This window comes from Amblyomma americanum, chromosome 5, assembly GCF_052857255.1.
Source record: "Amblyomma americanum isolate KBUSLIRL-KWMA chromosome 5, ASM5285725v1, whole genome shotgun sequence".
Classification (NCBI taxonomy): domain Eukaryota; kingdom Metazoa; phylum Arthropoda; class Arachnida; order Ixodida; family Ixodidae; genus Amblyomma; species Amblyomma americanum.
In genome coordinates, this window is record NC_135501.1 from 165,730,945 (window position 1) to 165,874,619 (window position 143,675).

At 46.0% G+C, this 143,675-nt stretch overlaps 4 protein-coding genes and 1 non-coding gene across 6 annotated transcripts in view; 4 read left to right on the forward strand and 1 right to left on the reverse strand.

Moving 5' to 3' along the window:
* Positions 1–15,058, forward strand: part of Trim9 (E3 ubiquitin-protein ligase Trim9) — a 228,655-nt gene extending 213,597 nt beyond the window's left edge. Inside the window, 3 exon segments of the mRNA XM_077665725.1 lie at positions 5,585–5,723; positions 8,174–8,398; positions 10,465–15,058. Coding sequence (XP_077521851.1) covers positions 5,585–5,723; positions 8,174–8,398; positions 10,465–10,874 — 774 coding nt within the window. The 3' untranslated portion in view covers positions 10,875–15,058.
* LOC144135593 (U6atac minor spliceosomal RNA) lies at positions 7,948–7,987 on the forward strand. The gene has a single exon (XR_013315539.1). It is a non-coding gene; the product is annotated as a U6atac minor spliceosomal RNA (small nuclear RNA).
* Positions 15,059–24,897: 9,839 nt separating the features above from the next.
* Positions 24,898–30,598, reverse strand: LOC144135233 (uncharacterized). The gene is made up of 5 exons (XM_077667968.1): positions 30,219–30,598; positions 29,072–29,087; positions 26,286–26,361; positions 25,010–25,033; positions 24,898–24,948 (listed from the first exon to the last, which is right to left on the reverse strand). Exons 1-5 carry the CDS (start codon positions 30,448–30,450, stop codon positions 24,919–24,921), a joined length of 378 nt encoding a protein of 125 aa, XP_077524094.1. The 5' UTR covers positions 30,451–30,598; the 3' UTR covers positions 24,898–24,918.
* A 4,673-nt stretch (positions 30,599–35,271) lies between these two features.
* On the forward strand, positions 35,272–110,863 carry unc79 (UNC-79 domain-containing protein). 2 transcript variants are annotated; one of them, XM_077665693.1, is made up of 59 exons: positions 35,272–35,517; positions 36,541–36,586; positions 37,934–38,054; positions 38,591–38,751; positions 40,044–40,214; positions 40,625–40,714; positions 41,813–41,868; positions 43,358–43,487; positions 46,515–46,529; positions 49,060–49,124; positions 49,611–49,772; positions 50,961–51,181; positions 52,309–52,519; positions 54,516–54,582; positions 54,646–54,683; positions 54,899–55,002; positions 55,770–55,857; positions 56,571–56,659; positions 56,769–56,892; positions 58,635–58,806; positions 59,441–59,583; positions 62,805–63,053; positions 63,557–63,733; positions 64,661–64,838; positions 66,617–66,789; positions 67,142–67,290; positions 69,135–69,292; positions 69,865–70,046; positions 70,307–70,508; positions 71,256–71,432; positions 72,282–72,416; positions 73,178–73,299; positions 74,117–74,176; positions 76,421–76,503; positions 76,872–76,914; positions 78,806–78,988; positions 80,379–80,517; positions 81,138–82,651; positions 83,456–83,920; positions 84,769–85,123; positions 85,470–85,584; positions 87,737–87,994; positions 89,629–89,667; positions 90,681–90,793; positions 92,259–92,344; positions 93,375–93,419; positions 94,898–95,152; positions 95,323–95,433; positions 95,953–96,057; positions 96,150–96,233; positions 96,309–96,398; positions 98,084–98,259; positions 99,303–99,492; positions 100,169–100,219; positions 101,690–101,834; positions 103,648–103,658; positions 106,212–106,289; positions 106,366–106,410; positions 108,227–110,863. In XM_077665693.1, exons 2-59 carry the CDS (start codon positions 36,565–36,567, stop codon positions 108,404–108,406), a joined length of 9,171 nt encoding a protein of 3,056 aa, XP_077521819.1. In that variant the 5' UTR covers positions 35,272–35,517; positions 36,541–36,564; the 3' UTR covers positions 108,407–110,863. The 2 variants fall into 2 exon arrangements, with proteins under 2 accessions (XP_077521819.1, XP_077521821.1); XM_077665695.1 differs by lacking the exons at positions 46,515–46,529; positions 103,648–103,658 and having other exon boundaries at positions 101,690–101,851.
* A 26,312-nt stretch (positions 110,864–137,175) lies between these two features.
* The window catches only part of LOC144132959 (hypoxia-inducible factor 1-alpha-like), a 199,867-nt gene continuing 193,367 nt past the window's right edge, over positions 137,176–143,675 (forward strand). Inside the window, exon 1 of the mRNA XM_077665722.1 lies at positions 137,176–137,545. Coding sequence (XP_077521848.1) covers positions 137,505–137,545 — 41 coding nt within the window. The 5' untranslated portion in view covers positions 137,176–137,504. The remainder of the gene's footprint in view (positions 137,546–143,675) is intronic.

Below are 143,675 nucleotides of genomic sequence, written 5' to 3' on the forward strand. Positions count from 1 at the left end.
ACGACGCCGCGCGTTCTCGGCGCCCGCGTCATAGCCGCGTTCCGAAGCGGCGAAGCCTTCCTCCTCTCCGACTCTTCCGCTGGGGCTGGCCGATGGCGCGTGGCTGATCGCGCGGGCGGAGGGGAAGGGTCTGTCGGCGCGGTACTCTTCCCGGCGCTGAATGTCGGCCGTCCGGGTGAAAGTCGCCTCTGCGTGCCTGCTGTCCGCCCAGCTCGTAACAAAACGCGCGCGCGTGCATCGAAAGACGCCGTAGGCGCGAGTGAATTTTGCACTGAAACACCCTGGTGGCTTCACTGGTGTATTTAGGTGTTTATTTCAGCGTGACGCCAGCCCCAGCCGCTGTCGCGTACGTTGCCAAGAGGAAACCGCCCTCTCCCCCCCCCCTTTCTCTCTGAAGACAACTCAAAATGGGCGACACGCGGTGGCGACAGTCCCGCGCGCTGCCAGACATTCTGCCGGCTGCCATCACGCCCTGCCTGTCAGAGAGACTCCCGGGGCTGGTAGATGAAACGGAGGGTGGAGGAAGGGGGGGGGGGGGGGGGGGGGGGGGGGCATGGCCGCCCGGCGATCCGCGTTGACAGTTGGCTGAGCCGCTCGCGCCGCCTGTCCAAGTCGATGGACTTCATAGCGCGGAGGAGACTGCGTCGCGAACATTCCTGTCACACAGTGTGGGGGGCCTCATCCGCTTCTTTGTTCTGCCTCGCGCCACCGCGGACGGACCCTGTCCTCGTGTTGCGCCTAGCGTTAACGTCGCTGCGAGTTCGCGACGCGTAACTCTTGTTGTGGAGGCTGCGCCTTGCGTTCTGAATGGAGGCATTTTATCGAGCTGGCTGTCCCCGCGCTCGCGTCGTGCGGTATATAGAACTGCTTAATATCGGAACGCGGGAGAAGCCACGGTGACAAATTGGACACAGCGAATCGTGGACGCGCTGGGTACGACTTTGTGATGAGATAGTCTTTAACGACGTCGCTCGTCGGCTGTCAAGGCCTTTATTAGGCACTGCTGTACGTTTTCTACGGGCAACCGATCCGCGAGCTGCGCAACGGTCTTGCGTGCGCATGTTTCTCCTCTCCCCATCCGTTCTTTCTTTTTGTTGTTCCCTTTTTCCATGGTAGGGTAACAAATCGGGTGCATACCTGTCCGGATGCTTGCTTACATGGTTGTTTTTGTTCCACGGTGGACTTTTTCTGTTTGTTCTTTAATGCGATAGTGTTTAGAAGATGCATGGGGCCAGATTGAAGCGTCGTTCATGAAATTTACCCATTGGCCGGAAGGAAGTGACGCCACCGGACCGAATGCGTCCGTGTCACCACTTCTGGACGCCTTCGGGGAAACATCTAACCACCAGCTAGGTGACCCAAAAAGATATTTGGTTGTGCGCAGGCATACGTACAGGGGTCCGCAAACGCAACTTCTAATGCTGTTCCATTGCCAACGCATTAGGTAATTAAGTGTCTTTGTGAATTATTTCTTTTCACGTGTGTGCGTGAAGGGGGGGGGGGGGGGGGGGGGGGTTAGCACGCTGAACTCATGACCATACTAGTAGAACTTCTCTCTCTCTCTCTACCATTTCACTCCATTTATCCCCATCCTCATGTGTGTTGTGTCCAGCGGAGGAGTGAGTCTGGTTAAGCTATCTTCCCTTCCTTTGCTCTATCTCTTTAGGAACCCGGACTGGCGAGTGCTTGCCATAAGAATTTCACGAGCACCACGAAGCACTTGCATTACTTCTTGTCCCAGAGGTGCCAAATAATATTTCAAAGATGTTCAGCGCGCGCTGTGCGTCTGTCCCTTGTTAAGAAATAATAACCTGGGACAAAATATAGCTAGCAGCTTGTTTCTGCTACTTACATCTCTTCTTTCTTTGTTTCTTTCTTTCCTTCATTCTTTTCGTTTCTTCTTTCTTCCCGCGCGTTTCATACGCCGTCCAATTCGCGTAAGAGCTTAGAAGTGAGCCCATTGGAGAAGTAATTATTGAAGGCGAACAAAACAACATTGAAAGCGTGGGCGATGGACAGTTTCCTCTTCGAACTGCAGCAGTTTATCGGGAACGGGCTCCGAGTACGTACCCCAAAAAAAGACTATGGTTATTACAATGCCAAATTTGGGGGCAACTTTTGTTTCGTTGTCAGTTCGACCGAGCATAACCTTCCTTTCCCGAAGCAGCACGAGTAGTTGGCCCAACATTGGAACCGTATTGGCTAAAGCCGGCCCTACAAATAACCAGGATGGGACCATCCTGTTGCAATATTGGGCCGATGACCTGTGTGCTGGATCCGTGTATGGCTCTTGAGATCCGCCACCCTCACCTGCCCGCGCTTAATCCCCCCCCCCCCCCCCCCCCCCACACACACACACGCGCGCGCGCGTGCAGGTATCCACGTGCAGCCAACACCTTGGGCACGAAACATCGACACTGTGCGTAGTTAGACAGGGGGATAGCTCGCACGTACAGTCGCGCTCGGCATTACGTGCAACACACTTGCTGTGACGGGAGCTCAGTTCACAAGGTGAAATGGGTGACCGAGGTTGCCACGCAACGTAATGGCGGCGCAGCATGTCGCCAAACATCACGCAGCTGTGAAATGCAACGCATGTGATCGGCGCCGCCGCGTTGTTCGTCGTACTGGCCGCTTCTGCGAATACGTCCTGCACCTATCGAAGGGGCTCATCATCGTCATGATAATAACCATCATCATCATTCCGCTCGGTTCAACTCCATGACTTACAAAGTCCTCCCGGTGAACTCCAGGCCACGTTATTGTAACCACGTTCAGTTTCCAAGTTTCGCTTCCAATGGCGGCCTCTCCAGGTCCATAGGTTCTTAGCGCCCTCTGCTGCTGACGGATCTTATCGCCGCCTTGGTGAGGCGCCTAGGAGCCGCCGCGGGGCTGATGGACAAGGGCTGTTAAACTTAAAGGGACCCAGAAAGGGGGTCTCAATAAAGGTGCGATATGTCTGCGATGTTAAAAGACGACGGTTCATAATTATCCCCCAGCAAGAAATATTTTAATGCGTTTTGTGGAAGCTGAGTTATATGCAGACAAAATTTGAACTTCCGTGTCTTCGCTCCTTTCCCTCTCCTCTCGCAGAACAAAATGGCGGCGCTCCTCCGCCGGCCCCACTCACTCGGCCCCTTCCCTACCTCCGCCGGCTGTGGCGCGCGTGGAGTGGCCGCGAACGCGGTAGCGCGTGACGTCTGCAAGAATTTGGCGCTGTGAACCAATGATAGCTCCCCGGCTGCTGACGACATTTGCATGACGTGACGTCGAATGCCAGGTTTTCGCACGAAAGCCCGGCACCGCGCGTCGCCGCGAGGCGCGAAAGCGGGAATTTTAAAAAATGTAAATTTCCCGCTCGCTTTTGAAGTCTCGTACGCGGCATGGCCGCTCGGTGGCCTGTACTCTACATAGTGCAAGCATTTTAAAGCCAAGGTCGAACACCCCTTTCAGTGGCCCTTTAATAACGCATGGGAGCAGGTGGTCAAGTACTACAACAGGGTGGCCAAGCCCTGTTCTGCGCTAGGGGGCGCGTGAAATGAAGCGGGCAGTAGCTAGGATACTTGCTGCGACTTCATTCACTAACTTAGCGAAACGAAGGTAAGAGGCGGGTGAAGTTCGCTAGGGAGAAAGCAGCAGGAAGGACAAGTGCCAGCTCGCCTGCGATATGACGTCATGCGCGGTGCATGCGCCTACGCACGTTTCGAGGCACTGAGGCGTACGCTTGCTTTAGCTTTGTTCTTCGTGTCCCGAAGCCCCGCCGGGGAGCTCGCGCCCTCACCTCCCCGCGTTTATAGTTATGCGATGCCTGGTAGGGAGAGCGCCGCGTCGCATGGCGTCCACGATCCCTAAACGGGGGAGCTAGGTGCAGGCTGGCTCGGGTTTCCCTAGCTCATTCAGCAGCCCTCGTTATTTCTGCCGAGCTGCCTTCGTGGCTCATTATCCCTCTCCCGTCACGTAGTTTATGCCGCTGGGATCGCTTCCCTGGATGAACCCCGCACTTTCTTAAAACGACTATGGTAACAAACTGTTGCGAAAAGAAAAAGGAGGATCGCGCACTTTTTTTTTCTTCCTGAATATCTCCATACCGTCTCGACCAGCTGTATGACGCATATTGGCGGTCCAGTGGCTTCCATGAGGCTCCTTGCGAGTAACTGTTGTCCGCAGACGAGTATGCTGCTTTTTCGACGTGCACTGGTGAGCAGTGTAAGAGAGAACAAACTTTTCGCGCATAATTGCGTGTTTTAACGCGACAGCGTTGAAGGCCCTAGCTGTTAAGCGTGGCCCACATGGAGCGTTTTTCTGGGGAGCGGGCGTCACGTGATTCTGGACGGGGCCGCGCTGGTGCACCCGGCTACAATACACGGCCGAGGGAGACTCGCATGGTGGATGCGCGCTCGCGAGCATTTCGCGCGCGAGAGCCAGCGGCTTCGCTTGCTGCGCATCCGTCTGCTTTCAGCATGCATCGGGCCGCGCGCATCGCACAACTGGGCGGAAAAAAAAAAAAACGCCGCTGAGCTACTGACCATGCGGGAGTCAATTCGTCGACGCCGGCGCGGGCGTCGGGCGATCGACGCGATTTCGCGGGGAAAAAACGCTCCATGCGGGCCACGCTTTATCCAGAAAATCCGGCGTTGGGAGCGAAAAATAAGGTGGCCCAGGTGGCCACCCGCCGGAGAAACAACCTAGTTGGGCCACCAAGGTCACGTGACCTTGTGGCGTCATCGCAACCTGCCCACCGGATTGTGAGCAAAAGGACTGCCGTTGTAAGTGGCTGTTAAATTAATCCCGAGAGGTATATGGGTAGGGAGTCACACAAGCCCCAAATGGTGGCAGCGCCTGCATGCCATTGCAGGGCAGTGGCGCATCCCTTATTAACCGCTGCACAATTGCGCTAGGATTGGTATGAGGACCCCCAGGGATATAAGAATGTAAAGTTGAGAAGGACCAATTTCGCATATATGGTCAGTAAGTCATTAACGCTGCCGCGTCATATTCGTAAGGCAGAGTTTAAGTGTCCCCTCCAATTTTATTTTGGGTATGTCTTCACTAAATTTAGGAACAACTGTTGGATGTTATGCGGCAAGAGAAAAACTAGTTATAAACCAGAAAAAAAAAACTCCGCTTGTCGCACTTGGGGATAGAGTAATCAATAGTCAATAAATGAATGATCAAACTTGGTGCCCACTCATATTGCTCTCCACTGTATCTACCCGACGAAACGGTTAGCATTCGGGGTTTCGGTCAAAGCAATGGCAAGCTGGCGGCGACGCCAGACCGCGCTAGACGAAGCGACTTGCCGTGTTGCTCATGAGGACTATTCATCATATTACTGCGGCCGAAAAGTTAACCTACTGTTTAATCAGTGTATATACACAGTTTAACTTAGGCGACCCCGGATGGTTGGGGGAGTTACTTGATGCACTTTCCCGTGTGTCCGGCTCCGTGAGCATGTCCGGAGGGCACGTCTTCTGTGTCGTTAGGACGGTCTCGCACACGGGGCAGCAGGGTGTGGTGTGTGTGCGTGGTCGTAAGCCATGAGGCGCGTCTGTAAACGTCCACTTTCTTTTCGTGATGCTCGCAGGAGGTGTACTGTGGCAAGGAGACCCTGTGCACGGTGGATGGGCTGCACTTCAACAGCGCGTATCGGGCCCGTGTGAAGGCCTACAACTCCACCGGCGAGGGGCCCTACAGCGACGTCATCGTGCTACACACAGCGGAAGGTGGGTGGCAAGACTGCGGGGGCAGCAGTGGTTTTTTCTCGCAGCGTCAACTTCGAGTTCACCTTTTTATATTTTTGTAAATATTGTTAACGGTGTAAATAGTGTATCAAGCTCTCCCATGTCCTTTCTCTCTACCGCTCTCCTCTGTACTTCTCCTTGCTATCTTCACCCTCTCCCTTAATTTCCGCCGGCCGCATCTTGGGCCTGGGCCGCTACTGGCAACATCTTTTCTTTTCCTTTTGGTATGTTTCCTAGAATAATCCGCTACCACCGCTACTTTGAACGGGTTCACTTGTGCTCGTTCATCGGCACAGTTAAAGGGGCACACTCCGTCCAATGTTCGCTCTCAGTGTTCGTTCTCATCGATTTTGTGGATATATCTGGGAGGAATGTTTGTTCGGCAGAAGAATACTTGTATCTGGCTGAGAAAAAATGAATTTTAAAAAGATTTTTAAAATCCGACCGCGGCGGCTGCGTTTTTATGGAGGCAAAACGCTAAGGCGCCGGTGTGCTGTGCGATGTCAGTGCACGTTAAAGATCCCCAGGTGGTCGAAATTGTTCCGGAGCCCTCCGCTACGGCACCTCTTTCTTCCTTTCCTTTTTCACTCCCTCCTTTATCCCTTCCCTTACGGCGCAGCGCGGTTCAGGTGTCCAAGGATATATGAGACAGATACTGTGCCATTTCCTTTCCCCAAAAAAACAATTATTATTATTAAAAATCCCGTTCCACTCGATTCAAAATCGTGATGTCAAGCAATGATCGTGATGACTGGAAGTGAAGAACGGTGTAGCCAGGCCTGAGGGATCCGCAAGCGAAAGCTGTCTTGACGTCACCGCGGTTAGCTCGCGAAAACTGCCGGGGTGGCGTGGCGATAGTAGTAGTAATAGTAGTAGTAGTAGTAGTAAGTGGTTTTTATTAAAATAATAATAAATTTAAGGGAAGGAAAACATTTTGCTAGCCCCGGCATCTGCCATCGATACTGAAACACCTGAGCTGGGGCAGCGGAAATAAAGGCTAGCAGGCAGAATGTCCAAATGAAATGAAAGAGGTGAGGGGACAGGAAGAGAGGATAGTGGGGAGAGGTAATATACACAAAGCAATCTTTAGTAAAAGGCGATACCTTGAAAATTGGTTTTTGAAGGAAGGAAATGGCGCAGTAATTGTCTCACATCTCCGTGGACACCCGAACGGCGCCGTAAGAGAAGGAAGGAAGGTGGGAGTGAAAGAAGAAAAGAGATAGAGGTGCCATGGGGGAGGGCTCTGGATTTACCACCTGGGGATTTTTAACGTGCACTGTGCTGTGCGATGTCAGTGCACGTTAATGAACCCCAGGCGGTCGAAAAATTATTCCGGAGCCCTCCTTCATTTAGTTTTTAGAGCGATAGCTCTATTCAGTGCAGAATCGAGTTTCAGTTTCTGTTCTTCTAGCCTTCAAATGCCCTTCGGACTTGGCGATTCGTAGCAACAGCCTTAAGTCAGACGCCGAAACATACTTTGACTATGGCTGACACGATGGTGTTCCAAAACTTGGGCCACGCCCCCCCCCCCTCCCCCCCCCCCCAAAGTTTGACCTTCCCGAATTTGGACCGAAATTGATATCCGGGCTAATTGGCTATGGACAATAACAATACGGTGACGGCCTCCAGATTTGACCCGGGCCACTCCAAAATTTGGCCCGCCCCATCCTCGAATTTGACCTTCTCGGATTTAGACCATAATCGATATCCCAGCTAATTTTACCATGGTCAACACGATAGTGACCTCTAAATTTGGACTGGGTCATTACGAAATTTGGTCCACCCCACCCCCGAAATTTGACCTTCTCGGATTTGTACCAAAATTGATATCCAGGCTAATATGAACGTGCTTAATACGATGGTGACCTCCAAATTTGACCCGGCTGCTCCCACAACAGCAAAATCGCAGCAGAAGCAAGAATAGGTATCGCTCGACCATTCGATTTAATAGGGTTAAGCCACTGTCATTTTTTGTTTCACCACACAGGTCTCTAAGTGTCCAGTAGTTCTCTTTGTAAAGCTTTGTTGAGCAGTGAAACATTTGGCTTGCACTGCGTACAGTGCAAGATGAATGTGCAGTAGAGCAAGCATTCATCTACAGCCACTTCGCTGTTTGTTGGGAAAAAGCTCGACGTTTCTAAAGATCTACTCGCATTACTTATCAGGGGATACGTGGAGTCATTTATGCATTTTCTACGGGAGCTATGTGTTGTATAGAAGGAGAGATGGTTAGCACTCCACAGGAGCTACATGACACCTCTCCCCCCCTGCACATTTCCAGCAAATGTTTTCACTGTTATGCCTGTTTCTTGACTTTGTGGCTTAGATGGTTGACTGAGACCCTCCCCCCTTTCCTTCCTCGAGCCTTTTGCAACACTAAAACGTAAACCTTGGCTAAATCTCTCCCTTCTTTTTTTTTTATCCCAACACAGTGGCATGGTTCACACTGGACCCAGTGGCATGCCATCCTGACATAGTATTGTCAGACGAAAACGCCACAGCCCGCTGTGAGAGCTACGAGCACCGTGTTGTTCTCGGCTCCTTGGGTTTCTCCCGTGGTGTTCACTACTGGGAGGCCGCCGTGGATCGCTGTGACAACAATGCCGATGTCGTAGTTGGAGTGGCACGTGCCGACGTGGCCAGGGACATCATGTTGGGTGAGTAGAAGGGTGTCATACCACTGTTTTTTGCATGCTTTCCAGACGAATGAAAGTGAATCATTACTTTTCGCATTTGGATTATTCGATATTGACGAAGACTGATGCAGTTTATGGATACAGGACAAATCAAAGATTAAAGATGAGATTCTGGATTCACAGAGATTTTCATGTTCGTGGCTTGTGTATTGTACTGTGCTGGGCAGTAATTGGCACTCTCAGATCTTTTGAAATAACGGATATAGAAATCTCTTGTTGCAAGAAATGTAAAAACTTGTATGCACATTCAAAATTTCACTCTTTTGTGTGCCATTATTCCCCGTGGAACAAGCTTGGTTTTTCATTGCTGCTTCACCTGTACTAGATAATTATTTCTAAACATATTAACAGTAATTGCTTAGCAACATGCAATGCTTCCTACCAATTTCCAGGTGTGTAGCCTTGATGCTTATCATCCTGTCCCCTAGTCATAGTTAGTAGAAAGTAGATTACCTAGGCGAATAGATCATTAGGCAAGCTTGCTAACTAGTCCTTTGCAATAAAGAAGTTCCTGCTCTTGCCTGCAACACATTTCTAACACAATTATGAAACACTGTTCCCAAAATTTTTTGGCCAAGTTGGAACAGTTAAAATTATTGATAGGATTTCTTTATATCCTGTATCTGATACACACACTGGTTCGTAATAATATATTGAGAATGCAACAGTCATTATTCATGCTCACTATAGCAGTTGAGAAATTTGCTTTCGCAAAATGCTGAGAAGAGTGTATCAGGGCGTTATTTTCAATATCGTATTTATCCGGTTCTGAAGCGCAGATTCTTTTATCAGAAATTGGATCAGCATGCGCATTACAAATAGGATGTGAAACCGGAACCAAGCTACGAGCAGCTCCAACGACATTACCATCACAATATGTCAGTTAAGCCTTCCTGCGCTTGCAGCCAGCATAGTTGTTCTTGCAGACATTATTAGGCTGAATGGCATATACTGGCATGCAAGTCAACCTTTTTTTTTTTTACAAAAATGACCATTCAGAACTGGGGGAATAAGCTGCAAGTTGCAAGCGCCCCGAGCCGGTGCACGCTACCACCAGGATGCATGGAGACACACCACAGTTTACATCTACTGCATCAAGTCAGGCCGGGCGCCGCTCCCATTTTGAGCATGGTCTGCTTTATTATCTGACTGAGGGGGTATTGTATAGCCACCCCAGGGAGGAGAAGGGGCACCCCAAACCTGTTTTTAGCTGGGGCTTTTAGCTTCCTTTCTATTTTTATGTTGTGGGATGTGGGATGTGTTTCATCAAGGAAGAGGGGGAGAGTCACATTCCATAGTTTGAGGAGGACTGTTTCCCTCTCTTGCCTGGGCAGCTGTGGTGACACTTGTGACGGCATATTGCTCCAGGATGGGGGATGTCATTCACGGGCCGCTTTTCTACCACGTGTGCCTGCCAACGGCTTTCTGATGACGGCGGGTTTTTCGCACAATGAACAAAGTAATGCTCTCGTATTAAAAAAAAAATCCGCAAATCGGTTCCGCTAACATATTTATACAGCTTGTAACGTTGACGGTCTCTTTCTGAAACGAGCGGCAAGTAGCATGACAGAAAATTTTCAATTAGTGACTTTACTTCCCGTAACCTCTGAAGCATGCACCCTGCCATAATCCGAAACTACAGGACCATTTGCAGTTCGGTTTTCCGGTTTCCAGATTAGTCAGCCAGGTCACCCACGAGCATGAAAGGTGTGGAAGGTGCGCTGAAAGTGCGCTGTATTATTGTCGATCTCCATATGTGCATTCAACCACTGACCTTGCAATTGTGCTGTTGCGCATGCATTGCTTTGTGGTGCGCTCACCACGATGACAGCGAAGAATCATCAAGAGAGTGATGAGGATTAACACGGGCCAGATATGAACGTCGCTTCAGGCTCTTGTCCATATTTTGCTGTTTCAATTTTCGCTAACATGATAGGGTGCGCATTGGAATCGTCCGGAGACACGCTAGGATCTGGTAATTACAGTAGTTCGTATGAGTCATGTTAGTTTTCAATCACCCCTTGCAGGAAAGGATGACAAGGGCTGGAGCATGTATATAGACCACCAGAGGTCTTGGTTTCTTCATGCTGACCGACACGAACACCGCATGGATGGCGGCGTAGAAAGGGGCTCAGTCATTGGCATTCTGCTTGACCTGGAAAGGCGCCAGCTCTGTTTCTACGTCAACGACGAACGCCAGGGACCACCCATTGCCCTGGGGCCCCCTGTTCAAGGACCCAACACCGCACTTTTCCCAGCATTCAGCCTCAACCGCAACGTGCAACTGACTGTCCACACAGCCTTGGACCCACCGCAATCGTCGGACGACAGTGACGACGCAGCAGATGACAGCGAGGAGACGCGGGAACTTCCCAACCAACTTCCCAACCCACCTGCCACGAGAAGTACACCCAGCTTGCCACCACCAGTTGTGTGAAATGCGTCTCAGCATCGTTGAATGAAACAGGCCCTCATTTTCCACTAGGGCCTGTGCGTTGGCAGGTGAAGCATGCTGCAGCTTGAGCGGTAGTGCAAAGATGCACCCTGTTCACAATGTGTGAAGTTGCTGTGGTTGGTCGCAATGCAGGAGGGTTGCTGCCAAGGTAGTGCATCTGTTACAATGACATCTAGGTCTCACTGATGGTTCAGTGTGGCTTTCACAAGGAATCTGGCACAAGGGGGCAACATCGCAGCTTCAAAAAAAAAAAGAACAGAGTTGCTGGTTTTGCCTTTGCTTATGGGGCGATTTCATTGAAGTTCATATTGTGGGCTATTTTGTTAATGACCAAAAGTTTGTTCGTGTGAATGCCTCGTAGCCTGAAATTAGCTTTCACAGTTGTGACGGGAAAGCGTTGCCATTGCAATACTGACAAAAGGTGCAGGCTAAATCAGAGAAATTTTCTGGATCATTGAAGAGGCCCTGCATCTGCTTAGGTGGCCCATCATTGTGTTTAATACCTTGCTGCATTCATAATGCACAGTGGGGCCGGTATGCCATGTGCACATTGGTGAAAACAAAATGGCAGCAATTGCAGATATTCTTGTGCAGAAGGAGAACAGCGCACATGTGCTTTTTTTTATTCAGAGAGTGAATGTTTTGAGAAAGAGAATGTATTTGTTTTCCAGTGTTGTAATAATGCAGGAAAAATAAGTTCATATTTTTTGTCATGAATTGAATGAAAGAATGCATGCTGTTTCTCGCTATTGACAACAGTTTTGCAAAAGTTGTTGGATGCTATGTTTTATTCTTGAGAACTGACATATCATGAACAGGTTTTGATGCCTGGCAAATTATGGCATGAGCATTGTAGTGACTCAGGTTTTAAAGGTGGAAAATGGGATGTAAAAAGTACGTCTAGGCCCCATTACAGGACATATCAATCACTACTTATTTGATCTTAGATTTACCATGTTGTTTAGGGGATCTGCACATCTGCACCCTTTCTAAATAGTATTGGAAGTTCCACACGCCTAGAAGTCCTCGCCATAAGCTCGGTGAATTCAGCTGGGCTGAAGTACAGCATGCTTTACTTAAAAAACTGCCAGTTAGGTTTATTTGCCCTTATTTTTTTGTACATTATGATGTGCCGGCCAGTAAAGGCAGAATACATTTGCTTAATCCTCATTTATTCGGGGGCTCTAGTAGGTGGTCAGTTGGAATGGCATGGTTACCATTCAAGCACGTTATTTTTTGTTTCTTATTGAATTTTCAGGCACGCACAGCATTGATCATCTGAGCAGTATGCTGTACTGTTTATTGAGGGTAACACACATATCACCATAGTTAGGCATAATTATGTATTAAAGATATGCAAATGCGACATTTCATGACCGATGCATCGAGCTTTATTGATACTTTCTCTTGAGAATATATGTCAAAGGATTGAGCAAATCATAACACTGGTTATATTATTTGCAGCACTTTTCGTGCTGTCATAACTACTATCAGTTCTAAAAGCATTGCATGGAAGAAAGCTCTTGTGTTATGCATGTTCACTGGGGTTGTTTTAGCATTGTCTTTGAGCTGTTATCCCAAACTGAACCATCCCGTGATGGGAACGCAAGTGCTTGGGAGTGTCAGTAATTTTTTTCAAAAAACACTCATAATGCGCAGGCACTGTTTAACTATAGCCCACTCAGGCAGCTTTCTACAGAAGCAGACTGGATACACAGGTGACATATCTTAAGAAAAATACCGGTGAAGGCCAGTTGTGCTGGTTTCTACCTTGTGTGGTCCAGTGGTGTTTTCTAAAGATTACTTGGTGCCTGAGATGTGTCTTGTGTTTAGTGTTGTGTTGTATTTATTTCGCTGCCACCTTTCTTTCTGTTGGACCACTTTGTAGGCTAAATTGTGGAAAGAGAGGAAGTCTGATGTACGTTCAGCGTGTTGTCAAAGTCATGTAGCAACAACATGGCAGCCTTGTTGGCTTTTTGCTGAAGCAATTCTTGGTAAGTGGCAGCGAAAGACCAGCGAATGTACTTTTTGGTAATGTTTTGATAGACATGTTGACATCTCAAACTAATGGTAGACAAACATGGTGTGCGTTAAAGTGGAATTGTTTCTCTCCTTACTGCTTTGAAACGTTATTTAATTATTGCAGTTCCATTTTGAGATATGATTGGTAACCTAATTGATAAATGGAATGTGGATAGTTGCCATCATTTACCCCCGAAAAAAAAATAAATAAATGTCGCACTGTCTCTTGCCAAGTGCTGCTTCTATGAAATGCCGGCTGTTTTAGTTATTGCTTCTCAAAAGCTGTGTATTTTAATTTTTATCATGAACATAATTCAGAGCTCACAAAAGCAGTGTGTGCCATGAACATATCTGTATCAACAAACCAGCTTTGTTTACATTGCACAGGTGCAGTATTTGTGTTTCTTTATACCCTTATATTTACTTCTGTAGACAAAAAATGCATGTAGCCAATGAAACTAGTCAGATATGTAAAGAAAGTTTAGCGTCAGTGAATGATCTCCATAGTAGGTATGTCTGGGTGTGTGTGTTGTGTTTAATCTGAAGACACCACCCACCATTAAGACTACAGTGCATTGAGAAAAAAAAAAAAATTTGTCGCTTGTTCACTCATGAACGTAAGGACAAGCTTTCATGTCATGTGGTCTTTTAGTAGCATGGACACGTACTTCTGTATGTTAGTGAAACACTTGAAAAATGAAACAGCGAAGTTATCAAGAAAGGTTACAGGTATTAGGATGGATAGTTATCACTTCCAAGTTGCTAAGACTACTCTTTGTTAGTCAAAGCAGAACAGGATTGTATTTTCCCCCAACAGTGAGTATTTTCATGTTTGAACTATTCCGGTTGCATTTTGTCAAGCACCGATGCATTCTTTTTTTTTTATTTGGATGTGTGTCAGCTATATAACCAAGACAGTTCTGTGTTACAAGAACACTTTTGAAAATGTACTTTGCGTTATCCAAGACCCAATGTTTTGTTAACAGTGGTTTGATCTGGTCGCGAAAGCAGTGTGAATAGCAGGTCATGGCATGGCTGTACTTTACTGAATTTCATCCATGGCTTACCATTAGAGAGAGCTACGAAACAAGCAGTAATCTTGTGGCATAGTAGCAGGTAGACCTTGACGACTTGTGAGGAGTGCACCTTGAACTGCTGTGTGTTTCTGGTCTGTATAAGGTATGAGTGGAATTTCTCCATAACAGAAACATTGCAGCAGTTGTGTTGAAGTGTGCTTCTGTATGAACGAGTTCATGGGGGCTGTTTGTGAGTGCTCTACCTTCTGCCCACAAGGGTTGTAACTCTCATATGTTTTTTCATTGTACGTGCTTCAGTGTCATAAACTTTCATCAGACATATTTCATCTTAGGTAGTATCTGCACATATAGCAAAGCACAGCAAGGCTTTGTTGAGTTGCGCCATTTGAGCAGCTTTTCTGCATCACCCAACGATTTTGGTTAGGGCATACCACTCGCTGGTGCTATCATCAAGCTAGCTACCAGATTTTTTTGTGTGTATTGTTCAGTTTGTTTGGTTCATGAAAGCCACAACGTGCAGTCTCAACTTGAAGTTGGAAGTGGCTTAGATTGCAGACCGGCTGCAATGGCCTAATTTTTTTTTTCTGAAATGCTAGCAGCGCATAAAGCCGGTTACCGAAGGGTGTTATTGTGTGCAGAGTTGCATGCAACTCTTGTAGGGTCCAGCAGAGAGACTGCTTTCTCAAGTCAAGTGTGTTCTGTGATTGTAGCAGTCAATTGATTCAGTGACAGCCCCTCTCAGCATATCAGCATGAGGTGGCTCGGAGCCGGTCTAGGATTCCCACACTGCCAGGGTTTGCTTGCACGCCGTGGTCGTATACTTATTTATTCTGCAATACATTTAGTATCTGCGTTACCAGTGCTTGTATGTTCTTTGAAGCGTATATAGCGTGTACACGTTTATTTTCCTTTTTTTAAACTTTAGCACCCATGGAATGAAAGTTTGCTGGCTGTAAATAGCAGAGAGTTTCCCTCTTTCCTTTGTTGCTGCTGTAGCATATGTAGCATAATCAGTAGAGAAGTCACTATGATGTTTTCCTTGACATTTTTATGTAATGCAGTGCTACACACTTCATGACTGAATAAAAGTTCCTTCTCTGCATCTTCAAAAGGTTATCTTGTCCTTAGACATTTCATAGATGTCTGAGAAAGCATGCTTACACCAAGGCTTTGGTTTTGCCTCAAGCAGAGATTACCATTTTCTAATAAATCATGCCTGCTGCAGACTTTTACCGTAGAATTAAGCTGTATGAACCAAGTATGGATTAATGGGAAACTCTTCGTGAGTGGCAGCTGGCTGACAATAATTTTTGGTTCAGCTCTATGTGCACAATGTGTTTTTTTCTTTGTTCATTGAAAAAATTGCTGAGTCAATGTTGCTTTCCAAAGGAAAATTTTATGCAGTGTGTGTAGGGGGATCTGCCCCTTGAGTTAAATTCGTAATTTATATCACAGCTTCTTGTGCTTTTGCCTCCGAACTGGCTTTGATTCATATGAACATATGCTGAACAATGGGCAATAAATCTTTATTTAGCTGGATATTTTGTTTACCACTCAAATGGCTTAGCATGAAAGGCTCAGTGCAGAGAAATGTTCCTGCCTCATTTTTTCTGTTCTTTGCATACTAGGTTGGCATTGATGGTGATTCAATGCACATTTATTTTTAGTTGAGACAGCTGACAATGAATTCAATGTTCTTGATTCATGCTAAATGCAGCTGATGTGTACCAACTGCAGCCAACAGTTTGGAAGCATGAAAATGCTTCAGCTTGAAGCTTTCGGATTCCCAATTCTTGATACTGCTCATGAAAATCCATGCTACTTAAGCTTGTTGGATGATTGTGCACATTCACTGGTAATTATCCAGTGTATGAGGCTTGCGAGTTTTGCAGGCAGTTTTTAAATGCTGATTTATTTTAACATGTATATACTAATATAGTGTATCACTATAAATATGGTAAATTCAAGGCATCCCAGTCGTGCATAAGTGGCTCAGTGGTCGAACTGGAAAATGGATGCCTGGAAAGACAAAACCATAATAGACAATCTGTGATTAGCAAAAGGCATGGCTGCTTTCTTTTGCATCCTAATTGCACAGGCAATAACTAATCTAGTGGAAAAATTTGAAAAAAGTGACAATTTTGGTTTTTCAAGTTACCTGAAACTTCCTAAAAATTTGCTTTTTGCCAAATTTTACTTATCAAATTCCCTGAAAAAGGTAAATTCTCCCATTGGAATAACTGTTTTATACATAGCACAGATGTGAACAAGTATCCAGCTGCTGTTAAAACACTACTGCAGAGTCCAGAAACGATATACTTCGGCCACTGATCCGGAGTTCCCGGGTTCGAACCCGACTATGTGTCATTGCTTGCAGGAATGATGAAAATGCAGGCTCCTCAGCAAGCGCCAGCGAAGACAGCAAGCGAACAAACGTTGTTTCGGCGGAGGCAAATTGCTAAGGTGCCCGTGTGCTGTGCTGCTGCTGCTGATAGGAAGAAATGAAAAGAAACTGCACGGGCCTGCCTACTGGCTTAAGCCGAGCCAAGCACGTTGCCACATGCTGAAAGTAGGAGAGTTAAAGGATAGGAGAGCAAAGATAGAAAGGAAAGGCGCGCGCTAATAAACCCTGGGCCAGTGCAAGTCAGTGGGATGTCAGTGCACGTTAAAGATCCCCAGGTGGTCGAAATTATTCCGGAGCCCTCCACTATGGCACCTCCTTATTCCTTCCTTCTTTCACTCCCTCCCTTATCCCTTCCGTTACCGCGCGGCGCCAGATACTGCGCCATTTCCTTTCCCCCCCCAAAAAAACAGTTATTCATTATTATTATATTCTGTTGAAGGATCAACTCTCTTCCTCTCACCGAGAAACATGTCACCCATACAGTCTCATAATATCTGACTGTGATGAAAGGTTGTTCGGGGGTACACCCTGAGTGTAATAGTGGTTTTATTAAAATAATTATAAAAAGGGAGGAAAATATTTTTGCTAGCCCCGGCATCTGCCATCGATACTGAAGCGCCTGAGCTGGGGCCGCGGAAGTCAAGGATAGCAGGCAGAATAGAGAAATTAAATGAAAGAGGTGAGGGGACAGGAAGAGAGGATAAAGCCCCTCCGTTAAAACTGGTTTTCAGGAAATGAAAAAGCCCCCCCCCCCCCCCCCCCCCCCCTGCGGTGGTTCAGTGGTTAGGGCGCTCGGCTACTGATCCGGAGTTCCCGGGCTCGAACCCGACCGCGGCGGCTGCGTTTTTGTGGAGGCAAAACGCTAAGGCGCCCGTGTGCTGTGCGATGTTTTCCGGAGCCCTCCACTACGGCACCTCTTTCTTCTTTCACTCCCTCCTTTATCCCTTCCCTTACGGCGCGGTTCAGGTGTCCAACGATATATGAGACAGATACTGCGCCATTTCCTCCCCATCCAAGAAAAAAAACAATTATTATAAATGAAAAGGGCAGTGACTGCCTCACTTCTCGGTGGGCACCGCATTACAAGGGAGGGAATGGAGTGAGTGAAAGAGGAAAGAGGTGTCGTAGGAAGGGCTCCGGAATAATTTAGACAACCCGGGGATCTTTACTGTGTACTGACATCGCGACGTAGGCGCCATTGCGTTCCTCCATCGAAACGCGCACCCGCCGCAGCCGGGTTCGAAATCGGGCGCTCCGGCCCAGTAGCCGAGCGCCGTAACCAGAGCCACGGCAGCGGGCGCCAAGTCCTACCAGTAACGCGGGGCCGACTTTGGTCTCCGGAGAGAAAGAGAAGAGTTCAAGAGAGCTTAGCTTGCAAATGCCGGTTGCATGACGTCACTCTGCCTTTTGTAGCGGGAGCTACACTAGGCTACCATTCGAGCATTTCGCGGTACATGGGAGAGGCCAGTTGCGCGCATGCGCCGTTACCATGGACCCAGAGAGGAGTATAGTGGGTGCGCCACGCGCTTCGTCGCTGCCGCGGCCGCGCGCCCGCTCCACCGTCGAAGGTGAATGTGACGTCACGCGGATGAGCAGTTGTGCGCATGCGCCGATACTCTCGTAACCAGAGAGACCCCACAGCTCAACACCCTCTCAATGCTAAGGCCTCTCCACCGGCCGCGTGACGTCACGCCAAGGGACCGTGCAGGCCCCGCGCTCCGCGATTTCAGCGCGCCGCGCCCGTCTGCACTATTCGGGTACTGCCGTACGTAGCTGCCTTATAAGTGATTCCTTCATTTTCATTTTTGTCGTTGCTGCAGAAAAGAAATTCGCTAGTTTGTGCGCGCCTTAGGCTATCATTTTATCTGCTTTATATATTTTTTTTATTGCAGAACACCTTATTGTCAAGAAAGTTCGAGCTGCTAATACAGTTTTTTATAATAAACAATTTAGCATACGGCCGCCAATTTCGCATTATTGGTCATTATAATAAAAAATTGATTAGTTAATTTCAATTAATCATCTAATTATTAGGTTCTATCACGTACATGATGTCTGCCGTGCGGTAAAATCCATCCGCACAGACCGCACAAGCGTATATCTAGTTGTTAAAGTAGAAGTTCGTGAACATTGAAAAAAAAAACACCGTCTACTGCGCATTGTGTTAGTTTTATTCTGTATTGTGTTTTGCTTAAAGCTTTCACACACAGCAATAATGACACTCACAATAATGTTGCGCTGTTGAGTATTTGTACAGCTAATCTGACCCTTACAATAAAAAACAACGAGACACCAGCAATGAAGTGTGCGCAAAGCATTTTTATTGCTTGGGAATAAAACTTACTTCTTCTTAAGCGTTGCTGCTTTCCGGGCTGCGGCCTTCTGCTGCGCATTGTCTTGTATGGCATCATTTCTTAGTTTGCAAAAGTTGTTTAGAACAACGTTGGTTGCAACGCGTACTACCAAGCGCAGGAGAGTTTGTGCAGTGTGGCCATTTTCACATGTCTCAATGTCATGTTCGTCCAGGAGGGAAATCGTCTGTGAAATCACGACACCACGTTGATTTCTACAGGAGAGAAAATCTTCCGCGGTTGCTCCAAAAGACAACTTCTCTGCAACTAGTTTAGTCATCAGTACCATGTGAACTGTGCATGGCTGGGGAAACTTCAGCCCTCCTCTCGACAGGTTAGCTATCATGGCAGTATTTTCCGCTTCGATCTCTCGATTTTCAATCACCAATGTGCTGAAGCAAGCAGAACATGAAAGCTTCTTTAAAGCAGCATGAGCAGCGTATCCTGCAATGTAGACAATAGCATCCATGTCAGAGTGGGCGTGTGTAATATCGTCGTCGCTGACAGCCACAGAAAAGTTGCATGGGACAAGATCCTCACTTACGTCTTCAAACTCTGTTTCCTCGCGTGGAAATGTCAAAAGTTTTTGAAGACGAAGCTTCTTCTCACATTCGTAGAGCTGACGCACGGAAATGTGGTACTGTGATCCTGCCAGCTGGCGGTAACGGCCGAACCGGTCTTCTAGCGCATCCGTCTGAAATTTGCCCAGCAGTACGTACTTGAAGTGAAGTTCTTCTAAGCAGTAGCGCGAGAGTTCTACCAGAGAATAGCATGTCAGTCGCAAAGCACTGTGAGTCTCTTTCGTCAGCGAGCCACTGGTGATGTTTATTCTTGCCCAAGCGTCCAACCAGTCCACAACGCCGCTCAGGAAAGCTAACTGTGTGTCATCAACAGACCTTACAGGGTCTTGCATGCTGTCCCTTAGCCTCTGGCCTTTGCAAGGGGTCTTAACATTGACTATTTGCCACCATGTGAGGATAACGTCAATGAAAAGAGCAGTCGACTCAGCTTGAGGAATCTTGAACGCGGAACCATGTGTCCTGAGGGCATTTGAAACAAACTGATTAATGACGTCGAGAGCGAGCTTTACATTTTGCCGCTCCATTGAGGTTGGATTCACGGCTTTTGCGTTCAGTCTGTAAGCAGCCTTCACAAGCGACGTCTTCTCTGAAGAATAAAGCTGCCGCACAGCTGCGAAAGAAGCAGCTTTCATACGAGGAGGCCCTTCGGGCATTGCTCCACTCAAGTCCATTTCAGGGAAATAGAGGCATGTTCCAGGGTTTTTCTGGTTAATCCAATTGTTCCTAATGCACTTCAAGAGATGCACAGGATCGACCACGTAGAAAAGAGGGCGAGCGTTATCGGCTGGATGGGGATAGACAATGCTCACCTGAGGACTTGTAGCAAATAACGACATCATCTTGCGGTTCAGAGCATTGTTGTCCGTTATCACAGCGATAATTTTGAGCCCCATTTTCTCAACATTAATGATTATGTTCTTAGCATGCTCGTGCAAAATTTCTGCGCTCAGTTTGCTCACAGGTAATATGTGAATGACGTCCTTGTTTGCAGAAAGGAGTGATTGTACCATGAACACATGGGCTGTTGTTGCTGGTTCCGTTGAATGAACCGACGATCCTACTATTGTGCCCCCTTTGTAGTCGAAGTATGGTTTTATGTGGATCTCATCGATCATCAGGGTCACTGTCTTCTCGTGGTCTTTCATTGATTTGACTCGTTCTCGGATGTAGGAGAGACAGTGCGGTTGATTTTGCTCCACAAGAGGGTCAGCTTTGTAATTTGAGCAAACACGGCGCAGTGTGGAAGGATGGGGCAGAATGATTCTTGATGCAGCTCTTGTGAAGTGATATGCGTGAGGAGAAATTGAATTCAAAATACTGGCGAATACCAGCAGCTCTGCGCTATACACATGCTGTTTCGCGAGGAGAAGCTCTATCTGCTCAACCAGAAATTTCAGCAAAGAAGACTGTTCTTTCGTCGTATCACTGTCCTCAATGAGGTCTGCAAGCAGTGAACCGACAAACTGCAATACTTTAGTATGTTTCGACTCTTTCGTCACCTCAGGTATATTATGCAAGCCTATCTCGAGTTCTTCTAGCAGCAAGGACAGGCTGGAGGTGTCGCATACTTGAGCTGGCAGAATCCTGCCTGAAGGAAGCGACAGAAGCTTCACTCCATTCAAGAAAACAGAAAGTGACAGATCAGGGAGAACTACCAAGGCGCATTTCACATTAGGTGAAGGATCATTCTCGATGAGAAGGAACCTAACGCACTGCTCATCGACAGAAACGGTCCAGAATTTCGTGTTGCAGATTCCAGGCAACTTAGATTTGAACTCCTCGTAAGATGAAACTTTGTTTCTTTTCTGTTCAAGCTCATTAGACTGAAGTGACTTCCTCATAGCCTCCTGCAAAGCAGCGTTTTCCCTTCTTGCTTTTTTCGTCTCTGGCGATTCACTCCGTCCAGGCGTTGAGGACAAGTATTTTGGGCAGTTTGGAAAAACAGAAGGCACAGCATCAATCTTCAACTGTAGCCTGTCACGCTTCACCTCTATTATTTTCCCTGTCAGTTCATCTTGGTGTGACAACGTCGTAATGAAGTCGCCTGCGTGGAAGTGCAGTTCACACACCTGCACGAGAAAATGAAGCAAGGCCATTCGCCATGACTCTCCATTGCCTAAAACACTAAGTAAAAAGAGTCTGAATAGTGAACAGCTTTTACATATTTACACAGCTTTTACACAAGCCTTATGCACATCCACAGAACTAAATGCTTCCTGGACAATTCATACATAAGTGTAAGAAGTGATATCATTGCCTACAAAGACAGCATGCCTTTCCGGGAGCGACAGCTCACAACTAAGATAATTACCAGCGCCTATTAAGCAATATTTCAGAGTCTTACCCTCGAATGCTCTGTAGGTGTGAAATCCTTCCGTGGAATGGCTCGCAACCAGGCTTTTCTTCGTACTTCGTCTCTTGGGAAGCAATAAACACGTACTTTGGGACCATTCTGGTAGTTCCCGCGGCACCCGGGAACACAGCACCGGCCCATGTTTCACGAAGTTGCACTCGCTACACGGCAGGCAATCAGTTTCCCATTTGTGCGCTAGCACAGGTACGCACGCCACACAAGAAACGGCCACACGAAACAGACACAGCCGTGCGAGGAGCGAACGGAAATGCACCCAACGCCAGGCTGAAAGACTCAAGCAGCAGCTAGACGCTCACTGCAAGACTGCGTTCGTGTCTGTGCTTGCCCGGGCAAGCGCGAGCACATCGAGGGAGACAACCGAGCGGAGCGGAGCCGCGCTTGGTGAGCAGCCTGACCGGACACTTGGCGTGACGTAGCGCGTGTGGAAAGGAGGGCCTGGAGAGGCCTGAAGAAAGTATTTAGAGGGTGTTGCACAGCTGCGCCGCGTTCGTCACCACCGCCTCGCCGCACGCCGCTCTATCACCCGAACCGCGCGTCGTCGCATGCGCAGCATTGCGTATAAAAGGCGGAGATGTAATCGGCGGCTGTATCGCAACGCTTGATATGGATGCACAGAAGGAGAGTCCAGCCGTTGCTAAACGGCGGTATGGGCAAGAGAACAATAACTCTTCCGATCCTGGGGTTGTCGCCTGGCAGTTGGCGACTCAAAAAACAGAGAATGAGCGGCAGAAGGCGAAGAGAGCAGCGGAGACGCCCGAACAGAGAGAGGAACGCCTTGCCAAACAGAGACGCCAGACAGCCGAGCGTAATAGACGCCGCATAGCCGCCAAGATGGACCTTATGGAAGGCGTCGGTCAACGGGAACCAACCGAAGAGAATGTGAAAGACCGTCGTGTGACTGATCACACTATTCGAGTTTCCGAAAGTGCATCTGCGACCCGGACATTTGAATCAGACTTTGTGAACAATCCGTTTGGACACGTGTAATGTGTGCGACAGACTGTGGTACCAAAAGGACTTGACACCAGTGAGAAATATAAGGTATGACACTTTGAGTTTGGCATTACCAGAACAACAAGCTCAGCCAGGGAAACGTACCTCCCGCTACGTATATCCTGACGTAGTGGAGCTAAGCCACTGCCAATTTTTTCTTTCCTCCACGGTATATCTGCATTAGTCTGGGACAGCTATGGGGACAGCACGCGGCAAGTAGGGCGTCTACAGTGTACAGGCGTACGCTTCGTTCTAAATCACTTTGTAGGCCGTGCGTTTGCGTGAAGTGTACCGGCAGACCGCATCACAGTGGCTCAGTGGCTATAGCGTTTGGCTGAGCATGAGGACTCTGGATAGAATTGTCGCCGCGGCGGCCGCGTTGCGATGAAGGTGAAGCGCGAAGACGACCGTCTACTATACGATAAAGGCCGATTCACACGACGGTCCGTTCGCCCGCGGCCCGCGCATCACGTGTTCACGCGCCACTAAAAACTGGCCTGCGATCCGATGATGTTAAGCTGATGCGACGGAACAAAAGAGCAGACGACGCGCTCGGTGTACCACTGTTGCCAAATTATTTTAAAGTGTTTGACAACGCTGGTCAAACCATGGTTTTTCCTCCCGACCCATGTCTGCGATTGAATGGTGCAGGCGTGGCCCTTTGTCCGATTCCTCAATGGCCTGGACCGTCTTGCTAGCCCAGTCGATCACTTCGTCAAGGTAGCGAACGCAGTGCAGCTTGTCAAAACAAGGGGCCAGGTCAACATCACTCAGCGAAATGCGGCAGCCGAAATATTGGCAAGAGCGCCGGTTGCCAGAGCTAGCGCGCCCATCTTCGCGGCCGACAGCACGCCTCTCAATGTGGTGACGCAAGAACACGTGATGCGTGGGCCGCGGGCGAACGGTTCGTCGTGTGAATCGGGATTGGATCCGCCGCGGTGGCTCAGTGGTTAGGGTGCTCGACTACTGATCCGGAGTTCCCGGGTTCGAACCCGACCGCGGCGCCTACGTTTTTATGGAGGAAAAACGCTAAGGCGCCCGTGTGCTGTGCGATGTCAGTGCACGTTAAAGGTCCCCAGGTGGTCGAAATTTTCCCGGAGCCCTCCACTACGGCACCCCTTTCTTCCTTTCTTCTTTCACTCCCTCTTTTATCCCTTCCCTTACGGCGCGGTTCAGGTGTCCAACGATATTTGAGACAGATACTGCGCCATTTCCTTTCCCCAAAAACCAATTAAAAAAAGAATCGGGATTGGTCTTGAGGAAAGGAGAGACTCGGCAACTGTCTCGCACATCTGTGGATACCTCAACCGCGCCACAACATCCGCCGCGGCAAGTCGCTGGCCTCTGGAGGTGCAGGGTCGTTCAGTATGAATGGGAACGCAGGAGCGCGTGGCTGCCGCACTACGCGAAGCGCATGCGCAGTAAGCACAGCCTGCTGCTCTTTCTGCGCATGCGTCTAGTGCTGCCATTCTCGCTAGCTCTCGGCGATGGTGGTGGTGAAAAATTAATGCTTAAAAAGGGAGTTTTGGAGTCATAAGACCTTGCTGCATGGTCGGTATCCTTAGTCCGGGACACCGCACGAGGCCCCGTCTCGCGCCCACTTTACTAGAGCCCTTCGGGACTCTCGGCGCAGCGCTTCGGGAAATGCGGAGGTGCCCCGCCGCGGTGGCTCAGTGGTTAGGGCGCTCGACTACTGATCCGGAGTTCCCGGGTTCGAACCCGACCGCGGCGGGTGCGTTTTTATGGAGGAAAAACGCTAAGGCGCCCGTGTGCTGTGCGATGTCAGTGCACGTTAAAGATCCCCAGGTGGTCGAAATTATTCCGGAGCCCTCCACTACGGCACCTCTCTCTTCCTTTCTTCTTTCACTCCCTCCTTTACCCTTCCCTTACGGCGCGGTTCAGGTGTGCAACGATATATGAGACAGATACTGCGTCATTTCATTTCCCCCCAAAACCAATTATTATTATTATTATTATTAAATGCGGAGTTCACGAGCTCCCGTGTTCCCACTCATATTGAGCGACCCTGTACTTCAACCCTGTATTTCAACGCATGAGCGACTTCTGAAAGCAGCGCACCGCTTCCAGCAGTCATCCGCGGTCCGTATACTCCTCGTGCTTCTCGCTCGCATGATGGCAGAGAAAACGGGACATATATGTGCCCTTTTCTCTCCTATCATGCCGCTCTGGTACGCGGCTCAAAGTATATGTCGCCCTATGATTGATTACGGAGGCACTTTTACTTGGACTTACGTTGGAAGCGTTCACCGGAACCGGAATGGTTGTCGATGGAACTGAAAGAAAAGGCAACGTTATCAGGTTTACGGGCCTGGCCGCTGCTATTATTTTACTTACTTGAGGAAAATTCGGGGAATGTGTCTGGGATGGACAAGAGAGAGTGGTATTAGATTCATGCCCATGACTGGCACCTGCTGCATGCATATATATGAGATGTCCGTGTAGCATAAAAGGCTATGTTCCTCGCCTTTTAGACTAGAGGAGGTCGACTAGAAGAGTGCACGTACTTCAGCACGCACTAAAGCGCTGTTGTGTGCTCTAGTAATGTGGGATGTGCGTGTCTGTGGGTTCGTGACGCCAGCAGGGACAAGTAACTTTGCGTGCGACAAAAGCATGCGCAGTTACCTCACGATCCTTAGCAGGAGAAGCAAAGGCGGCTCCTATTTTTTTTTTTCAGCGTATACATCTCTTTCCTTGCATAGTGAAATTACGGCGTCGTAATAGTCGTTGTTACATTTTTATGCCCGTCGTTCAGAAAACTCAACATCACCACCATCACCCGCGCAGTTTATCAGTGAAGGTTTCAATATGCTCCGCAGTTCCGGACACTCGACTTCTGTTCCGTCCGGCTTGCTTGAAATAACTTCAAACGGGTAATACTGGTTTTTATAGGCATTTTCACGACCCTCGGGAAAACCGATTTACTAGGCTATGCGGAGCACGAGCACAGCCAACTGCCCAATATAGCGGCGCCCATGGAAAAATGAAAAATTGGTTTTGAGGAAAAGGAAATGACGCAGTAACTGTCTCACTTATCTCGGTGGACACCCGAACCTCGCCGTAAGAGATGGGATAAAGGAGGGAGTGAAAGAAGGAAGGGAGAGGTGCCGTAGTGGAGGGCTCCGGAATAATTTCGACCACCTGGGGATCTTTAACGTGCACTGACAGCGCACAGCACACGGGCGCCTTAGCGTTTTGCCTCCATAAAAACGCAGCCGCCACGGTCGGGTTCGGACCCGGGAGATCCGGAGTTCCCGGGTCCGAACCCGACCGTGGCGGCTGCGTTTTTATGGAGGCAAAACGCTAAGGCGCCCGTGTGCTGTGCGATGTCAGTGCACGTTAAAGATCCCCAGGTGGTCGAAATTATTCCGGAGCCCTCCACTACGGCACGTCTCTCTTTCTTTCTTCTTTCATTCCCTCCTTTATGCCTTTCCTTCCGGCGCGGTTCAGGTGTCCTCTGATATATGAGACAGATACTGCGCCATTTCCTTTCCCCAAAAAGCCAATTATTATTATTATTATTATTATTATTATTATTATTATTATTATTATTATTATTATTATTATTATTTACAGCCGATTTGCGATGCGTGAAGATAGGCTAGATATGTACCTTGCGTGTAGTTGTACGCCACATATCCGAGGACGGTGGTGAGCAGGGCTGCCAGGACGATGGCGAAGCGGGTAAACTGCGTCGAGATGTCTGTAGTCGTCAGCTGAGACTCGTCAAAATTTCTGCGCTTCGCGAAGTCGAAAATGAAGGCGACTGTGCAAATTTGTTGTGTTTATGTTGGGGGTAAATGCAAGCTTAGGGTGTGCTCAACATGCTTTGCCTTCTGTGCTGTAATTTCCTTATTAAGTGATGCAAATGAAAGATATATTGAAATAGAAGTTCAGGTGTCCGTTTTCTCTGGAGAGCATCACTTTTTCATGCAATCTACACAAGCGACAATACTATTTTGCCACCAGGGATCCACATCGTCCCTGCGTAATGAACTGAAAGCAGCGCAGATAACACGAAACAGCGTAGTTCCTGCGGTACCGCAGGCGTTACAAACTACTGATTTGAACACAATTAGGCGCAAGACTAGTAACAAAAATGTCGCCAGGCGCTACGCTAACAACCCATTTTAACACTACACTAGGCAGAATAGATAACGCACAAAAGTCGCCAGGCGCTACGCTAATAACTCATTTTAATAGTTATACACTAGGCACAAGACAGGTAACACAAACAAATTCGTCCCTCTTCCAGGGTACATCTTTTCTAAGACTGTATATAGAATTAAGAGCTATATGCTGCATCATCTGGTGAAAGTCAGTGCGCTTATGTAGTCCCTGCATGTCGCCGTCGAAGAATGGGGCGGTTATTGACGACAAGTGCCAATGAATCCCTGCACTGGTTAACGCTTCGCAGGATGCGAAACGCGTAGCCGCCCCCATCGCTTCACGACGCCTGAAGAATCACTGCTGGTGGGGACCACATCGACAAGGGATGTGGTCCTTGAAGAGAGGGCGTCACGGACCCTTATTTAATGCAAAAACTTTCAATGCCACCACTCACAAAAACGTCACAGTATACAGAATACAATAAAGAGGTTTAGCATAACGCGATTTTTGCTACTGCGGACCATGTTCCTCGAGGCATGCGCAGGTGGCCACGAGGGGCGCACACCAGCCACTGCACGGGCGCAGAACTTTGGGGTCCCTGCGGAAGCGGAACGCGGTAGTATATATGTTGTGGATTGCACTATGCTAAACCTCTCTAATGATTACTGAACACCCCCGTCCCGAATACACAGAGGTTCCACACAAGAAGCTGGCGAGTGATCCCTTCTCAGAGTAGCGTAAATGCTGCGGTAAGTTTACGCCACAAGCAAAAACACGCGCAGTGTATCGGCTAAGCACCAATGTGCAAAGAATGCAGGGACAGAAGCCTCAGTACTCCTCAATTGGGAGTCGGGTAGCTCTAGGTACAGGAAAATATATACGTGGCCTGCATAAGCGTTTTGCGCAAGTGCGCACGTATGTACCGTCTTTGCCAAAAGTAACCGAGCAGCCGCGCCAGTGGTCGGAGCGGGCTCGCAGCCGAGAGGCGGCGCTGCTGTGGTGCTATCTTCGACGCTGGCCGCTGCTCACCGACTGCGAGTGTAAACTGGCTGACGTAAGCCTGCGCCCTCGCTCAGTATGACAGCACTCCAAAGGCGTGAAATTGCTCGCCGCACATACTACCTGCTTGCTTCTTATCATTCAAGGAAGGAGGGCGAGAGCGCGGGCTTACATCACCCAATTTACGCTCGCAGCGGCCACCGCCAGGTACCGCAACGCCGCCGCCCGCGGCTGAGAGCCCGCTCCCGCTGCCATCGCGGCTGCTCGGTTACTTTTGGCGAAGACGGCGCAGTGCATACAGAGGTGATGATACTATTTGCTGCCGGAACACAAAAGCGCGCAGACAACTCCAAGTCACTAGCCCGAAGGAAATCACCTCACCATGGACTGTCTGTACGATGAGCAATTTTCGTTTACCATCCTTCAATTCCGTGACGGGCTGCTCCGGTCAACCGGCTTCAAATTCACGTGAGGTATTTGTGAGGTCCGTGCATTCGAATGTGGCAGGTTCCACCCTTAAAAGCTCTGCTAGACCTTTTGAGCGTCGTATATAAGCTCGCTCAATCGCTAGACTGTGTTGTCATGAACATATGTTCCGAATAATACGCTTCTAGACGCAGCAGATAACCCAATACCGCGCTCAAAAGTTTGCGAGCCCTTTGCGCCGACTTTTCAAAACTCGTTCCGTCATCCGTGCCACAGGCATATACGTCACGTACGTATCTAGGTTTAGAAACGGCTATCGGTCAGATTCAGACGTTACGCAGGTACCATGGCGAGGCCAATCCGTAGAGTAACATACTCTATGGCCAATCTGGCACGTCAGCAAGCTCCGCCCCTCCCCCGGAAATTTCCCGCGCGCGTCGGCAGCCGAGCGGAAAGCCCGGGCGGGGTAGTGGGGCAAGCGGAGGAGCGCTGACTTTTGAGAGTGCAAAAAGTGACGAGAGGAGAAATAAAGGCGCGAATTGACATGCTGAAATTCATATTTTGGCTGCAGATTCAAACTTCATGGAGGATATTCGCAAAGCGGTGTCCTTTCAACATCCAATTTGCAGGCATACCGTAAGTTTATAGAATAGTGTTGCAAGACCACTTTAACATATGCTTCTTAACGCCTGACTATAGTCAAGAAACGTGTCCTCTTTCAAAACTTTTCGGGGCGAGCCTTCAAAGAGTCGCGTCACATTTTTATAGAACAAGAATCAGCGTGCCTGCGACGACAATATATTCCTCGATATCCGCGTTTGCTAGCGATTGTTAGAACAAAAAGAGCCGTGGCTTTGTACTTACACCCGCTTGAATTGACCTGAAACAATAACAGAAAATAACTTCAGTATCGGCACATACGTAAAACCACGCAACACAGTTTATTCAGAGCCCTGTCGTCACACCCCACTCCTTCTAAACACATCATGAGAGGACTTCAAAGGGGCGGGGGTCGAGAAACTTTCTGTTGGCAGATCGTACCTATTCCTCCCACTTTTCTACAAACAAAACTTAAAAAAAAACGCAGCGTGCAGATGAAAGCTCTCTCCTCCCTTCCCCCAGGTGGGCTGGAGACGCCTTTCTTATCTCTCCTTCTACTTCTGAAGAATGCCTCGTTGATGTTTTGCAGCTAGCTGACTGGCTCTGTGTATTATGTGCAAGTGTAGTAAATAGTATATGAATGATCACTCTTTGTTATCCTCCCTTTTTTTCCTGAAGCGAAGAGGAATGCGTAGCGGAATAGATGCACAGCGCCAATGTGTGTGTCTGTATGCGAGTGTCCGCTGTAAAAATCAATGTAACCTGCACATGATGTCACAAAGAGAAGCTGTGGACAAGGTGATAACTTTTTTGGAATGAAATAGTAACGCAGAAAGAGACACGAAAAAGCCGAGAAAGACAAGGACACGCGCTAACTCTCATGTGTCGTTATTTGCAGCCAGGCCAGAAAATATATACGGAAACCATGAATACCATGACGTGCTCAGCCCACTGCATAACAAAAAATGACAAGTCACGGAAAAAAAATGCACAAAACCGTTCAAGAAACTTGATTTCAACATTCAAAAGCTTGACAGACGTACCGCTAACACAACTTTCTCCCTTATAATTCTTCCTAACGTGAAAAACATTTAACAGTTCACGTGCCGTTTTATCGCGACCTCTGCCTAGGATTCTTATCTCATTCAGCCGCGACTCACACGCTGTGCAGTTCGCACAGTTTTCTGCCAGATTTGTGCCTCCGCCCATTAACGCCCGCAAATGCTCCCCTGCACTGTCATTTACGCAGCACAAAGTCACGCACCATCTAGCCCATCTACAAGTTTTGCTAAAGAGGATGATAAACTGATCAGATTAGCGCGTAGCTTTTCGCCGTGCTCCTGGACACTCGCATGGCTTATACTGCGTCGGTGTGACGTCAAATAGGGACACGTCATCCGGCCTGGCTCACCTGGGACCGGGTAAGCCTGCGGCCTGGGCATGTTGCGCACCTGTTCCCCTTCGAGGATGGGCGGCGGTCCGGGCGGTGAGTTGGACACCAGCGTCTGGATCATGCTGTCGGGGCGGCGCGCCTTGGCCTTCTCTTTCCACGACTTGTCGGGATACCTGGCCTTTCGCGCGCGGCCGGAGCTGGACCGGCGCTCGAACTCATCTGGAGGGTCTTCGGGTAGTCGCAGCTGCATCGGGAACCCCAGGAAGACTGTCTCTTTGTCCGCTGTGGGTAGCGCCTTTGTCCGCGGCGTTGGTTTCTTCTTCTTCTCCTTAGTGTCATCACAACCTGCCGACCGGATAGTGAGCTAACTGCCCACCGTAGCAGGTGGCAGTTAAATCAATGATTGGTTGGATTGTTAGCTCGGGAAGAGCAACCTTGTTCGAACAAGGCCCATCGCAGGGCAGTGGCGCATCGCTTAAGCCGCTGCACTATTGAGCCAGGAGAGGTAAGTGAGGACTCCTATGGATCTATGAATGTGAAGCAGAGAATCACCTTCTGCATATATGGGAAATAACCCATTACGCTATCGTGTCATACCCTTAAGGCGGAGCTTAAGTGTCCCCTCCAGTTCTTGCCGTAACCATGAGCGCTAATTTGTTTAATTTTCTTGGAATCCGCTCTGTTGCTCTAATAGGCCATCAAGCAAAACAGTGCGAACATATGGGTATTTGCTCTGCTGCGTCTTAAAGTTTACGTTCCAAAATGCACAGGCATTAGGAAACCCTACAAAGTATCCCGGGGAACCATCGCTAGGCTTTTCCCGTTGTCAGATTCACTATGGCAGCTTCATTACAAGGGTTTAAAACGCAGAGGTGTTACTGAAACTGAGGCAGTGCCCACCCAAATAACTTTCTGAGCAAACGGCATCGAATCGTGTGTTCAAGATAACTTTATTGCCGTCGATGTAGAGGCCCCTCCGCTCCCTCAGTCAGACCCTAGGGGTCCTCCAAGGGAGAGGGAGCCCCGCAGGGGGGCGTCTTCCACAAAGCGTCCCGTGCCAGACGGATTGCTCGAGCTTGCTGCTCAGGAGCCAGGAGGAGAGCATCCCAGGTTTCTTTCTCTGTGATTTCATCAATATGCCCGGGAGAATCGGGGAATTTCCGAATGAGATGATCCTGATTAGCTGCTATCCCGCATTTGGTGCAGAACTTTGGAGGTTCCGCTCCCTCCCCGTATAGATAAGAGGGAAAGAATCGGTTGGTTTGTAATCCAGCCTCTGCACTCCTTAGTGAGAGACCGATCTGGAGGTGGGAGGTCTAGTCTGTCATCCCTGTGTTCAGCCGTGATTTCCGTGTACGTGATGAGCGGGTCCTTTGAACCGCGTAAGGGTGATTCCACGGCCGCCCGGGTGTAGACATCTTGAGCGAGACTCTTAGCAGCCTCATTGCCTGGAATCCCCTCGTGAGCAGGGACCCATATGATGGAGATCTCTCGATCCAATACCGATTGTCCAAGAATATTAACCGCTTCTTTCGAAGCGATCCCCTGATTAAAGAGTCTCACTGCTGTGTTCGGTGTGGCTACTTGCTGCCATTTCAAACTTAGCCGCGTTCTTCAACCGATTTGTAATCGACACGACCAAGGTGATGGGGGTTAGTGTGCTGCAGCCATCTGGTGGCTGGAGGCGGAAGCTTTAAGCGCGTCGTGGAAACCGCGCCAACTGAACCAACCCGAAAAGATCCCACAGCTCCAATACAGTGCACTATATACTGTAGCTCCGATCCTTGGGAGGCAACAACTCCCAGCCTTTGCTCTGCCACCGATGGGGTCTACGTTATTGCCTATCCACTGAAACGTACGAAATCTGCCCTGGCGCGCACCTGAACTGTCTCCCATGTCGGGCAACACAGATGCTCTGGGTGCTATTGGTACAGCGTTTGAATTTGAAAGGTCTCAAAACGCTTGCTGACTGCTAATCTATGTTTAGTGCTCCATTAGCTGTTCTCTCGGTGAGGGTGGTAGTCCTTGTGAAATAAGCGCATATGCAAGCAGCATTTTGCACTACGCATCGCACATCGGACTGCGAATTTCGAAGCAATGCAGTAAAGCCGGGATATATCGAACCCGGAGATATCGAATTACTGTTTATATCGAAAAATTAGGACATCCACTGGGAAAGTCCACGCAAAACTATTGTACTATTGTTCGCGTTTATCGACCTCGCGTTCAGTGGAACATTCGATATATCAAAAGGCGCGCCGCGCCCCTGCAAATGGCGCTTCTCCTAACGGCGCTCTTCGTTCACTTTTCGCGCGAGGGTCGGCAGAGCCGCCTTGGGCACCTGCTGGCAACGCTACCGCTTCGAAACAGCGTGACGCTACGTGACGAGGTGAACGTGAGGTGGGCTTGAAGGTGGGCTTCGGTCGCTTGCACTCATTTTCAGCGCCACGTCGTCATGCGGTGAAGCCAGCCTAACTAACCAAACCCTAGCGGCGGTCCTCGCCTGGCACGCTTAATTCGCTGCCGTAGGTCCAGAAACCAGCCGTACATTAATTTTAGTGATATTACTCTATTTGTGGTATGCTGGTAACAGCTAATATTAGACGCCTTATGATAGGCAGTGGTTAGTGAACTTAGTTCCAAAGCACCGTCCGCTGCGGCTTCGATGCGAAGCAGGTTAGGCCTAGCAACGCCTAGTGAGCGATGCGCTGCCATTTCGCCGGCGAGCGGCACGTCGCTGCAATAAGTGCGTCAATATATAAAAAAAGTGCCACGTGTTATTGTTTCTAGCTAGGTTGCAGAAAAGCGTATACCTGTTAACATTTTTTATACCATGAATTATCAATATATCGAACTATTTGCAATCCGCATAGAGTTCGACATATCCGGATTCGACGTCGAGCCCAAAGTTATAACAAACCTGACGATCGCACGGATTGCGTTCGTTGTATCCGAGGTTCGTAGCAAGTGGACTTTCCATTTTACGACCAAATATACTAATTCAGACATAGCTGGCGTACATTCTTTAAGCATCGCGTCATCGCCGTCTGCTACGCCGTTACAATGCCCGTCATCATCATGCATGCTGCTTCACTGGAGATCCTTGACGGTGCTTTCTAAGCTGTTCAAAACAGCCACGTGTTTCTCACCCGGATCCTTGCTGCCAGCGATCTGCCTTTGGAGACGCGATGTAACTAACCGCCGTTGTAGTGTGCTAGGTCGGCCTACTTGTCATCGCAAACTTCAGATTCGGGCATGCAGTTGGGTGTTCGTACTTCGCCAGACTTCGTCATGCATGGCTCTGCGAAGTCTGCGTTATCATACGAACCAATGAAGTCATCCTAGCTTGCGATGTCAGCTCCGACCAAATGTTCATCAACGACGCTTTCGACAAGTGCACGTTCGTTTGACCACATATATGTTTTAGACTGTGTCATTTGTGTTTCCTGCACCCATTCAGCGACCCATGGCGGAGGCCGTCTGGGTCAGCATGGCATGCCACGTGTCTTGTATCCGAAGTCTTGACGTTGCTGCAGTTGATTGATCACCAACCGTGCGCAATAGTTCCGGCTTCAACACTGCCCCTCTCTAGCACCCGCCACGTTTCTCGATCTATTTCATACATATGCCGATGCGGAGTAGGCCTTCTGGCCCATTGGCGCTTGCTTGGCCGGCAGTTATCAACAGTTTCAATGCCGCCTTTTTTTACTGCTTTTCTGGGTCGCCATTATCTTTTTTTTTTTTTTTTGAACGGTGTCTATACGGCTGGGAGACGCTATTCGGTGTCCGGGCTTGCGAGAAGCGTGAGTCCATCGACGGTGGGGACGAGTTGACAGCCCCTCCTCGTTCGCTATAACCGACTGGTAGGTGCACAGTTGTTCGTTATATCTGAGACGCGGCGCCATTGCCACAATGCGGATTTTGACGGTAGCACCCAATTCGTACGTAATAACTGCAGCCGTCATAAGTGGGCTCGGCTGTATATTGCTTAGAACCGTAACGTATGTGAAGCATATAAATGGTTTCAGGGCGTATCCATCACTTCGACTGCCTCTTGTACGGCCGTAAAACAGGTGCATTGCCGAGAAAACCGAGTTTTAAAATTTTCCCACTGCTCTATTCAAACTCATGACGCCCATACCGAAAACGATCGCCGTTTCGAAGTGAACAGAGGTGTTACCTAGTCCCAGAGATCTGCGCTAAGAAAAAAACGTCTCTACGTACTGCAGTTTGCTTGCGAAAACGCCCGGGGATGGCAACACATGGATTTCATTTTTTCAAAACTTTCATAAAAGCTACGTTTTCGGTGCAATTGCAAATCGTTCAGTGTCCCTGGCGCTGCGATATTTTGCCGTGATGGTGACATACCGATGACATCCGTTGTTGAGGCCGTAAATCTGGTGAAATGTCAGAACTCCTGAGCATGCGGTATCAGGAGCAAAGTCCGTACTCATCCCAGATATTCATAATCAGTTCGTTGTAACACAATCGAAGAAAGACCTCTGGAATGCATGCGACATAGAGTTTCGAGCAAAGCGTCAGCGGGAGTGCCCTGAGGTGCGCGCCACCGAATTATCTGTCACATGGTGTGGGCATGTACTCAGAATTCTCACGTTCCCCCTTCCCCTACCTCTATTCTAGAGGCATGGGAGACTGCCCTCCTCAACTGCTCCACACTGGTGTCCCAAAGCGCTCTGGTAAAGCGGGCGCGAGACGGGACCATGCAGCGGGGTATTCTGACCCCCCGAACTCTCTTTCTGAGCATTAAAAAGTTTTTCACCATCCCCACCACCGAAGTCGCAGCATCAAACAGTAAAGTTTCCCGAAGTCACGAAGTCGTACAGCAATGGTTTTTCTTCTGATCGCAGCTTCTAACTTTTATCGCAGGAAACAAAAATGGGTCAGAAAGTGTATCTTAAACGCTCGCGGTTCGATATTCCGCGATTCGTTAAAAACTGCTCTCAGAGGTGGCGCAAATAGATGGCAGTGCGGGGCTCGAATCCTAGATGGCGGTACGCGCGCAGCCGGAAGCGTTGGCCGGAAGCAGGCCGGAAGCTGCCTCCGTCAATGCGCCACTGCCCTGGGCCCTGGGCTGCTGGGCGGACTCCAAAAACGCCGCGCCGTAGGCTCGCGCGAGCGTGAAAACCGCGTCGACTGGGACCCGAAACGATCCGACAGCTCCGATCCTCGGGAGGCAAGAAGGCTCAGCCGCCGCTATGCCGCCAATGGGGTCGCTGCCTATCCGCTGAAACGTACTGCGGAAGGACCCCGCGCGCGCGACCAACCCTACGTTCTTTCTCGCCTCCAAACGAAAACGGTGAGCGGCTGCGCCGGCGCGCACCTGCGCTGTCCTCCTCCGGAGCGATGCGGCAGCAGCATCGATGCTCTGCGTGCTCTCCCGACATATATCGGTCACCGATTATACTTACCGCTGGAAGATGAAACGGCTCAAAACACTTTCTTGCTGGTCGCGAACGCTTCTTCTGTGTTGGGTAGTGCGTGTGACAGTAAAAGTCTCCGTCTCCTTACGCTCATGATCAGATGTATTGGACATGGCGAACCACCGTGATGCCTTGCTCCAGGACGCGAACACTCGCTGACGCGTCATCTAAAAGTTTCCAGTAATTTATAAGCCATAGCGAAATACTAATTGAACGGAAAGCGAAAGAAAAGGACACGCGTACTGTATGTGACTGATGTTCTTCAAGTGTCAGCAGTTCGAACTGCGTCATTAATTATTTTGAAAATCATTGATCGCGTACGCGTATATGGCCGCTGAATTAGTAGAAGAGAAAAATGTGTGTATAATCTCGATAGCTGTTGGGTACTTTAGAGCTTAGTTGTTTCTTAAAGGGGGCGTCTATCGACAAAGAGGGCAATAAAACAAAATAAATCAATAAAGCGCATGCGTTAACAGGTTACCATCTGTAGTACGCATAATAATTTATCGGCACTGGGGGCACTTGGTCGAAGAATCACGTGGAAGGCAGGAAGAGACCTCTAATAAATTTTGAGCTCCGATTTGAAGGCGCTGATAACGATTCCGAAGACAAGTAAACACTAAGCTGCGCCAAATGTCAGATAGGTAGCTTTCCTGCATGACACCGGTGTCGCGTGGAAAATACCAACTGACCCTTGTCACTGCTGTACGTAGTTTTATGTAAAGTGCTGGCGCTGGTATATTGGTTTCACTGTTGCATTAACGCAACAATATGTTGAAAGCATCTGGTCGTAAGTGGTGGCACATTATAAGATTTCATATCTGCCTTTGGCGTTTTTTTTTCTGTTTGCATAAAAATTTACTGTTGTATTTCTTTTTCCCTGTCATCCTGGCCGATAGAAGTCGAGATTAGTGTAGCTCATCATGGGAACGAGAGCAGCCGCTTGTAAGTATACCAGCATTTATGAATTAGCTATGTTCATACCATCACTATTACTTGCATTTGTCCCCAGGGTTTTATGTGCGAATGTACCAAAACACAGTTGAAACTGAAGACCATGTGTTGTTCTGGTTAGAACAGTCTGCTGTAATGGCACCTATGCAAGTCTTTGTTTTTGACTTCTTTGCCATCAAATGAAAATTTTGAGCCGCATGAAAATTTGTTTTCCTGCCATTCCAATCATTTTTTTTTCTGCAGAATATGTTTATATATACGCACAAGAAAAAAAATTAACTTTGACTTTGACTGCATTTCTTCAGAGTCTGATACTGTGCTGCACATACACAAGCGTATTGAAAGAGTTACACATGGAAGAGGCTTTTCTACAGATGGCCTTTATTCATATCAGTGACAGTAGCTCACTTTGTGTCGTTTTCAATCCTTTATCTTCAATGTTGTATGCTATGCCTAAATTAAGGATGCGGTGCCTCATGAACTTACAAGATCTAAAAAGGCTGCTTCGGCCACATCCACACTATTGTCCACCGCTGTCACCTCTGGTCTTTTTTTGGTCTCTGTATTCTCGCCTCCATGTTTTTAAAAGCTTCTTTTAGTAAGAAACATGCAGTGGAAATGGAATGATGGAGTACTTTCTCCATCATTCCATTTCACAACAAGAAGTTGTTCACGCTGTATACCTGAGACCACTCAAAACTGGTATCACATTGGTTAGACATGAGAATCTAAACGCATGTTTAGTTTGAGTATATTCACAAGGCAGTCATTAAGAATACAATATTGACTGATCAGTAACTGTTATAACTGATTGTGTAACACTGCTGAGGACAGGGTTCTTTTAATCTGTGCTGGTGCATTAATGCTATACTTCCATGAAGTTGGAATGTCAGAATGCCCCTATAATACCAAGATTTTGCTGTGGGCTTAGTACCATATGTGGTCAAAATCAGTGTGATCATTTTCACTGCAGTGTTCCTCACTGCCCACAGCATAACACTTCAAAACATTAATTTAATGTACAGGTTCCCATATAAGTTTTTGAGACACGGAAGCCACAGTTGTATCATTAATTTAATGTACAGGTTCCCATATAAGTTTTTGAGACATGGAAGCCACAGTTGATTTTCCTCACTGTCCAAAAGGTTGGGCCTGACATTGAAAGGCTTACTGTGCAGTTCACATAGGAAATTGGCTGCATACTTAGACTACCAAGAAATTAAGCTTTTTCATGGTTTCCTTGTTTCAGTAACTTCTGTGGACATTTGCACTTTTATGTCCCAACTTATTATTTGAACTCTGTGTTGTTGTGTTTTAACTGTGGAATTATTCTTTCAGTCACCGCCAAGATTCGTAATCTGCACGACTATCACACACGAATTTTGCATGGGCTCCCCCCTCTGCCGTCAGGGGTGGATGTTGCTAACACACTCAAGTATTTTTCCCAGACACTGCTCAGGTATGTTTGCAGTGTTGCCTTGCATGAATTGTGTATTAAATTTTATCTATTGCTTGTTGAATTTTATGTATGATAGAATATATGGCCCAATTGGCGTTTTTTCTTCTTTTTTTCAAAGTATATTCTACTGCAGAAATAGTTTTTCATCATATGTGGGTCCTACCGCAGCTCTGAAACATATTCACTGTAGATGTATATGTTTTCGAAGTGACAGATAGGCTGTTGTTGCTTGTTCAATTTTACTCCTAGAAGCCTACATCTATCATTATTGCAACTGTTGATAATTTTTAGAACACTCACTTGTAAATTTGTGCCCAATTTACATATGTTGTATATGAATTGAAGCAAGGTGGAATGTAACTATGAGCGCAGATCCTGGCATATCCTGTTTTGTTTTTCTTTTTCTGCTTCAGCTTTAAAATGAGATGTGTTCAGTGGAGGAAAAAAAAAATCATGGTCTCAAAACATGAACCTGTGTCCCTCGCAACCTGTGTTTACAAGTACTCTCTCCTCATACAGAAATGCTTGTTTTCCAGTGTCCTCAAGGATGTACCGAGCATTCCGCTTGACATGATCCGCTGTCACGAAAAGGACCATGCTCGAACGACATTATTTCCGAGCCTAGACTACAAGGCACTCTACCATGCCATTGTGCAGTTGGTGGATGCTGTGCCTGTCATTCAATCTGGAGCTCATGGTGAGTGAACTTGGCTGTGCAGTCATTTCGCAAAGAAGGCGGGACAACAATACGAGGCACAAACAAGACCGCACAAAGCGCCTTGTGTGCTCCTGTTTGTGCCTCGTCATGTCGTCCTGTCTTCTTTGCGCAGTTTTAAAATGACTGAACTCAATAACGAACCAGCCCAACTTCACACCTTACTTGGTTATGCACCCAACGCCAGTCACCACAGAACTTGCATAGCAAGCAAATGGCAAACAGCTTGGTTGGGGTGCTTTACATACTGGAAAATTATGGGGTTTGCACTGCTGTTAGCTTTAGCTGGCAGGCTAAATAGCTTGATTTAAAGTAGTTTTACTGAGACAGCTCACTGGTACACATTAGCAAGCATGCCTTGCGATGGCATCCAGCAGATGAGGTATAGGAGAGCCGTAGGAAACTAATTCTGGACTCTTAGGTTTTTTAGTTGACTGTACAATTGTTGACTATCATTTTACCTCTGGCTAACACATTTGACAAACTGTGTTGGTACCATGAATTTGGCAAGGCATAACTTTGATGAGCAGGTGATGGCAACAGTGCAGTAAGGAAAGCCATTCCAGCCATAAGGAGCTCCTGGAAAGAAGGATACTGAGAAGCTAATGATACAGACGCAAAGGTGGAAAACATGGAGCAAAATTTGAAGCAAAACTTGTAGTGATGGTCTTATGACCGGATGGGCTCAGGAACAAATGCAGTGCTCACCATCTTGCATCCTATATTCAGAACTGACCTCCTGTATATAGGAGAGGGCAGAATGCATAGGTTTGTTTTTGCGTGTGGGTGGGCCATCGTGGGCTGCCATTGGCTACACAGATTAAGTAGTGTAACCCTGTAAGAGGAGAAATCATAGCCAGTCAAGTCCAAAACACATGTGGTGTGTTGTTTATATAGTAGCAGGTTAGACAAGGATGGTCAATTAAGTGGGATGTGATTTGCATTGCTGCCCCAATAATAATACATCTCCATTTTTTTTCTGAGATTTTAGGCGTGAGAATGGTGCATGCTTGTAATTAAGACTGTGGACAACCATATTGTGCCTTCTCAGGCTGTGAAGAATGACTGCAGGGCACAAAAGTATATAGTATAATAAGCCTTAGGTCTACGCAGAAAGGGGTTTAAGCAAACTGAAGAGACATTCATAATTCTTGACAGCTATTGTTATTATATTCATGCATATCTGGCCTGCACACTGAAGCCTTCTTCTTGGCTTAACAACAAATTACTGTTTGTCGTAATTCACAATCTATTTTTTCTGCTTTTCGCTTCAGCTCTTGGTTACACAATCCTGAACACTCTGGCATGCCTGGTTCCATTCCTGGAGCACGAGTATATGGACACGCTGCCTTACATCGTGGCCTCTTCCATGGCCTTGTTTCCGGCATCGCTGCATAAGGACATTGTTGACATGCTCTGCAATCACCTCTTACCTTACACCATCAGTGAGTTGCATTCGGTGTGCACGTTACCTTTGCTGTTGCGGTTGGGGCCAGGAAAGTAGGTTTCCTTGTTTCTGTGGGGATTACAAAGAATTTTATGGAACTTCGTGCTGCTCTTTGCTAGAGCATTTCTTTTATTTTTCTGCTTCCTAAAAATTATTAGTTTCATCATTGCCTAAGTAATGTGTAGTGGGATACAAATGATCTTTTAAACAATTTCCAGTTTCTGCTGCTTTGCGTAAGACACACAATCAGTTGTCAAATTTGTGATGCCAGTACTGAGCTGATTTTCTGCTCCTGAAAAAAATGAGTAAGAGGGCAATTTTGAGGTAAGCCATTATTGAAGCAATGTGGGCCTTCTAATCTCAATGGGATGAGAACTGTGTGTTGAGGACTTTTCCTTTATTTTTCAGCTAATCCTGTGGATGCAGATGCCCTTAACTATGCCAACATGTCCACCTCAGCGGTAATCATGATGGTATTCCAGTACACTGAGAATGTGGGTGAGTGGACTGATGCGTTCTGCGAAGGCTGGTGGCAAAAGTATAGCAAAAAAACTGATAGCTTTTTTTCTAACAGTAAAGGCATAAAATTAGGGACAAACAAGACCGGACAGTCTGGGCCTGGTATGTTCTGCTTGCTAACAGCCTTATGGACAATGTGGAGACTTCCTTGATTTTGTGCGTGTAGGAATGCATGGTGCTATTGATGGCTGACTGTTTAACTACTTGATTAGCATTTTTATGCTTTTCTGTTAGAGTATCAGTAAACATTACATTCTAGAAACTGAAGACCCAGCTCTGGCCAACATTTATTCAAACTCTTTTGTCCCATCAATATGAAGTATATTAAAAAGGCATATAAATCCCTTATATTTCTAAAAAAGTTTCAGTCCCTTTCGAGTTCACTTTACAGACAGTCGACTGTATTTTGTAATTTGAATGAACTTGCAAGCTTGTAAAGTGATAATAGCACTTGTAAAAGAGATAATTGTAAAGATGAGAGTGCTACATGCAAGAAAATAAAATATCTGTAAAGAGTACAACAAAATTATTAATTCGATATGAGCACAGGGAACCTGTAAAACTCGACCTAGACTAAAGTTGTCTTTGCTAAAGCCATGCCACAAATAGTGCCACTTATCAAAGCATTGATTGGCACTGGGCTTATAATTTTGCCTAGTTAAAGTTTTAATTGTGTAATACAGGCATCAACCTCTGCTCCCTTATGTGAACCAAGGCTCTTACAAAGAACTTTGTGTTACCAGTGACAGAAAAAAATCTTTAAGAGCTGTAAACCTAGCCCATGATTGCTGGAAGACCTTTCCAAGAAGTCTACATTTCTACTCCGATATCACCTGATATTTATGTGCAGAATGTGTTTGGAAGGACATTGTTACAGATATGCTGAAATGTGTAGCTGCTTTCAGGCTAGAGACAGTTTGCACAGGTGAGTGAATGATGAATGAAGGATTCTTGAATGAATTAAATGTTAGTGAATGAAATGCTGTTGTGGTCGGCAGTAAATTTGTGTTATTATTGATTGCACCTTGGTACACTCAGCTGCATTGCTCACTTTTTTTCTCATCTATCTTTCGGCAGCGTACCAGACCCAGCTGCTGGAGTGTCTGATGAGTCTGAAACGAGACATTGTCAAGGCAAGTTTAAGCTGTTTTCAGTGCCTTCAATGCCTGTGTGTACAGGGAATGTCCTGTTTGTGTCTTTTGCATTACAAATTTTTAAAGCTGCTGAAGCTTTGAGGGATGTTCAGAGGCCACTGCTAGATAAAAAAAAGGGAAGCACTTTTTAGTGACTTCTTTAATGAAAAAGCATGATGTTATCGTTATTTCTGCCATAAATGCTGGTCATGGATAGAATTTGCGACAAGTCTCATGGGTGGAAACAAAATTTGAGTTGTCTATGGGGAGAAGCTTTCACCAAGGGTAAAATTCGATTGCTTTTTATTTGTTTCAATGTCATGAACTGTGAGACTTACAGCAGGGAGTTCATAACAGCTTCAGTGTTCTTTAGTGAACTAACCCAGTTTGTAATAATGGAGTTAGGCATCCACCCAAGTGCAGCCATGTGGCTACAAAGGAAAGTTATTCAGCTTCCACAGAAACTTTGTAGTGAAAGAAAAATTCGCCCTGGTCTGGGGTTCGAACCCGGGACCACCGCTTCACCTCGGAGGAGCTCCTCTACCAACTGAGCTAACTGGGACAGCAAGCTTACGGTTGGGCGAGAGCGCATTGGTTAATAACTCGAAGTGGGGACATAGTTGGTGAAATGTTTCGGGGAACCCTCAGTTTGATGTCTCTAACAGAACTAGTTGGGACTAAAAAAACTGCTGGCTCTTTAAATATGTGAATTACTTTGCTCATTGCTAGGAAGATGCTGAAGCTGTAATTAATCGTGACCTTGTGGTGTTTTGTGAAGAGCATTTTTTAAAGATTTTTTACAGATTTTGCACATCTTGAGCTTATGCCTTTACTCAAAGCTTTACACATCACAATTTCAGGGGCCTTCTTTTCTTATTGACAGTTCTTTCTATTATTTGTATGTATTACCGCATGCACCCTTGGTTATAGTACATTATTTTGTGTTTTTTCTTTGTTGCAGGTTACTTTGTTATATGGCTAGGGATCTTCTTTGTTGCTTCATTTTAATAGAGACGGAAGCCCTAGATTTTAGCAAGAAGGTCTAATAGTGTCCTATGCAGTTTATTCACATGTGGTCAGAGTTGAAATATGCTTTAGTGTTTTGTTGAAGTGAAAAAATGTGCTAATGTGAGTGTATGCAAAAGTCAGCAGCAACAAATATTTCTCTTCACTGCGGGGAACGTGGAGGAGCTGAATATTCTGGAGATTGGCTTCCCAGGTTCCTCTGAGATATCTTCGTGACACTAAGCTGGACCACAAACGGTGCCCATATAAACGGTGACAGAGCACCTCTAGGACACGGAACTGCGCCACGGATGGCGACAGCTCTTAGTTTATGTTTATCAGGAGGGTCACTACTTTGGAGCAGTTGCTTGGAATGTAGCGCATGGCTGGTCCTGCCGGTGACTAGCAAGACCCTCAGGCTCTGCACTAACCCACCGTTGTGGGCAGGGAAGCAGTGAGAGGTGGCGTCTATTCATTGCTGCAGGACCTGCTGTGCGTGATCGCCCATGGCACGGCCAAGGCACGGCACCCAGCGGTGGAGATGCTCTTCCACTACTGGCCCACACTTAACCCCATGCTTAGGGACAAGAAGGGGTTCTCAATCAGGCACTCAGGTTGGACTGCCACAGTGTGCCATGACTCTGCATGTCCGTACTGAGCCAGCTTATCAAACCTTGTCAAAACATGCATGAGTGTAGTGTGCATTGGCTGTCTATCGCTTCAGGCTGTGTCAGAAAACTGCATTTGCTGACCATGACCGTTTTGCATGCATGAACATAGGCATGTCATTGAAAGCCTTCCCAGTCATCTTCTTTGCTTGGACATAGAATATCATGCTCTCAGGAAAGCAAGAATCATGCATGCAGACACGAGCTCATCAGTACATGAAATTAACTCAGCTGCTAAATCAACTTTAGCTTGTAACAGGAACCATTCTAAGCTTTTCAAGATGTGTGCAATCCAGCCATTACACATTTTTTTAACAGAGCCTTGCAAGGAGCATAAGAGAAAGTGCTTCCTGTCATGTCAGGGGTGATGTGTTGATATACTTTAAGGTTATTTGGTGCATGGTTTTTTATTCAGCAAAGTTGGGCTCCAACTTGGGTGCAAACTAGTGCAATGCAGCCTAGCAATATATTAACACAAACCCAGACATGCTTACATCTAATTTGAATAAGGGTGAAAGTTGTGGTATTTCGATCTGTATGATATGCTATAAAAATGTGACTATCATGGGTGCACGGAGCAGCAGGGCACAAGCTTTGTACAGGAAATAAAAATGGCATATGTCTACCACCAGCTATAAAATATAGCAGAGTTGGTTGAAAAGCAGCGGGACAGTTTTAACTAACTCTGATCAATGCTCACAGCAAGTTTTGTACTAGTGCAACACATTACATGGTGCCATTTGTTCAAGTGTACCACCAGCCTCATCACATAATATGAACAAGGTTCATAATTTTCAGCGGTGTATGAAGCACAACGTTCATTAATTGTACTGTAATCTGTGAAAATTTTGGTAAATAGAGGTTTGTTGGAAGCTGAGTAATTAAATTTGACAACTGCCCATTAAATGCTTGTCACTCGTGCCACATCTCTTCCTTGCTTATTGCAGCATAAGCAGTTTATTTCCAAGGTAGTCCAGCCATCTACCTGTAATAAATTATTGTCACCCTTATGTCATTGACTGCATTGGAAATGTACACTTCAACCGCATGGTACATGCTGCTGTGGCCTTCATGCAACTCAGATGCGACCACCGTACTTCCATAATTAACTGTGTGCAACTCAATTGGTCGATCTGCTTTCCTGTGAGCTTTCACTGTCATGCTTCTTTACCTATAAAACGAATGTTGACAGAAGGTCTACATTTGTTTTTGATATGTCCAAGGAATGTGATGCATGCCTTAATAAGCTTGGTTATTTTACTGTGACTAAACTGGAATTATAAAACCTGTATTGCAACTTTCGTGCTTTTGCGAGGTAGAGCTTACAGAAAGCCGGCATTTAATTTTTATTTGGTACTTTGTAGACGTTCAGTTTTCCCCTTAGTTGTATCAAATTTTAGCATGGGCTTGCCGACTAGTGCAGAGCCACAGGGTTGACGGCGTGCTTTTTAAGTATTACTAGAGTTATCCCAAATGGAAAGCATGAGAGAAAGATCTGTGAAGAAGCGATAAGCTCTATGACCCTGCAAGCTTCAGTGGCCCGGGCCTTAGCCTGCTTTGATTGCTGCAACTGAGTAGCAGTAGTGCTTCATAGTAATACTGAAATGGCTTTAGCACTTAGCAACTCACAGCTTTTAGGCAGAGCTTGTATGCATGTTGCCTCTCGTAGGTTTTGTTTTTCTTTTACTACTTGTGATCAGGAATAAAAGATACTTAGCAGGGCAAAATGTCCTAATTAGGTAGCGCTATTTGAGTTGACATATATATGAAGCACACGGAGTTGAATCAGGATCCTGAGGCAGTTAAACATTCCTTCTTGAGCTGCTACTATAGTATATTTTCAATCAGGCCAGTGCACATACTGCAGAATTTTATTATTGTAGGTGTACCTGAGCTAATGATCAGTTCGACAGACTTACTTGCCTTGTTTGTCACAAGATTTTGCTATGTTAATTATAAATGCTGCTTATGTGCAGCTAGTTTCTCTACGGTGAAAGCACCTTTTTTCACAAAATTCCAAGATGTTGCTGATTGCTGTCTGTCTCCAGACAGTACAACAAGGTTTTGATCAGCCTTAGAGCTGTAGTCATTGGTAACTGCTGCTAGAGAACACAGTAAGCTTGTACAGCCAGCCAGTTAAAGTCTCTGCCGAAGGTAGTGCGCACACTGTACGTGTGTTTGAAGCCAGTGCTTTGTCACTTGTTTGTTTTCTGTTGTTCTCATGTCGCTGCAATGCTCTGCAATTCAATGTAGACATTTCTGCTCACTGGAATGCCACCAGTGCCATACATAATCCAGGACATAGACCAATGTCAATTCCAGTCATATGTGCAGTGAGTTTCTTATTTTTGGTGCATACTTTATCATTATGACCGACAGTAAAGGGCAGACCGCTGTAAAGTTTATGTATGCTACTGGCTGGTAATGACTTGAATGTATATTGCCAGTAGAAAAAAGTATCTGAATAAGTAAGGAAACATTTAGTGCATCAACTGAACCTAACGTGATTTTGTGACAAAAAAAGTAATGTGTTCAGTGAACACTGTAACAAACCTTTTCTTCGCATGCAGCCCAGCCTGCTGTGAAAGGAAATTTTTTTTCCCCTAGGAGGAAGTAATTAGTCTGGGCAAATAGGTAAAAAAAAAAAAGATGCTAAACCTGGTGTCCTGGACATTTGCACTTGTCCTGGAAAAGGTTTTTCTGGCAATGCATTAATAGATGGTGTGCAACCCAGTGTGCGTTTTTGCTGTGAAATATTTTTTTTTTGTCCCTAAGCGGTGTGATTTTTCATACCTGAGTTCTGAGAATGCTGTCCCCTATTTTTTCTTTTTTTTTAACTAGAAAGGAAGCAGGAGGATGTGTGTGCGTGTGTGTGTGTGTCTGCCATTGAATTGTGTGTCTCTTTCTTTCTTGTGCCCTGTGGTCATCCTGTTGTCTCTCCCTGGCCTCTGCCCCCGTTTAACTCTCTGTCAGGATCTTGCCCCATTGGTAAGACGTCTCTCTCCTGTATACCTGTGTCAAAGCTCTCCAGTGTCTGCAGCAGCCTAGCATCTATCAATTCAGTTTATTACTCATTTTCTATACTGACAAGTAGGTAGTTGAGGTAGGTAAGAAGGTTAGTAAAAGGAGGTCTACAGTTTACCAAGGAGTGGGTTTTTAGATTGAAGTGAATGCCGGTGATACTACCTAAACCTGAGTAATTGCAAAGTTTAGTCGTAGCATAGAGCATTGAAGGTGTAAGGTTTGTACATACATACTCCAGATTCACCTATTACTGAGGGAATTTCGAAAAGTTCTATGCTGCTTAACCCTTTCAGGCATAATTTACACAAGTGTGTATATTGTGAATTCGCAGTTTCTTATGGGAGTGTGCTGCAGCTAGGTGTGATCTCTTTATTCGAGATGAATTTAACATTGTTCATATCACAACTGAGGTACATTTTTGTTTCCGACTGAAATAATATTTCTCTAAACATTGAACTTGGTAGCATGTCTGTTGCCATTTTCGTGCATGGAGATTTTGCGACCGATAACAATATATTTTATTACATGTACATTGCTAGCGTCATGTGCATCCTCAAAAAAAAATTTGCAATTCCCTGATCCGTCAGGTACTCATTTGACAAATTATGGTGATTCGATGTTGCAGTTTTAAACAATTCTGACACTTTGTACAACTTTGGCACATACCTGCAAAAAAAAAAAAAAACTGTTAGTGTTTTGCGTTACAAATCTGAATAATTGGCTTTCTTGAGGCCTGCAGAGACTGTTTAAGCAGAAAAAATAAATTTTTAAAAAGAAATGGCAAGCAGGGCCTAAAAGGGTTAAATTTTAAGGAGCCAAGTCACTTCTGTGTTTCAAATGGGACCTTTTGTACTCCGAGTGACAGCGTGCTAAGATATTACAAGATATAACAGCTGCTTCACTCATTGCAGAACTTTGATGCAAACCTTCTTCTCTGCCAAGTTATATCCTCTTGTGTTTGCCCTCAATGCGTTACTCCCGTGACCCCATTTCTCTGAACATTGCATGGTGTGGCATCATGCAGTCTTGTGTTAAAGTTGGGACGTACGGAATGCTCTTGGTGATCAGGTGAGAGGCAGGAAAATGAGGCAGGGCCCTTTACAGGCAGGCATAGAATTATTATCCCGAAGACAACTCCGTACGTGCATTGCTGAATATTACGTGCGGTGTATAAAAATGAGCACTTTTGAGTGGAGTATCAGTGGTTAGGGCGCTCAGCTACTGAGTCGGAGGACCTGAGTTCAGTCCCAGCATGGCGGCCACACTTCCATGGAGGCATAACGCTAAAGGTCCCCATGTGCAGCTCGATGTCAGCGCATGTTAAAGAACCCCAGGTGGCCTAAATTTTCCTGAAGCCCTCCACTATAGCGTCCAATTATAGCCCATGTGTTGCTTCAGGATGTTAAACCCAACAATTAAAAATTTTTTACATGTGCGTTAGAACATAAATATGGGCAAACAAACAGAATGGAAGGATCTACAGTGCAGGCTGTTTGTGGGAGTATTTCCATGAAACGCACGCATAGCACAGGAGGTGCTAGTTAGCACGTTGTACATTAGGGGCGCTGTGCACAGCAGAAGTTAGTGGTACCACCATGGGATGGCTCTGTGAGTGCTTACGTCAGAAACTGCAAAGCATGGATGGAGTGAGCGTGAGAATGAGTAGGGGTCAATGGGCAATCTTTCTCCGAGTTTAATGTTTTGTGTAATGATAGCATAAACATTGCATTGGGGTGGAGTCTACCAAGAGTGGGGAGGAGGTTTGCACAGGTGAGGGGGTAATGTGCTTGCATTGCGAAGGCTGTGGTGTAGGGGAGGAGTTGTGTGAACAGCATATGCACTAATGAGCACGTGTGATGCCGATGTCAAACCATCATAAAGGGATGGTGCAGACAAGTTTCCATAGGCACATGCAGAGGTGCTGGTGTACGCTGTAAGAACCAGTGGGAAGCTGTGTGGATATGATGGCGCGGTGACATTACAACATGTGTATAGGGAGCAGTGTGAGGCATCGTAGTCACCAGAGGGCACTGCTCGCCAGCATTCTGTGTAGCAAGCTTTCGCTCAGTTAACTATTTGTGCAGCGACGATGTAGATGTTGCATAATTTTTTTTTAGCTTTCCTTTCATTGTAACATAGGCCTTAATGATTGCTGTCAAAAACATTTCGTTTGAGGAGTTGATGATTTTGCACTATATCAGAATTATAGCAAACTATACCTGTAAATACGACACGACATGCTATTATTTGTAAACAGCTGTTTTTGAATGAGCTAAGTTGATAAACATTCAGTATCAATCAAAGTACTGTTTTGTTCCACGTGTCAAAATTAACTTTTGAGCTGCATTACTTTTTCTTATTTTCATTATAAACGTGCTTGCCATATATCTTGCCACTGGGTTATAGGTATAGCGTAGTAAGCTAGGCAGCAGTGTAGATATAGACAAGAAGCCCATGCAGGTTGCTTCAGATTGTCTTGAATGCTCTTCTTTAGGCTGGAAGCCACTTATGTGCCAACGAGAGAGTTGTGTCAGCTTGGAAAACAAGGAAGCCTATAAGGTGAGAGGCTTTTTTTCATATCTAGAAACTTATCGTGAGCTGGGCTAAAACAGAGAATAGTCGGAGTCAATGCAGCCATAAATGAAAGAGACATTTTATTTTGCGCCATTGTTTTTGGCTAGTAAACATTACTTTTTAAATTAATAAACCCTTGTGTGCTTACTGTCGGATGCTGCAAAGGAATACTGGGGCAACACTGCAATTACTGATCTTGAAATTTTCTTGACCAGTGCATACAGTTTACGTCCTTGTTTAAGTGCTGAATAGCTATTTTACCATGCTATGAGTATTTCGTCATCAGAGGGAAGAGGAGGGAGTTTGTTGTGTGGGAAAGGCAGGTTGATCAACCTAATGCAGTTTGGTTTTATCATTTGTATTTTGTGCCAGGTATGCGTGTTGGTCAGTTGTTGCTTAAATGCTAGGTTGAAGTGCACGTGCACCTCATAGGCTGGCAGCACATTAATGGCCCTCTACATCTGTGGACAGATGTGCCTCGACCACTCCATTGCCATTGCATCGGGCGAGCGGCCGCCACCTCTGTTTGTGTGCCAGGGGTGTGCCGACCAGATCCGTCGGGAGCATGGCCCCAACCATCTCATGGATGTGCTGCTGCCCATGCAGGAGATCTCGCTGCACTGTGAAAACAAGGTTAGCTGCATGAAGCCTCTTTCCCTATAAAAGCAGCTTGACAAAGGGGCCTAGTGGGAGAGGAGGCTGGCGCAAAAGTCTGGACAGCTGTTTTGCACCCATAGTTCTGCAGTGAACTTTCTTTGGTTTTTGTCATTGTTGTTGTCGCCATCTTATGTCATCAAAAACCCACATTCACTTGTTGGCCAATAATAAATTTAGCTAGATTGGTCTTGGTCATAGGGCCAGTGTGCACTCGAGAGTGCACTCAACAACAACCCTTCCATCATCATGTCACCCAGTTGAGCTTTAGAATGGATGCTGTGGTGAGTTAGTTCACTGGTCGGGTAAACAAGTTATAACTTTGAAAAGCTGGTACAACGTGCCCCTAGCTTGATAGCTTTGGTGAGAAAGGATGGTTTTGTGTTTACAGATATATGTTCTTGCTTCTTGTGGTGGGAATGTTTCAGCAATCCCTTATCTTCTTTTTGGATTGTATAAGTATTTGTAAAGCTCTGTATAAGCCTTGCTGGTGCAGCTCGTTAACTTTTTCGTTAATTTTTTTGCCTTGTAGCATGATGTATATGTACATGTGCCTGTTTTCATGTGCATTTTGTACCACACATGTCTTGGACACCAAGATTTGTCTGGCAGCATTGTAAAATAAAATAAAAATAAAGTTATAGGAGTTAAAAAGGGGAAAAGGGCAGACCCACAGAGTAGGGCCTTAGCATTTGATGAGACTAGGAAGGATAAGTGGTGCCGAAGTGCCTTTGTGGGCACAGGTGTGGAAGTAATGTGGGTGAAGCCAGTCTCCAAGTGTGCAGGGCCTGATGTTCGGTGGCAGTGAGTCGAGAGCAGTTGCTCATACATGGTCGTAACTGGCACAATCTCAGACGAGGTGGGGCTCAGAAGCTGCTATGCTCTGTTTGGGGGCACGGTAAAGCTTATCTCTCTGTTTTTCACCTCTCGATATAGGAAACTGTCTGGGAGCCTTCTATCCCAGTTGTCAAAGCCAATGTTATGTTTTAAGGAAGGAAAGGACAGAGCTACTACTGGCTCAGCCTTCTTTGTGATATCTAGTGTAGATTTACTGCAGCCAAATGGTGTTCATATGGTGCGAAATTTCAAGCACTGCATGGTGAAATCTTCGTTAAACGTTTCCAAGTTGAAGCTTCTCCGTAACATTTACTCTCTGCTGGTGTGCAGAACTGCAACGCCCGGGAGAAGTCTGCCAGCGTGACCTGCTTCTCCATGGAGTGCGCCAGCTTTAACGGCAACCGGCCCATCCGCTACTGCGGCCAGTGCTTCCAGGGCAAACATGCGGGCAACAATGAACGTGCCAGTCAACATGTGGCCCTGCGACCCATCCCAAGTCCCTGGAGCATGGACCGCGAGACACAGCTCTATTTCGTTGAAGCCATTGTCAGGTGTGTACATATATGCAGTTTCTTTGCACTGAAATTATGTGAAACATGTGGTAGCCAGAGTAGTTTTTAATTCTGGTGGTAAATAGGCAGGAGGGGAGATGGCAGCCATTATAAGTCTCACTTTCTTTTGCAGACAGTAGGAGATACAGCTTGAGAAGGCACCATGCATCATTTACACCTGTGTAGATTTCATTGTCTAGTACAACTGTCAGTGCCGCTTTCGAATTTAAAGCTGTAAATCTAAAAGCAGCATTCAAAATTTTAGAAAACAACGTGGAGATACATTTTTAGTTTGAAATATGAAGTGCCACTTGTCTTTTTGGATGCCATAAACATTGCAGATTTTCATCTTTTATGTTTTCTCATTACAGGAGACCAAGAGTTTTTCCTGTGTAGTATAATTTTAAGTATATTTAAATAAGTGGCAAAATATAATGGCACTATACAAGAATAGCATTAGTTCTTCATCAACAGCACCAGAGCTTATACTCCACTTCCAGTTATTAACTTGGCTTTAACAATGCCTGAAAGAAGATTGAATTCAGCAGAGTAGGCACTGGTGAAGAAAAATGATGTACACAATGTTCAGAAAAGATTTAATGCTTTGTAGACTACAGAACCAAAGTGAGCTGAATGCATTCTAGCCACAATTGAGAAGTGGATTCAGGACAGGCACAGTGCGTTTGGTGGTCTATCAGAGTGACAGAGTTAATATCTGGGGAAAGGAAGCATAGCCAGGAGCGGCAGATAATAAAATGGACTGATTAAACCAAGAAATTATTTTCAGGTAAACAATGGTTTGGTTTGGTTTATGGGGTTTAACGTCCCAAAGCGACTAAGACTATGAGAGACGCTGTAGTGGAGGGCTCCGGAAATTTCGACCACCTGGGGTTCTTTAATGTGCATTGACATCGCACAGCACACGGGCTTCTAGCATTTTGCCTACATCGAAATCCTAAAAAAAAATCGAAAAGAATGAACATGGTTGAGTCCAGACTGGGGTGATTTGAGATCATAATGAGATGATTTAGTCTCAACATGGGCTTAGCTTGGATGATGATGATGATACTTATGAATGGTCACTGTAGAGGGAGTTGTTGTCAAGTGTTGCTGCTTGTTGCATGCAGCCTTCTGAAGGAGGCTCAGCCCACGTCGGACAAAGGGGGAGTGCCAGGGAAAGAATCGACGACAGATCGCCACACCCGCTCAGCTGCTGGCCTCTCTGAGGGGCCCGAAGAGTCGCTGGAGTGCATGGCGCAGGAAGAACGGCAGCTGCTGAGCCGCTACGGGGTTTGGCTCCTGGTTGGCCTCTGCACGCCCGAAGACAACACTCCCCCTGTAATTGGCTCTTTCAGACCTTTTTTTTTCCCCCAGTTGTGCACTGACATATAGAACAGCAAGCTTTCATTATTGAGAGGTCATGCTAGGTGAGAGTTGAAAATTTTTTACATGGTCAGCTTTGATTACCATATTTACTCACATGATGAATGCACTCATGTGGTAAATGCATCTCCTACAACAGTCTTTCAAATTTCGGGAAACTGTAATTGACCATGGTGTATATTTTACGCTTCATAAAAACACATCGACGGGAAGATAAGTTCAGTTAGTTTCAGTTTCAACTACTTCAGTGCATCTGATGCTTAAAATGCAATGATTCAAAGAGAACTGATGCATAAAATTCAATGATTCCTACGTGCACACAGCGCGATAAGGCTGCAGCAGTGGCCGAATTATCTGAGGGACCAGGATAGGAAGCTTCCCTTTTCTTGCCGGCGGCGGTTCGAATCCACTCAGGATGAATTTTATTTATTTTGCTGCTGGATACTGTTGTCATGACGGTACAACACTCCAGTTGGCTTCACTCCTGTCGCTATGAGAGAAATTAGCTATGACATCTGTATTGCTGGAGAATGGTGTGTATGGAAGTTTTACTCCTGACACACCTCCCAATATAACACCAATTTTTTAAAGTTGCATTCACCATGCGAGTAAATACAGTAATTGATTGGTGATTTTGTCATGTTGGCTTAAAGGACTATAGACACAAATGATGCGATAGACATTAGAATACATAGATTACCGGGTGGTATTTGCCTACAACCAGTAAATAATTTATAATTGAATTTCTTTTCTCATTCTGTTTCGGTTTCAGTTTCATTGACCGAACAACAACTGTGATGCCAAGTTGATGTTTTGGTCACGTGATCTGCTAGAGAAACTGTAATATAATTGCTTGTATGTAGTTTTAATTCACTGCAACATTTAATCCAGCTTCCTCCCAGATCTGGAATGACAAAAAATGATCTGTCAGCAATTATATATCCGATTTTTTATGCCTCATGTGACCTAAACACCAACTAAGCGTCAGTCATCGTACGACTGATGAAACCGAAACAGCGTCAAGAAGAAATTCAATTATAAATTATTTAGGAGTTATACACGAATACCACAGGGTACTCAATGTATAACAATGTCTAATGCATCGTTTGAAAGAAGAAAACACGCAAGCAAAAATTTGGTGTCTTTAGTCCTTTAAATGCATAACAGGTGGAAATGAATACAACTCAAATTGATCAAAGTAAGGGAATCCCACTTGTATGGGATCAAGGATAATTCCTCTATGAAATAAACACTCTCGTATGGCAGTTTATCAGGTGTTGAATAGATGATATATGTGTGGTTTTATGCATACAAAAGGCTCATTTTTGTTTCTATTTGTGAGCACTGCTGTATAGCATTCTCCGTCGTATTTTCTCAGCCTGCATCTCGTGAATGTCAATTGATGCATCTACTAATTAATACACCTAATAATTAATTAATGCATCAATTAATATCTACTTGCTCAGATTCAGGTGAGCTTTGTTTGAAGAGGTACATACTATCTTATTGGCACTAGTATAGTTGGTGCAAGTAGGTTTACTAGCCTTAGCAGTGTTGAATGATGACCATTATTAAAGTGAAACAGTGCTTTTTGTTTTGCTCATTACGCGAAACATGGCATATTGGCCTTGCCTTCAGTTGCTATATTACATGTATAGGTATACCTTATGATAGCAAAGAACAAGATTGCTGTCCATTTGTGTACAGGCTATGCTGCTTCACTTTTATCTTTTTTTCAAGCTGTCACATTTCGAACTGCTTGGCTACATTTGTCTGAAAATATGTCAGCGGACAGGTGAAAATTCACTCTTTGAAAAGCGATCCTTTTTCAGCACTTTTCTGCCATCCGGGCAACAATTGTATGGCCAGGTTTTCAAAAAAAAAATATAATAAATTTGATTTGATTTGATTTGGTCTGTAGGCACATGCATCTATGGTCTCGATTTTTCAGGAGACCCTGGGCCGCCTCCTGGGAATGCTTTTTCAATGGTTCCACTACACGGCCTGCCTGCCAGATGGTATATGCTTTTAACCCGTGCCTGTGTGCTAACCTTAAATGACCTTTCTCATTCTTGCTACAGATCAAACAGGAAATTCACTAGAGAGGCTTAAAACAGAGGTAAGTCTATTGGACAGTTACCACCTTTTCCTAAGTTAGTGCAGACTAGCTTGTGAAAGAGTAAACCTCTAACTGACCAGTGTCAGGTGGAAGTAGTCCCCCTATGAATGCAGTGTACTTCAGTTTTACAGCGAGGTCCAGTGAGCGTCAAAAAGTTACCTTCAGTAAGGTGTTCACAACACTCATGCACAGTGCCCTTCTGATGTGCTTTACAGTACATCCATGGCTGGCTGATGGACATTGCACGGACCCACTTTGATGTTTTTGTGTCCTGTCTCCTGCCTCACCCCGCAGAGTATGCTCAAGTCGGAGGGCATTGGTGAGACTTCTCGTGATTGGTGACACCTTGTGCCATCAGTCCATTTTATGCTGTTCCGCACACTTACGTGAGCTGTGATGTCCATCGTCCTCTGTAATACACCACAGTTGCACATGTTGTTTTGATTTCTCAAATTCTCATAACTAGCACAATCAACAGCATCGTGATGTCATTTGCAGTGCATGCATCAGCGCCATCACATTAGTGTGCCTTTGTGGTGCTTATAGTTATTTATTTCCCTGATGCTGAGCAGTCCTATGGTCTTTGTCATCCCAAAACTAGACGTGGTTCAATTCCAGCCACGGCAGTCGCATTTCGATGGAGGCGAAATGCTAGAGGCACGTGCGCTGTGCGATGTCAGCTGCGTTAACGAACCCCAGGTGTTCGAAATTATCTGGAGCCTTCCACTACGGTTTCCCTCACAGCCTGAGTAGCTTTGGGACGTTAAACACTAGAAACCAAACCATAAACCATCATCCCAATACTGCGATTTCTGCATACTCAAAGCCTGCGAGCTCAAATCTGCGTGCAAATTAAGAAATGAAACTGAAAAGAAAAGTAGTAAGCAAGTAAGAGATAGAAAGTAGAGGACCGCTTACAGGCATTCACTTGGAGGAGTCACATTGTGCAGATAGTAGTTCAGCCTATCTTCTGCTTGTCCTTGTGGATGAGCATTCCGCCTTTTTTCGTGAATTGCCTGAGAGACCTGAACATGCTGTGCTCCACTGGCAGTCCTTCTCTGCTAATGTTCTCTTTTCTGTGCCTAGGGATAACTGGCCATGCCAGACTGACCAGATAAAGGAGGGGTTCAAGACACTCCTTTGCCTCGTTCCATACGACATTATCAACCGAGATGTGAGTGTTGAATGAATTGCCTTGCAAGTCGCATCACAATACCCGAGAGATTTTCCGTGCACTTTGCTAAGGTCAGATATCTAGGCATAAGGGACCGCAGCGGTGGCCGAGTGGTTGAGCATCCGCCTCGCATGCGGGAGGTGCGGGGTTCGATACCCAGTGCCGCTGGGTACCCACCGGTGATACGATGGGTACAGGCTTTCCCCTGGTCTGGTGCTCGGCTTATTTATGGTGAAATGCTTGGGAAATGGGTCTTTGACCCCACCTTGAGTAATCGAAAATACCTTGTGCCATGGTGCTCTTAGGTCTCAGATGCCCTTGCGCCATAAAAAATTCACAATCATCATCATCATCATCATCTAGGCATAAGGCGTGATTATTAGTGATGTGTATTTAGGGGGAATCCCCCAATCGGGACTTGATTTGAAAAGGGGGAGTATTAATGCGATAGCTTTTTAAGGCCCCATTGTCCAGAAATTTTGGCGTCGGCAGCGTCAGCATTGTGATCGAAAAATGACAGGCATGGCTCTGGCAGGTGGTGCCCAGAGAGCAACGTAGGAGGTAGGCGGGCCACCTAGATCACGTGACCTTGCGGCACCATCACACCATCAATTTTTTATGTTACCAGCCAGGCATAGCAATATGTCTACAAAGGAAGTTATTTCATGTTTGTCCAAGGAAGCCGCTTATAACAACCAATAATTTCCTTCTAGGTGTGGGAGTACATCATGCCGCATTGGATGGAAGCCTTCAGGTTTGAGATCCCAGAAGATGAGCTCTCTGAGCTCAAGATCCTCCTCAGGTGCGTTCCTTGTTCTTTAAAAAGAAGTGCCTGCGACTGTATATATTTATGTCTGAAATCTAGTGTGTTTTCGTCACTGATTATATCAGAGTGTCCTTCTTTATTGCAGCAAAGTCCTGGATCCAGACCTGAGCCCATTGGGGTTTAACATCAAGCAGATGTACGGATTCTTGACTGCCCGTTTTGAGAACACCACTGTGCAAGTGCAGGAGCAAGCACTGTACTGGCTACAGGTATGCCTCACCACGCAGGAGGAGCAGTCAGGTGGTGCAGAAGGGGCTCTTTGATGTAGCATGATGCCCATTGAAATTCTAAGCTGCTCTGCACTTCGAAGGCTTTGCTATGTTTTGTGACTTTGCTTTGGGTTTACACTCTAAACTCAAATACACCTGTATGGGAGTAACGAGGGGAGTAAGCTGTTCTGTAGTGCGCACCATTTTATAAAAGGGAGTGTGTTAGAGGACAGCTTACTCCCTTTTCACTCCTCTCTGTTTAGAGTGTATGTTGGGAATTTCAGTGTGTGTAAGCATGTGAGGATTTGACATTCTTTTGTGAGCAGGAACGAAAACTGTTGACATTTGTACAGTGTTTATTGCACGTGGTGTACGGGGCGTTGCAGGTTAATATACATTTCTTGTAGTGCATTTTGTTATTAGTGCGATATCATTAGAAGCCCCATGGGGCCAAAACGTGTTGTCAGTCGTAAAATTCATCATTGGCTGGAGGGTAGTGACATCACCAGATCGTAGGTGACATCACTTCCTGTGGAAAACATTGCGCGAATAACTTCGAGCAGGTGGCATAGAAAGTTTTATTGGCTTTCTGCCGCTTTCTCTGGTCCCAGTTATTATTGTGAGGTGAACAGCAAAAGGAGGCAGTGCAGTATATGTGACAGAATGACTTTCACAGTGCTGTTTGCCTCACACCTGAGCAAAGAGAAAGAAAAAAAGGAATTGTTGTCAGTGTGTTTCCATGTGGGACACCAAGGTCTCACTAGCTTTCCTCTTCCATTAACCAAAGTCTGCTTCCCGGTGGACTGTTAATGAGCCAGTACAAGATGCATGCATGCACTGCTGTCATGGCAGAAAGCAACAAATCATATAAATTGACAGTTATATTTTGGCTTCAGTGTGTGTTGGTAGTGCAGAAAATATTTGAAGGGAAAAATGAAAAAGTGCAATATTGAAAACTCAAATTATATAGAGAGAAAATGTTTGTTCTATTGCAAAGTCCTGGAGCAGAAAAGTGGTGAGGATGGGTGGAGGCCCGCCATGTGGATGGGGCAGCGAATGTCGTGTGGTACGTCGCCACGGGATGTGTCGACGGGATGTCGGTTTGACTGACATCACTCTGGGCTCCCCGTGGGCATGGTTTTCGAACGGTGTGAACAATGGGCCAAATTTGTTGATCCACAGCGGTGAGGATAATCGTGTTTTCAAAATTCTAAAAACTGATATGGCTATTACTAAAGGCCGGCTACAAATCTCTAATTGCAATCAGGTGCCTGTCTGTAACTGTCAAAAAGTTAAGTTAAATAACAGAAATTAGTCAATCACTTTGCTAATTAACTCAGTTCACCTGTCTTTTTAGATCCGCTGACACTGGTATTACTGCCGCAAAAAGCTTCTCTTTATCTCAAAAGCCTTTTTTTTTTAAATTAGTGGCAGGCTTCTCTGAAATACCTGGTATAATGCTTGCTGGAAGCTAAAGTTCAACGTTTTTTATATCTAGTTAGAGATTTAATCCTCCATGTGCAGGGTTAATTGCAAGTCATTGGAAGCGGCCTTTGCTCTGCAGTAGAATTTAGGCTACTGATGATGATAGTTATGATGATAGTGCATATTTCTGCTGGAAAGGGTGTCAGGGTGCATTTTTTATGGTCTCAAGACTTCAACTAAAGCCGTTCAAGTGGCCACTGTTCATGCTTGCTTGTTGTAGCTGATGCTTATCATTCGATGTGTATGTGTGTTGACAGATCTTGACCATGCTGGAGGTTCCGGTGCCCCTGAACCTGCTCTTCTCCATGTTCACATCCGGGGTGCATATGGGGGCACCAACTACGCCGAGTGATGCCACTGCCAAAGAAGGGCCTGGCCATGTCACTGGCCTCACACCCCGATTCCATCCGCTGAGGCAGGACACCACTGGTACGGCAGCAATCACTTGATGGCACAAGCTTGGTATCCAACACTTGTTGTTCACATCATTTACTTGAGGAACATGAGCGGAGTGAAGTAACAAGAGAGTGTCTAGTGAGCGATTAGCTGCAGTTAATCTCAGAAATCGTACACCTATCTTCTGAACCATCCCAATCAGCATTAAAACTCCCCTGGATGTTTGCAGGACATTCAGGCAGTTTCAGTGCCCACTGGGCTAAGAGAGGCATTAAGTGTGAAGTGGCTTGTGGCTGATGCTTGGCTGCACCTTATTTAACTATGGAAGCGAAGTCTTCATCATTCTGTGCAGTAGATGTGAAAAGCAGTCCAGGGTTCAAATATGGAACCACAGTGGTGACAGAAAGGGAAGGCACAAGTAAGACCAAGTAAGCAAGGAAGGAGAAGCTCTGTTTTCGAATATCACCATAACCGGAGTGATATTCTATTTGTATTGATTTCAAAGAAAAGAGTAAAGGGCCAAGAACACTTGAGACAGTGGGCAGGAGAGTAGTCTTGCTCACTTTCTTGTCCACAATTCAAACTTGCACATCGTCATTTGAAACGCAGTCAAATTTACATTGTCTGCACATGTCGATGCTTCAGTGCTGCTGTGGTTTCTCTCCAGGTACCATGCTTGGTAGCCTTGGCCTGGACTGCGACCAGCTGCCCAGTTTCCTGCCCGAAGATGCACCTCCCCGCGAGGAAAAGTCCGATGCCGAGGTTTCCCTCAGCTGCCACATTCTCATGGTCGACATACTTATCAAACAGGTAAGCATCTCTGAAGCATGGTGAACCAGGTGAACCAGATGTCGACAAAGTTCTCTAGTTAGGAATTAAATTAAAAAAATTAGCTGTGGTTTAACTACTGTGGAACCTGGTTAGAGAGTGAAAGTTGTGGGGTATCGGGCAACTAGACATGGCTTGACATCTGTAAAGTTGAGTACATTCTGGACAACTTCGCTACTTGTTGTATTGACACATCTGTAATTTACATGCTCATAATTAAATTATTCATGAATGCCTTTGCAATAACTCGAAGATACGTTTCTAAGATATCTGTGCATTCACTAGACACGTGCCATCTGCTGGACCATTGCCGTACATTGCATGTTGGGGTTTCAGTGGGTGCTGCATGACGGCGCTACGACTGCACGCCATGCACGAAGGCAATTCACCGGAAACGTACTTTGCTACTCACTTAATTGGGATATCTGTAATTTACATGCTCATAATTAAATTATTCATGCACACCTCAGTACATGTCTAGAAGATACGTTTCTTAGACATCTGTGCATTCACTAGACACGCCTTCATTCACTTACAAGAGTCGAACAGTTGTAGCATAGTGGAAGTGTCCCCGTCTTGCATGCCGGAGGTCCGGGTTTGATTCCCACCTACACATCAATTTTCTTCTGTTTTTTATTAATTGAGGCCGCTTCAAGGTTATATCTGGGTCGTACCTGACCTTCTAGGTTTGTGTGTGAGAAGTGGAGCTTTCTCCCAAAAATCAGATTGCGACCAAAAGTTTCTTTTATGATCTGGAGATAAAAATGTTCAGACCTCAGTGTGGGTCCGGTCTTTCAACTCAGTGGCATTTATCTGCTTGTGTGCCACAAGCCAATCCTGACATCAGACTAGCAACCTGTGTCGACTTGTTACCTTGAGTTTGGTGCTCTTTGGACTCAGATGACCTTGTGGCATAAAAATCCATCATCATCATCTGACATCAGACTTTGACTGCACCATGGTTGCTTTTGCTGGCATTGCTGTAGTTTGCCTGCCGGTAAGGGGGGGGGGGGGCAGTTGACCTGTACACCCTGCCATTTCTTCAAGTATATCACCCAAGTGTCGAATAAACTGCCATACAGTGGTCTGTGATGAAGAGAGGCAATAAAGCAGTTGCGAATATGCCGTTTTCATCCTTTTCACCGCTCCGCTTTCTCACAGAGCACTGTAATGGCTGTTTGTTTGACACTGTTATGACACTGTTTACCCCCTAACAGACACATTTCTTTTTTTTTAATGGTACCAAAATGGTCATTTAATACCCGTGCTCTCATCTGGTGGAAAATTACCGAAATGCTTTCGACAAGCCATACCGACCTTAAACAGGACACAGAGCACCTAAAAACATACCACAAGCTGGACTCGTCATGAGCTGGAAATGACAGTCGGCTTATGACGAGCCTGGCTCATCCAAGTCCACCAGGGTGTTAAAGAACTGACCAAGTGTACACCTGGCCAATACTTTAACAGTATCACAACAGTTTTGAACAAACGGCAGTACTGCACTCTGTGAGAAAATGGAGTGGCAAAACAGGGTTAAAACAGCAATCACTTCAAGTGCATGTGTGTATTTTCGGCTGTTCACTGCCTCGCTTCATCGCAGGTCAGTACAGCCTTTTATTCGACACTCGGATGATACTGTTAAACAATTGGCCGGATGTACATATGTGAATGCATGGTGCAACATGCGAAAGCCAACTCTTTTTATCGCCAGCTCTGGCCAGGCTAATGGTGCTCGTTTTTGTTAAGGGTTTTCTAGTCAGCCAAAACATGTGCTGAAGCCCAACCTTGCGGCTCAAGCATAATATTTAAGGTTTATATGTGCAGCTAAACTCCCCAATCATGACAGAAAGCTTTTGCATATTACTTAAATAACACAACTGGAGCAGAAAGTTCCAAGTTGCCCGTGCTTTGTTGGGCACTGTTTTGCACTAGCAGAGGCTCATAGCCTAGTTATGGATGTGCAGCTGCAAATAAGCTGCACGTTTATAAAATTTACCGAACACAGCTGAGCTAATGGCTTCATTGTGATTTTGTCAGCCAGCAGATGTGACATCAGCTTTAATTTATGTAGCTCACTCCAGGCTGTTGCAATGGCACAAAGGGTAGAAGCGTAGCTTTTGAGTTACTGTGTGCCATTGCCATCAGAGTGTTTACAGGGTGTCACAAAATGAGCAAAGCATCTCACAGTCATTACAGCTGGAACTTGCATGCACATAGTGCATTCATTAATGATGCAGGTCAAGCGTTCTCAAACTGGGCTTTGGGAAACCATGGGGTTCGATCCCCAAACACCTAAATCCATTCATGCCGTAGTGCCCTCCTTTCCTTTTACCAATTTTATTTAAATGTGATACTGCTTAGCCCTTGCAGAGTGTTCCAGAGTTGAAAATAAAGTTAATAAACACTTCACACACATTACATGAAAACCCTTTCTAACCTCTGCTGTAAATTTTCAGCAGATTGGCACCCTGTGAACACCTGGGCATCAAGACTGATTTCTTCAGCAATATTTTAAATTATAAATGAAAATTTGAATACGTATATCAGTTCTTAGTGTTTAAGGTTGATTGGCATTAGGATTGATTGTACGGGCTGATACTCATCCAGGAGGCCGTTAGTACAATTTAAGATCCAGCTTTAGATGTTTATTATAAAGGTCATAAAGGAATTTTGGGCTATTTGTTTTCGCACAGATAAGGGTTGTAGTCCGGGACTGTCGAGAAACTCAGTCACCAATTGCGTTCTTCCGTAACATGAAAAAACAAACCTGGCTGCTAGCCTCTGGGCCGTTTCTAGTTTCTAATTTATTCACCTGATTTTAACTGTGAGGATCACAGACAGTACTTATGTATTGCAACGTTGGCCTAATAATTTTTTTATAAGCTTTAAGTTTGACATTACAAGTGACATCATTCTTGGAATGATATAGTAGTACTGTAATTGCTTATACCTGACTGTTTCAGTATATAGCCAGCTATTAGTAATTGAATTTGGGCATTCTTTGAGGGGCCTTGCATCCGCATGCTGTTTTTTACTGGACATGTGGGGTTTCTCAGCACATTTTGAAAGTTGTTTGGGTTTTCCCAAGCTAAAGAGAGTCCTTGCCCATCTTTTGGATTATTTAGAGGAGATCTGGAATAGTGTCAATCTTGACAGCTGTTTTTGCTGCAATGTACAGTGGCTTCGTTGTTCTTTTGCAGCTGGAGCTTCAAGAGATAACCGCACACCGGGGCTTGGCCACGAATGAGGCCCGTGAGATCCTGTCTCTGCTGCACTCCATGCTGAGGCTGCCGCGTGAGCAGCACCAATGCTGCCAGACTGGCGCCGGGGGTGGAACCGGGCCAGTGCCAGTGGCGTGCCTCTTCTGTGAGATGACCGCCATCTGGTACCAGCTGGTGCTGTCTCTCATAGAGTTCTTCTGCCCCGTCATGGAGGTCGCCATGGCTGACGTAAGCAGTGCTTAACACCTGTGACATGCTGGTTGGTCTCATAGCTTCAGGTACCATCATAAGTGCGACTACGTTCGTTAGGTGTGAACCAAAAGCTTGTTGAATCTATTTATCATGCAATATATATTTACATCCTCATGTTATGTGTGTACTAAAGTACCCTTGATGCTTGTCCCAAGATCCCTTTTTTGTCCTTTTTTCTGTTTTGCTATAGAGGACAGTTAGACTTGATGTTAGAATTTTCGGAAAATTAATTTTTCATGAAAAATATACCAGAAAGAGCCATTATATTACAAAGGCTGCTGTAGTCGTTAGTACCACCTAGTACCCATTCCATCCTGTGCCAGCTGTATGCCCTTTTTGTTGCTCCATTTCGTATCGACCTAGCAAGGCTCCATTGGCTTGTGTCATTATACTGTTAGGTTTTTATGTTGCCAGTTTTCTAAGCATCTAACATACTGCGGGCATTTATAACAGCATTTTGCATTGTTCTGTCCCGCCAGATCCCCACAGATCCGTCAAATGTGACCAACAGCCACCCTCCCATCTCGCCCAAGCCACTTCTCAAGGAGGACCCACAGCGGTCCTCCTCAGCCACCCCACCACACAGGACCCAGCCAACCCTAGCCCCTCTGGCAGCCCTCAAGGAGCCTGCGATACCAACTGTCCCTGAAAGCCAGGTCAGTCTCTGTCTGTGCACACTCCTGTGGTACCTCAGCTAATGCTTTTTAGGAAAAGGGCACCACCGCATATTTTGCAGCGAAAGCTACATTGGCCACGAGCTCGCAGTTTCGCCGTGCTCGCATTCCCACCGTGGTCGCACCGCACCACGTGACCAACCACGTGACTGGTCACGTGATCAACCGCTTGGCAAACCACGTGACAACAACTAGCCAGACAACCAGACTAACCTGGACTTGCAATCAAGATTAACCAAGGCTAACCAAGCGATGCCTTAGCTTTTTCTATGTATATCTTGGCATAGCCGAGCTAAGCCACTGCCAATTTATTAAGCCAACATGAAAGGCCTTGTGTTCTAATTAGACTTTTCATTTCAATTTTGTTTCTTTATTATGTTTACATGTGGCATATGATAATCTGATTTATTGCATATGTTATGACAAGACTGCTGCATATACGGTTGCTGACTGATTTTTCAAACTTGAAAAAGATGTAAAAATTTTTTTAAAAGCAGACCCCTTATATAACTATGTGATACTATGAATGGTTTCATTTTACTGTCTAAATAATCTAGATATCTGAAAGTTCAATGTCCAAGAAATTTTTGGCAACTGTAGATGCCACGTACATGCCATTTCAGCCACTTAGGATTTCTATGGAGGGCAGATTCATGAAAATCTTTATGCTGTACATATACGATGAACGTCCTTCTGGTATTTTCATTTTGTACACAGCATTTATTCGTATCCTGTAAATAGTATTGGATGTTTTTGTGAAGGGGCTTATATGTGCATCACTTCGCACTTCATCACTGTCATCTGGAGTGACCTGCCAAGTTTACAGCCAGGCAGACCTCTCAAGTTTGATGTTAACATTTGTGCGCTGAATCGCCTGGTTTGAATCTCCCGTGCTATTGCCATGTGCAGGAGAGCCCCGATTCGGTGGTAGAAGCAGAACCAGTGTCGCAGCCCACTGAAGTGCAAACTTTGATGACAGCTACATTTGAAGAGTGTGCTGGTCACCTGGATACAGTGGCCATCATGCCCACGGAACAAGTGGTCACCGCCTTCGCACGTGCCGTCACGCTTACTGAAGATGATGTCCGTAAGGGCCTCTTTCTTCCTTACAGTGGCATCTGGATGGTTACTTACGTTCACGTTCCTGGAGTTTAGGATCAGCTTAGCAACACCACTGCTTTGTGCAGCATGAAAAACATTTTGCTTAATAGTGATCTTCGTAACAATTTTCTTACTAAACCGTACAGTAGCTCAGTCTGCTGTGAAATTTCATGCCCCTAACATTTGTGTTGTTGGTCTTTTGTGCGCAGGTCACGCTTTTATTCAATATCTTTTTAGCACCAGCTATGCTTGTGATATTATATTATGTATGTGCACAATGTTTGCAGCATTTTCTTGAGCTATCGCAGTAACCACCAACCAAGCTGCACTTCTTGATGTAGCATATGTGAATGTGGGCCAACCATAAGCCACATTTGTTAGGTGCGAAGATCATCAGTGGCGCTTATGAGTTAGTATGCTACTGCTCATTTTTTTCCTTGCTTGGTGCGCCTGTGGTGATAGTATTCATTGCCATTTAAGTAGTTTAATGCTACAGCCAAGGTGAACAGAAGGGCCTCCTTTTATGTTGCACAAGCTTGTTTGCCTTTGCTTAATAAAGGTTCATTCATTTCGAAGCAATAAGGAATGAAATATTAGATAAATGCAAGTATAGCTTCTCAAATTTTTCTTTAAGGCAGTCTTTCTGATCACATACCTATAGTTCCAGTGTTTCTAACAGGAATACTAAGGACACCTCCATCCCATAGTTGTTCTTAGTGCAAAAAAAATTCTGGCTCTTTCTTAGTATGTGGATTTTTGAGCAAACGGCTCATCTATTGCTGAGAAAACTGCATTTAAACATTTCCCCACCACTTGATTCAAACTCGTGATGTCTACACCGAAAGGGACTCCGTGATCCCTATTTTGAAGTGAATGGTGGCATAGCCTAGCCTCTGAGATCTGTGACAAAATCCCCCAAAAGTGACCAAAAAAGATGACTTTTTTGAAAATGGTTGTATCTGCTTGTGTACCTCATTTTTTTATGCTGTTCCAGAGTTTCATTGCCGAAATCGACCTGGAAGTACTCTTAAAAAAGTTATTTCATGAAATGCAGCTGCTCTGCATTGTGGGAAAGTGGTCGAACAATGGCCGTTATTCTGTGCTACAGTTTTCTGCTAGATGCTCACTTTATGAAGCAGCTTTCTTCACGACTGTTATATCTATTCTGATCCCGTTTGTTTTGTTGAACTTGTAGGATTTTAGTGCAGGTCAGGACATTATTTTTAAAATTGGTGAATTTTAAATTTCTTGCATAAAATTTCCTTCTCACTGTAGATACGTGAACAGACACTGCACCCCAAAAAGTTCAAAACCAAAATTTGTGATTTGCAAAAAAAGTTCTAAGCATGCCTTGACCTGTAGTACGAATCTAGGAATGCAATAAATCTTGAACCAGCCTGTTGCCACATTTTCTTAACTCTGCAGCCTTTTCATGAGATTTAGAGGAAAAATGTATATATACTATAAAACAATTTTCGGGAGATATAACAGTCAAATTTTGTTTAAGTAGTTGTGAAATAATTTCTAATATGCTAAAAAACGTAATGTAAATACATAAAGAAATTTTCAAAATTTTCTTTTATTCTTATTCTTTTATTGTTAGCATTCTGCTGCACATTCGGTAAAATGCTTTCGTTCTATTGTTTTTTACTTCATGACATATATGCATGGAAGTGCGAATTCGGCTGCAAAGTTTCGGTTTGTGGTCTTGGCTTCAGTGGATCTGTAGCTGATGCTGACTTTTTCCTTTTTGCAATTTTGCAGCTGAGGCAAAGTGCACCGTTGCATCGGCAACCCTGGTTGATGAGAACGATCGTGCTGTGATAGCCCCCGAGCCAGTTGAGGACTCATCATTTTGGCACACCAGCCAAGGAAAATTTCGCTTCACTATTGATGAACTGCCTCCTCAGCTTCGCGTCATCTATGTGTTGCTGAAGGTATGGACTCACAAGCTTTTTCTCGAAAGGAAAGGTTTTCAGCAGTCATGAAAGGATGCAGTATTTGCTCAAGCACGCTTGCGTACAAATTAAAGTAAAACACAGAGCTGTTGACTACCAGCTGAACAGTCAGTGTTGAAACTGCTGTCCTGGTTAACAGAATAGCTTTTTGAGTGCGTATGATTATCTGATTCAGCACCAGTGGTCTGTTTAGTACTCTCTGAGCTGGGTTTATGAAAGAAGCACTCATCTTGTCATGACTGCCTACCATCTAACTACTCCCAGAGCTTTGATGTTTTTGAACTCTGATGTGGTGCTGAGTGAATTCCACAACTTGCCTGTCTGTTTGCAGGAGATGGCAGTGCATGAGGATGCCGACGTTTTGTACCACCTGCTAACGTGCCTCAAACTACTCAGCCTGCATGCGGAAGTGCTGAACCGAGCAGCCCACGACCACCGGGGCTTCCTCATCTGGTGCCAAGAAAATCTTCTGGTTGCCAAGTTAGTCCCACAATTTTTATTCCATACTGCCTTGTGCTGATATGTTCTTCGACCCTTTTCTTGGTAGCCTAGTTTTGGCAGGAAGCCGTGCCACTTTGGGTTTTGTAGCGGGAGCTACACTAGGCTACCGGTCAAGCATTTCACGGTGCATGTGAGAGGCCAGTTGTGCACATGTGCTACCATGGTACATGTGGCAGGCCAGTTGTGCGCATGCACCATCACCATGGCGACCGGGAAGGAGGAGTGGGTGCACCGCACGCTTTGTCGTTTCCCTTCCTCCTTTATCCTTTCCTTTACGGCACGGTTTGGGTGTCGAGCGAGATATGTGAAACGGTTACTGTGCTTTACACGCTCGCGGCCCCATCTGGCATGACGTCACACCGCGCGGCTCGCCGCCACCACCATTTGGTATGATGTCACACCGCGTTCATCACCCGAACCGTGCGTCTTCGCATGCGCAGCATTGCGTATAAAAGGCGGAGATGTAATCGGCGGCTGTATTGCAACGCTTGATATGGATGCACAGAAGGAGAGTCCAGCTGCTGCTAAACGGCGGTATGGACAAGAGAACAATAAATCTTCCAATCCTGAGGTTGTCGCCTGGCAGTTGGCCACTCAACAAAGAGAGAATGAGCGTCAGACGGCGAAGAGAGCAGCACAGACGCCCGAACAGAGAGAGGAACACCTTGCCAAACGGAGACACCAGACTGCCAAGCGTAATAGACGCCACATAGCCGCCGAGATGGAGCCTATGGAAGGCGTCAATCAATGGGAACCAACCGAAGAGGATGTGAAGGCCCGTCGTGTGACTGATCACACCATTCTAGTATCCGAAAGGGTATCTGCGACCCGGACATTTCAAGTGGACATGTCTCTCATTGCTAAACATACAGTGCCAACAACAAGCTCAGCTAGGCAAACATACCTCCCACTATGTAGATCCTGGCATAACGGAGCTAAACCACTGCCAATTTTTTAACTCCTGTTTTGTGTTGTTTACTGCTGTGCCAAGCAAACAGCCTCTGTCATGGCTTCTCCTTTCACCTATGGAATTTGAATGTTGTAACTGTATAACTTATGTTCACAGTAGCTTGTATATTTACTCATCCTTCACAACAAATTTTTGGTAGTTGAACTGTGCACTGTGTAAACTAAATGTTATCAGATGTGGCTAGTAGACTGGTGCACAACTGTGTTTACATCATTATGCTACATGGTAATCATTTAAGCTGTGGTTACATAATTTTTTGCTCCTTTACTCATTTAGTGCTACTGCTGGAAAGCAATGGCTGACACATATGTAATAATTCTCCTATCTTTGACAGCTTTCTTACTGCAAGGCAAGCAGTTGTCAGCTCATGCGAAGAAGCTGATCGTTTCCTGGGTAGCTATAGAGTCACCAGTGCTGGAAGTCACTCACCCAGTTTATCTCTCTTGCTCTTTCTTTCTATTTTTCTTGAAATAAGCTAATCATGGCTTTAGCTAAGCAGATATACTAGCTTTGTTCCCATGGTGTCTATTGCTAGACTTCTCATTCACACATTCAGTATCCATGCGAGTTCATGGAATACTTCATGTTTTAGAACAGGCAAATGTTATTATTACTGACATTAGTAGAAATTTTATTCCGATTTTTTGTGTGTGCGTGCGTGCACGTGTGTGTGTGACAAACCCTCTTTTACTGTTCTTGTTATGTGATGCTGCAGAGCCATGTCTATTATCAAGTGTAAAGCAATAAACCCAGCGGGTTCTGTAATACCTTATAGGCAATAATGACCGAGGGGAGCTGTGCGTGTGGCGTTTATTCACAGTCATTGTCTTTTTTTTGTCCTTGTTTTGCGCAGCCTTTGGAAGCTGCTGCAGGCAGAGTTTTCTCAAATTGCCCGCCTGTGCGTGCCGCTCCTGCTGCACTGTGTGACACTTCCAAGTGGCATGGACATGTTCTGGAAAGCAGTCGAGGCTGACTTTCACAGCGAGAACTGGAGAGACCGCTTCGCCGCTGGTAAGTGCAAGCAATCAGGAGCAAGGCAGCAAAAGTTTCTGATCTTTGGCAGCTTTGTGTTATTCACTGCATGCATGTAATAAATTTTTGAGCCCATTTTTTTATTGTGTGCATAAAAAACATGCATGAAATAGTACAGTACGATTCACTCTCATTATAATTTGAAACTTGAAAGGAACCAAGAATTTGTTATAATTTTATGAAAAGCAAAATATAGTGGAAATCTTTTTAATAGGCTTGATGTTGATGGGGATGACAGTGTCAGTTCGAGTTAGCTGAAAGTTTGAATTATTTGAGTTTGAATTAACGAGGCTTCACTGTAATGATCACAGGGCAAGAACCGGGCTGGTGAGTTGCTAATACTTAAGAAATTGCTCATTAGACTTGTTACAGAAAGACAAAGGCTGCGACAGAGGTATGACTGGACAAGTAACGCACTTTGTCTTTGCCCTTGTGTTTATTTTTTTTTTGTAATCAGTTCAGCACTTTAGTCCTTAAATAGTGGTAACACCAGAAGTGCAGTGCGACATTTTGTGCTTCTCTTGTTCACTGGTTCTCTTGTGATGATGCAGTGGAGAAAGTGACCATGATAGCACACTTCGTGGAACCCAACACAGTCAAAAACAGCCCACTACTTCAGTCATCGCTGGCCAACGCGTTCTCCTACCTGGTCCACTGCCTGGATGACATCCAGGCTTCAGTGGCTGAGAGAGCCTTGCTGTCCCTGGACAGCATTAAGACAGCATCTCTCAAGGTGAGATGTGCATGCCCACTTCATATAAACGACACATCTCAAAGGAGAAATCAAGGATGTAGATAAAGGCCAGAACGAGATGTGTGCCATAGTCAGGCTTTTAACTTTGCAAAATATAGTTATGCACTCAGATGAGGTGCTTGGAGATGGATAGCTAGCACAGCAGACGACCTGTATGTGCCCCTTGTTGCAACACCATTATCTCGATAGATTGTCCCACCGATGACATTGTTTTTGGTTCTTTGCCCTTTCTTGCACAGCTGCTGGTGTGGTGCCTGGAGGCGCAGTTCGACACGGTGATCCTGGACCGGCCCATGATCTTGCAGACGGTGTTCCAACTCTACAGCCATCTGAGCGAGCGGCGCTTCCTCACGTGGGACTTCTTTCTAAACCGCTTTGACGCCCTCTTCATGGAGGCTCAGATCAGCCTCGAGAGGAGCGGCGAGATCAGTTACACTCGAGGTACGCCACTGGCCTGGACGATTTCTCTTTCGCAGTATTCCCCTAGAAAGCCAGATGATTGACAGCGTTAAGATATGTCGGAGATCAGTTTTCTTGGTTTAAGGAAAACATTAACTAGTTTTGCAATTTTATAAACTAAGCAAACAGTTTTTGCATGCAACGGTGGGGACATGCCACCAAATATACTGACGACGTGTTTAAATGTTGACACTATATTGAGTTATGGTTTTTGTTCGCTCCTAGTTCTTGTGAGCTGTTATATTCTAACCAGTTCTCAGTTATTTCTTGATTGTAGTTTTCACCAGATGTGAACTGAGCAAAATGGCTTGATCTTTGATATGCAGAAAGGTATTAATGGGAATTTGAGCACAAATTGAACTTTGCCTATATTGATGGATTATCATATTCTTACAACAAGAAATTGGAGGAGAAACTTAAGCTCTGCCTTATGGGTATGACATGATAGCGTTAATGGATTAATGTCCATATATGCAGGATTAGTCATTGGTCATGCAGAAACCAGTGAAAAAAATGTTCAGGAGCAATATATAAAAAATGTAAAGGACAATGCTGGAATCATTAGAGATATTTCCGCTTGCATTACAGCAGTAGCCACAGCAACAGTAATACAAAAAAAGCATCCTGCAGAAACCTGCACCTGTAGATGGGTGTGTGCAACACCCTTTTGTCTCCCTAGGTAGAAAAACTGCACTTTGTTTTTTCTTTTATTGTGTGTGCGTGTTGCAGACCTGAAGAATAGCAACAAGAACAGCGAGGTGTTCCAGCGCAAACTGAACCGAGCCCATGAAGCTCTGTCGTTGACGCGTGCTGGCCGCACACTCACAGCCAGCCTTGGAACGAAATGGCCTTACAAGCGTGCCATGTCTGCCCCCGGGGGCATGATCTCACGCCAGGACAAGATGGGTGTGTCTTTGTTGTTGTTGTTGTTTACAGTTTTGTGAACGCTTGACAGACTAACATCCGCTCATTCACTACCTGTGCATATCTTCATCAGTGCAGTGCTTTGAACTGCATGTCCGGTCAACTCTGGTCATTGTTTTCACTGGTGCATGCGTGTGCATGGGAGGATGAGAAGGAGTGGGGAAGCAAAGAAAGGACCAACTAATGCTCCCACGCACATGTCGTTTTGGTTCAGCAGCAGGCCTGAAAAGCTCGAGTGTTTCGGCACCGCTCAACAAGAGGCACCTTTAGATGCCAGAGTGGTACTCATAAATGATATGTGAGGTCTATTGTTTAAAAGCCGCTACAGGCTATTGAAAGTGCTGTAATGTAAAGTGTTGTGTTTATTTTGTGTGCAGTATTCTTGCTTCATTTGGGAAAGGACAGAAAGTGATGCTTACAATGAAAAGAAAACACTTTACACACTTTTGGCTGCTAAGTCGTTGTTCTTCAAATTTCAATACTACTTTTTTTGTTGCATATTCTGACATGCATTGCAGTATAAGTGCTTGCAGAGACAGTTTGGTTTTTGTTCTAACAGGCAGGTCATATATATGCTTGAAATAAGCACTCTTCTTGAAAATAAGAAATGCAGAAATTGCTTTGAAGAAAAGCAATAAGCTAACAATAAACACTCCAGTGAGCAAATATGCTGGTTAGTATTTCTTGCGTAGGCACATAATTCGAATTGCGCAGATCAGTCGATTATTAGAACTAAAGTTGCACTAATGTCTTCAGTTCCTCATTTTCATTGGCTTACTTCAGGCTGTGTAGGTTGACAAAGACTGCACTCGTGCTTTAATTTCTTCCCAGTTGTTGACAAAGAGAAGATATATGGGCGCCAGTCCTCCGCTCCTGTGCTCAAGAGGAAGAGCTCTCGGATGAGCGCTGCTGGAACATTCAGTGGATACCCTTCTATGCAGCATTTCCCAAACAGCTTTTTTCCAGGTGAGCAACACTTGCGAGCCGTGATGTATGTTTTATGTCAAGCTTGGGAGTGTGTTTTGTATTAAGTATAACACTTTCCTGAAATGACTTAAGTACAAAGTGGCTCATTATGCACACCTCTGTAACAGTGGACAAAAATAGTGACACCTGCGCTTTCCACATTTTAGAGTGCAGTTCTTAGACACCTGTTCCGGCATTCCACACCATCGTCAGTGTCGTCGGCGTAACCGGTTGTCCAAGTTACAGAGCGAAATGCCACCTGGAAGGTGACCACCACGGGAAGGGTGGCTAGCAGCATAACACGCCATCCGTCAGTGGTGGCAGGTGGCGTGTAAAGAGCTGCACTCAAATCTCGCATTACTAGTGATTGTAGTCATCTGTCAATTTTTTGCCATTCTGAGGGCTAAGCACTGAGCTTTCAATGACTATTTGTGTGTGGACTAAAAAATATTGAGAACAAAGCATCTCATATATAGTACCACTGTAAACAAATGTTTTCTGTGCACAACATCCCTCTGTACTGTATTCTGATTTTCTGTATTCTGCTTTTGATGAATAAACTGACAAACCAATAAAAAGTTTGCAGCTAAACTGGCGTAAGTGAGCAGCCTCGATGTATTTATACTTAAAAAAAAATGCATAGGAGTCTCATCAGTGTCATACTCTGGTCACAGGAGATTGGCCACTAATTCATTCTCCTATGAGCAGGAAGAAGTTCCCAGTATGTTACCCTGTGCTACACGATATGTCTGCTCTCCCAGATGGTAACCTGAAGGATATGGCTCAAGAAGAAGGCCACTTTCTGCACGTCGTGCACCGGGTGATGGATATGGAAGACCACGACAAGGACACGCTCCACCTGCTCATCTTCCTTCTCATGGAGGTCAGCATGGCATTTTATATAATTTAGGGCACACATGAATATTTTTGTATTGCATTTTTCCTGTACATAGTATGTCCTTGGGTCATACATGAAGAACTCCACTACCATTAGCCTCAACACTAGCATATCAGTTGCAGTGGTCTCCTGCTGACTACTAATGTGGAGTTTTATCATTGAACAAAGCATGTGAGGGCTTACAGGGTCTGTGTACTTATGCTGAGGAGCTGTTGGTTACGAACACTTGCATCACATCTGTAGCACACGGTAATAAAATTACCCATTGACAAGTAATTTTAAAAAATTACAAGAACCAGAACCAAAGGCTTTAAATGCAGGGGTTCTAGCACAGGTGCCAATCAAAGTTGATGAAGTTGACTGTAGGTGCCACAGCTTGGGGGGCAGTGGTTAGTACCTGCAACAAACACAGATTTACTCTGTACCTTTAGTCTGGTTTCTTTTATTTTACTTCGTTTTTTAGATATGGTTAGCTTAATTTTTGAGCTCATAGGCGCACTAATAGACAAAACAACTTACTGTTGTTTGTGGCATATTCACTTCAGCTAGCAGAACTTGCTGGCAGCTTAAATTCTGTACTGACTGTAGACTCGATTTTTTCTTTCCTATCAACACCTCCTTCTTGCCGATTTGTTTCCAATTTTTTTTCTGCTTGAAAACCCTTAATAAAATTTCTTTGGTTGCATCACTTTTTTTTTCTAACGCCCACCCTCTTTTATTGTTGTTTGGTTGGCTTCTTTCTGTTTGCTTTGTTTTGTTGCTTTTCTGCTGCTGCTGCTTTTTTTTGCATTCAAACCTGAAGTTTCTCTCTAGACCTGACCAGTCACACCCGACTGAGGAGAAAGCAATGGCTAGGAACCAGGTATGTGTACCTACTGCTTTTTCGTTTTGATTGGTTTGCTTTGGAGGAACTTGCTGTTGGCCTAGTTAACATTTAGATTATGTGGTTCATGAATTGTAGCATAAAATGAGACAGAGGTTTAGATGTTCGCAGGACTTCTCAAGCTTCCAACTAGCTGTTTATATAAGTAAACTCTCTAAATAAACAGTCTTTTCATAACTAATCTGCTAGTGGAAAGATATGTAATAATTACTAGTTATGAGAAAAATAAAGGCACAGTAAGGACCTCACTCAGGGTAAACACCCAAATTTTGATGGAAGAAGGAATAAAGAAGTGGCTTAACTCTTTCTCTACTGTGGAAAAAATTGCCTATTTTGTGGATTTTTGTTTAAGTTTCTTGGTCCTAGAACTATGAGGTTTTGCATAAACATGAAGCCAGTTAAACTATTTTTAATAATATGGGCTTCGTTAAAGTGTTGCATGTCTTCTATAAAATTATATTTGCACAATCAAGTTTTTTAGATAGAATTTGAACAAAACTTACAAAGATATGCTTATATTAGGAAAGAAAAATTTTTTAACGAACTTTGGAATCTATAAAGTGTCTGCGCCTATCCAATAGCAAATAGTTCTGAAAAAATCGGAGTTCATGCTCGTTAAGTTTTCTAGCTAGAAAACAATCACTTTATGACCTAGAGTTGGGCATGCCATTGGGAAGAACAGTAGCGCGCACCCTTCTCAAATCCTGCCCAAATGATATGGAAACATTACAAATGAGGCAAATAACATCAGTATTGTCAGCAGCATTTTCAAAACAGCTGCTGAGTTGGGAAAAACATGCCCAAATAAGAAACTAATTGAGGCGCTGCCACCAGTGTTCTGAGCTGGTTCTTCAGGTCTTCTTCGCCCTCCTAATTAAAGTTTAAGGGGGGACACTGGTCTTTGGGACCAAAAAACGACCCAAAAATCAATTTTTTTTAAATGACATTTTAGGAGCTTATAGCTATTATTCTTCAACTGTACCAGTTTTCTCCTCCAGGAAATCGGTATTTTGACCATAAAATTTAAGTTAGACCACTGTGTGGCCTCAATTTGTGCAGGAGTAGGCGATTTAACACAGTGCAAATTTTGGACACCTGGCTGTCTTAGTACGTCAATATCTCAACGCCTAGGACAGATAGACATGCCATATTGTTTGCTAAGGGAAGCTGGAGGCACAGTGTACGCAATAATCGAAGCACAATTGTTCAATCACGCTTCAAGAATTTGTAATTTTGCAAAGTTTATCGATGCACGATATTCACACTTTGAATGCTGCTATTCTAAGTGCTGTAAAGTTACTAATAAGGGCAAAATGGAAAAACTGCTTTGATTATTGAACTCTTTACTCACCATACTATGTTGCCATGGGTTAAAAATGATTTTTATTCAGCCTTTTTTTTTTGTACTGAGAGACTAATAAATGACTAATTAACATTAATGACCTTTGAAACTAATGAATTAATTAAAAAGCAATTTAATATTTGAAATCAGTATAAAAAAACTGAGCAACGTGATAGAGTTTCATTAGTATTGGACTAAAAATAAGGAAAATAGGTCTAAGACCAGTGTCCTCTCTTAATGCTGAGGTAGCATCCTCAGAGTGACTGCTACCTAAATCATAGACAAAATCAACCAGGGAGACAACTGAATCGCGAGACTTGCCATGTTTCAGGGTGCATGCCATGCTGACAGAGGCAGCGGTCCTCAACTTCTACGCTCTGCTGCTTTCACATGTGGTTCAATAATTGCGGCCATGTGAAATAAAGAACACCTAAAGAGAAAATAAACTTTAGTTTCTAGTTTCAAGACAGATTGCACAGCATGTTCAAGGGCTGTGTGGAAGCGTTTGAAATCGCCATTTCATCCATCGATAGCGGGTGTGGTATGGAGAGAGTTAAAAGTGGAATAGAGTAAGAATCGCTTTAGTGGAGGGCTTCACATTGATTTTGACCACCCGAGTTTTTTAATCTGATTTTCGGTATCTTGCTATGGGCTTCCATTGTGTAAGCAATAGATGGTAAATGTTTTCTTGCTGCTAAACCTCGTTTAGTATACTGGCTGTTAGCCAGCAAGCAGTTCTGATGTATTATGCTGCCATCTTCATAAATGCTGTGTCCTTATTTTAATGTGTAGCGCAAGGGAACGGCTTTGTTTGTTTTTGTGAATTTGATCTTTTTTTCTAAATGAAGGTTGTTAAGAGCCTTTAATTTTTAACCTTTTAGCTGATAGTCCTTCGACACCTCAACATTCTCCTGGGATACAGCCAAGCTGAAAAGGGCTTCCTTGTGTCGCCAAATAAGTTGAGGTATGTTCATGTGTTTTTAAGTTCTGAGAGATTTTGTTGACTTCACTAACTGGATTACTAAGTGGTCTACCATTTTACTGTTATATATCATTGTATTTATCTTTGTTAATTATTCGTTATCCCAAAAATTAATTTTATTCAGATGGTTCCAGAGTTGAATACATCAAATTAACTCATATGTGCAGTATGTCTTGTTTAACACTTTAACGTGGGTTAAAGCAGTAAAATCATGACAGCAGTGATGAAACCATCTTAATTTTGCATGTAGATTTTATTTTTATTTTATGCATGCGACTTCTGTGCATGGTTTAGAATCACTGTCCTTGATGTTTCAATCGCTGATATATCAATTTTTCCGTCTTTTTCAGGGCATCTCCAGTTTTTAATGCTTTCCTTGCGTCAATGCCAAAAGTGAGTTATGACGTCTTGCACAAAATGGTTACCTGCCACATGACTTCCTCATACCTGATGTGGGCGTTAATCAACTGTTAGCATACAAGTGCTCTAAAGCCGCCTTCCCACTTGCGTTGGCTCTATTTTGAGCTTTCTTTTTGCATTTGGCACACACATAAGTGCACCTGTCACTGTTTAGCACGTGCAAAAGTCACGATTCAAGTGAGGAGTGATGCTGTTAGCTTGCAGCTAAACAACAAACCATTCTTTCACCAGTAGCAAGAGAGTCTCACTACTTGTGACAGCGTAGGCACCTTAAGGCCAAATCTAGAATTATTATACATTTGTTACAGTGGTCAAAGTATCAATGACGGTAGTAACATTTGCCAGGACTGTGCAGTCTACTACTAGTTGAAAGGGAAAGTGTTTTCCTTGAGCAGTCTGTGTAAACAAACTGAGAAAAAGTGGAGAATGTGAGAGAATTGTCATCAAGTCATGGTTTTTCTTGGTGACCAAGGAGAAAGTAATGCACCTATTCTATGTGTGAGCTTCTGCTTACAAAGCTGACACCTTGTCTCAGCTGCATCGCTTGCGTATTCATTCACCAAAAAATGACACTGGTAGTGTGTATTTGGCCATCAAAAATGCTGGTGCCTTTCACCCCATCTGAGACAAATGTGAAGCACTTCAGTGCCTCAAATCGTAGTGTGACATAAATCATAAAGCTGTGGAAGCAGCGTGTGTTCCACAAGTATAGATTGTGTGTGTTCAGTGTCTTGTGGTCACGTGTTATGTGCCAAAGGGAAGGGTGAAACTTGGAGCCCTTGTTGGCCAAATGTCCTGTCACCTACTTACATCACTCTCGACAGTCAGTGTCACTTATTCTCTCAAACAGTTCAATTTCGTGCCCTGTCAGAATCTTCATGCTGACAAAAAATACTTACTTTTTTTTGTGATGATTTTTATTTATCCCTATTATACACTAGTACCACTATTCACAATTTCCTGGTACTACTATGGTGCTATTGCTGATTAGTTGTTGTTTGCAATGATTTGTCCGATAATCTTGCTATGCTGTGCTTTATGAAGAAGGCTGACACTCAGTGAAACTGAAGAAAGAATAGGCCTTGTTTCTGTTTTCTTTTTTGAATTTATGGTGTTGATCAATCGGTCATGTTCCCTGCAGCATTTGCAGTAATACAGGAAGTTCTATGTTCACTGCTACGGATGAGGGTGGTGCTGGTAATAGTAGAAGAATGGCAAAGCGCCGTAGTAGCTTAGTTGGTAGAGCACCGCACACAACATGCGGAGGTCGTGGGTTCGGATCCTGCTGGTGGCATGTGGTCATTTTTTCTTCTGATTACTCTACCAATTTCCCATTGATCAACACCACAAATTTAAAAAAAAGAAACATTTTCTCCTTTGCTGCCCTCGGTTTGGTGACTGTTGGCCTTCTTCATATGTGCGTCGTAATGAGCCCCTCGTTTCTCCGTCTGTGTTGTGTTGTTGATCTGTTTTCACTGTTGTAGTATGCTTCTCACCTGATTTATAGTTGTGGGAGCTTAGTTATCATTCCCACGTCATATCTGAACTAGCTCTAAAAAAAAAAAAGTTATAACAGTCTTCTGGTGAAGGAGCGAAGTGCACATCTTCCAGTAACTTTGACTAGAGCTTTTTCTTTTTTTTACGTTCCCAAAACATTACCCAGCATCTCATGCTTGATTGATAATTTATTAACCACGACCTTTTATTTATTAACCACGACCACGACCCGTGATTTATTAACTACAACATAAAACATCATCATCATGAGCTTTTTTAATGTGCTGTGACAAAGATGCAACAGTTGGTGCATCACTGCTGGGTGGGCCTACAATGAGAAGTGCTCTTTTTTTTTGTTTTTGTGTAGGTGCTGGACTACAACTTCAAGATTGGCAATGTGCTGCTCAGCACCTGCATGCCTGTGCTCATCTACTGCCCGGCGCCCCAGCGTTACTCCCATGAGCACGTGTCACCCCGCTACTCGCTCTGGCTGCTGGACCCACCAGCACGCCACTCGTGGCTCATGGCCGTCCTAGTCATTCTGTACAAGGTGCGTGCAGTCAGTCAGTTAATACGGTGTCGCCCAGTGCGAGCAGCTTTGTTTCGCGATTCTTGCTTACCACTGCTTTAAGGCTACATTTACGTTTTAGTAATTGCAGCAATAGCACATGTGTGAAAAGTTATGCCCGCATGTGTGCACATTAAAGCAGTCGGTTTTTGGGCATGCTAATAATGAATAATTGTACTGTGTAAACAAGTCTACTTAAACTTTTCATTAAGGAAGGCATGGTCTGAACTGCTGCTAAAAATCAAGTGCTCTGATCTATTCAAGCTGTACATGAATAGCTTTTTTGCCCAGCTACCTATTTCAAGATGTGTGTATACATCTCGAAAGAAATGAAATTAATTGGATTGTATTAATTAAGTCTTGTTCACAAGCACAGCAGACACTGTCTCTTCCTCAAGTCTTGCATTGGACTCTGAGGCAATGGGTGGTGTTTCAAGTAAGAGCTGGTAGTGCAACGAGTGAAGAGCATTCTCCTGACCCACAGTAACTTTACAGTTTGTGTTTCCAAGCTGTAACTGCTAGCTCACTATGGTGTCAGATGATCACAATAAGGTTGGTCTGAAGAAACAAAAGAGCCAGCATGTTTTACATGCGTGTACTACAGCATGAACAAGCAGTTGTTAGTAGCACTCGTGAACGTGTTTTTGTGTCTCCTACTCTGTCCCTTGTTCATTTTTTTGCGCTTCCTAGTAAACAACATGCATCACCAACTAGCCCGGCAGCTTGCTCTCCTGAACAGCATGTTTTCGTACAAATGGCGCTCATTGCTGTTGCATGCACTGGACCATCTGGCAGATGATAAGAAGGACTTCCTGTTCTGAGGGATGAAAAGCCTTTGACTGTCTATTATGGCATAGATGTGTGTCCACCCCCCAGTAGCCAAAGCGCTGTCAATGCGGACAGTGTCCGCGGGAGATACGTTCCCACCAGGCAAGGTTCCAGTGCCAAAAAGAAAAGATATGTGGTTCATATTTGCATGTGCCTCGAGAAGCAACATGTTCTCTCTCGCGTTATGGCACTGCACTCAGCGGCCGATAGCACTGATCGTGCAAAACAGCTGCCCTCACGGTCATATCCAAGCAGGTTGCAATGCATCTTGATTGTTGTACGTACATATCAGAAGTCTTAACTTTAGAAGACTTAACTCAAGAATGTTGCCACCATTGATACAAATGCTTAAGCAAAGTCAGCGACCTGATTCTTGTCAGTGACCTGGTTCTTCATTGCTTGAAAATCTGCTTGTGCTCTAAGAAAAACCATTCCATATACTATTTTCAAGCTTCTCATGGTGGGTTAGGAATTCAGTTTCTCAAATGGGATTGAAGAGCAGCAGTGTTAATGACCCAGTCGTTATAATTTTTTTGCTTTTCAGTTTGACTACGGGGTGCCACCGCTATCAAGACAGGTGCAAATGCTTGTGCGCATATTGCTGAACACGTTGGATGCCCAGAACCACCAATGCAAGAGCATTCCGGAGCCTTTCTTGAGTCCAGTTCCATCACGCTCTCGAGGTGAGAACTGAACCCACTAATGGTGGCTTTTGTGAATTTTGCGGGCGGGGTTACGTACTGAAATACAAGTCACCGATCTGAAATGTGCCATTTGTGGGCTTGCTACTAGAGGCTTTCTCACACTTTTAGCCTCTATTCTATACTAAAGCACCCAAGTAATTCAGCTAGCTAGCAGCACTTAAAGGGTAAATATGTTTGTCAACAGATTTTTCTTAATGATGGTTGGGCTTGCCACAGTTTACGGGTTTCCGCAGTTAAAATATTTTTTTTTTTTCCGGAAGCGGCTGTGACCTAAAAGGCCACAGTATAATAGCATTGCAGCAATGTGACACAGGTGCAACATCATCTCAAGACTACTTTTGCTCTCTAAATCTTCCCTTTTCTCTCAAGTTTATCTTGCCACTTAACTGAGATTCCAGCTTTTGTAAGACTGAGTTTTCCATCATTCAGTGCACACATTGCAGTGGTTTTGAGTCTTCTAATATGTCCATACACAAGAAAAAAGAAAGACACTTGTGGACTTTATCAAAACAAAGTGAAAGGCAGTCATGAATTTGCTCATTGAGCCTTAAATTTCCTGGAAGACAATTCACAGTCTCATACTTTTTTTTTTCATACAGACTTGAGCACAGCTTCTGTTGACCTCGAAAATATCCAAGAGCATGATGGAAGCACTCCCCTTGACCTTGGCCTTGCTGGAGATGAAATCCGGTTTGCATTCGGGGCTGGCACCACAGCGGAGACTAAGGCCAGCTACCACAAGCCCTTGGTGCGAGACACACACGACACAAGTGAACCTACACGTGAGGTGCTGCGTTCTGGCAAAGAAACTACAGACCGAGCGCAATGGAAGGCCCTCAAAATAGCAGACTTCAGCTGCTCTGGAGACGAGGATGAAGCAGAGCCAGAGCTAGAGGCCATCCCCGAGAGTCCCAAGTCGGAGAGTTCGGACATGGCAGAGTTCGGAGGAGAGCTCGAGGCCTTGGCCCCCTCTGTGCCAATGGCCGAGTTGACCGAGCAGGCAAGAGTCAGAGTGGTCAAAGATGTCCTGCCTGGACAGGAATCAATCAGAGTTGTTGATCCATCATGGCAGCTGGCGGAAGAACCAGTGCTCGTAGGCAGCACTCCTGTTGATGCACAACCCGCTTCCTCTGTGCCATCGACTGTGGACGGACAGGACAGTTCACTGGCCCACATTGAGAAATCAGTAGCAGAGCCCATGGAGAAACCCACCGTGAAATCCGCACAATCGGCAGTTCCCGAACAAAAAGAATCAAATGCAGAGTCAAAGGCTGTCGATAACGGGTGCAGAGAGGCATCGCAGAGCCCTTCCAAATGGCAGAACTCTTCCGGTGTCCCGCCAGACCAGAAAACTGCCACGGCTACGGGTGTTGGCAAGTGTGGATCTCCCCAACCAAGGCCGGAGATTCGCCTACCTGATGTGCATCCGAGTGACATTAAGGGCAAGGTTGCAGCTGTGAAGAAGGTCTTCGAAGCGAGAGCCACCTCGGACGCGGCGGCTGCGTTTGCGTCTACTCGCAAGAGCGTAGTGTCTCTAGATGCGAAGCCAATGACGATGGTTCCCAAAGAGCGTGCCCTACTCACCTCTAAGTCCACGACTGACATCGACGACGGAGACCAGACAGGCTCTCCGTCGTTGAGCCCCAGCAAATCCCCCAAGCCTCGCATCCACCGCATGGGGGCTGTCGACCTTGGCTCCCTGAGAGTCAAGGCAGGGTCACCAAAACCCAGCCCTCCCAAGGACACTACCCCAGCAGAGGTCACCCCCCCTACAGCTGCAAAGTCTCCAAAGAAAGTCTTGAAAGAGGTAGTAGCTGACACAGGAGCCAGTAAGGTCACAGAAGACTCGAAGCCACCACAAACAACGACAAGCCCCAAGAAGGCATCTTCTGAGCCAACTCCACAGCCGAAGCCACCGGGCGTGTATGTCAAGGAACCAGCGACTGGCCAACGGTCCCTTGACATGCTGACCGCCAAACTGCGGAGTGCCGTGCCGAGGGAAACCGTTCACAGGACCAGGTCAGAGAGCAGTCAGGTGACAGTGCCGAGGCCGCTGCCACCAGCCTGCAGTGTGCAACGGCAGCATGGTCCCATTGTGCTGGAGCCACTCATGGTAAACACAGAGCTGCTTGGCAGTTGTATTTGAATTTCCTGTTTTGTAAAGTTTGGTTCATTCTCGGTCTACAGACTGAAAGCTGGTACACTTTATATTACAGTGGCATACAAACACGGAACGATCTGAATCACTGAGAATAAGCATGCCACATTCTACTTAAGTGTCTTTTACTCGCACTAATATTTGCTGAGAGTTGTTGTGGTGCCCTAGGTCATGTCACTGAGGGTGACCACTGGCCTTGCCAGCTTTTTGTTTGTTTGAGCTTCTTGCCATTCTGTTATGGTTTGGGTTTGGTTTGTGTACTCTGGATTGTTTGACTTGTTGGCAGTCACAGCAGCAATGCCACCTGTCTAGTGAAATTCACAGCATTTTGTGCATTAGTGCAACTAAAATCTTTTTTTACTAACTTCTACAGCATTATTATAAGCAGTTAATAGGTGTAATTCGAAGGAAGCTGCAGGGTAAATGACCAGTGGGCATGAGCCCAAAGTATAAACTCAGTGCAAGTAATGGAATGCACTGGGTTGGTAGAATGCAGGAACGTCAGTGCTGCGACTCACACTGGAATAGTAATGAATGCGGTATCTTTCAACATGCCCATACCTTTGCATTGTTATTTTTCTTTCAAAATTTTAACTGCTTTGTCACATTGCAACTCGCTGCATGTTGCTGACAGACACCAAACCACGTCACTTGTGATGCCCAGTATCCCACATCATTCTATCCTTGGCCAAGCTCTTGTGCCACAGGCATCTGCAGTGTTATTAGGGCATTAAATTTTAAGGAATGGTAACCACACAGGTGCGGCCAACCCCTGAGCGCCTGCTGCCCATTGGCCCACAGCCCAAGGGTCCCAAGCCGTTCATGCCCAAGCAGCTTTCAATGGGCAGCCTCGGTCCCGGAGCCGATTTCCGCTTTCGACACGAGCCAAGACAAGCCGACGTCTTCCTCCTGGAGGCCAGCCGAGGCGGGGGCATGCAGACACGGCCAGGCACCCACTTCAGCGGGTCACTCCTCGGACCTCCACCTCTTGGACCCATTGAGATTCCGTCACTAGAGAGGCTGCTGCCCGTGGGGCCAATGCCTTCAAGGCAGCCGCTGGACACACGGAGCAGCCCTGGATCGCCTGCTCGCCGACTCAAAGCGCGATCCCAAAGCACCGACACGAACCTCGTTGCAAAGCGCAGCGATCCTGACCTCCTGGCACGAGTGCAGCTTGCCAGCTCCGAGCACATTTTCACTTTTCCTGACGTCCAAGCTGTGGAGGTAAGGGGGCTTCTGAAGCAGGTATTGTGAAAGAACATTGCTGTTTGTTTTTTTGTGAACACAGATGCGAATTTATGCCCAATAGTCTGTACTACCATGATGCAAAGAAGAGGAAATATCTCTTTATTAGTGGAGTCGCAGTAGTATGTTCTTAGTCTAGTTTGATTTCAAATTAAATAGTGCGGAATAGGAGCAAATAAACATCAGATTTAGAATCAAAGTCAAGTATGTAATGCTAAAAAATTGCATTTAATGTGCAACAGAAATTAATCTAAAAAAAATTCAGGCTATCAATGTGATTCTGGCGTCTGTCCAGTCGTCTGTGTCACAAAAAAGCTGGTGGCAACCGGCCCACCGTGTTGCGGGTAACCTTCCCAACATTAGAGATGGCAGTGAAATGAATCAAAATAAATTCAGTGTATAGTTGTCACTTGCCCACCTTGGCACTGCGCATCAGCTCATTGGTTGAGAGACAGCCTCCCGAAGAACTATCTGTGCAAAAATAAGCCTTACTAGAGCTCAGGAAGAGCAACCTGTGTCTCACAAGTTATCATCAATGGCCGTTTTTGAAACTGCCACCTGCCGGGGCAGTGGTGCATTGCTTAACCACTGCGTCGGTAGTGGTATGAGGATTCCCCGTGATCTGTGAATCTTTGAAAGAGGAGTACTTGCACGGGAGGGACCTGCGATGCTATCATGTTTGAATCTTATGAGTTGGTTTAACGTCGTCTATGTTTTTGAAGAACTCCTGCACACAAACTGCTGAAGTGATGTTATGTGCAAAGTTCTTGTTTGCTGCCGTTATTGTATCCTTGCAAAAGTTTCTGAGCATATCTGTCACCTCCTAGCCGCAGACAGCTCGGAAGGACTCTCCAGTGGTCGAGAAAGCCCACCCCTCCGGGAATTCACCACAGCGGCCACCGCCAGCACCAGCGGCAAGTGCTGTTGCCACTCCGTCGGAAGAGGGCAGCAAAGGCAGCAAGGGCGGCACCGACGCGGCCGCAGCAGACGCTGCCTCGAAGGAGCGGCTGCGTCCTCAGGAGCACTCGATCAGCGGAGGCCTCATCGACATGCTTGTGAAGGACGTCATCCTGGACAAGGTGCTGAGCGCTGCCGGAAGGGTGGAGACTGCCTTCCTCACCCACGGCTCCAACAGCCTCGAGGTCAAGGACGATGAGGACACCACACCACATCCCGAAAAAGGTTAGGATTCAAGATTCAGAAGGGTGGGGAGTAGAGTGAATTGGTATGTACAGTGAACAAGGCAGTGCACAAGACAGGACAAGGAGTATAAAACGCATACATAGTGCAGTGATGTGTGTCCATTTCTTAATTTTTTTTCTTGCCTTGCACATCCTGCGTATGAAAGGTACACTAGGAGGCATGCTCCGAGTTTGAAATGAGCACTACGGCAACATTTTTTGTGATGTACAAATTGCCTCAATTACCCTGAAGTGCTCTTGCAAGCATTGAATGTGCATAAATTGTATGATGCATGAGTGGCACTCTGTCTAACTGTGGTTGTTTGTCTACTTGCGATGTGGGACAGGAGCAAGTGACGAAGCCCGCACAAGGCTTCACTACCGTCCCCGCAAGCAACGCAAGTCAGGCCTGAGTACAGTCGAGATTCAGCGCACCCTTGACGCTCGAGGAGGGGCTGCCAGGTACGCAGGCTTGTTTTTTTCTTTTCACTGCACCAGTATGGGGCAGCATTGAATGAGTGGTGGCTGTCATTACAATTTTCTGACATTTGTTTTAATTCGCTTCTTTTTCATTGGTTTTTATCTCACTTGCAAAATCATAGACTACCAGAGCTAGTGTCAGCACTTGTCAATACAAGGTTGGCTTGACCTTACTGTAAGAACCTGTGTATAATACGAGGTTTTTTTTCCAAATTTTAGCATGTCAAATTTCCACCTCATATTATATGCGGATCTAAACAATCTTCGCTCAAAATCCGCAGTTTCAGTTTCGTTATTATCGAGTGCCATCACCATCACGCTTCCAGCGGTGGCGGAGGTCTGTAGTTTCGATTTCAACGCCACTTCACTATGCTGACCTGACATAGCGATGCCAAGGACGATTGCGCCTCGCATGACATCCGGACCACGAAAGTAATCGTAGCTGCCGAAAGCATCGGCACATCGTCAAGCGCTGCTACATTGTCTGTATGAGGTAGGGAGAGCCTGCAGTTACTGCCGCCGGACACGGGCCTCTCCAACCACGGACGCTGGGGCCAGCATTCCCAGTGAGCTTGCCGGTTGTTATTTCAGGAAATGCGGGATATCTAACGCACTTGACTGCACCGAAGATGTGTTTCTATGGAAAGATATCTCTGACAAGGGCCTCTCAGAAAACAGCACACCCGGTGATGACGATCACTGAAGCTCCGACGGATACTTTCGAAGCATGTGTACCAGCTCATATGCCGGAACTGGTCTGCGCATACTCGCGGTGCAGGAGGCAAGTGGACGTGAGCACGGCGCCTCCATACAGTACATGCCTGCTGGTCACTCTACACGCGTCGTATCTGGCGTACTGGCACACACAAATAATCAACGGCGTTTGGCTTCTGCGACTTCCGGAACGCCTTCAAGCCGACTGCCCTTCCTTACTCGCATTATATGCGGATTAAAACTTTTTTTTTCCGTTTTTGCTGTACCAAAATTACGCCTCGTATTATATGCGGGTCCGTTATATATGCAAGATTTTATGCTATACCTTGACTCCTAATGAAGTTATGAAGAGGGTATCAAGTTGCTTGGAGAGCCTTTCCATGGTGCTGATGTTTTTAGAAAAAAGAGACTTATCTAAGGGTGGTTCTGTGTTTTTGCACGCCTTTTGGAATATCAAGAAAAGGAATACAGATGGTTGTTACTTCTTTTTACTTCTGACTCATAGTACAGTCATGCTAGCCAGTCATGCTAGCAACAGTGTTCAAAGAGTTGCGACACATGCAAGTCTGTTTACAATGAAAGGGAACACAGTAGCACATGGATGCTTTATGGGATCAAATTTTTATCTTGGTAGCCACAATGTTTCAATAAGACATGGCTCAGTATTCTTAGCGCGAAAACATTGGTACCCCCTGACAGAAAAAATTGTCCAGTGTCAACTTTGGCGACCTTTTGAAGCTTCACATCCAAAATGGCTGGAGCAACTGGCTTCGCTGGCAACCTGAGTGCCACTTAGGTCACATACTCCCAGCGACCTGTGAATGTGAAGTTGAGAATTACCAGTCCCGAATATATGGTAATGCTGTTGAACCATACCCTTAAGGCAAAGCTTAAGCGTCCCCTCCAATTTTTTATAACATATTTTTCCGGCATATGAACTGGACAGGTTCCTTTTCAGAGTTAACTTATTGGAGCTAATTTATGGGCTACTCATTTTCCTTGATTGCAGGCTCTTTGTTTAGTTTTGGTAAGCATATATCAGCCAAGTTCATCTGGTTGCTGTTTACAAGCTAATCAATGTGCACGTGAAGGGCTAGCTGCAATGAAATAATAGCACTGGCTTGCTTGGGTAAACGTGTCAATTTTAGATTATGCCTATTCTGCCACCATAGCAGCTCTTCGATGAGCACATCATGTATGACCAAGTCAATTCAAAATTTCTGAAAAGCAGAGTAGAGGTAGCTCCTTTGATGATGAGGCACACTGCTACATATTTAATTTATCCGAAATAAATAAGTATTGATGCACAGTTTGTGAAAGCATGTGGAAGCAAGTGCCATCCTTGAATATTGACCAAATAGTAGTCATGAGGCCGCGAGATCACTGCCCCACAGTCATCACACGTGCACATGTTGCGCAGGCGGGCACGCAAGTCCGAGCCGAGCAGTGGCGGCCCGACACCGAGCAAGCGACGCCCGGGGAGCAGTGGCGGGGGCAGCGGGGGACGGGCAGCAGTCGAGGAGGCCGTCCCCGAACGCTGCCCCGAGTGCGCCCTTGCCCTGGAGCACTACAGTGATGAAGAGCTGGGCCTCTGCATTGTGCTGCTGGCCACCTTTGTGCACCGGCAGCCTGCACTGGCCGCACCTTTGCTCCCAGAGATTCTGCGACTGGTCGCCAAGTGCGTACCCCCCCCTCCCCCCCTCCAGCCCCTTAGTCCCCTCCCATTTGTTTGAGCTCCTGAGTACAGGTTACTAGCTGTGGCAGATTTCGTTGGGGAAACAAAATGGCTTTAGCTAGCCGGTACATGTGGATCTCAAAAGCAAGCAGTGAAAAAAATCCATTAACCGCAAGAGCAGAAGAGAACTACATCTCTATATTGCTGATTATTTCGTTTTTTGTTTGTTTTTTTTTGAAAAATGACCTTTCAAATGTGGAAGGTTGACTTTAATCGATGTCGCCCTATACACGGACACGTAAAGTCGACCTATGTGCGAGGTCAAAAGTAGTTTCGAATGTGCCACGAATAATGTCATGCCCTGTGCATGTGCAATTGAGTAATGTTTGCAGACACAGTGCAAGAGCGAATTTGCTTAAAAAGCAGGAATTTGAATCCACAGGAATTTGAACAGGAATGTGCGGCTCAAAGCAACAAACACACGCGAAGCCAGTGGTAAATTTTTCTAAAAACGAAAGAGAGAGACATACACACACACATGCACACACACACACACACACGCACACACACACACACACCATAACAAACATACAAAGCAACAAAATGTATTTTCATGTTGTTGAGCATGCAAAACATGGAAAATTTATTAAAAACCTTCTGAACAGTGTGCTTAATCCTTCTGTGTTATTGCAGTGTGAGTCATCCTTAAAGCCTGAGATTAGGGTGTTGGGAATGTTCTTTTTTTATTTTGCAGGCTCAACAGAGTGAAATATGTTGTTCTGCACATTTGTGTGTCAATGTGGGAGATGGGGTTTTTTTCATTTCTGATAACATTGTTGGAAGCTGGCACTCATCCTGTGGGTCTCCTAGCTTGCTCTTACTGTTTGTCAGTTTCTTGTACCGTTGTCATTCAAAATATATTAGGGGTTTGAAATGGTTTTCTTTTTTTACTCCATGTGTGCATGCTGCCTATTAAATTCAGTCCAAGATTGTTTTTTGTGCTCGGCGTGTTTAAAGCAACTTCCTTATCAGATCTGCCAGCAGAAGTTTTGATCTTGCTCCAAACCATTGATACGTACAGACATGCACTCCTAATCGCAAGGCAAAAAAAATCACTTTAAATCAACAGAGATATATTTGGTTAACTTCATTTGTAGTTATCAACTCTGATAAATCTGCTGCTGGCCAACTGAAGGCCTCTCCTAATGATCTCCAATATTGTAAGACTTGTAAAAACAGGTGACGGAATACGTTTTTCTAAATGTCTTGTTCTCGTTTTAGAGACACTGCCCATTTAGAGGCAATCTCAGTGCATTACTGGTCCCTCAGTGGTCACATTCTAGTCTTACATCACACACAAATCACAGCATGTATGCTAATTTAGCTTGCCATGAATGTAAGATGAGAGTCACTTTTGCCAGTTTGGAGCAGGAAAAGAAGTACAAAATTATTAAATGATATTGATTCAATTATTATGTGAGGACCAATTTTTCATGTCTGTTAACAGCTAAAAGCAATTGCATAATATTTGAATAAATACTGTATCATAAACGCATAACTATATGACAATAGGTTCCTTAATTCATCAGTAGTGCCTTGTGGGATAATATGCATGTTTTTTTATTCTTCTCCTCCAGGGTTGCTTCGCAGGTTTACTACCCATGGCAGCATGAGAGGTGAGTAAAGCTGGCTGAGGGACCGCGTGCACGAGCTTTTGTCCCACATATTTCTCACGTGGCTCAGCAACGCCACCTCTTAGTAATTGCTTTGCCTGTGGCTTAAACAATGCCTCTTCTCTTGGACTGCTACCTTGCATGTTGACGTTATTTTATCACAATCACCAGAATGATAGAACTATATTTGTTTATGTATGTTCTTGGCAGGCTTTTATACCACTTCTTAGAAAACCTTTTGAGTATCAATGGTTTAATTTTTCTTAACAGATATTTTTACCCAGTTTTTCTCTAACTGTACTGTTCTTCCAAATCTCTGTGGCATCGTTGCTCACTTTTGAGATGCTTTTAGAACAGAAAAACTACACTTTTGCTGCATGTCAAAATTAAACAAGTGGGGCATTTTTTCTGACCTTCTGTCAGTTTTTGTTTTATTTTCAGCCTGTTTTTTTCATGAGAATGGTTGCTTTTTTAAGATCTGTACTTTTAAGGCAGTCTGGCATTTTTGTATTTTTGAGTACAAGTCGGACACAGTGCTGATGACGGTGTTCTTGGTGTTTTTGTTTTTCCTACCGAACTGGGTAGAAACAAGCAGCTGCTTTTTTCTTTCTTTTTTTCACTTTTTAGCGCACATGAATGCCCCTTGCATGTTTTTCTGGTGGTGGGCATCAGCAGTTACTGTTTTAACCACATCAGCCTTTCATAGAAGCCAGCCTGTTCTTACTGGTAGGCTCATTTTTGTGTCAGTTTAGAATTCTTGCATAGTTTGTAATGGTGTCTGCAATATGGCACCAGCTATTCAGTTTTGTAGTAGCTTAAAGATTCGTTGTCAGAATGCATCAGGTTGGCTGTGCTTCTTACCTTGAGTCGCACAGCTTCAAAGCTGCTGCATTTTTTCTTCTTCTTTTTGGCAACCGCGGGGCATTGCATAGCCCCGCGCACTCGGCTAGCTTTTGCCTCTGCAGACAGCTTGCACATGCATATAGTCAGCACCCATGTCACTGCCTATCACACAGCAACGTTCACCTGCCGGGCGGTTGCAAGAGCGTCGCACGCCAGTTCATTAGGTGCACCTTGCACCAACTCTCCACCAATGGCATCTTTCAGCAGATATTCTTGGGTAACTTTGGTGAGTGTGCCACTGTCTTGTGCTTGTTTCCTAACCAGTGTTTGATGATGGAGAAAGTGCGTTTTCAGGCCTTTACGTCGTTTTTTTTTTTTTCAGACATTATGTGAGTGTGGATGTACGAGGAGACCGCAGCAGGTCAATAAAATGAAATGCATAATAGCACAGTAAAGCCATTCCATCAAAAGCTGACAACTTAGCAGCCTAAAATATGAATATCAAGCATGGACTTTAGTGTACTTGGAACTGGCATTGAAAATGAAAAATTAAATTCTGATGCAAGTTTTTTTAGTTGGCAATAGAACACTTTCATGTGAAATAAACATTTTCTAGGATTGTGAGCGCTAAGTGTGCAGAACCCTGAGCTTATTTGAATGCTTGAGGCTTCCTTGTATACACTGAACACTGTTTGACAATTTCCAATAGCTTCCCGATAGGCATACACAAGATTATCTTCTCGAAGCTACAAAGTATGAATTCTGGACTGATTATTGGGTTCATTGTAAGATCCTTCCTGGAGCAGCTGCTGATAAACATGTTAGATGCATTAAAACTGGGGTTTAACTGTTTCATTTTGGTTGCAAAATTTTGCTTCTTTTGGCTCTGTTGAATCTTGTATATACGTAGTTAAGCTTCTTTTTGGGATGTGTCTTTTTTCTCATGTATAGATTGTTTGATATGCTAAACAGACTTGGACATCAAGACTAAGTGATGACACCATTACAAAAACCAGTATTTGAAAAGAGCAGTACATACTGTTGGATTTGTACCTACAAACTTATACAGTGCTCTTAATGCCATCTTAGCCTGTGTTGGAACTTTGCGAGTCCTATTTTTGGTAAATATAACTAAAGCACTTGGAAATACGTTTTGGTTCCCGTTATGGTGAGTCTTTTCTCTTACCCAGTATCTACCAGTGTCAGCCAGCCTTTTTTGTGTGAATTACTGCAGTGCTTTCCATTGTGCAGAAAATTCTGGTGATACAACTTTAGTTGATGTTTACATAATTTTCTTTAGTTGGTGTTTACATAAGCAGCAACAGACCTCTTATACTTATTACACGTTGCATCAGTCTAAATACCCAGTCAGAAAAGACCAATTGGAACTGGCCAAAACACTGCTGGAAACAGTTGGATTCCTGTTGGTTGCAAATATGTTTTGGTCAGCTCCTGTTGGTGTTTTTTAACTCGGTAGACTTGACCTATGTTTTATGTCCACATTGCAAAGAACGGCAGTGCAAGTATGTAGATGCGAGAAACACTTCACAAGAATGCAGCGTTGTGTTTGTGTGGTGTTTCTATTATGTCTTCATTGTTGTTTAGTTTTAGTGAAATGCAAAACCAACTAGCCCAGTGCTCCTCTTTATGCTCACAGTGTCTTTGAAGCACCATACAGATGAATAGATCACATCTTGCTCCGTGTAGTCTGTATTGATAAAACAAAAACTCTGTCATATCTTGTCGCACAGACGCAGATTTCTTCAAGGTAATGGCTGCTGCCCTGGCTGATTTTAACGAGCTCAACCAGATGCAGCCTTTGATGATACTTTTCGAGGTGAGTTATTGTTGCTTGACAAATGCACTTTCAGAGACAGTTTTCAGGGCATGCCAGATGCAGTCGTAAACACATAGATATGGCGTACACGTGTGCTGTCAATCATCTGATTTCACTGCCACACATGAGAACAGACAGATGGTCTCCGTTTGCCTCCATATTTGTGCTCTAGACCAATTGGCTGATATGATATGCAGTTTGGTTGCCATCCACGAGCCCTGGAGACTTTTGTACTACTAATAGTATACATCTAAAACGTACCTGGATTCTAGTTAGCCTACCCCGTTTCTCTGAGCAGCCACTCGTTGGTACATTATCTTTTTTACTTTGTACCTCCAGTAGAATTGCTGCATTGATTCAGGTTAAAATGAAAAGTGAGCTTTGTTTAAAAAATATGCGGAATGCAGGCTGTGAAGAGCAAATTTGAAATGCCACATGCAAGCTATCCTTGCAGAAACAATAGCACAAGTGCAGGAAGGAGTGGGATGCAAAATTTTTGGCTCGTATACGCCAGAGGTTGTTAGCTCATGAATGCAGCCAAAATAAATGTTTCGCTTAGCATGTTTTCACTTTTTAAGAGAGTTTTTTTGGGTAAGTCAGTCAGATGTTTCAACAAAGCTGTACTGCGCACACACAGAGAAGGACGAGAAGGTTAACACAACAAGCGCAGAACTCGCGACAGATTTATTCAACAGAAAAAAACACGTTTCATACCCTCAGAAATGCCGCATCTACGACCACGCGCAATTCAAAAATCTGCCTTCTTCTGCACTTGATGTGTTAACCTTCTCATCCTTGTCTGTATGTGCAGTACCCTTTGCTGAATGTTTTGACTTCTGCAGTTTTTTTTTCGCTATCCCAGTGACTTTGCCAGTTTCAGGAATCACTGTAGTGTGGTAGTTATTGAACATCAGCAGCACTCTTGGAGGATAAAGAAAGCATTTATTGGTACAGCATGTCAGTGCATGGTGCATGGTGAGTCTCGGTGCATGGTGAGATGTCACATACGGACCACTCCGTTTTGTTTCAGGAGCTCACTGAACGCAAGCATGTGGCAGGAGAGCAGCTGTTGCAGGTTGGTGGCATCTTCACAGATAGTGTGTCGCGCAGTGTGTTAATGCTGAGTTTTTCACAACCAGAGATTAATGACTGTTAACATGAAATTTTGCTGTTCACAGAGTGAATGACCAGCGTGTCAGAGACGTTGCCAGAAGCCCAAGGCTTTTGAACTTACCTAGCTTGAAATGAAACACTACATACCACGTTTGTTTCACTTGTTTCCTGCTTAAGACAGATTGGTTTGTAGATGATTCAAGTTGAAGGCTTATTGAGATACGTGGCTTTTTATGCTCTTTTTTTTTTTTAAACCTTGGCGCTCTTTGGTCAGCAGAAACGCCACTCTGCTTATGACTAAGGCTGACATTGGTCTTGCTTATGTATACCATTATGCTCTTCTTTGATGCTTTTTATTGAATGGCATGAGGGTTCTCTTGGCTTAGCTTGAGAGTCTACTAGCCAGAATGACTATTATTGCATCGGAAGGGCTCTTTATGAGAATGAACGGGAAATGATCAATAGGTGGACTTTGTATACTGCTTAGTACTGTATAGTCTCACATGTGACAACTCTCTTCAGAGACATAAAATGCACCTAGGTAACTTGGGAAGTGTCCACTTTCAGTAACAAAGGCAAAAAAAAATATTGAAAGGATGATCGAGAAACCTGATGCGAGAAATTTTATCAGTTCGTGTTTATTCTTGATGATCACTTTGATGCTTTTACTGTAATGAATGCTTTTACTCTAAGCTGAGGCTTCACATATGTGACAGAATTTTTCTGGAGAGTGATGGTGGGTGGTGCTTTAGTGGGCCACCTCCTAGCACGGGGAGCGCGGGGATGCAGAGGTGTCTCGTGGCTGGCCCTCCTGGAGCATCGATGGAGGCTTTTCACACAGACAGCTCTAGCATTTTCACCAAGTGCCACTGGTACTGCAATGCCAGTAAAACTGCTTCACACATGTTTGCTGTGAATTTATCTTTGCATCCAACTGGTAAGCCTTTCATTGCCACAGGTTTGTAATAGGGTGCATACAGGAAATTAGCATACTTGTTGAGCAAATTACTGACCACATTTCCCTAACGGGTACACTTGGCACTTTTACAGAGTCTGTTGTTACATTCAGACACCCCCCTTTAGATCTCATAACTGTCATCCGCATGAAATCACATTATCATATAGCAAGATCACATGATCCTTTATCATTGACATGACTAGTGGGTCACAATGGAGTTTGGGTCATCTCTGTGACCTGACCACATCCTCTCGTCACATCCTGCCTTCCACATTTCTTGTACGCATGCAAGTGATGCTGAAACTCAATTTACCTTACAACAATGCTCCTCAAGTTCTTTTTTTTTTTTGCATTCTCTTTCATCAGTAGGCCTTGAAGAGCTGGGCACAGGGGAATGTCGAGTTCTGGCGTTCTCTGTGCAGAGCTCTATAGCCGTGTGTGAACTCGCTGCACGGGCGTGTGACATGGCATATGTGGCGCAGGTGCTGGGCAATGTGGCCACTTACTTGGAGTGCCTGGCTCCCGAGGGCAACGCGCTCCTGTGGACCGCTTTCTTGCCACAGCTGGACGCTCTGCTTAGAAAGCTGCTGCTGTCCCTCCCGCCCGCCGTGCCCCCATCCGCGGTCGGCGGCGGCGGCAGTGCGCCCCCTGGCGCAGCCCCCCTGGGCACCCCCCTGGAGCCCCTGCTGCGGCTGCTGCTCTGCGTGCTGCGCGTGCCAACCGTCAACACCTGCAAGGTGCGAAATACAAAAGGGGCACCGGTACCACGTCATTCCATTGAGCGCCCAATCTTGGCTTCTTCAGTCTTTCATCACGCTTGCGATTTGCCTGATAGATGAAAATCACTGGCGAGCATCGATTACGGAAGATGGTAGTAGCGGCAACATTTGTCTCCCTCCTTTTTCAGTCTATCCTGGACCCATTCTCAAAGATCTTAAGTTATGCCATCCAACATTCTCTTATCCAGTACCAGCAGCTGTTGGAACTGTGCCACCTGTGCAACCGCAACATGTCGAGGGTGAGCACAGTGCCTGTATGGGCACACTTTCTGCACTATTTTTGCTGGCACGCATTTATCATGCAATGAAAGTTGCTCATTGCTCTCACGAATGTGGCAACAACTCTTTCAGTGCCACACTGGCTGGAAAATTGCGAAGTGTAGATGGGCTGTGTCGCTGGGCTGCAGTGTGTAAGAGAAGATAATGCAAAGAAGATGACGACAATGTAAAAAGTGAAGAGCATAATAGTATTGGGTTTTAGACAGTCTTCATGCTTAGCACTCAGCAATCTTGGGTTCTGGACAACCTAGTGTTCGACCCGTAATGAGGCATATTCTGCTCTTTGAATTCAAGCCAGGGGGTTGACTGTAGCTGATGTGCGGAATTTCTGAAAAAAATAAATAAAAATTCCGTTTCTTTATCAGCTGATCTTCATTTTTATTAATGATATAATAGAGCTTTTGATAAGTTGAATAGATCTGCAACATCTCACCATGTTTGTCTTGCATATTTCAACTTATATGTTTTCTATTTTTCAGGAAAGAGATAAGCTAGTCTTTACACGGACAGTCATATTTGAGCTTGTGCAAGCGCTCAAATTCAAGTCTGCCATTCCAGATGAAAATTTGCTTGTTCTTGTCCAGGTAAAACCTGTAATTTCTTTTCATTCCTTGCTAGTTGTTTGCAGTTAGGGACTTTTCCAACTGTTCTTGAAAAATGTGCCTCCTTTCTTCAGTTTGTCCTTCAAGATACTGGAGGAATCTTGTCTCCAAATGTGATTGTTGAAGACATCTTGCTTCCTCAAGACCTCCAGAATACTGTAAGTTTAGTAAAGTAAAGCTCACGTCGAAGTAAAGCAACACACAAATCTCTGTTTCATCCTTTTTATTTCCAGTATAACACGGGAGCAAGTGAATGCATGCGACAAAATCTCAACGAGGTGCTCGAGTTCGTGGCCGATGTTCACGCACTTATACGGATCAAGGTGCAGTATACAGGACTGGTTCCAGTCCGCTTCCAGCACTTAGCCTCATGCTCACTCAACTTGTGTGTGAATGAAAGGAGCATGTGTCAGAAACAAAAAAATTATAACAGTTTATTTTAAATAGTGCTTGTGTTTGTTAATTAAGTTGTGGGCGCTGTTGCTAGTTGCTGCTAGATTGTTAGTTTTCACCTGAGTATGTTTTCTTGATGCACTCATTCTATTGGTTTGTTTGACTGCATATAGTACAGTGACCGCATTGTTGAATTCCCCACCCGTCACTTGTCTCATAGTGCAGAGACAGAATCTTTGCATGTTCGACAGGATGAAAGAATAAAGAAAAGGTGAGACTGCATGGTCCTGTCAGAGTCCTTTCTGTTTTCGTCTGGTTTTCGTGCTAGGATTTGTTTACAAGCTGTAAACGGACTACCTAGCCTAGCTTTCTGCTTTGTTCTTATGTGCACTAAATTACTAAGCTAGTTGCAGTGACTTGTTGAAGTAGCTCTGCTTACGCATTCAAGTTTACTTTGACACTATTACACTGCAAGCTGATTTCGTGGTGGTCAGAAGCAGTACTAGCTAGCCTTCGCTGTCCTAGTGCTCCAGTGTAAATGCGCACCAATATTGAAATGCCTGTCTTTGGAAATCACTGTGCCGACTCTGAATTTAATTCACTGTAGCACTTGAAGAAATGCTTACTATTGTGGGATGGCACTCTAGCATCTAGCTTCAACTTTCTCATTTACGGGCGAAGACAGTAGCGAAAGCTACGAAATCTACAAGTCTTCATTCTTCTTGTTCTCAGTGCTGTACTTTTGGCATTGAAGCTGCATGCGAAAGTTCTTAGAATGCTCTTTCATTTGCATTTATGTGCACTGTACAACCGATAATTAAGCTCTTCATTTCATTAATTATGCTCCTGTGACTTATTTTTTAGAATTATTTTTGTCATAAAAGGCAAAAGACGAAGCAGTGCTGTCTGTCAACGAGCCAGACATGTTCCTTCATCAAACTTGGTAAATACACAGGTACAAAAAAGCTGTACAATTCATCGTCATCATCACCATCATTGGCCTGACTGCGCCCAGTGCAGGGCAAAGGCCTCTCCCATGTCTCTCCAATTAACCCTGTCCTTTGCCAGCTGCGGCCACCGTATCCCCGCAAACCTTCTTAATCTCATCTGCCCACCTAACTTTCTGCTGCTCCCTGCTACGCTTGCCTTCTCTTGGAATCCACTCCGTTACCCTTGAGGACCACCGGTTGTCTTGCCTTCGCATTACATGCCCTGCCCAAGCCCATTTCTTCCTCTTTATTTCGATTACGATGTGGTTAACCTGTGTTTGTTCCCTCACCCACTCTGCCCGCTTCCAGTCTCTTAAGGTTACACCTATCATTTTTCTCTCAATGGCTCACTACGTTGTCCTTGACTTGCATTGAACCCTTTTCGTTAGCCTCCATGTTTCTGGCCTATTGGTGAGTACTGGTAAGATACAGCTGTTGTATACTTTTCTCTATAAAATTGGTGTTGAATATTCTAGCACACTTGAGGATGTGGCGGCACGTTGACATTTTTTGCACCATTACATAACAACCAATTCGTTGCAATGTTGTAAAAACTTGCCATATGGCCAAGCATAGCAAGACTGCCTTGTGACATGTATGTACGGCTGCCTTCGACCTTTGCACAGAGCAACTTTCATGGTACGGCAAGCCGTCTCAATGAGGAGACCCTGGGAGGCCAGGTGAAAGCGGGCATGGCCCAGTACCTGGCCCTGGAAATCACTCGGGGAAATGGAAGGGACAACCGTGCCATCGGGAAGTACCTGCCATGGCTGTACCACCCACCCTCTTCGCTGCAGCAAGGGTATGTTGCCCACCAAGTGAAGACCATGTAGAGTGCTTCTTTGAGAAAACAGCAACAAAAGGAAATAGGAATGTGACAGTGGCATGAATGTGATTTCACTGCTGCCAAAGGCTCAGTATTGCCTATCTGCAGTTAGGAATTCTGCAATACAAGGGACTGTTCAAGCAGTGCCTTGGAGGCAGGCGGTGTGAGGCCAGTGTGAGACAAAATCAAGTTAGCTTATTATGTCGAGGACACCGTCTTCACGTGGAGTGAAAGTTACTCAAAGCTGTTGATGAGTTCATTTTTGGATGCAATCTACTAGCCTGCTGTTTTTAGCAGAGCAGATGTCAATTCATGCGCATACAGTTTTTTTTTTTTTTTTCATATGAAGAGTTTCGAGAGGCCAGCGTAGCTTTCTTTTCCACTGGCACAGCTTGTGCAGGTGTTAAGCGCAGTCCTTGCTGCGGGGTAACTAAACCTGTCATTGAAGAAAAGTGAACCTGGACAAAGTGAAACTAATAAGGTGCATCTAAAATTTAATTACTTCAACTTTACCTTGCAAAAAGTGTGCAGTCGTATGAAAATCATGGCATGTATTATAGCAGCAGCAGCTTGAAAGCTGATGATGAATGAAATGGTCTGAATGCTGTGCAGCTAGTGGTTAAAAGGAAAAGATAGGTGCAGCATTAAGAGGCAAAGCAGCATGGATTAGAGAACTGACGGAACTTGATGACTGTTTAGTTGAAATTAAGAGATAGAAGAAGTATACTTGGGTTGGACATGTAATATATGTTGGGTAAAGGAGCAAATATGCGAATGAACGAGAATGTTGTTGAGGCGAGCAGAGAGCTGAGGAAAGATGTAAAGATCCACAGGCACAGGGCGCTTGTGGCCAGTACAGGGGAGGTAGCTGAAGATTGCTGTGAGGAGCATGTTTCGTGCAGTAGACGTAATCGAGTTGACGAAGATGATGACCATTCACACAAGGGACAGCCCCAGTGGCTGCTGGGGCTATCCAAAGCTCTCGGGAGTGCAGTTAGGGTGAATGACATGCTCTGCAGGCCCAAGGAGTTCATAGACTGCGTGGCCCACATCCGGCTGCTGTCGTGGCTCCTGGTCGGGGCCCTGATGCACAGTGCCCTGCTTGGCAACACTGCGAATCTGGTGTGCCAGCCCATCCCACTGGAAGCCAATGGCCACATAGCCGACCACATCCAAGTCATCCTGGCTGGCTTTGCCGAGCAGTCCAAGGCAAGTGCTGCGTTGTAACAAGTTTTGGACATGAACAAACAGCACATAGATGGAACAAGGGCAGAGTTATTCTCTTGTCATTCTTCATGTCTGCTGCCCTAGTGTTGTTTCTTCATATTGAAGTCAATATGTGCATGCAACCAGTTCTTTAGCAGTATCACCTGTGTGTTGAAGAAGCAGCCATACAGAAGACTGTGACAAAGGAATTAAATCGGATGGGAGTACTCACTTTCGTGCAAAGTGCCTGCTGTTTTGCTGCTCTACAGTGTCACAGAGTGGTGTACGGTGGCTTATTGGGCGCTGAGGTGATGCTGTTAATTAACTGGTTGGGTGTACCTGCCATTACATATAAGCAGCCCTCTGCAGTTCTTTTCTATGCACAGTGATCAACAAAGCTGAAAACCCACAATGTCACAAGAGCTTATTTTTGATTTTTTGCATTAAGTTTACGAACTGGCAATGCGAGAAATAGATCTAACAGGCTCGCGCATCTATGTTAAGATGAGGGTTAGGAGTTGGGAAGAACTCCATTACATGGAAACGTGACTCAAGAAGTTTTTTTCTCAGCTTTGCCTGTTATTATTTTATTCCATGGCACAATTAGCTTTGAACAAGACAACATATACTTTTGTAATTTTCATGTCAGTGTGGTTCATGACCTGTTTTTGTCTTTCAGGCTTCTGTCCTCCACATGTCATCGCTGTTTCATGCATTTATTCTCTGTCAGGCAAGTATGGATTTGATGTTTTATGGAATGTTCCCTGCGTGGATTTATTCTGTAGCCTGATGTACGGAAGACACATTGCATGTGTCCTCTAGTGCATATGGCAAGATGTGGTGAAAAGAGCTGAATGTATACTGCATGCATAGGCAACCATTGAGAGGCCAGTAATGATCGCGTATACGACACTCACTGAATGCTCTGGTCATTTTGGCATCTGGCAGAACTGCTCATTCCGATTTTGGTCATGTGATGCCTTCAACATTTTCAGTGAATGTGTTTTTTAGCTTACAATGAAAATTTTGTGAATAGTTTGTACAGTGTATTATTTTGCTGTTGTAGCCAATTACCACTTGAAAAGAAAAAAAATTCTGTGAAATAAATCGTGATATCAAGCCTTTTATTACGAACAGGCATAAAAGTCAATTTTGCTTTTATTATTTAGAAAGGTTTATTTTCGAACCAAGGGTAGACTCACTACAGTTTATTTCATACATCATTCACTTACTCCTTGAAGGTTGGGTTAGGGTGGCTAACCAACATTTGCAATGTATTACACATATTCACTGCACTTTTTCACAAGAAAAATGTCTTTAATGAAGCTGTTTGTAACTCCTGTGCGCTTTACAAAGTTGATGACATCAGCTGTGCTATCATTGTAGTATGCCTGGTCTGCACGTTCCGGGGGTATTTATTTTGACACTTAGAGGTTAGGTCTCATTTAGATTGGTCATTTGAATCAGCCAAAGCATGGACAACTAGTTAAGCCAACATGCTCTAGCTAACAATGCAAAGATGACATGCAGATTTTTGCTGTTTCATGCAAATAGTTCACACAATCTGTGACAGCATCGGCAGGGGTTGTCCTGTTTCTGCCTTGTATCAGCCGGTGAAAGTTCTCAGGCACAACCAGTTGGTCTAGAAGTGCCTCAACAACGTAGAAGCATAATTAAGATTTGCTTTATTGTTTCTTTTTTAGAAGGTTGTGCGCATGAACTGCATTTTTTGGTGAAATTCATGGAATTGAACATTTTGTGTCGTCTTTAGAGAAATTCGCAGAACTGAACAGATTTTTATACTTGAATTCTCTAAAGCAGCAATTTGCTGAAAAAAAATAGAAGAGACACATATCTACCTTTTCTTGTGGTGAATTCAGGCATCTTGTTGTTAGGCACTGGTGTATATTCTTGTGAGAAACCATAACAAAGCACTGAAAAAGCTGTGTACGTCTTACGACTTGGACATGAATATAAAATTTTTAATAAGTTTCTTTGTCTTTACTACATGTAAGCCTTCAAAACAGGCATGCCTTGTAGCAGCCTCTGCAATTTTGCCTACAACCAGCACTCAATTTATTCAGAAATAGTTGACCTGGAAAGAACTGCACGCACTGCGGCACTGGGAATCAAGCGTGTCTACAATTAATCAGAAATGCTGTAGCACAAATTTTCTTCTGTGTGTTAACTTTCATTACAGCTGTGGACCATGTATTGTGAACACATGGTGTCGCTGAACCCTCCGGGCAGCGAACAGAGCCAGCTGTGTACCCTGACACTGACGGACTTCTGGATCAAGATCACACCAGGCATCCTTCAACTTGTGTGCCACTCCAAAGTGGCAAGTGCTCTCCTGCTCTATGTGAACTGGACATGGCCTACCGTTGTGTGCCTTTGCGGTTCACTTATTAATTCTGCTGCTCAGCGCAGAGCAGGTTTAATTTATTTTTAGCTCGTCTCTCCCTCTGCAGGCAATAATTAGTGTTTGTGTGGTTAATTGAGTGCATGATCGATTGCTCTGCTTGCGGATTTGGAGCAACTTGCTTTGAATTCATGAGTTAAATATTTGGTCATGATGGACATGAGCTCTCAGCCAGAGAAAAAAGAATTTGTTGTGAAAGGATCATAGCGCGGACACTGTATTTAACATGGCAGGACACAGTGCTACATTATGTTAACAGTGGAAGGTGGCCAGGTATCTCTGGCGCTCATTTATGGTTTGGCTAGGCTTTTAACTCATGCATACCGGCATCAAATGAGGTGTTAAGCCAGAGATGCTCAGCTAGGTGGGTGGTGCCTACTTCAACTTACCTTGCTTCGGTTTTTACTTAAAGTTATTTATCGTGTTTAGTTTTATAGGCAACGGTGTAAGTGGCACAGCTCAACGCTATGACTTTTTGCCTAGAAATAAGTGAAAAGTCAGGGAGTTGTTTTTCTTTTCCGACTTGTAACCAGCCCAGTTATTCTCTTCATTTTTCTATTGAGGAAAGCAGTCATGCACAAAAATGATTTTACATCTTTAAGTACAGGAGTGTGATGAATGTAAATACATCACAGGTTTTTTTTCTTTTTTTTATTTTCCTTATTGCTACAAAGCTTGTACAAAGAGGCCAGCATTGCGACTTATGACTATTGGTGGTGACTGGGCAGTGCCAAAGGCTCAGAGCAGCTTGTATGCAACGTGCTGTATTGGATTTTATCATAGCTCCTTCTTCTTTACAGGAGTAATAGGCAGGTAGTAGTATTTGTGGAATTTATGTGTTTTGATCACAAGAGCTGCTCGCTGAGACATGTGATGGCAGGCAAAAGGAGCAATGAATTTCAGCACAAGTGAAAAGTCAGCCAAGAAACGTGATTGCAGGATAAGTTTATTGTTTAATATGCACTTGTTTAACCACACTGTAGGCCAATGTGCTGCGGTCATAGCAGGAAGGGTGTTACGGAAAGAGTTTATAGTGAAATAATGAATGTAACGAAGGAATAACGATTCTCCTTGGAAGCTCGGTCGTCTTGGGCTATAACGAAGCTGCAGCTATAATGAAGTGATCACTGTGCCCCTTCAACTTCATTGCAACGAGGCTCAACAATATTACAAATCAAAACAATTAGACATACTGAAAGGGCGTTCAATTTCTTTTTCAATGTTTGTGGATTTAAAAATCCTTGGAAACTATGAATTCCATTCATTCACCGTTTGAGGGAGTAAAGCTGATCTCACAGGAGATTGTTTTTGCAAAACTTAGAGGTGTTCTTTTTAAGTACTGATCTAAATAATGCATACAAAACTCTTACAGCCCTTTTCAACAGTTCAGAATATGGGGCATATCTTTACCTGAGCTGGCCTTTTAAATTGTCATTTTTGCCGTTGATGATTAAGGTAGTGCGCTGCGCATCACTGCTGTATGTGTCATGGTTAGTGGTGGCCTGGCTCCCAAACGGTTGTCAAGCGCTCTGCCTGCATGACACGATTTTGGGAGAACAAGTGTCCGACCACAGCTTCGAGCTTGAGCACGCTTTTCCCAGCTTCTTCTCCCCACTCGCTTCTGTGCATTTCGCTTCAGTGGTGACTGTCTCTTGTTGTTTGGCTCCTCTTTCTCTCTCTCTCTTCCTCCCTCCCTCTCTGCTTGTTTGCGCCCTCTCCCGGATGCTTGCAGGAAGGCCACTCTCAGGTGTGCACGCCACATTTGTCTTGCACTAGTAGACGCTCTCTCCTGTTTGTGCATTTTCTCACCCTGAGCTTTCTGCCGCACAGCAGCTTACCTGTGCTTCTTACTGCAAGAAGTAAAGATGCTGTGTCATTTTTTTTTAAATCTTATTTATTTTTTGCTCTAATTATAAAATATATGCGAGTGTAACATAGTATATATTGTAACACCTGCAAAGACGAAGTGATATGTGCGTGTGAAAGAGAACGACAATCACAGGTCTTTCTCTCCCGCACGTATTGCTTCAGCATCTGTACAGCTGTTACAATGTACCAGGTATTTCGCGGAAGCCGGCCACTAATTTTTAACGATATGGTTTTTGAGGTAAAGAGAAGCTTTTTGCAGCATAGTAATAGCAGTGTTGGTGGACGTAAAAAAAAAATGCAATTGTGCTAACTGGTAAAACGATTAACTAAATTCAAATAGTTCACTTTTTAAAGGTTACTGATAGCCACCTGATTTCAATTAGAGATCTGTAGCCAGCCATTAGTAATAGCCATATCACCTTTAAAGTTTTGAAAACGTGAGTGCCCTCGCTGCTGTGACTTAATTATAATTTAGGCCATTTCTTGCGCCATTCAAAAACCACATGCTTGCGGATGGCCACAAAACGACATAAATAAAAACGCGATACTCCATGACACACGTACAACATGATCCTCTGCCGTGCTCGCACTGGAGCAGTGAAGTGACGAGGAGCGGGGAGCACTGCAGTACAGGAGAGGCTGAGATTGTCATGTGATACGTGGGTCACAGAGTGTCATGATTCTCCCACAAGTTCACGGTTTTGAAATGGCGCGAGAAATGACCCAAATTAGTTGAGCCGTAGCGGCGAGGGTAATCATGTTTTCAAAATTGTGTAAACTGATATGGCTATTACTAATAGCCAGCTACAAATCTCTAATTGCAATCAGGTGCCTGTAGGTAATAGTTAAAAAGTTAGCTCTCAGAATTTAGTTTATCACTTTACTAGATAGCGTGAGTCGCCTGTTTTTGGCGTCCGCCAACACTGGTATTACTATGCTGCAAAAAACATCTGTTTACCTCAAAAACCCTATTTTTAAAAATTAATGGCCTGCTTCCCTGAAACACCTGGTATATTTTCATTGTGTAAGCCAGAGTCAGTGTCTTTATTTCAGACAAAGGCACTATTTTCACTGAAAAGAAGCATTTATAAATTAGAAGAGGTAAAAAGAAAAAATGAAATACAGGTGTCACCACCACCAACTATTGTTACAAGCAGAAAATGGTGATGGCAAGACAGTTTTTTTGTGCGCAAGTGCCTGAAAACTGTGATCACTTAGCCGTTTTTGGTCTTGATTTTATGACTCTGAATCAAAGGGTGGAGAAAAAAAAGAGAAAATTATATTTTAAATTATTAAATTTAAAATTATAAATATTTTAAAGTGATATTTTAAATCCAATTTTCTCAGCAATAAATGTGTCTTTTGCTGCCAAACAACATTTAAACATTTTCATTGATACCAACATAGCCAGAAAGCCACCGCGGTGGCTCAGTGGTTATGGCGCTCGGCTGCTGACCCGAAAGACGCGGGTTCAATCCTGGCCGTGGCGGTCAAATTCTGATGGAGGCGAAATTCTAGAGGCCCGGTTACTGTGCGATGTCAGTGCACGGTAAAGAACCCCAAGTGGTCGAAATTTTCGGAGCCCTTCACTACAGCATCCCTCATAGCCTGAGTCGCTTTGGGACGTTAAACCCACATAAACCAAACCAAACCAAACCAACATAGCCAGAAAGAATCACAGAATCAGTTTTTACCAAGAACACAAATTGGATTGAGTTTTCTTCACTTTCTTTTTAATGGTTGGTGGCCTTTTCATTTAGCTATCTTATAAGGCATTCTTTCATATCCTAATTGTTGACAGCAAATAGCTCTTTATTTGGAAGCACACTTACTAGCTCGCACTTTTATGCCGTATTCTAATCAGCGATCCGGAGCACCTCTCCAAATGCACCGAGAAGCAAGATATCTGTCGCAGTCCAATCATAACTCAGAATCTGAATTCAAATGCAGACCAAGAACACTCGGTCCAGATTGCCAGTTGGAATGCGCCATTAGCTACGCTTTGTGAGAACTGAACTTTGCCATAGGTTGCACTGCTGAACATTACCACAGATTTTGATGAATAAGGACTGAGGTGGGATACAAAAAGAATTGATTGCTACCTTTGGCTTATTGGACACCATTAATGTGTACATTAATGTTGAAAATGTGACATGTAAATGAAGAGCCATGCTTCTGAAGCCACTATGCAGAGCTTGACAAACGGCGTGGTACAGTTGACAACTTTCCACATTGCTAGGCACATTGTGGAAACAATGCCAAGCAACTGTTGGCTGCACGGTTTCTATGTGCTTGTGAATCGTATGTGTTGCTGTACTGCAACATATGCATATTTATACATATTAAATATCATACATATTTGGATGTCTAGCACATTTTCAGTCTTCATGGTGAGTTTACGAAAACATTTTCTTTACTTTTTTTTTCATAGCTGGCAGAAATGGTGAGCCTACATTTTTTGAGCTTGATGGAGGCACTGTTGGAATGCAACTCTACAGTCCTCGCAAGGGTAAGTGCAGTTTTATGCGTGCTGCAGGCATTGTTTAATTATGGGAATGACATTTTCCTGCCCTTCATTTTTACAGCTCCTTCCGATGTGGACACCTGTGCTGTACAGCTATCAAGGACAGGTATGGAATGTTGTGAGCCCGTAAGCATCACAATATGTCAGAGGTTGCGTGGGAATTTGAGTTTCATGCATCCATATCTTGGCATGCAGATACTATCAATTTGCCCTAGTGCCGATTCGATTCGGAAGCCAGAAAAAGCCTATTTTTAAACACAACCATATGTGTTCTGGCTCTATGTATGGACATTGCAGCTAGATGCTTCCATAACCATATCCATGCCATTTTGCTCAGTAATGGACTGTGGTGCACCCGTATGAAAGGTACTACATTCATTTGATTGCAGTACATCTTGTTCATCGCTAGTTGTTTCCGTTGTGCTTAGCCTTATGCAGGTTATGTATTTAACTCTAGCATTTTGTATATCAATGCATGAAACTATCTAAACACTGAAAATGTTGTCAGGTGCCTCTGTGTGCATACTGAAGAATTCTAAATGCTGTATCGAAAAGAAAAGCTCACATGCCAGGCACACAGAACATTTCAAGACACACTAGTTGCAATTTGAAGACACTTTGCATTCAGATTTCTTTCAGAGTATTGGCTAAGGTTGGCTGGGGTGAACAGTAAAATTTTGCTCATGTTAGTAGCTCAGGAAAGACTAAAGCTACAAATGGATACAATTGAAGAACGAGGCAGCCAATTCCCCCCAAAAGGAGGCCTTTCGACCAATGGCGTCGACCTATTGCCATCACATCACAGTCAAAAGCCTTGCACCTGCCTGGCGTGCATCTGCTGGAGACTGTGGGAGTTGAAAAGCAGTTGACCATGATGTCAGAGAATAGATCTGTGCTATTGATTGGAGTGCCTCCTGTTAGGCAAATTTTAGCGCAATAGCGTTAAGGAGCCCGTGTTGCAGAAAAGAAGGTGTCATCTTCGGCATCTGTTGTTGGTGTCGCCGTCGTTGACCATAAGAAAAAAATCCCTGAAAAACCCCCAGAGAAGCAAGCTAGGTGGGCCAGCTATTTCATGTGACCTTGTGGCGTCATCGCAACTTGCCCACCAGATTGTTAGCAGACTGCCCACTGTGACAGGGGGCAGTTAATTATTCATGATTGATGGCGAGAGGTTGCTGGGGAAGGGCAACGTGGGTCACACAAGCCCCACCAGTGGCAGCACCTGCCATCACAGGGCAGAGGAGCATTGCTTAACCGCTGCACCACTGTGCCGGGAGTGGTATGAGGACTCCCAGGAATCTGTGAATCTAAAGTACAGAATGACCAATTTCATATATATGTGCATTAACCTACTAATGCTATCGCGACACACCCTTAAGGTGGTGCTTAAGTGTCCCCTCCAATTTTGTACGCATTCATACGTAATTTGGGTACAAGCATGTACTCATATAAGCACAGAAGCTGGTGTAATATTATTAACGTGATAGCGTTAAAGAGCCTGTGTAGGAGAAAAACCGACGTCATTGGCGTTGTCAACATCGCTGACCGTGAGCAAAAAATTCCTGAAAAATCCACAAAAAATCCACAGAGAAGAAATCTAGGTGGCCCACCTATGCTGCTACTCTTGCAGGGTTGCAGGGCAGTGGTGCACTGCTTACCTGCTGCACCACCCACTGCGCCAAGAGTGGTATAAGGACTCCCACGGATGTACAAATCTTATGTAGAGAATGACCAATTTCACATATATGGGCATTAGCCCATTAATGCTGTTGCACCATACCCTTAAGGAGAAGCTTAAGTGTACCCTCCAATTTTTCTGCCTCATTCTTGAGTTGTATACGAATACTATAGCACAAGTCCGTAACCCAAACTGCTACTTGGAGACGGCAAGGCCAACGATACCATGTGCCTTGCTGCTGCAGTTGCCCAGCCAGTTAAAGGTGCGGCTGCAGGCGTGCCTCGACTGGCTTCCACCGGTGCAGACACGGGAAGAGGCCACCTTTGTGAGCAGCAACTTCCTGAAGTGGTTACAACGAATTCAGTTCAAGATGGGCCAGATTGAACTTCAGTCCTCGGCCGCCACCCAGTTCTATTCTGTCTGAATTCGCCCTCATGCGTCTTCCATGGCCACCCAGCAATTCAGTCCCGGGATTTTCATGCATGTTCACAGATGTGAGCACTCCATGGCTATGTGTTTTGTCAAAAGGCTGGGCTGGTGGCGTGCACTCGTTACGGAAAGTTTATTTCCAACACTAAAGAGACACCAATAGGTGAACAGTGTTTAGCAGTGAAAGGCCTTGACGATGGAAAATAGTGGTGAGAGAGCGAAATTTCTACTGCATCACTTCCTCTCCTGTGTTGATTCGACACGAAATTAACTTTTCGAGCAACCAGCTGCCGTGTGTGGCAAGCCAGAATAAGGGCTAAGCAATAATGCGCAATGTTATAGATGGATTAGTGTAATCACTAAAGGGTTGCAATTTTTATATTAGTCACATTCTGCACTAAACAGCTGTTTTAAATCTTTTTCATTGAATTATTTCTTTGGCGGTTTTTCCCGAGCACTTTCGGTTGAAACACTGACGCACATCATGCCTAATTTTTCCTGTGTATATTGTCCTTTTGGAACCAGTCTTGTGCTGTTTTTTATTGCAACACATATTTTAAAGGAAATCAACATTGCTATGGCTCACACAATATGAGATAAGATAACAGTTGGCCATGCAAGGAGAAGGCACTTTTATACTGCTCTGAACTGTGAATTAGGCAGTGGTAGGTTATGGGCTTGGTGCATCAGCCTAAGATAGTTTTCAGAGGGGATGGTTACCTACTGTCCTACATCATTCTCCTCCCACTTTTGAGTTGATGGGCACTTCTAACCATTTATTCATTGATTTATTTTCAATGGTACACAAAGTTCTCATAAGTGTGGGCTGCATGGCCCTGAGCTATCTGTCGTTGGCTACCTACTTGGGTCATAAGCTGACCTTCGTGTCAGGAAGCTTGCTACCACGAAGGCTTCGTCAGAGACGTTTGCTACACTTTTTCCTTAGCTTTATGCAAATAGGTAAGCAGGTTCTTCTCTATGGATGTTATTTCTGCTACTAGTTTGCTCCGGTATGGACATGGCTACTAGATGTTACTGCTTGCACTTTAAACACTAGGAACATTTTATAGGCTTACCTTTTAAGCTTGTCTTTTTAAAGCTATCAGTTATGTGTATGGTATGATATGGTGGCATCTGAGTGAGCTGTGAGGAGTTGATGGACCACTTGAGGGATCAACTTTACCTCCACCAGGTGTTAACAGTGACACCATGGCTCCAACTCAAACAGAACGTAAGTGCAAGTGCCAAATGTTATGCAAGGCATCAATGAAGTGCACATTTTTTTTCATCAGTTATTTATTAAAACTTTAGGTATTTGAGAGTTTGGCTAATCACATCTTGTTTTCCTAATGTCATTGCCATGTATGTGCAGGTGAGGTTTGTGAAGGACTCTTAAATTATCCTTTAAAGCACAAAATCATGTGGAGTTAGAGCACATCTGATTGTACTGGGGAAAAGGTTGCTATCTGTCGGTTGCATCTGCAGAACAGATTGGGGTCTTTTTTTTACTATGAGACAGTAGTTGTTTTCCAGGTTGCCATCATTGTTTGAATTTTTTGCTTTGCTCCAGCACCTCTGGCATTGAATCAGAATGAAACTGAATGCAAGATATTAATTTAGGTCAAGTGTGATCACCAAAAAAGGCTATTGCCCAGACACCTAAAATGGTACTGGAGCTTTGTTGTGCTACTAAAATGGAAACAGAGTTCAGTTTATGCTGCAGAGTGACAATTGCTAAATTGTGTTTAGTTTCTTTGGTGCATCATGTAAGAATGTTTAATATAACACCTCCTGTGTTAACTTTTTATCCATGTTGAAAAGATTTCACTTTAGTGTTCATATGACTTCATATCTGTAGCTGTATCCATGCTTTCTGGTGAGCCATGCAAGCATTGAGAGGGCAATGGCTGCAAATATGAATTTTAGTTTCACACATACTTTGCAACTGCAGTGCAAATAGAATGATTACGATAACAATCTTCTGAACGTATCCCTTTTTTGTGCTTCCAAATCATAGAATTAGGCCTCCTAATAATGTGGTTGCTTAGTGCTTAAGTATGTAACAAACTTTAAAGCACTCAAGAAACATATTTCAGAAATTATTATATCTTGTTTCAAGTTAGGCTATGTCACGTTAGAAGGAATGTGGACCGAGAGAAAAACATTTTTGCTGGACTACTTTTAGAAATGTATGTGCTGTAGTGTGCATTTGCTTGTTAAACAACTATGCCATTGCTGGACGTTTTTCGTTTTTATTTGTTGTTAGTAGAGCTTTGCTGTATACACATTGTGTCAAAGGTTGCAAAACTGTTACCGAGTGCAGCTATGCAAATGTTATTGTCATTTTGCTGCTGAGAGTGTTGTTATGATATGTCTTGGATTTTGTGGTTGCAGTTATGTATCAGTGAGTGCAGTTTTGTGCTAAATAAACGTTTAGGTGCTACATACTTAAGCTAATCTGTTCTCTTGTTATTCACACATCACTGCTGTATGCAAGTGCTATTCAACTTTGTTTGACCTGGTGGGTGATTTGTTTATGCACATTTCATATCACTCAATTGCAAACTGTAAGCAATATTTAAAGGGACCTCAGAATGATTTCATGGGCACATTCTAGTGCAACATATCTGTAGAGGTGGTCCTTGTGGGTATTATTTGTGTCAAATTTGAAAGCTCTGCGTGCACCCTGTTGTTTTAGAAATAATTTTTAAAAATCGCAGCTCGCAGTAGCTCGCAACCGATTAAGGGGGGCACACCTTACTGCACATCCCCTTCCCCGATGATGTCAGTGGGCAGAGGTGCCAACCTTCCACTTGCCCCGTCTGCCAACTGACGTCATCGGGGAAGGGGACGGTGGGGTGTGTTGCCCTAATCGGTTGCTAGCTACTGCGAGCAGCGATTTTTAAAAATTATTTCTAAAACAACAGGGTGCACACAGAGCTTTCAAATTTGACTCGAATACCCACAAAGACCATCTCTACAGATCTGTTGCACTAGAATATGCCCATCGAAACCATTTCAGGGTCCCTTAATTTAAAGGGACAAGAGATATCTTTTGTTAAACTATTACTCTAAACAAAGCACCTCTGATCAAAAAAATGTATCTTGGCTATGTAAAAAAAAAAATGAGCCAAGATACAGCATTGTGAACTACCTGCTTCATTCTTCTGCCTGTGACTTGCACCTCTGGCTGCCCTGTCAAAAAGCAAAAATTTGAAGTTTCAAAAATGCAACTGGCATCAATTTTTTTTTTTTTTATGGAACTTGCTTCAGTGTGCTCCTGTTCTTTGCATTGTGCACTGCCTACTACAGCCGTGTCACTGCACAGAGGTGTTCTTCATTCTTTTTTCTGCGCCTACAAACACACCTCTTCCTTCTCATGTTTCATATGTACTCATATTCCCTTTTGGACCATTATTCATTCAAACTTGATTCGCAACAGTTAAGTAGATGAGAGTCTTGAGACTTGAGGTGCAGTTAAAATTTTCTAACGTCGGATGGCCGGTTTGGGCTGCTCGGATGCTCTCCACGAGCGACGAACAACGACGGCATGTCGGCGCACACCTCTAGTTGTGATCGTTTCTAGTCGGCGGCGCGGCGCCTGATATTCATCGGCGGCGGCGCAAGGCCATTTTTCGACGGTGGCGCCGGGTGGAAAGCTAAACCACAAACTTAAAAAGCTATTTCGCTACAGCCTTCTTTGCTAAACTGGTTGAAATTTTAGGACTTTTCGTACTAAGGGCTATGAACACAGAATATAGGGGTTGAATGGTGAGAGAAATGCAAAATGTTCTGTAAATCTTTTTTTGGCGCAATATTTTTTTTTAAATTAGGCACATATCACAAGCGCGTATGTTGATTGTGCTTATACAGTTCATGCTCACGAACGTGCAGAACCTTTCTTGTTTTCTGAGTCTTGGTCGTAATTTTTTTCTTTTTTGCTATCCTTTGGTTGTACAGGTATTTTTCCATTGCGCAGAGTCAGTGCAATTCGTCTAGAATTGATAAGCCGGCTCCGACGCACGTGACACTTGATATGGTAATCGTACTTCCACTGGTTATAAATGAGATTGTGGTTATACATCATTCTTTACGTAAAAAGAAACAGAGCTCTTCTATGACCAATTTTTGCTTGGTTCAGCCGGTTACCTGTCAACCAATCAGTAGATGTTACAACACAAACCTTTCTGTCTGGACAGTTTGTGAAATCACTTGTTCTGAATATTAATCGCCATTTGTTTAAAGTACCTGCATAAGTATAAGGGCATTTTCCCGGGATGAAGAAGAAATAAAATACTTTTTTTCTGCAGCAGGTGAACATTTTTCTAGCTGAGATTGTTACGATGCGTTGATGTCGTTTTGGGACATATCGCCGATACCACCCGCAGCCACAGTGCCCGCGAACCTCAAGTCGTGATTTCGACTTTCCGAAACCGTTGCTTCTTCTCGTTGCGCCACGTTGCGCTTTTGAAGAAGTTTCGGAATGCCACGTTGCGTTAATTGTCTGGTGACGATACGCATGTGCAGACGCGCGGAGAGCAGGGTTGCTTTTGTGTTTTGTGTTAATTCATTGCAACACACTTGACATTTTGGCTCCTTGACATGATTATATGCCTCAGACAGGGAAAAGATTTAAAGAAGACAAAACCACATCTCAATCGCAGCTAGATTTGCGGGGAAAAATATATTCATATTTAGAGAGCGCGCCATCGCGCCGAGTGAAAACGTCGGCGGCGGCGGCGGCACTAGGGTGTGTAGCGGCGCGCCGATCAGTTTGCGTCGGCTGCGGCGGCGCAACGAGGACGGTCGGCGGCGGCGCGCCGATGCCTCAGTTCACACCTCTAGAACTTGTGAGTCGTGAGGACGCAGCATAGGATCTCGCGCGGGTAATTCAAACACCCCAGTACGCTCAGGTCCATTCATTCATTCGTTCATTCTTGCTTATATGCTGCTCAGTAAGCACGCGGAAGCGGCATGGTGAAAGACCATTTTGTGCTAGCTTGCTCGGATTGGTCTCAAATATCTTAAGGACGTGTATGTTGTTGGGTTGAATTAGAGGGATAAATACGTCCTTCCCGCTTAACCGCGGCTGACGCGGTTCAAAAACGCCGGACCTGACCCCGTGGTCGCGAGCGATACGAAGCGCACGCCGACTACGGTAGTGCTTTGCTCTGGGAGGGAACAAAGGAACGGCACTCTGGTTGACACAAAGAAGGCATTTATTGCTACAGCAACAATAAGATTGCAGATTGGGTTCCGCAGAAGCCCCCCCTCCCCCCCTTCCCTTGTTGGAACCTAGTGTGGACGAGTTCACGGTTTAGCTTATGCACGAATCCCGGGTTACTGCTGGGTGCCCTGTAGCAGACGCTAAGTGGAACGGTTTCGGGTGGATCGCTGCATTTTAGCCGTAACATTTCTAAATATGAAGTAGTATTAATAAAGGAACAAGATATTCTATTGTTAAAGGCAACAGGAACATCTCCGCGTGTGTCTTAGTGTGCCTTGACCGTCACTAATGATCAGAGGAGGAAGTGTTTGCGGTAAACGACAAAATTCGGCAAGGCGTCTAAAAACTTCATTATCTGCGACGTCGCGTGTTAGCCGCGTTTCAGTTAAGATTAATATGTTCCTGCCGGAAGACGAGAGAAGATTGAGCTTCGGGCTTTGTAAGGAAACTGCGTACATTGGTGTAGATTATCGAAAAGGAAACATTAACTCGAAGGCTAGTGCGCTGCTGCTCGAGCGCGTTTTGACCGCGCAATCATTCCTACGAGATTTCTTTAACACTCTGTGTATCACCATGGGGCAAATATATGTTTGGGTCCGATGTGCAGGGTTTAGTATCGAAGAGAAAATGGTACAGATTTGGTTCTGGCGGAAACCACAAGTTGTTTCCGTGCATGTCGAACGGGTCGAATAATAATAATAATTGGTTTTTTGGGGAAAGGAAATGGCGCAGTATCTGTCTCATATATCGTTGGACACCTGAACCGCGCCGTAAGAGAAGGGATAAGGAGGGAGTGAAAGAAGAAAGGAAGGAAGAGGTGCCGTAGTGGAGGGCTCCGGAATAATTTCGACCACCTGGGGATCTTTAACGTGCACTGACATCGCACAGCACACGGGCGCCTTAGCGTTTTTCCTCCATAAAAACGCATCTTGGTGAAAAAACAGCGCACAAGCAGACACAGACAGAAAGAAGGGACAAGCGCTGACGCTGTCCCTTCTTTCTGTCTGTGTCTGCTTGTGCGCTGTTTTTTTCACCAAGATGCAAAACCAACTAGCCCATTCAGCTGCTTTACTGACAATAAAAACGCAGCCGCCGCGGTCGGGTTCGAACCCGGGAACTCCGGATCAGTAGTCGAGCGCCCTAACCACTGAGCCACCGTGGCGGGGCTCGAACGGGTCGAGAAAAATCCTCGCCCAGACCGCGCCGCCGAGTCCAAAGGGATTCCTTCCGGTGGTTAGGGGAATGAACGGGCTTTTAGGCTAAAGCCTGCTCCCCCGTCTTTTTTTACTGGTGCGAATAAAAGTTATTTCTCTCTCTCTCTCTCGCCAATACTGAAATTACGTCTTTAAGCTGGGGAATTTTTCGAAAGAATACTCCGTTTCCTTCGGAGCTCAGTGCTGTGGCGACCATGGCAGTGCGCGCTGTATGTCCTCAGGTTCGATTATCAGGTTCGAGCTTTCAAGGCAATGCTTGGTGATTATTTGTTCGTAAGATTATCCTTCACTTGGGTCGGGGCAGTCCATAGAATACTAGGTTATTTCTTCTCCGGAGGTTCTCGAGATCGTCCACACGTGTAACTCAAAAAGATGATGAGTCGTTCTAGCAGTGTTAGTACGGGGTGTTTCGTGTTCTTTTCGCAGGACGCTACCACACTCACATTGGGTTTCTAAGTTTGGTATTCGCTTGTTTAGGGCAGATAGGCAGATATATCGTTTTATCTATTGCTATACAAGTTGATTTTTTTAGGCCTTGGACCTCGGAGATAAGTTCTGACTGAGCAGTGGTCAACTTCTGCAGTTCCGCAAAACAGCGGTGGCAGTAGGCGGACCCATATTTGTTTCAGCATCGCCTGACATCAGCAGCAACGCGCGAATGGCGTTGACGCATTCAACAGAAAGACAGAAGATGTGCTGCGGGCTATATAACTGTACAGGCAATCATTACTAATTTTCTTGGTGAAAAGGGTGTAACGGAGCACCAACCTTCAAGTAAGCGAACTAGCGGCTCATGTAGTGGCACAGCCACATAGCATTGTGGCATAGCCACAATGTGCCGAAGGTAGGTATCGCTGATTTATAGCTGACGAGTGCTGTCGGTGACAATGAGGCTGCCGATGCAGGTCATTTGGTACGGTATTCGGGAGGTGGCGCCGCCAGCGTCGTTGGCGGCCAGGCGACGAGCACACAGTTCGCCTTCTTGGTGTGGCCACAGGATGTGTGCTGTGATGCCGGGTGTCCCGGCCGTCGAAACCGCGGCAGGAGGCCAAGGATGACGATTTTGAGCAAGTACCTTCATCACGAAGGTAAGCAGATTAGCGGATCGTGCTGTGGCACAGCCGCCCTTTCGTTCCAGTCGCGAGGCCAGCATTCGGCTACTTTATCGTGCAGGTTTTGTTACGGCTTCTAATATTACATTTAAAATATACCAGAGCACGCACGTGGGACAACTGTCATCCTATGTACGATAATACCTGACATCATTTTCTTTAACTGCTTTTTCCCGAGTAATTTGCGGCATCTTTGAATAATATATGGTCGCTCAGGAGCATACGGGAAAATTACAAGCACCAGTGTGCGCTATAACAGTCCTTAATCAGCGAGTCTGTTGTCAGGAGACCACGTCTGCAGGGCAGCAGAGCGCGTTACTTTTGCTAGTCGCGGGAGCACTGAAGCAAGCCTCCGATATGACGTCGCAGTTCTCCTGGTCAATCGGTGGCGGCAGCGAGACCTGCTTAAATTTGTGGACGGGGCTGCGGGCGCACATCAGAGAAAAAAAAAGTGGCTGTGGCTCAACTCACGTGGGCCAAGATATACAGAGCTCCAAACCCTGGCCAATCCCGCACCGTGGGAAAGCTCTGTAAAGCACGGTTAGACACGGCTTAGCTTTGGTTCATATTTATTGTTTCAAGGCTTCAGCGAGAGCAAATTGCGTGATGCGTCACGTGCCACAAGTGCAAGAGTGAGCGTCCAGAGCGGCGGTCGTGACGGAGAGAATCACGTGACACATCACATGTCACAACTGGCGAGGCGGAGCGGCCGATCAGCAGCCAGCGCAGCGGCGGACGTGACTGCCAAGCGCGCAGCTGTGGCGTCGCCTAGTCACATGGCATGACATCAGTCGCATGCGGCGCGCTCCCGTTAGAGGTCAAATCTAAGAGCTAGTTGACCTTGACGCTCAGCATGGAAGGAGCAGAGCTTTTCGTTCTAAAAAACAAAAGGTGGTTTGCGCGTAGTCACTCCGTTCGGTGATGATGTTCGTGTTCCGGTGTGAAAAAACACACCGTATAACACTTTTAATCCACTTTTTTGGAAAACAACTACGGTAGCCATCAAGCCACTGGAGCCAATTCTACAGCACTGCCCACGGTTCCGTACTCAAACATTATGAAAATTTGAGTTTTAGCGTATCCGTACAGCCGTATGGAATGTACGGTAACTCGTTGCCATTGGTACCGTCGCCGGGCTTGCCTACCCCCATTTGCCATACGGTCGCAACTACTGTAGTTACCATGTTTACCGTACGGCGGTGCTGAAACTCTCTGCGAACTCTCTATTGCCGCGAGGTGTCATGTTGCGGAACAGCGCAGCCGAGATGAGAAGGAGAGCAGACGTCAAACCATGCCACGCGAGTCAGCCTCTTTATCCAGGGGCGTCTAGAGTACAGTCGGCCCCTGTTAATATGGACGACTTGTATTATAGACAGTTTTTCTGGGGACCGAACTTTTTCAATGTATTTACGCCTCGTTAATATGGAAACTCGCTCTCCGGTCAATGGACAGGGTGAAAATGCACAGAGCCCATTTATGTGCATGTATTTTTTTCGCGTTAATATGAACAGCGATGAGAACAAGCTCCACTGCTCCAACAAGACAGGTATTTCTTACACTGTATTTTGAGGGCAGGACACAGTAGAAATGTCAGAGTAAAGGCCTGCCTTACAGCGAAGCTGTATGCCTCTACTTTCCAAGGAAATTTTCGTGTCGTCGGCGTCGTCAGCAAAAACGCCAGGCTAAAAATTGAATGCTACTCCGAGTGTAAAAGTACCCAACAGCATAGAATTCGTATATCATACTGATCATAAAGCAGTCGTAATGCGGAAAAAATTTAAAAGAACAGAAATAAAAATATAAAATTAAATAGTTTTCAGTAATATATATATATATATATATATATATATATATATATATATATATATATGTATATATATATATATATATATATATATATATATATATATATATATATATATATATATATATATATATATATATATATATATATATATATATAGTAAATTTCCTTTGAAAACAGGCATGCAGCACACAGCTCAGTACTCGTTTTCATTAAGAAAAAACACAAAACAAGCATCACAACCGCATGATGGATGATAAGGCGCGTGTGAACAATGCGAACACCGTTACACCAATGCAACTCAAGCAACCAACATTCATGGTTCATGCATTGATTTAACCTTAGCAAATAATACCTCTACAGTTAGAACTGAAAATCTCAGTGTATATCATACTGATCAAAGCAGTCGTGAACGTCGTTGTGAAAGGTAATATAAGTACATTTCACTTCTCTCTGGTTTCGCTCTTTGTAGAGCCACGCCTGTGAATAATTGGGTGTCGTTTTGCAGCTTCGCTGTCCAACCACATTCGCAGCGTAGATTGGAGCTACAGTTTTTGTTTATAATCTCATGCTTTATGCTGCCAACGAGACCGGTCGGCGCGCATTAATCGTCTTACCGACTCCTCAGCGTACAAGCATTGTCCTGGATCAGAGAATCCAGCGGATTTCACGACCAGAGCAGTTACAGCTGATCAACTTGTTTAGATTCAAATTCAAGCCGGGTGAGAGATATATACTGTGAATACAAATATAAAAATAAAAACATCACAAGGAACAATTGCATAATATCAAGAAACATCGTACAGGCTCAAAAAATTTGGATGCACACAGTAGGTTGAATAAGCTCAAGGGGCTCTAATAAGTTGATGTATGCCTCGGATGTTAAAGGACACCGCTTCGCTAATATCCTCTAGCAAGAATTTTGTAAGCATTAGCTGTTGTAAGAGCGTTAGCTGTTATTCATCACGTTTCTCGATTTCTTGGGGTCTGCTACCACTTCCCTTCGGCGTGAAATTCCGAGGAATTTCCGCGAGAAATTACGAGGAGTCCTAGGAATTAAAAAGATGGTGGCCCCCATAGTAAATCGATATAACAACCCAATTGGTGATTGACTGGTGACGTCACTAGTATATCGAATTGGTGATTGATTGGTGACGTCACTGATTTTGCAATGCCATATATCTAGCCCGACGAGTAGGCTGCCGCGTCCACGTAGGCTACCTCGGAACTGTTGCCGTAGAGCTTGTGCAGGGCTTTGACGCGGGCTGTCCTGCGTTCTTCGTCGTGCACAGGGTGCATGTTCTTAGAGATTGGAAGGATGATGAGATGAGAGCGTAGATCTGAAGGTATGGGAACCCCCTCGGTAGGATGGGTGATCGGGGTGATGCCTAGCTGACAGAGTAGAGTGCGACCTGCCGCGGTACTCGACAGGCGAGTCAGCTGTGTTGTTAGGGTGGCTTCTGCCAGCTCCTTAAACGTGTTGTGGGTGCCGAGGTTGAGGAGCCAGGTAGTAGAGGTGCTGGGGTGTAGGCGGAGGGAAGCCTTCGTGCAGCTCATGAGGAGTGCGTTGATGCGGTCCCGCTCCTTCTGCTTTAGGGGGAGGTAGGGGAATGAGTACGCCGTGCGGCGCGTGATGTAGGCTGTAGGCTTGGGTGAGGCGGACAGTGTTCCGCTCTCGCTGACCCCCGCGCCGGTTCGCCACGCGCCGAATGATACGAGTGGCTTGCTGGGCTTGGGTCTGGACAGTTTGGATGGCGTTGCCATGCGCGCCGTGGGAGTGAAGGACGAGGCCCAGGATGCGAATCTTGGAGACCAGGGGAATGGGGTGGTCTCCTAGAGTGAGTGAGATGGGAGGGTTGGCGGGGTCGTGCGGCCTGGGCCGGTAGAAGAAGAGTTCTGATTTAGAAGAGGAGCAGGCCGGACCGCGCGCGCGAGCGTATGAGTCGATGATGTTGAGGGCTGACTGTAGGTTGTGTTCCATGTCGGTGTCACTGCCTAGATTAGCCCAGATAGTGATGTCGTCAGCATAGAGGCTGAAATGTATGCCGGGTATTTGGGCGAGTTGGTGGGGGAATTGGAGAAGGGCTATGTTAAAGAGGATAGGAGACAGTACAGCACCCTGAGGGGTTCCCCGTGCACCCAGTGAGACGCCGGACAGCCGATGGTCGCCCATGGTGAGTGTGGCTGTTCGTTAATAATTAATAATAATTGGTTTTTGGGGAAAGGAAATGGCGCAGTATCTGTCTCATATATCTTTGGACACCTGAACCGCGCCGTAAGGGAAGGGATAAAGGAGGGAGTGAAAGAAGAAAGGAAGAAGAGGTGCCGTAGTGGAGGGCTCCGGAATAATTTCGACCACCTGGGGATCTTTAACGTGCACTGACATCGCACAGTACACGGGCGCCTTAGCGTTTTTCCTCCATAAAAACGCAGCCGCCGCGGTCGGGTTCGAACCCGGGAACTCCGGATCAGTAGTCGAGCGCCCTAACCACTGAGCCACCGCGGCGGGGATGTTCGTTCGGAGAGGAAATCGCGGTCGTAATTGTACATCCGCAGGCCTACGCCTAGGGCGTGAAAGCCTTCTAGGATGGCTGCGTGGGTAACGTAATCGAAAGCTTTTGTTAGGTCGACGCCGAGGATAGCCTTGGTGTCGCCCGCGGAGAACTCAAAGATGTGGTGCTTGAGTTGTAGAAAGACGTCCTGTGCGGACAAGCCCGGGCGGAAACCAAGCATGCACGAAGGCATAAGGTTGTTCTCCAAATACCGGCAGAGCCAGGTTTGGAGAACGCCCTCCATGAGCTTGCCCACACACGACGAAAGAGAGATGGGACGCAGGTTAGCGGGGAGAAGTGGTTTGCCGGATTTGGGAATAAAGACTACTTTGGCGTCTTTTCACTGAGGTGGGAGGGCGCCGCGCAGCCAGCATTCGTTGAAGTAGTCGGTTAGGGCTTTGACGGAGGGGGAATCGAGGTTGCGGAGTGCCTTGTTGTGTACTCCGTCGGGGCCAGGAGCTAAGGACGCGTTGAGGCGCTGAAGTTCTGCCCTCACTTCTGCCTCGGTGACCGGTTAGTCGAGAAGGTCGTTGGGGGAGCCTGTGCAGTCAGGGTGGTCTGCGGAGGGATATGCGGGGAAGAAGAGATCACGAAGCTCCTCGAGGAGTTCCTGCGGGGAGGCCTCGGATGTGTGTAAATGCTTTATGTGGTTGTGTTTCTGGTGTGTCTTGGACTGAGTCGAATCAATGAGATGGCATAATAGGTTCCAGGTCTGGGGCCGGCTCATGTTGCCGTCCAGTTTGTTACGGAGAGATTCCCAATTTTGGCGAGACAGAATTGCAGCATGCGTCTCAATCTCCTTGTTGAGCCGGGCCAGCCGGCGTCTGAGAGTTCTATTCCAGCGCTGACGCCGCCACCTCCGTTCGAGACCCGCCTTGGGCTCCCGTAGGTGCAGGAGATGGGAATCCATCGCGTCTGCAGGGCAGTCCTCTGGCAGTTGGCGACTCACGGCGCGGACGTCACGATGGAGTTGGTCGCACCAAGTAGGTATCTCTTAGATGGTGTGTAGAGCGCGGGCTGCTCGGGAGGTGCGGAACGAGTCCCACTTCGTGATGGTAGCATCACGAGAGGGTCTACGTGTTGGGGCTGCTTGTAGGAGAATCTCGATAATGTAGTGATCACTACCCAAATTCTCCTGGGTGTTTGTTGCACCACGCAACGTGAGGGAGGCGTTGGTTGAAGGTGAGGTCAGGAGTTGTGTCTGCGCAGACGCTATTCCCGGTGCGAGTAGGGGTGGTGGGGTCTGTGGGAAGGGAGAAGCCGGCCTGCTGAGCGGCGATCCATACCCTGCGCCCCTTGGGGTAGTCGGCTGTGTAGCCCCAGGCCGTGTGCGGGGCGTTGAAGTCCCCTACAATCAGGAGGGAGCATTTGTGTGCTGCTCGCTTAGCAAGCGTGAATAGTCGGTCATGGCACTTGGGGTGGTTGTATACGTTGAGGGTGAAGAGACTATAGTATCCCGAGATCGCTGCGGCACGAGTTCGATGAGGAGATGATCTATTTCGGGGACGTCTAAGGGGTGGGAGATAGTAGTAAGCGCACGGCGTACAAGAAATGCAACCCGATGGGGTGTATGAGTAAAGGGGACGATGGACACGTAGCTGGTAGCCTGGCACGGTGAGGGGATTGGAGGGCTCTTGCAACGCGAGCACGTCGGGGCCGTCTGCCCGAGCTAATAACTGGTGAAGCAGCCCCCGCTTGGAACCAAAGCCTCGACAGTTCCTCTACCAGATGGTGAGGCTAGTGCGTGGTCTCGCCATCACTGAAGCTGTCGTTTGCCGTGGAGGTGTTCGAGACGGTGTGGAGCCGGGCTTTCTTTTTAGGCCGCATGGCAGCACCGACTGTCGCGTGCCGAGCCTCTTGCTCCTTAAATCGCTCGTCAATTTGACGAGCAAATTCGTCGAGCCGGTAGTGAGGTTGGCGAATTGATTTGTGAAGGCCTGGATAGCCGTCTGCACCGCGGCCTGAATTCTCGCCTCCATGAGTTGTTCGAAATTGGGAGGCAGGGCTGGCGTTCCCTCGGCCGGGGTTGGTGTGGTCAGGGAGGTAGTGGGTGTTGCGGCCCGCTTCTTGGCCGGCGGTTCGCGAGTAGGGAGAGGTGGCGGTGGAAGAGTGGGCGTAGGAGCGGCCGGGGCCGCTGGTGCCGGGGTAGGTGTTTGGGCCTGCTGGTGGGAATGCAGCTGTGCCTGGAGGCGGAGGTTGGTGGTTTGGAGGGAGGCGAGCTGCGCGCGGACCCCAGCAGCTCTTCATAGAGGGGGTTGGCGGAGCCCTTGGAAACTACGCCTGCCCTGCTCACCTCATTGGTGCAGCGGCCGGGTGCCTGGCCAGGTGGTCTCGGTGGGCTGGAGGTGGTGGTAGCCTGGTTCCAGTCCAGGAGCGGGACCGGGCCTTGGGCTTGTTAGGTGTGAAAGGCTGTTTCGGTGCGGCAGGCTGCAAACACCGGAAATGACTTCGATGTGAGCTGCGGGGCCTGGGGCTTGCGGGTCGTGGAGCGGCTGCAGTGTTGGTGTAGAGCCTGACTGGTGGGAGTCTGGCTGGCGTTTGCCTCGGCGACTCGCTTGGCATCCCAGTACCTCTTTTTGACGAGGTATGGGGTGCGGAAGCGCGCCTTGCACGTTCTGTCCGCCGTCAGGTGTGCATTACCGCAAACCTTTCAGCCTGCAGGAGTGGTCCTCAGGGGGTTCGACTCAGTCGCAGCCGAGACAGCGGCGTTGCTTGGGAGCCAGGCACACATCCGCACGGTGGCCGAGTGCGCCGCAGTTACGGCAGAGCTCGGTCATCTTTTTTTTTTTGGAGAGGTAGCGCCTATAGAGTACAGAGGAGTAGTAGATGTGCTTCGGCACCCAGTCTTGTTCGAAGAGGATGATGATGGACTCTGTCGAGCCGATGCGTCTAAAGTCGAGGATGGGAGGGCTCCGCTTGTGACTGAGACGGTCCTTGATGTCTTCGTATGAGTGGACAAGAGGGACCCCGTGGACCACGCCGCGGGCGCAGTCCTCCGGTGCCGCTTGGTAGGAGTAAGTATATGTCGAAGGCGGTGCCTTTGATCAGTATGAACTTGATATTGAGGTAGCGGAGTCTTCGCTGCGGGTCGGGAGTGTTGATGAGGATGAGATGTTGGAGGGTGTTGATGGTGACTGTGTCGGGCTTGGCCTCTTGAGGTCCGAGGCGGGCTGCTTGCAGAATGGCATCGCGAAGCACAACGCCGTTAACGGTCGGAAAGCTGAGGCCGCCACGGGGACGGAGGTTGACCTTATGGTCGTCGATGGGGAGCTTGGGGTAGCGTAGGGAAAACAGTTGGGGCGGCCGGGCCGGCGCCCCGCCTGGACCTAATTGAGGCAGATTCGGAGTAACGGTAGGAGGGGATTTGCGATTGGCGCTTTGCTTGTCGTGCGCTGATTTCCAGCCGTTAGTAGAGGTAAGTTCCGAGAGAGATATGTCTTCTCCCTCTACTGCAATGGGTTCCATGCCGCCGTCGAGGCGCCGACGCGCCGGTGGTCCGAGCGCGAAGCTTCGTCTCTAGCGGCGTTAGGGATCGGCGGCTGCTGCGACGCGAGGCTTAGCCTCAGAGCAGCGGGTGATGAAAAGATATGGACTTGCCTCTTAATTTGGTGGTCCATATCGGGAACGGTTGGTATCGGCAGGTTCCTGGCGAGAAGCGGAGGCTGATGACACTAGCTTCAGACGGCTGGGAAGAGTAAATCCGGTCGTAAAGGACAAAGTTTGCGGAGCGCATGTGAAGCGCGTCCGCTCACCCGGCCTCTGAACGCCGTTCCAGCTGTGACCGTGTCTGCACGACTGCTTTTCATCTTCCCTCAAACCAGACCTTACCATCGGCGACACGTGGTGAGCAACACATGTAGCAAAATACAATTTAAAAATAGTGCTGTTGGCAACAATGGGCCATGTTTTTGAAATTTTGACTGCATCACAAAAAACAATAGTTGTCAAAATTCTTGAGCTTATAATTTCGTCTTGCTGATACTCTTTTTGTTGAAGTTACAACAAAAACTTTAACAGCGAACTAATTTTTGTCGTGTGGAAATTCTGTATATGCGGTCATGAATGTGGCCAGAGCTGCACTGCAGCCCTACGTTGAAATGAAATGAAAATTGGTTTTTGGGGAAAGGAAATGGCGCACTGTCTCACATATCGGCGGACACCTGGACCGCGCCGTAAGGGAAGGAGTGAAGGAGGGAGTGAAAGAAGAAAGTTGCAATCGGCTATATATGTTTAGTAACTGTCTCACTTGGTGGGCACCTCAGCCGCGCCGTGTGAAAAGGGAGAAAGGTTGGAGTGAAAGAAGAAAGAGAGAAAGAGGTACCACAGTGGAGGGCTCCGGAATGATTTCGACCACCTGGGGATCTTTCATGTGCACTGACGTCGGACAGCACTGGCGCCTTTTGCGTTTAGCCTCCGTCGAAACGCGGCCGCCGCGGTAGAATTAGAACCCGGGTACTCCGGCTCTGCAGCCGAGCACCTTAGGCTTTAGCTCGAAAGGTGGACCCATGAAGGATTTTCAGTGCACACGGCGCAAGAGAATCAGCAAGGGCATACAATCAACGTGCGAAACCGCCTTGCCGACGGTGCTCATCGGCTAGGCGGGAAAGTCGCGTCGCGATTTCAAAGTGTGACACGAGGGGTCGCCACAGTGCCGCATTGGCTGGCATTGGCCGCATCCTCACGCGATATGGCTTGTCGCCATTCGCTTCGATACAGCTGCTTCGCACTTCACCACCATAATATATGCTGCCTTTGTATGCGCGTTATCCATATCTGGGTTAGGACTTCGCTGGGCAAGCATGTTGTGCCTGTAAATGCGCTCACCTCATTCAGGCGTATAGGCTGTGCCTCTGATAGGTACGCCCGGCAACAGTAGTGCATAGTGTCCCGCTGCATGAGCTCTTTCACCGGTGCAGGCGACAAAATATGTATCCTGTAAGCACCAGCGAACTCCGCTTTCGTTGCTTTGGTGCTTATACCGGGATTACGATTGCTCGTTATGAATCCCCTTTGCTGAGCTCACTCACTGGCATTGTAATTTAAAAAAAAAAGAATCTTGCTTCATTGTCTTCCTTTCATTTGACAATCCCTTCTTGGAAGGTAAAGAAATTAATTATGTTGGTCTTTAGATTTCATCCTGGCACAAAATAATAGTCAGAAGCCAGGTTCGTATGTATTGATGCCACCAAGGGGAAGGTCTAAATACTAACAGATTTACGCATTGATAATAATAATTGGTTTTTGGGGAAAGGAAATGGCGCGGTATCTGTCTCATATCTCGGCGGACACCTGAACCGCGTCGTAAGGGAAGGGATAAAGAAGGGAGTGAAAGAAGAAAGGAAGAAAGAGGTGCCGTAGTGGAGGGCTCCGGAATAATTTCGAACACCTGAGGATCTTTAACGTGAAATGACATCGCACAGCACACGGGCGCCTTAGCGTTTTGCCTCCATAAAAACGCAGCTGCCGCGGTCGGGTTCGAACCCGGGAACTCCGGATCAGTAGCCGAGCGCCCTAACCACTGGGCCACCGCGGTGGGTAAAAAAGAAATTTTGAGTATGTAGGAAATTGTTCTGCCAAATGTTAATAATTAAGTGACACAGGTGGTGGAATCGTCAATATACACAAGGCTGATACCGCCTGAACATTAAGTATACACCAATGGAGGAGTGAGTTAACTAAAACAGCGCATAGAGACATATCCATGTCCCGAGAAATGTATATGTCCCAGCCACAATGTTCTGACATCTCCAGGAAGTCCCCACGTAAACCTCAAGCGATCCAAATAATCTGAAGCAAAAGAAAAAAAAAGCGCATTAAAATAGACAGCACATATTCGACTGCATCCCCTGCCACTAACGCAGTGGCTGAAGGATACCAAACAGCAAGTTACCAAGCCAACTGTTGCACAGGCTCCATCGAAAATCCCTCCTGTATATGATCATTGAGTAAAAAATTAAGAATTAATAAAATAGATTACAAATAAGATTCCGGCGTTCATCTTACCAAACTACTTAAGCTCAGACAGCGCCCATCTCGCACCCTGCGGAAGCAACCATGTAACACGTGCATGTCTCAGCGAATCACGGAACGTACGTTCCAGATACACACGTACACTACCAAGTATTGCCCACAGTGGACCTAAGTACGTAATGAAATCAACGGGTCACTACACTCGAAATACAATTATGGCGCCTCTTCCACACCTTACTCGAGCCAGCAAGCCACCACCGGCCCCCACACTCACCAAAAATTTTATTGCGCTAGACCCACAATGCTACACAAATCCTTACCTACACCTGGTGAGGTTGAACGGGGAGGTTAAATCGGCCTGTATTATACAGGCTGGTATAGACACGGTGGCAGCCTACCTTTCCTTACACATCTGACATGGAACAAAGACCAACCCGAACACGACTTGACTTATCAATTCACCTACACATGGCAGGTAAAGGCCTTTCCCGGGTACCCTCAAGTTGGGTACTAAGCATTCGCCTACAAGAAAAATCCAACTAACAGAACTTAGCGGCTAACACGAAAACCGCGCGATAAAATTTGTTCTTCTCTCTTTTCGACTGGCAGATTATAGTGCCGTTATGTCACCCAGCAATCTTACCGCATCCTCGGGGCCATCAGGAGCGTTCTTTTTAGGCGCATCCACCAGACATGTTTCAGGGCAGGAAATTTATTTATATAGGGACTTTGGCTTGTTGGGTCGTATTTCCGGCTTATAGCGCATCTAAGAACAAGGGACGGTTTACAAACATTGACACACACAGTGAGTTCTTGTTCATAGTCTTTTGCCTTTCGACTCGATGTAACTCGTAACTATGTATTTTGGATGCGTGCATAATATAGCGAAGCGCACCACCCAGTGGGACACAATACGCGGTATACACAAAGTTTTGACGGTTTTGACTCTGTACTGTTTGCACACAAAACATGGGTGCTGGTGATGACACTAGCCCCAAAGCGCTTCCGGTGTCAATGGCTCTGCGTTTGAAAATGTTTGCGCTGGTGCGGACGAAGCGTTTTCAAAATAGAGCCACCCCCGGGTGACCTAGTTACCGATGCTTCTCTCGAGCGGTGGTAGATCGTGCTGGCTAGTTCTGACCCCAGAATGCAAGTTCTGGCGGCGGAGTGGGCTGACAAAGTCGTCAATGGCTATGTATACTGTCGACAACCTAATGCGATCTCTTAGCACCAAGCTCTTTCCGACAAATAAAATGTTTTACAACATTTATCAATCACTCACTCAAGCAATCAATCAATAATTCAGACATGAATTAATTCGTTAATTCACTCGATCATTAATTCACTAACTAAATCAATCAATCAATCGACGCGTGCCGCGCAGCAGTGATTGAAAAAGCGCTGACGCAGACGTCGCGTGTAGACCTGGTTTTGATAAGGCAGCACAGCAAGCGAAGCATTTCGCACAGCGTTTGATAAGAATGCGGTGCAGTTGACGCGCCAGCTTTCGATGCCTCTATTCCGTTCTCGAAAAACACGCCCGTCCAAATTATTCCAAGAGGTAGTGTTTGAAAAAACGTGAGCCGTGTGTATACTATAGCCACGCACAACCGCTGATAAATGCACAACCGTTCACATCTCGCAGCTCATGTGGCGTCGTCTTTGGGCGCCCTGAAATCATCCTTCAGAACTTAAAGGGGCTCTGAAACACCTTTTGAGGAGAGCGCATCAACTCGCTTAGTCACTGCACTGTGTTGTCATGAACACCTGAGCCAAGAAGTACACTTCTACACGCAGAAGAGAACCCGCAATCACGCGTCAAAGTTGGCGAGCCCTTCCCGGCGACTTTTTCATGCTCTCACCCTCCTCCGTCGCTCGCTTCTGCGTAGACAAGGTGAGAGAAGGCTATTGGTTAGATTCTTTGAGACGTCACGCAGCTACCAAGGCCGCGGCCAATAAGTCGCTTAGCTCCGCTGCCGGAAGTGGACCCGGCGGAGGAGCACCGACCTTCCAGCGTCCAAATGTGACGAGAGGAGAGGGAAAGGCGCGAACATGCTGAAATTTGAATTTTGACTACAGATAACTCAGCTTCCGCAAAGCGCATTAAACAAATACTTGCCGGACAATATTCGTGAAGCATCGAACTTTAACATCCCTGGCATACCGCAACGTTATTAGAGCTCCTTGCAGAGCCCCTTTAAGAACTTTTTTACCATCGTCGTATGATAGATTCAGGAGGTTCAGTAGATCTTGCGCTTTCGGATTGGCGGCATGAACGGTTGCATACTGCAGACAACACTGAACTTAAACGTCCACCATGTACTTTTTTGTTTATTTGGTTTCCACCTGTGGGTGACTTGAAAGTACGCTGACCGCGTCCTGTAAGCGTATATTATTTTGTTTCATTTATTTCTCACCGCCGCCGCGGTGGCTGAGTGGTGATGGCACTCGGCTGCTGGCCCGAAAGACGCGGGTTCGATCCCGGCTACGGCGGCCGAATTTCGATGGAGGCGAAATTCTAGAGGCCCGTGCACTGTGCGATGTCAGTGCACGTTAAAGAACCACAGGTGGTCGAAATTTCCGGAGCCCTTCACTACGGCGTCCCTCATAGCCTAAGTCGCTTTGGGACGTTAAGCACCCATAAACCACAAACCATATTTCTCACCGGCTTCCGCTTGTGTTAATGACCATGATGAATGTTCAACACAGGCCCTGAGGCTATATATATTGTCCACGTTTCCTGCAGAAAAAATTAAGTTTTACTCGAGCTGAGACCCTTTTTAGATTATATAAAAATAGCCCCAATTTCCACCACCTTCGTCACCATAGCGGCGAAGTTAAATGCACTGCCGTGCAAAGAACCCCATTCATTGATATCTAATTATAGCCCGGTCTTGCGCCTGCAGCTACGCCCCCTTTTCGCATGACGCATCTGCCGCTCTCGACACGTTGTCTTTTTCCTTAGTGCAAGCTCGCTACCCTGACTGAATACAGGTTATCTATTCTGATGGTTTCCAAGTCCATTTCTCCCTGTCGATTTCATCCCGGATATTATCGACTCGCATTTGTTCTCGAGCTCAAGCCTTTTTCTTAGTCATCCTACCCAATCATTTCTCTTTTCATAGCTCACTGCGCTGTTCTAAGGCTCATTCTGAGCTCAATTCGTTACTTGTGTTGTCAAATTAAAATACCGTTATATTTCACAAAGTGTTTTCTGTATAAACTTGCAGTTCACTAAACGTGGTGTATACGAGAGTCAGAATTTCTTGGGTTTGAGTTCAACAAAACGGTATTATTCTCGGTTAGACACTTCTAGGAAGCTTTATTAACAAATGTTTGACCTTAGTGCATATTCTACATAGCGCCGATGACCTCTTGAGAGCGCATGCTTGACCATGATACATTGAAGGGTTTCTTAAGACGCGGCCATCTTGAAATGAGCGCGTTTGAAAATTCAATACATGAGGACCATGGTGGTGAAAAGTTTGCATCCAACGACCACTTGAAAGAGCATTGATTTCTGCAATGGGAATCACGGCGTATTGCTGTCGTCGTCGTCATTACCAGCCGGACTACGTCCACCGGATGACAGACTCCTCCTATGTGATTTCCAGTCATTCGTGACCCTCTTGTTTCTCCTCTTCCCGTTATTCATTTTTCCGGCCAATCTCTCTGCTTTTCAAGTCAATAAACCCTCTCTTTCTCTCTCTCTCTTCCAGTCATTCCAGACCTTCGTCATTCGCGACAAGCCAACTCCAGCACGTGCGAGCCAATCAACCCATGCCTGATCATCAGCTCATAAACCTGGGCAAAGCTCGCACCTAAGCCATCCATGCTTATCGCACAAGAGGCCGCGCGGCCGTTCTCCGTGGATAGCCTAACTTCGCAACCAGATAAGCCACCGCTTACGCCAGCCAGCTCAGCAAAGAGCAATGAAAGGACCTCTTCTCTGGCCTGTAGAGCCAGAACCCTCTCCCTTTGGCTCTGGCGTATTTTTTAGACTGTACAAGGCCAATGCAAACTGCTGGAGCTGGAAACACCTCTCTGTATATATAGCTCAATGTGTCAGACAGCTAATCTAGCGGCCGATATTTTTTTTCCCGCGCCTCTTTCTCCAACAGCACTCAATCTCTGCGTTGGAACCCCATCGCAACATGCACATGACCCTATGGATCAACCTTTCATTCTTGAAAAGCTTTCGATCCGTCGCAAGCAGCGACCACAAAGGCGCTCCAGGGGAGGACGTTAGCTGTCACGTACGCACTACTCAAAAACCTCGCAACGGACAGCAGACACCTTTTCGGCCATATCAGTCACATCTGGGAAATTGACTTCCTTCCTGACTCATGCCATCACCCGCTGATCATCGCGATTCCAAAGGCTACAGCCACACATCACAACCAAGAACCTGCGTCCGATTCCCCACATTTCACGTGCACGCAAGACTAATTTTTCAACTTACCTTGCAATGAAAAATCCAATGGCTTGTCATATTGGCTAAGCCCGTGGCTCCCTGTGATGGGAACGCCATCGAGTTAGGTTCGATATGGCCAATAACTGCAAAGCCACCGTCAAGCCAATATTGGCAGCGAGTCAGTGATGAATATCAGGCAGGCTGTCCGAGCATAGGCCCAGCCCTGGAGTGAACATCGAACCATTGTCGATAGTTAGAGTGGCTGAACATACGCCCCGTCCTGGCATGAACTATGGGGCCATGGTTGTAAAAACGTGGTAATTTGACCATATTTCTGAGTGGGACCAATGTTCATGCTAATCTTCGCCAGCATTACCCCAACGTCGGTCCATTCTAGGTGCGCAGGTTGGATACTTGAGACTTGTCTGGATCCCGAGTCATGCAGGCTTCACGGGAAAACTGGCGCGCCTGGCGCCACGAGCTACGTGAATCAATTCTCCACAGCGTGCGCCTTCCTCTGCTTCTGTTCTTCCGTCCACGCTTCAAGACTTCTACGATCCAACAGCAATTCGACGCGGAGGCAAGTAGGACCTTTAGAAGACAGTGCAAGTTCTTCGACGCTACCCCGTCTGCTTCGTTAATTCTCATTTTTTGTCCGAGATCTGAACAGAAACTTTTCCGTCGCCTCGTCACCAACACCTGTCTCACCCCGCACACAGAAAAAAAACCCTTATTTGCCACAGCAAAACTGTCACACTCCGTCTATAGCTGCGCACCACCATCTAGGAGTGTTCCTTATATGGAACAGTGGTAGCGGCACAATTATTTTAATCAGTGACTCAGACGGAGCAATTGCAGACTGGCCACTGTAAGACTAATCGCGCCCTTACATTTGCACCACCACCACCACCACCACCATCACCACTATTCTGTTTTCGCCTTGCTGAGAAGCATAATATTAGTGCCACTCATCACAGTCGATCAGCACAAATCCCACTACGCCTGGATCCGGCCAACGTGGTATACACCACACCTCCACAATGCGAATAGCCTATGTGGGAGTAAAAATGGTTTGAGCTATCTTCTAGCGCACTACTCTAGCGCACTCCGTTTTAGAGGCAGGTTCTAGCAGTTGCAGCGAGGTTCTAGCAGTTACGAAGACTTTAACCGAGGATTCAACCTCCTCTATTTGCTAACCTTTAGTTCTCTTGTGCAGTGTTTAAAAGCCTCGTCCCATTGCTGACTGCATCTACTTACTAGGCTTTGGGATGGGCATATGCCTGCGCTGTCGAAAGAAGCATTCCGTATATTCAGTGTCCGAAATCTGCGCGGGGACTTGGACAGCATACCCTGCTCCTAAAAGGGAGTGGCTAGATGACAGATTACTCCTTTTTTACTCCCATATCGGCTAGTTCATTTTTAGAGTACTGAAGCGCCTCTGGGATCTGCTCCTGCAGTTCCTCCACCACCCCGAAGGCCCGGGACACTTCCTGGCCAGATGCCCCTACCTTCGCCCCGTTTGGCTTCCCCTGCCCGGTCTGATGGGTAGCCCCCAGAAATCGTATACAGGGTGTTTCACCTGAGACTTTTCATAATATTTAAAAACAGATTTTTTTAGAAGAATGCTTTTTACGGCATATCATTGTCAGCGGTGTAGTGACATCAGAATGCAGCTAAGACGTGCTTTGGTGAAATGAACGGCGGTGCAACAAGGACACTGTGACGATGTGGATTGTGCCCTATGGGCTCCAGGCGGACAAAGGAGAAGTGTGGCCGCGTGCGGGGCGAGCCGGTGCGCGTGCGCAATCGAACGTTGGAGCTTGGCTTCGAGGCAGTCGTGGCAGTGGTTGGCTGAGTGGCGGTACGTTTTTTTAGAGCTCGGCGTTTCCCCAAGGCCAGCTAGCCTGCACCGGCCGGGCATCGAGGTCCAGGGTCTGGCCTCCAGCGCACGCTACCCGCCACGGTACCCTGTCCGCTGTCTCCAGCCTCCCGGTAGCCAGACGACCTACCGGCGAGCACCCGCCTGCTGACTTCCTCCTCCCGCTATCCATGCGGCTTATCGCCGAAAACCCGCCTGCTGACTCCGGCCTCCCGGTAGCCAGGCGGCCTGCCGATCAGCACCCGCCTGCTGACTCCGGCCTCCCGGTAGCCAGGCGGCCTGCCGGTGAGCACCCGCCTGCTGACTCCGGCCTCCCGGTAGCCAGGAGGCCTGCCGGCGAGCACCAGCCTGCTGACTGCGGCCTCCCGGTAGCCTGGCGGCCTGCCGGTGAGCACCCGCCTGCTGACTCCGGCCTCCCGGTAGCCCGGCGGCCTGCCGGCGAGCACCCGCCTGCTGACTCCGGCCTCCCGGTAGCCTGGCGGCCTGCCGGCGAGCACCCGCCTTCTGACTCCGGCCACCCGGTAGCCAGGCGGCCTGCCGGTGAGCACCCGCCTGCAGACTCCGGCCTCCCGGTAGCCTGGCGGCCTGCCGGTGAGCACCCGCCTGCTGACTCCGGCCTCCCGGTAGCCTGGAGGCCTGCCGGTGAGCACCCGCCTGCTGACCCAGCCTCCCAGTAGCCTGGCGGCCTGCCGGTGAGCACCCGCCTGCTGACTTCAGCCTCCCGGTAGCCTTGCGGCCTGCCGGTGAGTACCACCGCCTGCTGACTCCGGTCTCCCGGTAGCCTGGCGGCCTGCCGGTGAGCACTCGCCTGCTGACTCCGGCCTCCCGGTAGCCAGGGGGCCTACCGACGCGCTCCTACCTGCTGGTGCCGGCCTGCTGATACTTCCCCGGTGACCGGGCTGCACCTGCGCCGCCGTGTGTGTCTGCGCCGACAAGGACTGTCACACCGGAACCCATAGTCGGACGCTGATGTTCGCCTTGACATAGGTACTAAGTGCCCTGTAGTGTTTGTGTGCGTGTTAGTGTGTAAGCAGGCGATCTTATACCTTCGTCCTCGTCGCTCAAGAGAAACAACGTCGTGATGCTGGGTGTGGTCTGTACTATTGGCCAGGGCTCCTGAACGGACCTGAGCCCATTAATTACATCACAGAGACAAGAAAGAGGCACCACATGCTCATGTGGCGTCTCTTTCTTGTTATACAGTGTCCTTGTTGCGCCGCCGTTCATTTCATCACGCACCAACTCGGCCCTCAGGCTGTTATTCTGAAGACGTGCTAACTAGCAGGCTGGTAAAATAACATTGTATAGTTAACTTTTTAGCTATTGCTGTTAGGCTCTTTAATTACTAAGAGGTGTGCAGCCCTGCAGCCCACCGTAAGTAATATCCATGTTTTTTTTTAATTTTGTAAACGCGGTTACCCTCGGCGTTGTAACCCAACAAATTTTGGCTGTTTCGACGAGTTACATGCACTGGAGAGGTTGCTTTGCCTGCAAGCTTCAAGAAAGTATTTGTTGGACCACAGCGCCGAGGGTAACCATGTTTTCGAAATTCTGAAAACTGAAATGGATATTAGCTATGGTGGGCTGCACGCCTCTCAACAATTGAAGAACCTAACAGTAATAGCTATAAAGTTAACTATACAATGCTAGTTAACCAGCCCTCTATAGTTAGCACGTCTTAGCAGCATTCTGATGTACTGCACCGCTGACAATGCTATGCCGAAAAAAGCACTATTCCAACTCAAAAAACGTACTTTTAAAATTGTGAAAAATCTTAGGTGAAGCACGCCTGTATATGGCCTAAATAAAGACTTCAATTCATGTACAGTATGTCAAAAATAAAAATGCAGAAGCTTACCTTCAATGCTACTAGAGTGATCAGCGCTCTAGCTGGTTCGCTAAATTATTTACATGATGATGTCATGCATGACTGCTACAGCCAGTGAGCTCCTTTGCTGCCACGAAATGAACAAAACATTACTGAACGTAACTGACCTTCGGTCCCCCCTCCCCCTCGGTCTGTGTCTGCCTTTCCATGGAAGCCATTCTTTTACTCTAACAGACCATCGATAACCCGTCTTCTGCGTTAAATGTGCCATCCCACACAACTGGATTTTCCCCCATTTATTTCCACTAGGACTCCTTTAGCTGGAAATCTCGCTGCTCTCTCTTCTTCTCTCAAGGTTACCCCTATCATTTTTTCTTTCTGTATCCCGCTGCGTTGTCCTCAATTAATTTTCAAGGCTTTTCGTTGGCTTTCATGCTGTGGTCTCGCGGGATACAACTATTGTACAGGGCGTTTCAAGCCGCCGTGGTTGCTCAGTGGTGATGGTGCTCCGCTTGAGGATCCATAGCGCACACAATTGAGGGGACGCAACACGAGCGCTATATATAATTTATGATTGGTTTTGGGGGAAAGGAAATGGCGCAGTATCTGTCTCATATATCGTTGGACACCTGAAGCGCGCCGTGAGGGAAGGGATAAAGGAGGGAGTGAAAGAAGAAAGGAAGAGAGAGGTGCCGTAGTGGAGGGCTCCGGAATAATTTCGACCACCTGGGGATCTTTAACGTGCACTGACATCGCACGAGCGCTACCCCTCAATTGTGTTCGCTATGGATCCTCATGCTGACTACCCACTAGCCCGAACCCTCACTCTTCTAAGGTGCTCCGCTGCTGACCCGAAAACTCGGAATCGATACCAGCCGCGACGGGCGCATTTCGATGGTATCGAAACGATAGAGGCCCGTGTACTGCGCGATGTCAGGGCACGCTAAAGAGCCGCAGGGAGTAGAATTATCCGGAGCCTTCCACTACGGCATCTGGAGTCGCTTTGGGAGGTTAAACCCCATAAAACAAACCAATTAAGCAGGGTGTGTCACCTCTAACAGACCATCTACTTGCAGAGTTAGAAGAGTGCTTCTTTTGGCGCAGAATTGTGAGCGTTGGTGTATATCACAACTAAGACAGGTTAACCGGCATGCTCATTAACTAATGCTGAATAATTAACTTTGCAACTATTACAGTGAAGCTCCTATTTTACTGAAGGGTTTGTATCACACCGTAAGTTATACCCATATCAGTTTTTAGATTTTCAAAAATTCTTACAGCGAAAGGAACTTTGTGGCCACAACAGTGGTTAAACCGAAACCGCGCGGCTGGAGAGAGCACTAGCCACGCCTACGAGCGCGCGTCACACATTTGCGCGCCTGTCACGTGCTCTCCGCTCGCTCCCCGCCCCCGCGCTGCGAAAAGAGCACGTGACACCCGCGGCGCTGTGTGACGCTCGCTCGTAGGCGTGGCTAGCGCTCTCTCCAGCCGCGCAGTTTCGGCGTTGCGGTTTCACCTGTGTGTGGCCCCAGAATTCCTTGCGCTAAAGCGGATACGAGAATAGCGTTTTCGAAAATCCAAAAAACTGATATGGATATTAGGGTGGGCTATACAAACCACTCAGTAAATAAGGAGCTTCACAGTGATAGCTGAAAAGTTAACCATTCAATATTAGTTAACCAGCCTGCTAAACCTATTTCGCGGCCCACCATTGCTGACAATGTTATGCTGAATAGAGCGCTCTTCTAAGTCAAAGATCCTATCTTTAAAATTACGAACAGTCTTCGGTGAAACGCCCTGTGTACTTTTCTTCTCATAACTCGAGAGCGCTAGGTGCACTCGAACCAGCTAGCGGTAATTTCTTTCCTATGGTCCAGATCTGCGATGCTTGGTCTAGATTTATTCTCTTACTACTTTATTTATATCTCGATACTTATCATGAACATAAATTGTTGCGCCCTTCTCGAACTGGTCAGAGGCCCGTTCTAGTCATAGTGATTTTTCAGCCTGCCGTTTAGTGTCCGTTTGTACCCTCAAATCGGATTTAATTTAACACCCAGTTTATGCCCGGTTTGCACCAGTTTTTACACTTGGTTTTCCCCACTCGAAATCACAGCGGAGATATGGTGTCCCCCACCTGACGCCCTTGCTGGCAAGTGCATGTCCCTAACACTATTTTTCAGAACATTTACACACACATCCCCCAGCTTTATACGCTTCTATAGATTTTATGTACACTGATGGTTAATAATTATTGGCCCGAAAAAGAGTGAGTAGAGCTCTCTCTAAAAAAGAAAAAACGATTCTGTTAGACGCGTCGATCATTGTTGGTGCTGTGACAGTAATTCCGTTGTATCCCTGAGGGCACCGAATGACGTGGCCTAGCAAAGCGTTTCGGAGCTGGCTAGACTTGTACTTGTTAGTAATTTAATTCAGACTGCTGGCGAGATCTGAATCGCTCAGGCGCCTTAAATTTATTGGCGATGTGCAAGCTTGAAGTCGTGCAAGCCTCTCGCCGGTGCCGCTGTAACAAGCGCCGCGCAAACGGCTGTCTCGCTGACGCACTGTTTTCTCGCAGCCAGCGTACTCTTCGCCTTTCTTTATCGGCCACGAACCGGCTCCAGTGCAGCAGCAGGAACTAAGCGGGCGCCAGAAACGTGCTCCCGCCGCGCGCGCGCAATACGTATTTCAAAACCTGTTCACGTTTCCATTGCTTCTCGCGGCGGCCGCCATGCGCCGCCACCGTCTGTAGTGGCATCTTCTTACAGGTGGCGCGCCCTCGAGGAAAAAGAGGGATTACTTTCTGGCCGTGTGTTCCCCGAGGGATGCCCGTGTGTCGTGTCGTCTGCGAAACCAAGAGCGAATACCTGCGTGGTCAAGTGGTGATCGCGTTGTTTCACATGTGAGTTCGGTGCCGGTTGCGTTGACCGACACCGCGTACCCGTTTTGATCTCGCGGCGTGCCTCGTCAGTCGCCAACATTTGCCGAGTCGTGGAGATCCCGGAATCTGCATGCAATCCTCAGCAGTGTCCTGAGACTGCCTGCGTCTTCCTCGGCGATCGGCGAGCCCAGCTGAAGCGACCAGCCAGCGGGATGAGTGCTGCCAAAGCGGCCAGTGCTCCCAAGGAGCGACGGTAAGGCTGTCGAGCTTCTACATAGGCCTAACCGCGGCTGCTAGTTGCTCGCATTCCGCGGCGAGATTTTTCGGGACACGACGGCGCTAGCCGCCGACGCTGGCGGCGCTTTGACGTCCCAGGCACTGGTGTCGGATGGCTGCCACTTCCTGGATAACCATACCACTGTGGCTGTCCCGACCAGCTGTTTGCGGAGCGTCTGCGCGCTGTCTGTTAGCGCGGACGGAGAGTCTCGGCCGTGCGTTTGCGCACCGCGTGTGACATAATCAGGGGGCCGGACGATCGGCTCGAACGTCGGCTGTCGTCATGCGCTCAAGCCGAGCCACCGCGCGCGCGGCGGTGGGTGATCGACTTCCGTGGGCTGGATTGAAGTGACTGGCTTCTTCGCAGAATGCTTTATCGTTGCCATGACTTCGCCGCCCGCTGCTTGCGCAGGCAAATTGAGATCTCCGCGCTACCGTGGTGCGGTCGTCGGCCGGCCGACTAGAGCCGAGCTTTCCCCAAGGACGTTCGCAATTCGAGACTGTTACGTACTCTAGTTTCCTGCCTGTCTGGACCCTCGCGGGCTGCGCAATACCTCCCTCGCGCGAACTCGTCTCGAAACGGTCATCTTACGGTCTGTGTTCTCGGGGAATTCAAAGAGCGGTTTCTTTGACGAGGACGGAGGAAGCAGCGGCGCGGTTAACGGAATTGCGTAAGCTTCTTCGCAGCCCTGGGCGCTGCGAGATTTTACGCGAGTCGCTGTTATCTGGTGTCCTAGCGAACGTCCGTGGAGCCTAATAAACGATGCTGTTGTTAAACACAGCTTGGTCATTCTGCCAGCGCCCCATTCATTTGATATTTTATTTGTACGCAGCATGGCGCCGCTGCGAGCGATTGGCGGCGTGTGGTGTGAAGTGTTCAGGTTGGCGATAACCGCTCTCCGAGGATACGAGACGGTGGAAATATCTTTCTTTTGCTTTCCAGTGCTCTTATCGCAGGCAGAAATACACGCAGTGTCAAAATCTCCTTGGAGTACTGGAACCTTATTGCACTTTGCTTTTCCGCGGTTGTCTGACACTTTTAACGAGTGCCAGCTAGGCGTCTAGACGGGCTCGTAACGTGACAGCTTGCTGTGTCACTCAAGCTGCGCGGGAGGACGTAGCTAGGTGTGTGATTCCTCGCGTCGTCGAAGCAGCTGTGTTAGGTTATTGAACCCATTCCCGCGAATCTCCTGGCGAGTACTTTCTTTTGATCTGCCAGGTGGCCCGAGTTATTTGCCGTGATTCAAGTCTTGAGGCAGATTAATGTCGTGAGCACAAGACTAAGCGTGTTTGCTACCTCTGGACAATGTGGTGTTCCACCCTTGCGTCGCATTTGGTGGTACTGTGTGACCTGTTTTGGTATTTTTAATTAGGTAAAATATAACAGAAATAAAATTGCTGTCATCTGAAAATGCGGCGCTTGTTTGCAGGGGTAGGAGATGAAATTCTTTACTACCGAGTGTTTTCAGTTACGTCTGATCATCTACTACATAAACAGATAACAAATATGCTTGAGCATCACTGTTGTAAGAATAAAATGTGGAACAAAAAAGACCAGTGGATTCAGGAAACACTGATTCATTCCAGTGTATCGACCTGTTATATCTATTACCAACCTGCAAGTCATATATATGTCCCAGTTGCACCTATACAATGAAGATTGATGGTCCACAGAGCAACTTGAGAGTGCAAACACTTCTGCTTCCTGTGCGTTTTATTCCCGGTGTGCACAATTATGATGCACTCAAGTTGCAGAGAAGCAGAAAATCGTGAACAGAGCACGTACAAACCTCACTGTGCGCCATCTCCTTACCATGTTGCAAACCAAGCCTTGTAGCCTGCTAAGTATAAGGGTCTTCTCTTGGCAAATAACATTTTCAGGGAGTTGTTCGCATTCACCATTGAGAGAGAGGTCATCTTGAAAGTGGAAAGGGACGGCGGTGGGGATCAGGTAATGAGCTTCTGTTCCTTTGTCATTTTTCCTCTCGGCACATTTTGTCATGCCGGTTTCTTCGTTAATGAAATCTTGTAGCACACTGCTGCTACATGATTCTGTGAACAGCAGCTGCAGACAACTGAGGCTTAAATTGGTGATTTGGTAGCCAGTTACAGGACCTTGAGCTGCCGTAGACAATGCTTCTAATTGTTTGCAGTCCAAAGCTTAATGATAAATGGCATGGCTTGAGAGTAATAGGAGTAGTTGTGCCTTCAAGGGCTTTTGCTCGAGAAGAGGTACAGCGAAGTCACTTATGGCGGGGTGCCAAATGTATGGGCCTGCTTGAGTTGTGTTTGGTACCAACTGCAGTTGAGAAATTCAATATTGCAGTATTGCAACGAAATTCCTTGTTGGATGATAATCATAAGCTAGTCTTGAGTGACGGTATGAGTGAAATGGCTGGTTCAAAAGGTTGATAAAAATGTATGACTGAATTACTGTATTGACGGTGCAGGCCTCCCGATGATACAAACCTTGCAAAGATGGGCTTCAAATTGCATGAACAATGCTTAGGATGTTTCTCTACATCACAAATGCGTGCCATTGAGGTGTAAATAACGTCTTTACTGGACTTTAACCGACAATTCATCATCAGAATGATCTCGGAAGAGTTTGTAGTTCCTATAGTTTATCCATAAAAGTGCACCACACTGATGCTTTGGTGGACATCAAAAGAGCTGCAACACAGGCTTTGAGCAACCTTATAGGTGACAGTTTCTAGCTAAGCTATTGATGATGACGGCAGTGCTGCGACTGTTTTGAACTCTCGTACTTTGGAGGTGGCAACATCAGTTTGTGATTACCTTGTAGTCGTGTTGCATGTAATGCACAATTTCTGACTGAATCGAAGGCAAAAACAGTCAGATGTAAGAAAAGAGTGCGCACACACATGTGGCTGGGGACATATGTCTCTGAGTGGGATGTTTCGTGCTTTAGGTATGCTGTTGGTGATGGTGTAGATCATTAGTTTTATGTTTAAGTTACAGGAAGATGACAAACAACATGGCATGCACATTGACAAGTCCTGCTCATGCAGGTCTGCCTGTTTGCATGAGCAAGGATGGAGCATGATGATTTGTGATTTTAATCACTATCATAGATTCATACTCCTTGTGAACGAGAGAAAAGTGGTAACTTTGGAACTAAAAGCATTTTTCCTGTTTGTAATTAGCATAGCAAGCAAGGAATCATGTTCTCAACAGTGATTTCCAGAGAGAGTGTATGAGCTGAGTATTTTTATTGTGAAGTGCAAAGAATGAAGCCGTGGAAGAAGCTGTAACAAAGCTTGAGACTGGAAAGAAATAGGCCTGAGTCATGAGGTCAGTAAGAAATAGAAATACGAAATTGTGAGGTCATTTATCCCTCTCCATATCAGAGTGTGCATTCATCTAGTGAAATAGTTATTTGAGAAGGTGACAAAGTCAGCATTAGGCTCTTTAATGTGATGCTGCATATTGCAAAAATATAGACGCATTAACGCCATCCAGTGCTTGTACAGGGGCAATGGAAAGAAATGCGAACAGAGTGGAGCCTAGACACTCTGCTGTTGGCATTTGTTTTGATCACACTTTTACTTCAGTGGTAGCAAAAAGATGCTAGAGTAATATGTGATGCATTCTAGGACGACTCGAACGTCTTTTTCTTACCACCCAGAAAAAAGTGCAATCAAAAGAAATTCGAACAGTGGAGTGCATAGGCGGCGCATTGTTCGCGCTTCTTTCCATCGCGACAGTACTTTCTTGTATGAACAGTTTAGGGGATCTTTTGGATACCATGCAGTGTAAGATTTGGACCAAAGTATTTGTTCAGTGCTCTTGGGAAAACTTGTCAAAACGAGATGGATGTACTTCAGTTGATAGTAGTACTGATAGTTTACACTTACAGTAGTGGTAGTTTACACTGATAGTAGATGATAAGGGTTGATTTCTGTCTGGCACATGCCGGAAGGCAGTGCCAAGATAAAGAATGGAGGCTCTTAAGAAGCAATTCCTGCCTCCACACGCTACGGATATGGAATACCAGCAATATCTGGTGTAGTAGTTGTGTGATCTTTCTTTGAGGGATCCGCCGATCACGTGTAACTAGGTTGGAGCATTTGGTGAACCAATGCTGACCTGAAAACTAAATTTTGAGGCAAAATTGACCACTGTGTCATGCTTTACTATGCGAGACTGTGTACCGTCAGCTTTAGAACTGCCAGCTCACTCAGGTCCTGTGGTGTTAATTTACCTGTCTAGATTCCTGACCCTTCAAGTTTTCTAGCATCACTGCTCCACCTTGTCATCTGCCAACTCAGACTACACTTCTCTTCTCTTGATATCAACTGTGTTACTTTAAAGACTGATTATTCCTTCTATATATTGCATATCCTGCTCAGAACTGCTTCTCCTTTTTCATTGCAGCTATAATATCACTAGGTGATCACCTTGTATCCTTACACCTCACGTTTTCCTTTCCTTTACTACTTATACTCAACTCAGCAGCCTTGGAGCCGTTGCAGTCTTTTTCATCATGCACTTCACCCCCATATGTGGCTACTGGGAGAATGCATTGGCTCTGTTGTTCTGAGTGCTGACGTTAACATACGATTCCTCACTTGTCTCTTCCAAATGTACTCCACGCTACCCTCATTCTCGTGATTTCTGTCATCCAGGTTTACCACAAGTCTTTGGTCCAAATGGGTGTATTGATGGTGTAATTGCAATACCTTGCTGTATAACATAAAGTCTGGGCATTCAACATTTCCTTCATCTCCTGCTGTTTGATTTTGAAGTCGACCATTATATTTTGCCTCAATCACATCTGCAGTTGTCTGCTGAAAATCTCCCGACTTGCTTAGCAGAACAAGGACATGAGCAGTTGGAGGTTGTTGAGCTCCCATTACTTCTTCCTCATCTAGAGCTATGGGTACTTCTAGTAGACATGAAGTAAGCATAGAGACTGCGCCTTCCTGCCTAGCACTATAGTCGAAGGACCACAGTTGCTTTGCGATCCCTATATATATTTCCTGGCATATTTTCCTGTGTGACTGTTTGTACTATCCCCGAGTCTATTTGCTTACCTTGCTATCTCTAGTTTGACTGTAATGACCACTGTGGCAAGGTTAGTTAGGTGAGGTTAGGCGAGGCAGGGTTTCGCTAGGCCTGTTTACTGTCCCTGAAGGTTGGGTGTGTGATCAGTAAGCAGAGAAATCTGTAATGGAGAAGTAATTAATTTATCATGAAGCTGAAATCTGTGCTCAAAGGAAGAGACTTCCCCTCTCCGTTCCTTCGAGGCGGTAAAATACTGGTACGAACCAAACAGTGGAGCAACAGTCCACCTTCGATATTTGTCTGAATATACGCTGCATTGCATGCAGCTGCGTGTCAGTTCAGAGGTGTTTTGAAGTTGACACAGCTGACTTTTGAAACATGTCAAAATACTGAGAGCTCCAGGTGCAGTTTATCCTGTTTCTTTTTTCTTTATTGAACTGCTTTGAGAAGAGTAATTTGCGCTGCAATCCTCGTGGTGGACCCGTTACCTTGGCATCAACGTACACGTTCCAATTATCCCGCAAGGGCGAATCCGCTGCTCCGGTGTCGGCTGAAGAAACTGGGCACACAGGACAAACATTCTGTGTGTTTTTCTATAGAGTCTCTGCCCTCCGTGGGAATACTCTGTAGAGAGCTTCCGACAGAGTCCTTCACCTTACACTTCAAACGAAGGTATACTAACTGGGGCAAAAACACTCGTTGAGTTCGTGACAATGTCTCTTGTTTTTAGCCCAGTAGTTCCCTCTTTTCCCTTGTAACTTTTTACTCGGATGCCGTGGAAAATTGAAATGAAGGAAAACGACAACAGCAGCTGCCGGGGAAAGTGCCGATCGACCGTAATAGCTGCCAGTGATGAAGTGACTGGTTTGTCTGATCTCTTGCCAAGACCAGAGCCTGTTTCCATTTTCTGATGCTTCCGCATAGTTCCAAGCCGCCCACTCGATTTCTTGGGCAACGCATCCTATCCTGCACAAACTTGACTCTACGCTTGTTTATTTTCCTGCCTTCTCTTCCGCGATCCACTGCAGCCTTCCTCACGCTATGTATCTTGAAAGTTGTCGGTGTCTTTTTTTTTTTGA

Excerpts from the sequence above, each read along its gene's own strand:
- LOC144135233 (XM_077667968.1), bottom strand. The coding sequence starts at position 30,450 with ATGCAGCTGCGACTACCCGAAGACCCTCCAGATGAGTTCGAGCGCCGG. Across the intron at positions 25,034-26,285 it reads GGCGTACAACTACACGCAAG|ACACATTCCCCGAATTTTCC; the intron begins GTACATATCTAG and ends TGTCCATCCCAG. Across the intron at positions 24,949-25,009 it reads ATTCCCCGAATTTTCCTCAA|TTCCATCGACAACCATTCCG; the intron begins GTAAGTAAAATA and ends CTTTTCTTTCAG.
- unc79 (XM_077665693.1), top strand. The coding sequence starts at position 36,565 with ATGGGAACGAGAGCAGCCGCTT. Across the intron at positions 40,215-40,624 it reads CCTCTTACCTTACACCATCA|CTAATCCTGTGGATGCAGAT; the intron begins GTGAGTTGCATT and ends TTTATTTTTCAG. Across the intron at positions 54,583-54,645 it reads CACGGCCTGCCTGCCAGATG|ATCAAACAGGAAATTCACTA; the intron begins GTATATGCTTTT and ends TTCTTGCTACAG.